Source organism: Drosophila montana, unplaced genomic scaffold (genome assembly GCF_035044405.1).
Source record: "Drosophila montana isolate Dmon_TW-CO22-7 unplaced genomic scaffold, ASM3504440v1 contig_2127_1, whole genome shotgun sequence".
Lineage (NCBI taxonomy): Eukaryota > Metazoa > Arthropoda > Insecta > Diptera > Drosophilidae > Drosophila > Drosophila montana.
The window spans coordinates 2,126,060-2,270,238 of NW_026997035.1; the positions used below are offsets into that span (position 1 = coordinate 2,126,060).

General features: G+C 38.5%; 11 protein-coding genes and 2 long non-coding RNA genes across 20 annotated transcripts in view; 10 read left to right on the plus strand and 3 right to left on the minus strand.

Moving 5' to 3' along the window:
• Nucleotides 1-7,209: 7,209 nt before the first annotated feature.
• On the plus strand, nucleotides 7,210-73,533 carry mspo (M-spondin). The gene is made up of 6 exons (XM_064680550.1): nucleotides 7,210-8,045; nucleotides 58,425-58,771; nucleotides 58,842-59,063; nucleotides 62,841-63,076; nucleotides 72,531-72,983; nucleotides 73,082-73,533. Exons 1-6 carry the CDS (start codon nucleotides 7,538-7,540, stop codon nucleotides 73,098-73,100), a joined length of 1,785 nt encoding a protein of 594 aa, XP_064536620.1. The 5' UTR covers nucleotides 7,210-7,537; the 3' UTR covers nucleotides 73,101-73,533.
• LOC135427142 (putative GATA zinc finger domain-containing protein 25) lies at nucleotides 64,856-65,565 on the plus strand. The gene is made up of 2 exons (XM_064680562.1): nucleotides 64,856-65,294; nucleotides 65,355-65,565. Exons 1-2 carry the CDS (start codon nucleotides 65,129-65,131, stop codon nucleotides 65,477-65,479), a joined length of 291 nt encoding a protein of 96 aa, XP_064536632.1. The 5' UTR covers nucleotides 64,856-65,128; the 3' UTR covers nucleotides 65,480-65,565.
• On the plus strand, nucleotides 66,200-68,337 carry LOC135427072 (nuclear receptor subfamily 4 group A member 3). The gene is made up of 2 exons (XM_064680500.1): nucleotides 66,200-66,632; nucleotides 66,699-68,337. Exon 2 carries the CDS (start codon nucleotides 67,022-67,024, stop codon nucleotides 68,018-68,020), a length of 999 nt encoding a protein of 332 aa, XP_064536570.1. The 5' UTR covers nucleotides 66,200-66,632; nucleotides 66,699-67,021; the 3' UTR covers nucleotides 68,021-68,337.
• A 1,233-nt stretch (nucleotides 73,534-74,766) lies between the features above and the next one.
• On the minus strand, nucleotides 74,767-78,792 carry Targ (Tarag). Its single transcript, XM_064680635.1, has 7 exons — nucleotides 78,743-78,792; nucleotides 78,183-78,682; nucleotides 77,523-77,812; nucleotides 77,118-77,454; nucleotides 76,430-77,064; nucleotides 75,796-76,348; nucleotides 74,767-75,191 (listed from the first exon to the last, which is right to left on the minus strand). Exons 1-7 carry the CDS (start codon nucleotides 78,790-78,792, stop codon nucleotides 74,923-74,925), a joined length of 2,634 nt encoding a protein of 877 aa, XP_064536705.1. The 3' UTR covers nucleotides 74,767-74,922.
• Nucleotides 78,793-81,943: 3,151 nt separating this feature from the next.
• Nucleotides 81,944-83,132, plus strand: LOC135427117 (uncharacterized). Its single transcript, XM_064680541.1, has one exon. The coding sequence runs from the start codon at nucleotides 82,016-82,018 to the stop codon at nucleotides 82,784-82,786; it is 771 nt and encodes a 256-aa protein (XP_064536611.1). The 5' UTR covers nucleotides 81,944-82,015; the 3' UTR covers nucleotides 82,787-83,132.
• A 129-nt stretch (nucleotides 83,133-83,261) lies between these two features.
• Nucleotides 83,262-84,325, plus strand: LOC135427118 (uncharacterized). Its single transcript, XM_064680543.1, has one exon. It carries the CDS (start codon nucleotides 83,331-83,333, stop codon nucleotides 84,060-84,062), a length of 732 nt encoding a protein of 243 aa, XP_064536613.1. The 5' UTR covers nucleotides 83,262-83,330; the 3' UTR covers nucleotides 84,063-84,325.
• A 1,799-nt stretch (nucleotides 84,326-86,124) lies between these two features.
• LOC135427074 (uncharacterized) lies at nucleotides 86,125-87,279 on the plus strand. Its single transcript, XR_010435980.1, has 3 exons — nucleotides 86,125-86,666; nucleotides 86,722-86,866; nucleotides 86,934-87,279. It is a non-coding gene; the product is annotated as an uncharacterized LOC135427074 (long non-coding RNA).
• Nucleotides 87,280-91,953: 4,674 nt separating this feature from the next.
• Nucleotides 91,954-94,230, plus strand: Adgf-E (Adenosine deaminase-related growth factor E). The gene is made up of 3 exons (XM_064680556.1): nucleotides 91,954-93,330; nucleotides 93,400-93,843; nucleotides 93,899-94,230. Exons 1-3 carry the CDS (start codon nucleotides 92,368-92,370, stop codon nucleotides 94,091-94,093), a joined length of 1,602 nt encoding a protein of 533 aa, XP_064536626.1. The 5' UTR covers nucleotides 91,954-92,367; the 3' UTR covers nucleotides 94,094-94,230.
• Nucleotides 94,231-116,576: 22,346 nt separating this feature from the next.
• Had2 (beta Hydroxy acid dehydrogenase 2) lies at nucleotides 116,577-117,852 on the plus strand. Its single transcript, XM_064680539.1, has 2 exons — nucleotides 116,577-117,002; nucleotides 117,193-117,852. The coding sequence occupies exons 1-2, from the start codon at nucleotides 116,592-116,594 to the stop codon at nucleotides 117,727-117,729; spliced, it is 948 nt and encodes a 315-aa protein (XP_064536609.1). The 5' UTR covers nucleotides 116,577-116,591; the 3' UTR covers nucleotides 117,730-117,852.
• Nucleotides 117,853-133,638: 15,786 nt separating this feature from the next.
• On the minus strand, nucleotides 133,639-135,182 carry LOC135427136 (kelch-like protein 26). The gene is made up of 2 exons (XM_064680557.1): nucleotides 134,109-135,182; nucleotides 133,639-134,046 (listed from the first exon to the last, which is right to left on the minus strand). Exons 1-2 carry the CDS (start codon nucleotides 134,987-134,989, stop codon nucleotides 133,782-133,784), a joined length of 1,146 nt encoding a protein of 381 aa, XP_064536627.1. The 5' UTR covers nucleotides 134,990-135,182; the 3' UTR covers nucleotides 133,639-133,781.
• Nucleotides 135,170-138,871, plus strand: LOC135427137 (uncharacterized). The gene is made up of 3 exons (XR_010435993.1): nucleotides 135,170-135,316; nucleotides 137,921-138,018; nucleotides 138,070-138,871. It is a non-coding gene; the product is annotated as an uncharacterized LOC135427137 (long non-coding RNA).
• Nucleotides 138,872-140,848: 1,977 nt separating this feature from the next.
• Nucleotides 140,849-142,031, plus strand: bug (thioredoxin domain-containing protein bug). 2 transcript variants are annotated; one of them, XM_064680425.1, is made up of 2 exons: nucleotides 140,849-140,984; nucleotides 141,043-142,031. In XM_064680425.1, exons 1-2 carry the CDS (start codon nucleotides 140,945-140,947, stop codon nucleotides 141,921-141,923), a joined length of 921 nt encoding a protein of 306 aa, XP_064536495.1. In that variant the 5' UTR covers nucleotides 140,849-140,944; the 3' UTR covers nucleotides 141,924-142,031. The 2 variants fall into 2 exon arrangements, with proteins under 2 accessions (XP_064536495.1, XP_064536494.1); XM_064680424.1 differs by having other exon boundaries at nucleotides 140,930-140,984; nucleotides 141,040-142,031.
• Nucleotides 142,032-142,178: 147 nt separating this feature from the next.
• Mlf (myeloid leukemia factor) overlaps nucleotides 142,179-144,179 on the minus strand; it is a 6,079-nt gene continuing 4,078 nt past the window's right edge. For 4 of the 7 annotated variants that reach the window (XM_064680418.1, XM_064680421.1, XM_064680417.1 and 1 more), the window contains one exon: nucleotides 142,179-142,875. In XM_064680418.1, coding sequence (XP_064536488.1) covers nucleotides 142,725-142,875 — 151 coding nt within the window. In that variant the 3' untranslated portion in view covers nucleotides 142,179-142,724. Of the gene's footprint in view, nucleotides 143,928-144,179 lie in introns of all 7 variants that reach the window. The other 3 variants (XR_010435977.1, XM_064680419.1, XM_064680423.1) reach the window with 3 other exon arrangements.

Below are 144,179 nucleotides of genomic sequence, written 5' to 3' on the forward strand. Positions count from 1 at the left end.
TCTCTGTTTATCCGTTCTCGTTCTCTTGCATCTTTATTTTTTCATTCGTATCATTTCCTTTCTCTCTCTAATATTTAAGTCTTTCCCACGTTAGATCTTTAGAAAGCATTTATTTTTCATTTCTTCTTTGTCCGCCATACTTAAACGTTTTGCAAGTGGAGACAGCTCTGCTATTAATTCAAATCCTTTCACTTGTATTCTTTAAATTATGAGTATTATCCTCAACAGTCTATACAATTTTTATATGAATGTCCGATTATTTTTTTATAATACGTAAATACAAATTTTAAAGTCAAAGCCAAAACAAAGCTTAGATCTTGAATGCTGCCAGAAATCGTTAAAAATATAAAATTTTTAAAATGTAAAAACACAAGTTGTATATAAATTTATTTAAATTGATTTCGTCTCTTTTATGGTTATGCTCAGGACAAACAAGTTAATTAGGAGCCGAAGAGTAACTAAATAGATATATATACATAATTATGTAGGTAGCAGACAGGTATTGTATAAAACACAGCCAACAACAACAAAATTTCTGGCTAACCGCACATGACAAAACTTGTTGGCCATGTTCGTTCTGGTCCAAACAAGAACAACAACAAGTTGTGAGAGTAATAAACAAAGCCACAAATGCGTTTTGAGGGCGAACAAATGGCAGCGCGTAACGTTGCACAGATAACAGAGAGAGGGGGAAAGAGAGACGGAGAGAGGGAGAGAGAGTGAGATAGTTGGAGTGAGCATGTGAGCAGCTTAATGCCGCTTGCAGTTGCTGTTGCACATTTGGCAGGGGTTAACGGGTGTCTGCAGCATGGAGGGGATGGTGGCAAGGGTAGGCTTACAAAGTTTGCTCAGTGCTGGCAGCAGCGGGTGGCGCCACAAGCTTAATTAAAACGGGGATCACGTAGACCTGAATCCTGAATCCACAAATGCTGTCACTCGCGCTCCTTGGCCAAGAGACGCGCTTGGCTTCCACTTTGAGCCAAAGCTAATTTGGCCACTTTTATTTGGCAGCAGCCACACACACACACAAAAAGAAGACGAAAGAGTTGAAAATAAAGCGAGGAAAAACTGAAAATTTTGTGCGAGTGTCAAAGTGCATGGGAAATGCATTGCGGCACATTAATTGCATAAATTTTGACGTCGCTTTGAAGTGAGTGCGCACAAATTAAAGAGAAAGCGGGCGAGCGAGAAAGGCGCCGAAAGAGATGCAAAAGTCATTAAATGTAGCTGCAGCACCTTTACGCTCGGGCGGGGCGGGCTGGTCTGTGGGTGGGTAGCGGGTGGTGGGCGGTGTTTGGTGGGCGGAGCACTTGCGGGCGTGTTTCTGTCATAATTTGATGCCTAACTGTGTCAGGCGCTGGCTTCTGGCCGGCTGCAGTTGCAAGTGCTCATGCATAACGCATTTTGGCGCAGCTAAAAAGTATGCTATGAAAATGTAACTCAGACCTGTTGCCACACACACACACATACACAAGCACACACGCGCGCACGCACACAGTTGACTGGTTTTTGGGGCAGAGCTTTAAATCAGTTGCCATTTCATTAAAATGCGCACAGGCTGTGTCCTTTCGCCCCCTCCCTTCACTCTATCTCTCCTCCTTGTCGCTTACACTCTTTCGCCCACTCTGGCAACGCTTTTTACCTTAATATTTAACGCGTTTTTTTGTTGCAACTTAAATTTAGCGTTATGAAACACTTTTATGCTCATAATTTTCAAAGCGTTGCCTGCTCTTTTTTTTATGGTTTTTTCTGTTATGCCCAACTAAAATAATATAAATGCAGTTGTTTTTTTTTCTTACGACCACAAACTATCTGCTGTTGCATTTAAAAAAAGCACATCATAATCGATCAAAGCGTTGCATAAACCAAATTCAACTGTAAAGCCAGTTAATTTACACGTCAATTAAATTGTTTAAATTGTTTAATAGTCAACAAAAAAACAAATTCATATGTCCATATTTCTGAAAGTTATTTTTGTAAAGGGAATTTTTTTTTGAAAAAAAGTGTTGTAAAAAGTTGAAATGGAATTCCTGTGTTAATTGCCAATTAAAAGCTAGCCCCTATAAGAGCTCCTCATTGTTGTTATATTTAATGCAATACATAAATACATACTCATCGCATATAACTTGATTAAATTTATTTTAAGTTACATAAATATATTTGGTATTTTAGTGAAAATCAACAGTGTTAAACAATGTCCTAAAAAAATTACCTGATAAAAACTAAAATGAAATAAAGGGAGCTTAAAGTTTTTTTTAGCGAAATTCCGCTGAAAAAGTTGTACTTTTTCAGGCAAATGTTATCGATATTTGTAAGCCATTTAAACAAATTGCCCAAATTTGAAAAGTTACCACGCGCTTTTCACAGCCACCCACAAAACACGTGAAATACACCCGGCAAAACTCTGCTGATATTAGAATATTCGTTATATTTATGTCAAAAAATATTACACAATTTGATTGTGATTTGAAGGTTATGAATCAGAATATAGCAATATATTAAAAGCTTAAATATGCAGAATATTGCATGAGAGGTTCAGGTAAACTGTTTACATATATTTGTATACACTTGTAGAGGGTATTTTAACTTTGTCATGAAATGTGTAACGCATAAAAGGACTCCATAAAGTAATATATTCTTGATCAGTATCTACAGCCGATTTAATGTAGCCATGTCCGTATGTCCGTCCGTCTGTCCATCCATCCGTCCGTCCGTCTGTTTCTATGCGGTCAAGTCTCTCAATATTAAAGCTGTCCTATTAAAAGTTGGCATATGTCCGTCTTACTATTGAATGCAGTACATATGTCGGAAGCGGCTAGATCGGACCACTATATAATATAGCTTCCATAGGAACGATCAGTCTAAACGAAGGTTCATGTATGAAAAACTTTTATGTTTTTTAAGATTTCTTATGCATACTATACATTTATAAGTTTTACTATGCCCCCCACATATATGTTTGTAAAATATTATAAAGATCGTGCCACTATATCATATAGCTGCCATAAGAACGATCCGTCTAAAATTTGATTCTGATATGGAAACCAAACTCATCATTTATTAGTTTCATTTAGATCCTCATACATATATATGCAAAATCTTATCAACATCCGACCAGTAAATTATATTGCTGCTATATGAAAGATCGGTGGAATAGTAGGATCTCGTAAGGCAGAATATTCTATTTTCAAAGATATTTCAACAAACTCTTCTTACATATCTGCGAAAGGGTATCAAATCTTCGGCGTGCCGAATACTTGTTGGGTCTTGGCTAAATAGTTGCTAAAAACTTGGTTGTCGCATATGAGAACGTACCCCAAACAAATATGCTTTTCAGTTCTGGGCTTTTTTTCACAAACATTCGGTAATCATTATTATGGCAACATTTAAAAGTCATTTTATTCATTCAAATTCATGTTTACCCAAAGAAAAAACAAGAAAATCGTTTGTAACCCAAGTACACAACTAAATAGTAAATAATACGGTAAAAACCAATCGAATTTGCAGCAAAAACATAAAAGGCAAAAATACCCAACATAATCAAATGTGCAAAAATTTAAATCCCAATAAAAACTATCGAAGAACATGCCCAACCAAAAACAACAAAGTACCAAATATTCTACCTCTCGCTCTCACACACACACACATACACGCACAGACATGATGAGAACTTAGTAGTTTATGTTGTTGTCTTTTTGAGCAGCAGCTGAAGCTGTTAAGCTTTTGACTGCCTGGCATAAATAACTGTAAAACATAACAGAGCATAGTCCATGAAAACAACAATATGGCTTGTGACGTCACAAGCCAGCGATGCATTTGCAGTTGTTGTTGTTGCTGCTGCTGCTGCTGCTGTGGTTGCATTTATTTTGAGTGGATTTATTTATTTGCAGTGCCACAAAAACAAAACAAAGAAAATCAAATTGGATAAAGCGAAATAAAACAACGCAAATCAACTAAAAAACGCGCAGCAATAAAAAGTAGAAGAACAATAAAAAAAGCCCTAGTTTTCTACTCTTATTTTATGCAAATGTAAGGTGTCCCAGGTGGGAAATGCACACGTATGCCAGGACTCGGCTGCTGCTGCTTCTGCTTCTTCTTCTTCTTGCACTGCTGTTGCATTTGGTTGCTTTTTGTTCAACGTTCAATAAAAGCAGCGGCAACAACAAACTTGGCAGGTGTGTGCGCGGGTGTGATCGGTGTGGGAAGGGGGTGCGGGGTGTCGTCGTCGGTTTATGCTGTTGCTTTGTTGTTGTTTGTCTGCACGTCTGCGTCTCTGTTTGGCAAATGCCAACTTTATTAGGAATTTTACAGTTGTGTGTGTAAGTGTGTGCATACAAGTCAAATAAATGAAAGCGGAAATCAAAGCCAGCGCCAAAGCTCATTGGCGCTGCTTGTGCTTATGCTAGTGTGCGTTTATGTCAGTGTGTGTGTGTGTATGTTTTTTCAACTCAGCTGTACGGTACATTTGCGTGTAATATGCGAGCATTTTTTTCCTGATTTTATTTTTGCTCAATGAAACGCAATGCCGCGCGTGCATGTGTGAGTGTGTGTGCACAGGTGTGGGAGAGCAGCTGGGAGTAGCAGTAAGAGAGAGAGAGAGAGCGAGAGAGTGAGAGCACTTGCGCCTGTGCAGTGGCTGTGCGGAGCGTAAGTGATGAGCGCAATTTCCCTTTATAATTGCTCAGACATTGTCAAACAGTGGTGGCCCATGCAATTGTTTACAGTTGAAATGTAGGTTTTATGCTTACTATTTTAATATATTTATTTAAAAGTTGAAATGTAGGTTTTATGCTTACTATTTTAATATATTTATTTAAAAGTCGTGTTGCATATTTCTTAGGCTTCGAGTATATTTACTCATTAGCTCAGTTTGTGTTCAAATTCATTGAGCTTTTATCGTCTACGTCTCTTAATTCTATAATTAACCTCAATTAAACCGGCTTTATTAGCTTAGGAATATTTATGTTTGACATTTGGTAAACAAAGCACAAGCCAAACATTAGAAACATTAGCACATCATAAGCATAAATTTAACTGTGCCCCATAAAACGGTGAAGCCTCTAACTAATGGACGGCATTTAAGGCACAATAAAAGTCCCCAAAGGGGCATCAGCTACAGCTGCCACACCCCCTGTCCAATGGCTAGCTGGCGCTGCCAACCTGTCTAAGACAAATAGCAAATTGTCGTTTATAATTGACCACAAGTGGGCGCTGAGGTGGTGCAGGGGGCGTGCCACGACCAGCCAGGACTATTCAAATTGTAAATGGACAATTATTATTAACTGCAATAAATTTCACGCACGCATAATTTACATACAAAAGCACGCGAGCGTGCACAGGATTACACTGTCCTGCGTGGGAAGGCGGCGGGGGCCACTGGCAGGGGCCGGGAGCGGAGTCGAGGACACAATCTACATCACGTACAAATCGTTTAAGTGCAACACATAATTGTTCTAAGGACCCCAACAGCCATTTTCGGCTAAAGTATAATTTTGTGTGTTTGCGTGCGGGTGTGTGTGTGTGCGTGCATGTGTTTGTGTGTGTCAATAGCAATTATGTTTACAGTGTGGCTCGTGCTTTTGGAGGCACAGCTACACTGAACGAATAACAAGTGTCATTAAATAATTAAAATTATTTAATTATTTTACTTTTGATTTGTTTTTGTTAAAAGCTTAACAATTATTTAAACAAATTTATATAATTATACAGATATAATAAACAATTAGCCTTGATTAAAAGAATTAAATATTTTGAAAATTACAAAATAAGGCGAAGCATTTTTTATATCAAAGTTCAGACCTTAATCTAATGCTTAGATTTGTTGAAGATGATGTTTTTATAGAAACATCAATTAAATATTATAACGAAACGAAGCATAATCTCAAACGATATTTTCACACATTTTCGACAAGCACATCCGTTATTTGCAGTGCTACTATATCAACCAGTTCAGGTAATGCTAAAATAATTTATATTTTATGCTGCAATATTTAGTTTTTATCTGTTTGGGCCCACAGCACGCATTTTACATTTGGTCACACAAATTTCTCCCAGTGCAATTAGCTGTGATTGGTTATTCAGGTTTATTTTCCCAATTTTTTTTGTAATTACCCACTCATTAATTTGTCTCAGTGTAGCTTGTTATGGTTAAAAATGTAAATAGAGTTGTAATATCCATCTTTATCCTTGATTTAGCCCACTTGTGCTACATTTTTTCCCAACTTTTTTTTTAAACTATCCACACATTAGTTTCGCTCAGTGCAGTTAGTTTTGGCTTCCAATTCAGGTAATGGGCAAAAATAATGATTTAATATTCGACCTGGTCCTATATTTAGCTTTGTTAATTTATCCCACCTTTTCTTTTACACGCTCACATTAATTTCTCTTAGTGCAGATAGTTTTGGTTGCCAATTCAGGTAATGCCAAATTTTGTGTTTGCACCCGGGCTAAAACTTTGGCTTGACAAGTTCCACTTAAGCTGCCACAAACAATGCGCAAAGAATTGAAAAGTAATTTCGACGCACAACTAACGAGAATTTCCCCTGTGCGCGTGTGTGTGTGTGTGTGAAGGCCCACGCTCAAAATCGAACTCATTGTTTATGTTGTTGTTGTTCTTATTGTTGTCGTTGTTGTTAGTTGTGCATTGTCCATTAGCGCGTTGTTTAATTGAATTGTAGCAATTAAAGTGCTTCAATTGATTTTAATCGAAAATTGTGCTCATTGTTGCCAGCTGTTGTTGTTGTTGCTGCTGCTGCTGCTGCTGCTAAGTACAGTTAGCATTGCATACCAGCCGGCGCTTTGCCAGCTACCGTTAATTGCATGACAAGTACCGCTTCATTAACGCTGCCTATTCAAATGCCGAAAAGGAAATGTGCAATAATGTGCCTAAAGCCTTGAGGTCAACAGCAGCAACAGCAGCAGCAGCAGCAACAGCAACAGCAACTACAAAACACAACAACAACATCAATAATAAGAGCAACACGCACATAACTGTAGTCAGAGCTCAACAGGCTGCTTTTTCTGTTTTTTGCTCGTATACAACAACAGTAGAAAACAAAATTTCCCCAACACAGAGCGTAAATGTACCAAGCGTTCCGCTCTCACGCTCACTGCATAGAAACTGTTAATGCTGCCGATATTGGGCCGTGGTGCCGCCGCGCGACTGCCGCAACATGCGCTCAGCATTCAGTACGCAACGAACTTTGCACGCAGACGGTTGACTATTGGTGCTTGTCGCTTGCTCTTACGCTAGATCCATTTCTCGCGACGACTACGCCGACGCTTCCACGTGAATATCAATAGAAAAAGGAACCCAAAAATAAGCACGCGCGCGTTACACATGTGCGTGCGCCTGTCTTTGTGTTCGTGTGTGTGTGCGAGTGTGTGTGCGCGTGCATTTATTTATAAGCGGCCGCAAATGTAAAGTGTACAACAAAATAGAAAATATTTAAAGAGAAATAATCAAAGTCTATAAATAGCACAGGCCGGCTGCAGTTGACAAAAAAAAAGAAGAGTCCAAAATTCGAAATCGAGCGAAATGAAAGCGAAATTCAAATTTGAACAGCTGCTGGCAGCGACGCTCTGCGCGCTCGCCGCAGTCGCTGCTGCTGCTGCAGTCCAATCCCAGCCTGGCAGCAGCTACGGCGCCTCCTTCATATCAAATCCGGCCATATATGCCTATAACGTGGCCAATCAGCAGCAGCAGCAGCAACAACAACAACGGGAAATTGCCGACAATCAAAACTATATAGATTTCGATGCTGCCCCTGTGAATGGCAATCCAAATGCCAATGTGAATGGCAATTATCGTAATTACTACTATACGGATGCGAATGCCAGATTAGATGCTGCCACGCCCACGCTTAATACGCCGCCAGCAACTGCCGCCGCTGCCGCTGCGGCCACACAGCCAGCGCCGCTGACCGGCTGCACCTTGGACCGCCTCGCCGTCTATAAGGTCGTTCTTCACACCTATTGGACACGCGAACTCTTTCCCAAACACTATCCCGACTGGCGACCCACTGCCCAATGGACCAAGACGCTAGGTAAGTGAAGGGAGGAAGCGTGGGAGGGCGGCTCTATGGCCGCTCTCAATTTCGTTTCGAAATTTTGATCTAAAAGAGATTATTTTAGCTGACAAAAACAAAAACAAAGAACAACTTTTAAGTGCGACATATAACAAATTTATTTATGGGCTCTATTTTATTGTCAGTTATTTAACTAAGGGTTTTTTATATTATTTTTTTTATTATTATTATATAACAATGTCTGTATTGGGTTCTGCTAGGGCATACATCCATTTTTACATCCATATACTGACCTGGGATTCGAACTCAGATCTTAATTATTTAATTAATTAATTTTTTTTTTTATATTTTTTTTAAATTAATTCCAACTTAGTAAAGCTTATAGCCCTTAACAAACATTAAAAAAATTAAGGTTCAAAGAAAAAATATTTTATGCCCCGTTATAATCTACAAACTTAAAGTTCTTAAAGATTGAAATATGCGAACTTCTCTTTCTATATTACTTATAATTAAATATGCTGCTTGAATATTCTTTTAATCACACAAATATGTTTACTAAAATTGAAGTTAGCGGCTTTTTTTCATTATCCAAACTTCTTAATAATTGAATGTTAATATATAATTCTTTATTATTTTCTTTTAACCATTAACAATATTTTTTCCAAAACTTCATGTTCCCAAAAATTTAAATATGCGCAGTTTCATTTCAATAACAAACTTAAATATATTGCCTAAATAGTGGATGTACATTTTCAATTGTTTTTATTTTCTTTAAATCGTCAAAAATGGTTTTCCAAAAATTCAAGTTCTCAAATTTTCAATTATGTGAAATTTTCTTTCAAAATATACTGCTACTGAATTAAATTCCTTCTTATTTTCTGTTAATAATAAAAAAAAAATTCCCAAAACTTAATGTAAAGTTGATGGGATATAAATTTGTAATTATTTTTTATTTTATTTTAAACATAAAAATAGTTTTTTCAAAATTTAATTTCAATTTGATCGATTTTGACTCAAAATTGGCGAACTTCTATGTTTTATAAATGAATTTAATTTAAAAATAAACAATTTTTTATTTTAGGACATAAAAATGAAACCCAAGCTGATAAAGTCATAAGCTATAGTTACAATATTTATTTAATATTTATTCATTGCCCGTCAAATATCTAAATTGATTTCAATACTTTTCAATTGTAATGTAACAAATATAAATAGTTATAATAAAAATAAAAAGTATTTAATAATAAATAAATAGTAAAAAAATAAAGAAATACAAATAGTTTTATCAAAACAAGCCGTGGACTAAGCCCAACTGGGCTATCTTTTTGGCTGGCGCACATGTTTTGGTCTGATAAAAATCTTATAAAATTCTGCCAGCTCAGCAACAACAACAAGAACAATAACAACAATAAAGGCCAAAACCTTAAGACTAATTTGTCACAATGCTCGCAACTTGGCAGACATATAAAAATAAATCGAAAAGCAATTTCGCAGCGAGTTGCCCAAAATATTTCGATATGTTTTTGTTGTTGTTGTCGTTGTTGCTGTTGTTGTTGCTGTTGGGTTAAATAGATATAGAGGCCTGGCCCACATAGATGAGATACAGATATAAACACAGATAGCAGATACATTGGGGCAGGGCGGGGGGCAGGCGGGCGTAGTCCTTGGCCGCATTGGCATGTCGCTTGTCTTATCATGTTTTTGCAGATTTAGCTGTCAATTTATAGCACACACACAGAGGGCGTGAGAAAAGGAGAGAGCGCAACACAGGGAGTCGGTGTGTGTGTGAGAGAGAGAGAGGGAGGGAGAGGGAGACTGAGGGACGGAGTGAGAGCGAGAGTAGACAAGTAAATCTGACAGCCAAACAAGCGTTGCCTTTTGCCGTAGCATACTTACAGGCAGGCACACACACACACTCATACACACACAGAACCATAAAAAAGGATAAGACTAGCGCCTAAGAAATGCGATTTGTACGTGCTTATGCGCTATATGCTCGCCTCAGCGCAAAATAAAGAAAGAAAGTCGAACTATAAAGTATTGTGGAAACATGCCCCAGCTTTAATACTCTCACAAACAATTAGAGTTTAAAGATATATTGCTGGTCTGAAAAATAATAATAATAGTCAACTTTTTGTGCCTTATAATGTTATCTTTGTTGATTGGTAGCATGATAAAGCCCGCTGTTGTAGATTTCCTTCGTCAAGATATCGAGTTATCAAGATATCGAGATATTCAAGTCTACCTTTTAAGTATTGCCAGCTAATCTTAATATGGGACTAAAAACGCGTTTGCTTTACTATTCGCGGCAAAAATATCCTAAAATAAAATGAAAAACCATTTGTCATTAAAATTTCTCTAATAAATTATTCGCATCGAAATAATCATCAAAAATTTAAAAACTAAATTTAAAAACCAATTTAAATTAAATTATTATTCGCAACAAGATTGCCCTTAAAATAATTAAAATCAATTTTGAATATTAAACATGAAATTAAAATGGCTTCAATTTAATATTCGTAACAAAAGTATCACAAAAAAAAATGTTTTTATGTAAAAAATTTTAATATTTTGACGAGCTTACAATTTTTCAATATTTATTTAGCAGGCTCGTGGTACAGTATTTCGAAAAAATAAAGATTATTAAATCTAGATATCTAAATTAGGGAATTTAGACAAAAAGCATATCAAGTTTTCAGACGCATGTTAGAAATTCAAATAAGTTCAGAAAATTTTTTTTTAAATTTTAGGTTTTCCTAATTAGTATAAGTATGATTATATAGAGTGCATTGTTGCGACCATTAATATTATATTGGTGTTATATTATATTATTAAATATTATATATCTTAAAAAGTTATTCTGCTCTTCCGAGCTTTACAAAATTCCTGACAAAATTATAGTACCCTTCACGCAAAGGCATAAACACAACCAGATATTGGATAAAGTTGTTTCCCAACGGATACTCTACTACTTTATCTGCTCAATTGTTGTCTCTCTCTCTCTCTCACCCTCTCTCCTCTCTCTCTCTCTCCTTCTCTCTCTCTCTCTCTCTCTCCCTGGTATCTCTCTCTCCCTCTTAACTTGTGATGTTTTGATTTGTTGCACTTGAGCTGTTTTTCAAGATTTTGTGGCGCGTTGTTTATTTGTTATTTTGTTTGTTAGATATGAGAAAACTTTTAAACAATTTTCTCAAGTGAATTTGGAGAGCTACTTTAAAGACGCTTCTAATTAAATGCAGTTCTGAGTGCTTTTCTCAGGCTTCGCTCGTTTCACACTTATTCACTTTCTCGCTCCGTCTTTCTCTCTCTCTCTCTCCCTCTCTCTCGCCATCCATTTGTGGTTTGTTTTCAGCTTTAGATTCTCTCATCTGTCTCTTCTCGTTGTTTATTGTGTCGACGCGGTAATTTATAGTATTCACCAATTGGAAAACATTGCGTATGCGTGATTTATATGCAACTCGTGCTAGTTGTGTGTCCACAGATTTACAGTGCGTACTCTCTCTCCACTGGCCATATAACTACCGATATAATGCGTATAATGCGCGCTCTTATGGTTAAAATATTGAGTTCACAATTGCGTGCATTGCAGGCTATAAATATTTTGTTGCCCCATTTGAAAGTTTACTACTTTGATTTCGCTTTGTAAATTGGTAATAAATACACTTTTTAACACCCACTGCATTTTTTATTGTGTCAGGCTAAATAAATATTTTATTTTATTTTTATTCTTTACTAACAAGTTGTCTTTTATTTTCGGATTTCAAATGCAAGTTTAATATTAAGAATTTTTGTGCTTGCAAATAAAGGAAGCTTGATGATAGAAATTAAAGATAAGAATTGTAAAAGAAGAGCGGTTCAACTGAGCAAGTGATATATCTCTATATATAACACTGTTTGTCCTGACTGACTGACTGACTGACTAACTGACTGACTGACTGACTGATTGGTGATCAACACAGCCCAAACCGTAAGAGCTAGGAAGCTGAAATTTTCACTGTAGTTACCTTATGTGATGTAGGTGCACGTTTAGACGGAGTTTCGGGAAATTCCACCAGCAAGTGTGGAAAAATCGCGAAAAACGTTCGAATGTAACTTTTTTGTTTACCATCCGATCGGCCCCAAACTTATTTTCAAAGATCTTTGTCGAAATTTATTTGACACTTCACTTCACACTTTTCGAAAAATCCGTTCCTCCTTGGTGGAAATGGAGGTCAGAGATTTGCTGGGTGACGTTTCGCGCTCAAATTCGTTTCCAAAGATCTATAAGAAAAATCATTTGAGACGTGTTTCACATTTTTCTCAAAGTCTAAACTCCTTCGGGTGAAAATTCATTTCAAAGATTTTTTTTGGTGATTTTTATGTTTTGTCCGATTTGCATTAAATTTGTTTGATTCCCGTCCGATCAGTTTCAAAATCATTTTCAAAGCTTTTTGAAAACATTGATTTTATAACATACGTGCCACGGGCAAGGCCGGGTTATACCCGCTAGTATATATATATATATGTATATACGCTCAATATTTAAAAGGAAATTTATCATGTGGGATGATTATAAGTATTATAACAAATGTGTTGAAAATGGGTAATAAATATGTTGGCATCGATCTTCAGGGGCCATTTAATTGTTGGCTCTTTCAGTTTAATATGAATACAATGGTTTTTATTCACTTCATAAATTCGTTTTTTATTGATACAATGATTCGTTTTTCTTATTATACTTAACGAGATCACACGCACGTGTCTTTACTTCAGAGGCTCGAACCCGGCTCTCTGCTCTATTATTGTATGCTCCTGTTTTCATCCCTTCTGTTACATACATGCGTCTTACATATTATCGGCCGCTACAGGCTCTGATCGGTATCTCTGTCTTGCAGAGTTATCAGCCCTACATATACATAAAGGCGTCTGTCCATTCGTCTGTTTCTGTGCGATATAGTTTCTCAGTTTTTAATCTATCCTCTTGAAACTTTGCACAGGTTCGTCTTGCTGTGCCAGGTGGAACAATCGGTCGAAAAGTAGCTTCTAGTATTAACACATTTTTTGCTTTTCAAGATATCTGGATCAAACTCGGCATTTAGAAGTTTTACTGTGCCCCCTACATGTATCAAAATCGGGCAACTATATGAGTTAGGAAATTTCGGTCCCAAAGTAGGTTCTTATATGACAAAATATTCTGTTTTCAAAGATGTTTTCTTGAAACTCAGCATTGACGAGCTTCAATATTCTCACACATCTGCAAAAGAGAAATGTCTACAGGGGCATTAAGTCTTCGGCGTGCTGAAGATATGCTTGCTTTCTCGTTTTTTTAAATTTATTTTTGCCAAGAATCGACAAACAATTTTGTCTATAACATATAGGGTATAAATAGAGACTAGCCATGGTCAAATGTACAAGGTTTAAGAAATGGGTAATATAATGTTTATTAAGACGTTCGCATCAAAAGTGAAATTGGTGGACGTGTCTGCGTCATGCGGCAATTGGAACATACTGCAAGTAAATAAAATTTTAGAAACACGCTTGTACGTCTAGAAATGAAAGGGAATTGTTGAAAACTCAAAATTAAACCTAACCTGGAGGGCAACAAGTTTTTTATAAAATACTTTGGAGTTAAGCGTAACTGGAACTTATAAGGGGGGCACATGAGCTCGTGTAGAAGTATGTCTTTAGAGTACAAGTAAGGCAGTGTTTTAATTTAGAGAGAACACGGAGTACACATTGTATGTATTGTAAGCGAAGCAACCAAATAGTATGTTATGGAAGAGAAAAAGAGAAATGCTTAAGACAAGAAAATAATACATAAATAGTTGTACTAGTCCATATGGGACTTTAGAGCAGTTCCAAGCAGCTGAACTTCGTGCGATGTGTTTATTTCATATTTGCCTTTGAAGTGCTTATTTGTCAATAAATATGCGTAGTTCATGTGAGCGTGTTGAAAGAATAGCAAATGCACAGCATGTACATGGCATCAAATATTTAAAGAAATTGTTTTTGTTGCCCACTTGAACTGAAAGCAACTCGGCTCGAGTCAGCTCAACTCGCTCTGGCCCTGAGGCGGCGTTTAGTTAAGCCAAAGGCAACTTAAGATGGAACAAACTGGCAATTAAATTCAGGCAAAAAAAAGAGACTAGAAAGAGCAACAGAAATAGTAGAAGCTGCACTTGGGACAGGCGAACAGGCTGCAACGGGGCTGCCTGCTTCCTGCCTGTCATATCCTGTTTGTATATAAATTTGCAGAGCGCAGCTCAGCATCCGTTACATTTCAACTGGCGAGCAATGAGCCGGCACAGGACATCGGGACTAAAAAGTGTCCTGGCTGCATTGGCTTTTGTTTCACTCCAGGACACTGCGCCTCCGCCCGAGCCTGAGCCCGAGTTTGAGCGTGGGCGTGAGCGTGAGCCTGTTCACTGCAAATTTATTATGAATGTTGAAAAACAAGCAGCGACAGCAAATGCATTTCTTGTGCCTTTTGTGCCAAGTCAAAGCACCCAAGACGCCGGCTGCCACGCTCCACACCCCCCCATTTGCCGCCCACTCCCACTTCCCATCGAGTTGTTAAATTTCATTTGGTGACATTGCCGCTGCCCTGGCGACTGTTGTCGCTATTTTGGGCCAACTTGCTGCTTGTTTTTATCGCAAATTGAAACAAAAATAAAGTTTTTGCCACTACCAAAAACCAACTAGTCGCCGAACCCGAAACCGATGCCGTTGCCCATCCTGTTACCCGCGACACATTGCGGCCGTTGCAATGCCAACGACATATTTTTCCTACACCCAGCAAAAGCAATCTTCTCTCGAAGCGGGTCTATAAGCCTAAGCTTCCGATAGATTGGAGGGAGAGTCCTTGAAATGAGTATTGCATCAAAGCAAGGCAGATTTCAATTAGATCAGTTATCATTCCGTTTCGCAATATAAAATGAACCTATTCTTAAATAAATTTACTACTTGAATAGTTTTTGATTGACTAAAAAAAAGAAGATTTGTAAAAAGTTTAAAGATAACACACAAAGAAGAAATTGCAAATAAATTACTCTATGCGCAAAAAGACCGTGTGAAGAACATTTACGAATGCTTGACAAAAAAGACTTGGAATTGCAAAAGCTTTACAGAGACTAAGCTGAAGATTTTAAAAAAAAATTGGTTTTTAGAAAGAATTGAAAAGAAATTTAGAAACAAATATATATAAATAAATATAATTTATATTAAAGAATTGTTTTTGAATATAATTAATAAATAAATATATATAAAAAATGGTAATATATAAAAAAAATAAATTAAATAACATATGCAAGTGAATATTATTGAAAATTAAATTTAAAAAAAATTTAAAAATAAAAATAATATTAATAATAAAAGTTTATTTATCTATAATCTCAGGAGATTCGTCTAATATAAGCTTCAGATATATCTTAAAAAGATAAATTGTTAGGTGACAACAATGCAACTATACTTCTCATATTTTTTCTTTATCAGCCCAGGGTATCTCTTAGTTGTTCAGCTTGGCTAAATTTGCCCTCCTCCGCCTTCAATTTGCTATTTCTGGCTTTGAGGCAATTCGCTTTTTGTGCAATATACTTTTGGCCAGAATGGGGCATTCAACACTTTTTGTTTAGCTTTTGCGCGCAAGTTTTGTGAAAATAAATTTTTGTTTTTTTTCTTGGCTATTTTTATTGCATTGCCAAAGCTTTTTGTTTGGCAATTCTCAAGTGCTTGTGCCAGGATATGGCCAGGCCTTGTATCCTTGACTGTGCTGGTCAAAATGAAATGTTGCCGTTCGCAATTGCATTTCAAATTTGGGGGCGGACAACACGCCTCCAACTATGCCAAAAAATGTTGATTTCAAATCAAATAATAAATGTATTTTGGCTTTGATAACTGCAAGTGCTATGTGTTTAAGGGGACGGCGGTGATTAGGGGTACTTCGGCTATAATTATTAATAGTACACAAAATAAACAGGAACTTACAACAACAGCTGATGTTGAGTAAACACAAATATCAAGTGCCCGCAATTTTGTTGCACAGTGTCATGCACTCGGCCTGAAAGCCCACGCGGACGCCCCTCGACGCCCGTGCAGCCCCGCGCACTTGCAGCTGTCCTGGCAACGTTAATTGGCTGCGTGGTCTGGCAATTATCCTGTTTGACTTGGCCGCTGGGAAGTGCGTGCTGGCTCTTGTAGTTGGTGTTAAATGTTCAACCTGCGGCATTTTCACGCCTCGTCTTTTATTGTTTCAACCAGCCGTTCCGCCCCCGGCCCCTAGTTGCGTTTTGTTGCGCAAATGAAATGCCAAATTTTGTTGTTGCTTTTGGCAAATGAATTATAAAAAGCTTTCGCCAGCCACGCAGTACAAATGTGCGCTACATACATATAACATGTCCCTAATTCCCGTGTGTGCGTGTGTTATTTTTTATGCACCCCCAAAGACACACATTCAGACCCTCTCGAGGCGCCTCCTTGTGCCCTCTTCAGTCTGGCTTGTCATGTCAATGCACAGTTTTTTTTTCATGCGCCAAGCCAAAAGTTTAGCGTTTCGTCTCGTAACAAACTTTAAATGTTTGCCATTTTTTACACGCACTCCAAAAAGACAACCAAACGTATTCTAGTCGAGAGTGCCAGACTAGGAGATACCTTGAACCACTCGCCGAGCCGATCTGTGTAGACTATTTGAGAAGCTACATGTCAAATTTTCTGACTCTAGCTTAGATAGGCCTACTTAAGATATATAGATCATAAGTCAGTAGATTGTTGTTGAAATTTATCGATTCCATGGGAGCAGGACAAGTTACCGATGAAAACTTAAGGTCTCTGACTCTTAAAGATTTCAAGATCGATGCGTTTATACGGACAGATACACAGAGCCTGTCTGTCGACTTGATGCTGACCAAAAATATGTAAATACCTTCGGCGGAGTGGCCTCCCGTCGCCTGTTACATACATTTGCATAAAATCCTTATACCCTTTTTACGTATTCAGCGTATAAGAAAATGAAAATGTGACACAGACAAAGATGAAATCATAAGGCGCTTGTCTGGTTCATCCAATCAAACTTTGTGGAAGGCTACAATAGAACAAAATTATGAACGTGTGTCTGTACAGTAACTGCTCTTGTGCTCTTTCTTTAATAAAAAACTTTGGAACCATATTTTTGCTAAAATATATGAGTATAGTTTACTTTTTCTGAAATGGGTCGGCAAGGCTAAGAATATTAAAAATATTGTGCCTGTGTATAAGCTCTTTTCAAAATTAGGAATATTCAGCAGTTAAGTGAAGTATGTTAAGTGTTAACTAAAGCAGAATATTATGTAAATCGTTAACAGAATCGGATCTTGTAATTCTGTTAAGTGGCTTTGTTTGCTAACGTGCTGTAATCCATGTGTCTGTTATCTCTTTCTTATCATATAAAAAGAAGCAGTATTTAACTCTTTTATTTGGCTATTATTTCAACTGGATCTTAGCAGATAAACCTATTTAGAGAATGAGATTGTCAGACTCTGTAGTCTGGTCTGTCAAACAGCAACTTGATATTTCAGGTTATGTAAAAGAATCTGAAATGTTAACTAGTAAAGACGTGTAGAGTAGAGTAGAGTTGAGTAGGGTAGAGTTGAGTAGGGTAGAGTTGAGTAGAGTAGAGTAGTTGTAGTAACCAAACTGTAGTTATTCTGTTAACTTATAAGTAGACACTCCTTAGTGCTCTGTTAAGTTGATCTCATGTATGTAACGTTCTTATAGCGGAATTTGCTTATTCTGTTAAATTGCTAATGTTGCTGCTAAGCTAAAAGTAGTTGTAACGTTTTCGTTTATTTATTTTTATTATTTCTTTATAAAATTTAAAAATACATATACAATACTCGATATAATTCGGGTACTTTAAGGATAACAGCAATATATATAATATAAAATATAAAAATATCTAGTTGTTTTTATTGCATTTATACCTAGAAATGGAAATTTAAGACTTACGCTTTTGCGATATATTATTTTAGCCTCTGCGGCGTTTAAAGAACTTCCTTCAAACATATTTCATGCTTGAATATCATACTTTTGTTAGGCTAAAGTTTTTTGTTATATATATATATATATTAACTAACAAGAAACTTTCTCTAGGATCTAATTAAAGCTGCAAAATATAAATAAAAAAAGCACACACAACAAGAAATATGAATATATTTCTTTGCCCTGTTTACGATGAGTGTCTGCAGATTGTTTGCATCTCAGGGGGCATTGTGTGCGTTACAAGCGTCATTACAAATTCATAATGCTCGCACTCGCACTTATATCTGTGGCTGTGTGCGTGTGTCCCGTGCCGCAAGGACTCGCGCACACCAAAAATCATAGCATACAACTTGGGGCAAGCGCTCGTCTCAGCGCGCTGCAGCATAAGTACATTAATAATAAATGCAAATTTGCTTCTTTTTCTTTTTTTCTTGTGAGCCCTGCTGACTTGAGGTGGGGAAGGGATGGCGGGCAGGGGTAGGGGATGGCTACTTTTCTGGCCACTTGCAGCTACTTAGTTAACTGTGCTGCTCCAAAGTGTTATAATTAAAAGCAACCGCTGCCCACAGCCTCACGACTTAGATGTGCCATATAATAGCCACGCCCTCTTTTGAACTGCCCCCTTCCCCGGGCACGCCCATTCGGGGTGCCCAGCTCCTGTTTCTGCTGCTGTAAGCTGAGCCGCGTTTTGCAATTTTTACTTGTCGTCGTTGGTAAATCACAGCGCACGGGCTTGGCCAAACAAATTTGTTATATCACATTTTTGGGATCTTATACACTCCTTAAGGGTATTTAAGTTTTGTCATTAAATGTGTAAGGCTTAACATAAATTATATAAGTGCGTTATCATTCGAAAGAGATTTGCTGTGAGACATCATATGGCATATCATATGGAAATAAATATTTCTAATATAAGCCTTTTAAATATGGATCTTCTAGGCACAAATTTATACATTCTAAAACCAACATTTTTGTCCAAAACGTGTAAATACAGAACAGATTTATCATGTAGCAACAATTCTTCAAATATTGTTTGGCTAAGATCAGATTATGGCCAGGATATTTAGTCTTCGGTATAGCTATGCCTGCTTCATGTTTCTTCACTTCACACTTTCTTTCAGTTCTTTTCTATTTTGCGCATTTACTTGCATGAATAAATTTTTTGTATTTCGTCGGCGGGGAAGAGACTGCTTGTCTTTTATGTCTACACATTTTGTGCTTTGTCAAATTCGTGTCATTATTCATTCATACATGATTAGGCAACCGAACACAAAACAGACAACAGCAAACAGCGCACAGGTTTTGTATTACACGCTGCCAGGCAGCACTGGGACGACCCTAGGGGCTTGCCACACCCCCAACAACCCATATTACCCGAAAAAAAAAAACCCTGATGGATAGTCAGTGGCAATGTTGTGTAGTCTGGTCGGAGACGACAGGCGTGGCATTGCCAAATGGAAATTAATGAATGAAATTTGATATACTGTCAGTTGCCCAACACTGGCGCTGTCGCTGCCGCTGCTGCCAGGGTTACCAGCCGCATCAACATATAATTTAATTTATGCGCACGTGCTTCGCATATTACGCACAAAAATGTTGGGGCTTTATTTTTAATGCAGCATATCATCGCTTTAAACCAATTTTAATTTGCCAACAACTTTTATTTTTACATTAACTTTTTTCGTATTATTTTCTTAATTATATTTATTTGCTAATTTAACAACGTATGCAAGAGCGTTTACGAAAAAATGCCCATGTACAACTCTTTTTTTCGCTCTCGTTACATAAATTGGCATAAATTAGCTGCGCTAATTACAAATGAATTGCGCAATTTGTTTTTGTAACAGCAACAGTAGCAACAAAAACCACGATTATGTTATTGTAATGTGATTACATAATTTACATGATTTCAATTTAATTATATATCAAATGTGCATTCAGTTCGCGGCCTTTGCATGTATTATCCTAGCTAAAAAATGATTTTCATAATATTTCTATAATTATTAAAATATTTTATTATATAATAAATAAAAACATTTTCAATATAATTCATGTGCATTCACGGGTGAAATTCAACATTAATAATTTGTTTATATGTTATTTGCAATGAATTTTCATTATATAAATATAACATTGATTATATTTGACAAGTCGTTATGCTTTATACTGTGCATTTTGTTTTATTAAAAACCACATAATAATAAACTTTAATCGACTTGATTTATTTCAACCTATAAAAATAGAATTTTTAAGTTTAAACAAATTCAAGCAGATTTTCTTTGAGCTATTCGTTTGTTTAAATAGAACTCCTTTGATTGATTCCTATAAACTAAAAAAATATTCGACCAAACCGATTTTATCTTTTTATCTTTCCAGTGTTTAACTTAGATCATATCCAGATAAATATCTGAAAGGTTACCTCCTGAGATTTCCCATTAATTCCATATCAACATTGAAGATTTTCAGCTACATTTTATTTTATTCATTTTAACTGATTTCTGTTTCTTATTTCCATGCTTTAAATACCCGCTTAAGGCCTTAGTTAATAACTAGATCTCATAAATTGGAAAACATAATTTTTTTGTTTTAATATTTATTTTGTTTTCAACTTTATATGCCAAAATAATTACCATACAATAAATGTTGTTTGTTTGCATTCCCCAGCAATATGTTCATAACTTTTTACAACCTTTTAAATGCAGTCAAAAGCCAAACAAAAGTCAATATAAGCACTGAAAAGTATGCTTAATTGAAATGATTGACAATTAAATACCCTGTAGATATTCTTATATCATATATTATAGCGAACGTAACCATAAATATATATAAATAATGCTTTAGGTATTGTTAAGGATGTGGACATCTATAAATATAGAGATATAGATAGATAGATGGATAGATAAGCCTTTTAATTTAGAGATATAGATAGATAGATAAGTCTTTAATTTAGAAATATAGAGAGAAAGATAGATAGATAAGTCTATAAATATAGAGCTATAGATAGATTGATAGATAGATAAATAGATATAATATTTATTGATATCTCGAATATAATTCTTATTAGAAAATGCGGGCCAAGGGTATATGGAACATCCGTTTATAGTAGATATATTAAAGTGTATTTAGTCTTAAAGAACCCTCAAATCGAGCGCGTCTTCCAAAAGTGATTCTCAGGCAATTGAAAGGACTTGCTGTTTACTGGCAGTCCATACTACCACGTGTATTGATATTTAGCACAGTTTTATTATTTAAGAGCATTCAAATTGTGGCATTTTAATTGCAATATTTATGAAAGGAACTGAGAAAAAAAGTTATATATATACAAAAGGGGTGGGGCAGCTGGTGCTTAAAAGGCGCTGCCTTTTGCGGATTGAATTGTTGTATTTACACTACGCTTGTTGTGGTTATTTATGCCCGACTGTTTGTGCGCAGTTTTTGTGCAGCTTGTGTCATTTGATTTATATTCCAATGCTCGCGTTTAAATGTAGGCAGCAAACAATAATATGCAAAATCTATTGAAAATCGATATGTATTTCATTTGGAAAGATCCTAATTAAGTGTCGCACATAAATCAAGCGCTACAAAGCGCTCATTAATAATGCATTTGCGTGCCGCAGACAAATAAAACCCGAATGCGAACCAAACCCCCTTCTTTGTTGAGCTTATATATAACCCGAAACCCCTAACCCTGGCCGCAGACAAAACTTTTGACCACAAGAAATGCTAAACGAAAGTAAAAAAAAATCTCTGCAAATATCCTTGAGTTGGCTTTTGAGTAATGCAGCAAAAATGCCAGGGCCAACAGTCATAGTCGCTGCTAATGGCAGCCTAATTATGCTGACCACAACGAGTATGGCCTCAACCCACCCACACACACACATAACACGCCCACACACAAACCCCTTTCTGTTATTTTTGCCATTGTCTGGCGCATAAATTTATGCTCATTGCCTTTTCCGGGCAACTTTAAGACGCGCACACCTTTTGGACTACATAAATCTTTGCCAGGTGGGTGCGTTATGTGTGTGGGCGTGAATCTCTAACCCACAAAACCCATCCCCTTCCTACACCCCATTCGCTCCATTAAGAGGCAGACAAGGCGCAGACAACATGCGTGTTGCCCGGGTAAAAGCAACGCGACGCACAAAACTTTGTCTGTCTCTGCGTAATGCGCGCTGATTATGTGGGTGTGCGAGTGTATGCGGCTGTGTGTGTCTGTCTGTGTGTAGGTCTGTCTGTTTGTCTGTGCATTTGTCTGCGTTTCGGTTGCGCCCTACGGCAGCTCTATGAGAAATGTCTACAAATTACAGCACAGTTGCCGCTTATTTAGACCTTTACCAAAAGACAGGGCCAAGTGAGTATTGCAACTTTCGCATTAAGTTGATGCGAGTTGAGAATATCACTCATTCATCGGGCTGCTTACGGAGTTTTAGGCTCTGCAGCAATGTATGGCAACACTTTTCTTCAGTTTGTCATCTAGAACAAGTTTAAAATTATTTGCAAGGCTTTGTCAAGGCCATTGTCGGTTTAGTTGATTTATATGATATATAATGACATAAGCAAAGTTTTTAAATGCATATTATTGAAATTGATTAATCGCTTACAACGGCAGAAGTCGATGAGTGTCTTTTGGTCTATCGTTTAATAATCGACCCTGTTTGTAAAGAACTAGTTTTATTTTCAGTAGCGTCAGAAGTCGTGAATTGTCGTTGCAAGTATCGGTTAGTAGCTATAAAGAGTATATTGGTTTTGTGCTAATGTATATAACAGGCAGATGGGTGCGTCTCCTACCCCATTAAGTATATATATTCTTGATCAGCATCAATAGCCGAGTCGATCTAGCCATGACCGTATGTCTGTTTGTTCGTCTGTCCGTTGTATGAACGCAAGAATCTCAGAACCTATATGAACTAGGGACTTGAAGTTTTGAACTAAGTTCATCTTAGTGTCAGTGCAGTACAAGTTTGTCTGTTTTTCAATGAACTAGTTTAAATTTTCCAGTGACGTCCAGAATCAGTCATTGTCGTAGCAATTATCGATTAATAATCGACTTGTTTTATTATGAAATGGTTCGAAGTTTTCAGCAGTGTCAGATATCGTTAATTTACACAGCAACTATCGATTAATAATCTACTTGTTTTTTTATAATGATCTCGTTCTGATTATTAACAACTTAGGTACAGCAGCTTCTTCGTTTATCAACCTGTATATAAACCAGCTTAATCGAAAACTAAATGCCAAAATCAAAAAAAAAAATAAATATCAAATGTACATATAAATATAAATAGTTTTGAATTAGATATAGCTTAGATAAGACTTCAGCTAAAATGAAAAAACATCAAATATATATCGTTAGGCTTCTCTTAGGCTTCTCTTTGTTTCGAAAGCAAACAACATTAAGTTATATTTTTTAATATTCCAGAATTTTAAAGCTAAACAAATAAACTTAATCAAGTTATAATGAACTTAATTTCTCTTATAGTTTTTATATCTCTTCGTATAACAAGTTATTTCATTTCACATTTTACGAACACCAATCAATATGTATAAACATTTTTTCGATATATCTCTGCAACATGGTTGACTTTATCTCTTTATTTTTGCTTGCCATACCTAACCCCAATCTAAATGTTTTTTGTGACATTTTTTGTCTGCCTGTCGCTGGCATTTGGGGTTTTCTTTTTTACACACATATTTTTTGCTTATGCCGAGGCACGCGTGTCCCTGTCCCTTATCGGAGCGAATGCGACTGTCTGCCACAATTTAACGCAATAATTAAGGACACAGCGGAGCGGAGCCCAAAACAGTGACCGGGACTCCCTCAAGTATTAAATGCGATATTTATATAACTATATACATTTATATATATTGAAAAGAAACTCCGTGGAGAGGCTCTACGTGACACGTCTGAATAAATTGTTATTGGGGGCCCGGCGGCGGCGTCTAGCATCAAATTTGAGTGCTTGCAATGAAGCAATAAAACATAAATTCATTTAATTAAGCAATTTGATGTGGCAAGACAACAAAACGTAGACATAAAAATAAAACTTAACAAGCTGCGAGGCAAACTGAAAATGAGGAAAATTTAAGGCGTGGCACACAGGCAAAACTGGTAAAGTTTTGATAGTGGGCAATTGCTACGCATTTGACCCAAGGGAGTGGCAATATTTTTGCGCCATTTAATGTCTGAAAAAACAGCAAAAGAGAACCGAAAAGTAGCTCCGAGGGCAACATCAAAGTGCTGTGCGAAAATTATACAACTTTTCATTTTTATGGCCAAGCGGCGGCTCAATTTTTATGGTCAATCAGGCGTATAATAAGATAAAGTCATTGCAATCACATCGACTGCTAGATAGATGGCCAGATAGAGATAAATGGAGATGAGATAGATGAGACGATAGAACTGATCACTCAGATAACAAATTAACCGTTACAAGGGACCATCCATTCCAAGTGGCAGCTGGGCCAGTCAAGTAATTGCAATGCATTTCAAATGAGCCGCAAGGTAAAACCCATAAAAATCAGCAGCCCGCCGACCGCAGCAACCCCCTCCCTCTCCGTGTAAATTGTCAACAAAATGCGGCCAGCTGTTTGTGTGAAAATAAGAAGGGAGCGTGGGGGCAGTAGCTGCCACTCGGGTGTTCATAATGCCGCAAGAAAAATAACAACAAGCAACAACAAACACAAATACTGTGAAAAACTTCAAAGCGAACATCAAATTAAATGAAAAACTCTTAAGATTAAATATTACCCACCATATAAAGTTTATTTTCACGGCAGCTCTGTGCGTGCAGCTGACAAACCCTTAAAAATTAAATCAAATCAAAATTCTGCGGGGATTCCTAAGCCAATTATATCACGGGTTTGGGAATCGCATTTGTGCGGCGATGGAAAAATAGATAAACACATTGTGGAAATACAAAAATTTACTTGAAAGTAAAATAATTCTACGAAATAATATGCCAATGCTCAGCTCAGACTCAGACAGCTCTAGAATTTTCTTTATATAATAACAATTATAATTTTTAATTGTTCATCATTCTGTTCTGTTTTGTATTATTCAAGTTTTTTCTCTAGTTTTATAAAATCGATAAAATCTAGAAAGAAGATAGCATCACCGATTATTAAATTGATAAAATCGAAAGAGTAAATAACATTATCGATATTAAAATAGATTTTTTTTTATATTCCTAAATCTATTTTTTTTTAATATAACTGTTATTAATACTAATACTAATACTAATACAACTTATTCTAGAGTTAAGTCTAACATAATAAAATAAACAAAAGTATTGTTCTTTTTCGCAATCTCCTCCGCATTCGGACTCCTCCAATTCTACATCTCTTTACAAAATGCCTTGCCAGTCGATTAAAATCGATCAAATCGAAATTAGATAACTTATCGATATTTATATAAATAGTATTATTATTCATATATCGCTTATATTTTTGATTGCCTTACTTAAAATATCGATGACATTATTAGTATTTATTTCACAAAATCATCGATAAAACTAACGAAAGGTAGACTATCGATAATGTCCTTTGCAGCTACTAAGCGACATTTAAATTCAAGAAAAACTTTAAGGTCAATACTTTTAAATTGTTAGAGAAAAGGAACCTCAAAAAAAAAGCCAAAAAGTTTAGCAGCAACATGTGATTAACTAATTTACGTCTATTAGCACGGGTTCAATTCAAATGCGTCTAAAGTTTGGCCAATAAAAATAAAAAAAAGGAAATGAACAACTTGAATGTGCAAGAAAATTCGCTAAAGCGTTAAAAAATATACTTTTTGAAGCGAGCAAGAGGACGAGTGGGGGACTGTGTTGGGGCTCGGGAAGAAAAGTAAAAACTTGGCTAAGCGTAAATAAAGCAAATAAACTTAACACAAGCAAAGCGCCCCAAAAAGTCAAGTTGACTAAGCTGCTGCGGTACTTGTTGTTGTTGTAGTTGTTGTAGTTGATGTTTTTGTTGTTTTGGCCAAAGAAAGTTATGCTCAAGTTTGGTTTTGAGACAGTTTACAGTTTGCTTAGCAGCCAAACAAAAACCATAGCATACAACGGGGCGTGTTTTTATACCTATGTACATTAAGGGTATTCTTATATGGTCGTGAAATGTGTAACACGTAGATGTAGACATCTCAGAATATACAATTGTCCATCTGTCTGCTTCTATGCAAACTTGTCTCCCAAGCCAAAAGCTTTATTCATTTACATAGATCCTTCTGTCTCTGGCAGGCCGTAAATGCGTTCGAGTAGGCCGGATCTTTATCATACAGGATCGCTAGAACATTAAGTTTTTGTATGAACAACTTTTTTGTTTTCCTAAAATATCTTGAACTAACTTTGCTATAAAAACTTGGAGCTCAAATATAAGCGAAATCTTATCTACATCTGACTTATATATAATAAAGTTCTAAATTAGGAATCAGTTGAAAAGAGATTTTTGCTTGGCACCTATTCTGTTTCTCCTAATATCTTCACCAAACTCAGCAACTGCAAGCTTCAATACACTCCTTTTAAATTCGCAAGAACGTAAGCCATATGTCTCTAAGGGTATTTAAAATTCGTTTCTGCTGAACATGTCCGTTTTTTCGTGTATTTTCTAAGGGTGCTACAACGGCAGCAGAGACTGAGGCCGCAGCAGCAGCAGCGGCGGCAATTGTTGTTGTTGTTGTTATTGGTGTGAATAATGTTGCTGTTATTTATGCCTCAATGCGTCACGCCCCAAAGCCGCACCTCGCAGCCCTACGCAATAAGCCCAAGTAGAAGCAGAAGAAATTGCAATTTCCACGCCCAAAGTTTCGGGCACTTTCACTTTATGGCACGGCGCAGCCCCCAACAACAACAAAAACAACCCCTAGCTGCTGCCGCTGCTGCCGCTGCTGCTTTTTATTAAAACTTTTCTTGGCCAACAACAATGGGCACATTTTTTAAAGTGTTTTTTATTGTCGCGTTAACCGACCGCAACGACTTGCAGCAGCAGCCAGCGTTGTGCGTGGGGAGCGGGGCGTGGCGCTAACTTTGCCTCTGCGTAAGTGTAAATTATTGTTAAGGTCAGAAAGTTTTTGTGCCCCGCTCGATTTTTTTTGTTGTTGCTTTGTGTGTCACAAGTTTCTTGACTAGTTTTGCTTAGTCTCGTTAACTGGGCTATAAGTTAATGGCCATAACTAAAGTTGCCAGCCGGCAGCTGCATAATTTTCAAGCATATTTCACTTAATTAACGCGTCCCGAAAAGCGCTCATAAAAATGCCACATTAACTTACAATTAGCGCCGCAATCCACGTGCCATTTAAACCCAAAAGGTCAACTATGCAGCACGACCTCAGCACAACCCCAGCAAGCATTGTCAGACACCCACCCACCCTCAAGAAGAACTGTAATAAAGTGCGTGGTTTGTGTTGCAGTTGTTGTTGTTGTTGTTGTTGTTGCTGGGTGTTCTTTAAATAAAAATTTATGTGCACCCCGAAAAACACTTTCACTTTGGGCCGCCAGCGCCTTAAGCTCTACCAAGTCCAGTTCCAGTTTCAGTTTCAGTTCCAGTCTCTGTCTCAACCTCAACGACCCCCGCCCAACAATTTGTGTGGCCCTCGCTTGACATTTGAAATATGTTGGCGCATTTTATGTTGGTCAGCCTGGGCCAGCAATTAAATGACACTGCCAAAGGCGAAGCCACTAAAACACCAGACGAAGCAGCTGTTTTTGCATAGCCGAAGCTCAAATACACTGCATTCCAATATTTAGATGAGCTAGGAAAAAAACAACCTTTTTGCCACTTGAACAAAGACTTAACCGAAGGCTTTGGTATCATGTTTTAAATATAATTTTTGATAGTTTTTAACTGTATGTTAATAATAAATAATTATTATAATAATACTTTAGTCTAAATGAATTTGGCGCAAATTTTTTTATTCCAAAATATATAAAAATAAGCTTAATATTCCAAATACGCATTCTTAATAAATATATAAAAGAAAATTTTAAATTTGGAATTCAAATTCTAAACAAAAATTAATATAAAAGAAATAATAAAAAATAAATATATATAAGAAATATTAAAAAATACTTATTTCGAATTCTAAATAAATATGTTAAAATGCCTTTGAATGCCTTATGTTAGAAACTAACTCAATTTAGGGAGAAGCTCAGAATCAAAATATCATATAGCCTTTGAATCAGTTAGGATATTACAAACTAAAATTAATTTCAAAAATACGAAGGGCATTTCTCAGGCAAACAAAATCGCTTAAAAACTAAAAAAGAAGAGTCAGAATATAATAAAATAATTAAAGTAGCAACCAACAAAAATAAGAGAGCTTCTCAGCCTTACAAAACTATCGCAGGTCCCGTCATATAGTCAATGAACTCTGCCTTGTTTAGAGTATTTAAAACTGCAAGCTTGAGCATAACAGCTACTGATATAAATTCAGCTTGACAACTGTACTTTTTGCCCGATCTGTCGAGCGGCGAGAACTGTCGAGCACAACTGTACTTGATGACAGTGTGAGAAGCATTGCTGGCGTTGATGGCCCCACATGATTTGTAGCCGACAATTGGAGGCGCCCCAGCTATGCCGCAGGCCCCAAAATGGCACTCAGCCTGGTGGGAAAACCGAAAGCGCAGAATCAACATCAAATTTTAATGCCACTCATAATTTTTTCATGCACACAATGCGCAAAGGTTAAAAGTGCGACCGAAATAAATGCGAAATCAGCAAATGCTCAGATATGTATATATAAATAAAGAAAAAAAAGGGGCCCAAAGAAATGAAAAGTTTTTCGGCTTGCTGCGGCTCAGTTATGGCTGAGTTTCCAATTTAAAAAAGAAAAGGGAAAATGGAAGGGTTTGCAGTGATTTGGTCACTGTGAATGGGAACTGTGAATTTTCAGTCACATGTGGCGAAAACTGTTGTGTTTATTGTTTAATATTTGTAGTTTAAATGTTCCAGACTAGAACTAAATATGAAATATAACATAGCTAAATGATTATATTTCTGAGCTAAAATTTATATTATATATATTTAGGTTAAATCATTATACTAACAATAAAGAAAAAATTAGAAAATGAGAAAAAATTTAATTTGAAAATTACTCAAAGAAAAGATTTTAATTTATTAATAACCATAAATGCATTTAAAGAAGCATATTTTAGCATAAGTTGGGAGTTTAAATAGTCGTTTTTGAAGTACATTCTTTTGAATTGATAGACTGAAACTTATCTCGAAGACTATAAGAAACTTTAAAGCTGCAATATCCATAGTTTTATTATTTAAAAGCTTTTAAAAGCCAATTGTGATAATAAATTGAAAATATTAATAATAGTTTTAGTTAAGTCTGTAAGAAAGATCGAATAAAATTTAAAACATGCATATGCCATTTAGAGAGAAGCACATTATAGCTGCAGCTGGAACTGTTATTAATCATCTTTATACATATCTATTTTTTTAAACTTATTTTATTTATTATATACTTTAAATTTATCTTAAAGCAGTTATATTATTTCCACAGCTTATAAAGCTCGCTGAGTGCTGAAATCAAAGATCAGTGAAAGCTTTACTTAAAGCTCACTTGACTATGAATTACGTACAATGGCTCTGTCTCTGCAGTCACAGTCACAGTTACAGCTAAAAGGCCTGTCACTGATGCCCAAAGCTCTCATCTCTATTAGGCTTAAGAACTACACACATGCCCCTACAAACTGAATTGCCATATGCCATTTGGTTTTTGTGGCCAACTTTCAGTGCGCAACTTTCTCAAGGGTTATACAAAAGGCTCAAAAGGGTTGTCCTCATTGTTGTTATTATTATGGTTGAGTGTGTGTGTGTGCGTATGTGAGTGAGCTCCATTGAGTTATGTGCGACAAACAAACAAACAAGGTACAAAAAAAAACGAAAACAAATTGATTGTTGCATTGCTCAGTTCTGTTTTTATTTATTTTTTTCAAGGGGAAGGCGGGAGGCGGAAGGGTGAACGCTTTTACAATACGTTTGCAATTTGAGATCATAAAAATTGATGTGCCCTTAACACACACAAATACACACACAAGCAGTCCCACAAAGCGAATGTTGGGGCTTCTGTGTTAACTGAAGTGATTCGCAAAGCTATGCAGGGTATAAATATCAGCGGCACCTTTGGCCATGGGTGGGGAATAGCGCGCGGGCTGTGTGTGGAGGGAGGGCGTGGAGTAAGGTGTAGTTGAGCGTGAAACGTAGAATTTATTATGTTATCGCTTCAGCGATTTACTTTATCGATTTCACAATCAGGCAGTGCCAAACACTCTGCCTCGGTATCAACACCTAGCCGAGCCCCTCTCCCCCTCTCTTAAAGGCAACCGAAACGCCCCCGCAGCTGCCCTGTTGGGAGCCCTTTTTGCCAGCATTTGCCGCTGCTGTTCCCCAGATAATTTGCCGTCATGTTGTTTGTGTGTATTTTGAGTGTGTGCGTGTGTGTATTTGTTTGTTTGTCTTGGCATTTTAACGTTGCCTGGATTTGGGCGTGTTTCAGGCGGGCTTTTGTTGCCATTCCTGCCTGCGGCAGCGTGGCAAATATTATTATTTGTTTAAAATTTAAGCCAGCCGAAAAGTGAGTTGACTTTGATACGTGCCTTCACATGCGCCTTGGGGTAGGCCATTGTCCTTTTGAAAGGCTTCAGTTTACAGCTTACTTGGATGCTTTCACATTGTTTACGATCATTTTTTAATGTACTGCAATGCAATATAATTTTATACGCATAACTTTATAGTACACAAATTTAATAAATATTTTAGAGATATATGAAATCAGGTGCATAAAAACTGTCACTTGTTCGAACCAAATTTATGCTTTGGGGTTCGGTTTAGGAACCTGGTATTTGACCACTTTGTCTTTATATATTCTACATTTTTAAATTTATTTATTGCCCGATCTACAGAAAATATAGCATGCCGTCGGGCTAAATTTGTTTTCTATTCAAAATTGGGCGTGCAGCAAAATTAATTAAATAAATCCCATGATTGTGTCAGAAAATATTTAGGATTTGGGGCTGAGTCTCACTCGAAAGTTTATTATTTAAATATTTGGGATGACAATTCAGCTGTTTTATGGTTAATGTTTCCTTCATTCTAAACAATAAATTGGAATGGCAAAATATACGATTCTCTTTAAAATTCTTATAAAAAAAATATCCCCAAATGGGAATGGGTATAAAATGAACATTTTTATGAATTAAAAATGATTTTTGATTGAAAACTTTTTCTCATAATTAGAAAAAATGAATCCACATTTTCTTCAAATATTTATTCATTTTGTAATACAGACACCACTTCACATCTTAAATACATCATAAATAACTGTAGTTGTAGTAGTTTTGATAGTAAATTATTACCTGAAATTTAATCTGATAATATAAGCAACAGAAAATATATATTTGAGAGAATAACCACAATTTGTTTAATTATATATATGCATACACTATATATATAAAGATATAGATATATGTATGTATATATACAGCCGAACCTGAAGGTCATTAAATATCTTGTTCTATATAGTGCTTTAATATACAGTTTCTAATAAATAAAGGCAATAGTTGTATTAATGAAATATATATATATATATATGCGCATATTGCCGGCATTTTTGTTCTCAAGGCTCTTGCATTTAAAATGAGCTGCCTAATGGCAATGTCGGCTTTGCAATTTTGGCTTTGATGTAGGGCCAAAAAGTGTTGCCAGGGACAAGGCACATCAGTGGGCTATTTGGTAGCTAAGTGCCTGGTGCGACGCGCGAAAGCCCAAAATAATACAAATACAAATAGAGTTTTTTTAAAATGTATTCTTTACACACTTTTGCTCAACTCTCACTCTCTCTTTCCCTCTCTCTCTTTGCAGGTAAGCAAATCTGGGATATTAAATTCAATCAACTGGGCGGCGTGTTTATTTTTAACAATGCCGTGGGGCAGATATCGCTTGGAGCTAGACGAACCCTTTCGTCCTGTCACTGAATTGATAATAATTGGATTAGCGCATCATTTGCAAAAGCGGTTTGTACACAGGGTGAAATGGTGGGGGAGGGCGGGAGGCGGGGGGCGGGTGGCGGCTGTCGGGCGAGATTTGGACAGTTGCGCGCAGCTCTCGGAGTTGGGTTAATAGTGCCCAAAGGCTTGGATACGCAGCCAACTGATACACACACACACATGTGTGTGTATCTGTGTATGTGGTGTGGGATTGTGCTGCAAAAATATTTCACAAAATTTCAGCGTTCGCCATATTTTTCAATATTTTTGCGTGCATGTTTATGTGCGGGCGCGTTGCTGTGCGGGGAAAGGGGCGCCGCTTTGCGCTTCAACAATTTCACAATTTATATGGCCAGGCGCAGCGACCTAAATGCTGCGTGTGTATACGTATGTGTGTGTGTGTGGGGGGGTGTGTGTGTGTGATTGGTGGTGTTTTGGCAAGTTTATGCGCCCTATGGTATTCATCACTTAATTTCCACGTGCCGGGAAGGCTGCCATTGCGAAATTTATGACTTTGCCAGCAACGTTGTTGTCATGGACTTGGTCCTACCAACAGGCAACAACAAGCACACACACACGCACACACACACTCACACACACACTCACACAATGTTGTCAAGTTGGAAAACCCTTTTGGCGAATATTTTGTGTTGCGTTTGCCGCTTGCCAGCTGTCAGCGCATAAATAGAATTATGTCAGCTAATTGAATTTTCTCTCAGCGACTTGACATGGATTTATGCACTAATGCAGTTTCGCCTATGTAGTAATCAAATTTCTCGTTTAACCCAGCCCAGCCACGCCCCCAACCGACCTCCAGCCTACGTCAGCTGCAAGTTCGTGGCATGTTTTTTGTTGGGGGTGGAGGAGGTTGCTCAACTAGCACTTGAAAAGCTGTTGACTGTCAAATTGTGAATTGATGCTTGGAAATGAATTTTAATGGGTTACGAGCAGTTTTTAAGCCATAAAAAGTTAGCATCAAGTCGCTTTCTAGTTGATTTCTGTCGATGTTGTTTAGGCAATAAACTGGACTCAAATATGCGTCGAGTAGTGCTTACATCTTTTTCTTTTCTTATAATCTGTTCTTATTACATTTTGTGCATGGGTATATTGAACTTTGCGTTGAGGGAGAAAACTTTTTAATGTGGAATTGTAATAAAAATAGGCAAATGTTAACTGTTTGATGGATATGAAGGAGATGGATATATTTTTATGGGTTTGTTCGTAGTAATGAACTCTGTCTATAATAATATTTGCAACTAGATCGTCTATGAAGGAGTTAACTCCGCCTAATGTGGCCACGGGAAACCGTTTTGACAAGACAGTTAAATTAATTACAATATCACAAAGTTTTAATGAATATAATCGTAAAAGAATACGGAAATCGAATGACCTAAAGTGACTTTAGAGAAAATAGAGTTTAAATAGTGTGACCTTGGAGCCAAAGGTTAAGTTTCTGACAATATGATATAATAATCGTGAGTAACTTATATAAAAATCTTTAGAGTCCAGAAACATGCTGGAAGACAACATGTATAAATCCACTTTTAATAGTGCGACCATGGATGACATAGAACGAAGGCATTTTATCATATATATAGAAAAATTCCGAGTATAAAACACATATTATGATATTATAGTTACAGTTCGCGTTACGCACACATTTGCCATAGCTTTACAATTGTTTTACCTATATAATAGGTTAAGGAATATGCGAGCATTATTAAATGCAAAACAATGAAAGATACTTGATATATATATGCTTTCGAGAAGCTACAAGTCAAATTTGCTTACTAGCTCTTGAAACCTACGAGATTTGCTAAAAGAACAACATTTTGATTTTTATCGATTGCTTGGAAACGGGACAAGGTATCTTTTATTGGAAACAAACTCGTACTTTGATTGATAGGAGATCTGAAAAACTGTCATGACTAGATCGACTCGGCAATTGATGCCGATCAAGAATATGTATATTTTATTAAGTCGCAGATGCACCCTTCTGTATATTACAGACATTTGCACTAAAATAAAATACCCTTTCTACCCATTTTCAATAGGTTCAGGGTGTGAAAATACATCTTAGAAATTCTATATAGTGTAGTAAAACGCCTATTTTCATAAAATCTAAACGAGACGTCAGTAGCCATACAAAATTAAAGTTCAGTTTTAAATATATAAAGAAAGATCAGACAGCTTCTGGCACAGCTCTTGAATATCCTCTGATATTATCGTCTAGATATTATTTAAAAACCAAATCAAATCAGAGTCTAAAGCTCACCAATTTATATCCACATTTAATACCAATTGATTACTCTGTACAAAATCTATATTTGATGAGCCACATTTTTGTGGGCTATTTTGATTTTATTGTGTCTGAAAATAAAATGTGAAACAATTATTTCAGCCAGCTTTTCAACTGGCAGAGCCTGCCAGAACTGGGCTCTTCATCATTGTCAGCCAGACTGTGCAGACTTTTAAACTGTCGTTTGTCTTGCGGCTTGCGTTTTCGATTCATTTACCATAATGCTTCGTTCTGGTATACGTTTTGATTGATTTTGTGGTTATGTCTGGCTGGTTACCAAATGGTCGCCTCTCCTCCCCGTGCCCATCCTCTCCAGTTACCAATAACAATCAGAATTTACTGTAGTTGCAGTCACAGTATATACGCTTTATGATATACCGCACGCATTTCCCTGGCAGCAAAAATAATGAAGATTTTTGGTTGCCCTATCGAAGGGGCTTGGTGGGACAGGGCGGGGCGGGGCGCTGCGGAGCTGTGGTGTGGTTGGGCATTTTGTGGGTTTACGTAAATCAAGCAAATGCTAAAGTTGGTTGCAATTCAATTTGCGCGTAAACCCCAGCTCTATCACATGCCTAAAAGCATGTTACGCAAATTGTACACAATTATATTTGTTATGCCAGAAAACCACCCACAAAATACACATACACACCCCACAGCCAACACGCACGCAGCGATATCTGAAATGAGCATGAAATCTATCGAAACGTAACGAATTGTATCGAACGTGCCTAACTGTTAATGCGGTTATAATACGCCAGCGGATTATCATTGATTATGGATATGATTGTGAGTGCATGTGTGTGTGTGTGTGCCCGTGTGTGCGTGTGTGTGGGGTGTGCCAGCCAAATAACTGTCGAGCCAACAGACAGAGTCAACGAGAACCGGAACTGAGCTCGCGCGGGTTGGAGGTATATAAAAGTTTGTCCTGTGCGTTTGCCGACGAGCGTGGAGTATAGACATAATTTCAATTTTCATTTGGTATTAATATCTGTGTGAGTCTGCATGTGTGTGTGTGTGTGCTCACAAATTGCCGCAGTGAGCTCCAGCACCGACTGGCTCTCATGGCCAAGTGTGGAGCTTGGCCCCTGTTATATATGACTGCAAAATGCGGCATTGGCAAAATCCCAGGAGTCCGCTTTAGATGATAGCAGCAAATGGAAGGACAATGCTAGTTATAAGTATCCATTGCACAATTGGTTATGGGGGAGGTGAGGTGTGGGAGCATACAGACACACACACACACACAGACACACACACACGTATATGCATGTATGTGTGAGTTGCGACATTGGCTATGCAAATTTATTGAAATGTTTCTGCGCCTGAACCAAATGGCAAAAAGTTTGCGCAGCTGGCTAGCAAATTTTTGAAAAACAATTTTTGGTAATTGAGTTTGAGAGCAATTCAGAAATTTATGACTAGAAAAAAAGTATGTTCAAATTAATGAAATAAATAAATATGAGAGAAATATATGAGAGAAAAAATTGTTTACATTTAATAAATATAATTTTAAATTGTTAAAACTCACTTATCAATTTCTAAAAAAAGGTTTATAGTTAGTTGGAGAAAAGGCAATAAATTCAACATTTTCTAAAAAGATAATTTCGAAAAATATTTTTAATAAAAGTATTGATCATTGGTAATTAATTTTCTATAAATTTTATAGTCAATTTATTTGGACCTAAATTTAATGGAGAAAAAAGCTACAAAGACGATTTTTTTCTTAAAATTAAATTGAGAAAAATAATTTTTAAAATATGTATAAACTAAAAAAAAAATTATTTTTCAAGGTTTTGGTAGTCAATGTATTTACACGTTAGTTCAATTTGAAAGCCGCAAAGAAGTAAACATTTTTTAAAAAGAAAAATTCGAAAAATAATTGCTATTAAATATATAGTTTAAGGGTAATTAACTTTTCAAGGTTTTTATAGTCAATCTATTAAGACCTCTTAGTAATTTTAATTAGTAAATTGAAATAAAATATAATATCAATTGTGCCCATATTAATGTGGCTTAAGGAGTTTTTTAGGTTTCAAGAATAACTCAGGATGTAATCAGTACATTTTCAATTAAAGTCATCGTCTTAGCTTCTTACGCTTCTCATGTTTTACTTTCTGGTTTCTGTATTAATTTCAATGCCATTTCGTTCAATTTTGTTGCCGCTAATTGGATTTGAAATCTAATTAAAAATTCAAAAAATTGTGTTGTCTCCTTTTGCTTAGCCTTCCTTTTTCCCAATTTGCTCTCGAACGCTAATTTTGTCAGCCCATAAAATTTGCACACAAATGGCTTTTAATTAAAAACAAATACAATTTTAATCAATGCCACTGTCAAATTTTTAGGCAGCTACCCAATTTACAATGCAAATCAAAATACAAAAAAAGAATGGTGAGAAAAAAATAAGTGCAATCCCAGACGCTGACAAGAGGCCATTAAGTAAACCAATCAAAGTCCAAACTTGGGCCTCAAAAAAAAAAAAACAAATATTAAATAAACGAATTTCATAACAGGCACATAAAATGCGGTCGCGGTGCGAAATACAAGCAGATTGTGTTCTTTTTGCGGCCTGAAGGAGCCGCCCCGAAATGAAGGTGGCCACTTCCGGCCAAGATGGCGGCCAACCGCCGCACCCCCCACTGCGTCAGTCTGTGTCCTGTTTCTGGCCTGTGCGCCGTTGCGTGCTTAATTAAATGATCATCATTTGCGCGCAATCAACGCACAAATAAATTTTCGGTCTAGCTATCCCTGACTACCCGCCCCGCCCCCCGCCCAGCCCCTACTCCAGTGCAGTGCTTTGTATGGCCTAACCCTGGGCGCTTTGGCGTAGTTTTGTTTGTTTGCCTGGTTTCCGCTTGAAATTATATGGCCTTTGTTGTTGTTGTTGTTTTTGCTGCTGATGTTGTTGTTGTCTTAATTAATTCCTAATTTCGCTCTAGACTACATTCGCTTTGACTCCTTTTTCAGCTGCGCATCTTTAATTGAAAATTTTCTTCAAAGACTTTACGGCCACGTTCGAAGTATTCATGAACATTTTGCCTGCTCATACACTACCTGAGGGTCTTATAAGTTTGTCAAGGAAGTGACCAATTGTACTCGTATAAAACATATTTGTTCTTGATCAAGAAAATATTCTATACAATATGAAGCTCCTCCTAATTTGATTTTGAGTATTTTCACTGCAGGTAGTTCTTGTATCTAAATCAACCACATTGGTTCACTGTTTATTAAGATATCTTAACCAAATCCAGAAGATTTCTAATTGCTATTGGTAGAAAATTGTGTGTTTCGGGAAAACTTATTTTGTTTTCTATGTTAACTTGAACTTCTAAAAGGCAAACAACGAGCGTAAGTTCGGTTTTTAATTGTAGAGTATGGCCACGATTTTAATTTCTTAAACCTAGCATCTGTATATTGTGTTCTTAGGGTATTCAATCTACGACCGTCTCAGCTTTCTTGTTGGAATCTTCGTTTATAGCCTTCAGTCGTCTGGTTCTGGCCGTTAGCCGGCAGCTGTTTGGGCATTTGACAGTCGCTTTTCATTCATTTGCATATTGCTTTCGCACTCTGCTTTGTTATTGCTTTGTTTATGATTTCGTATTACGCTCCGCTTTATAGCCGCACTTTCAATTGTTTCGCATAAATTTGATTACATTTCGGCTTTCGGAGGGGCTTACACGAGTGTCCATTGCTGTCAATTAGCTGCGCTTTATGGCCCAAGACGCGCGGCTTCTTGATATATTAAATTTTAATGCAGCTGCTGCTGCAATTGACTACGTTCAAGCTATTCAATTACACATGCAATTGGCAATTTGCCAAACACCCCCAAACTCACCCGCCCCTGAACCTTAATTAGCCTTTAATATTTATGTCGAGGCTTCGCACTAAACAGCCTCACACATTGCGCATACGCCCCATTGGCTGGCATTTCAATCAAATATTTAATTATAATTTTCATAACAAATGCGCTTGCATTTCTGCATTTGCTTCGTATTAATTTCTAATGCAGCTGCCCATCTGTATATGTAATTTTTGGCTCTGGGCTGGGGCGCACTATATATCATTTTAATCGCATTTTATCCACAAAATTTGTGGGTCATTTAAAATGCCATAATTTAATTCCATTATTTTTTCAATCCATAATTGCATTTGAAGCAGTTGCAGCAAAACTGTGCAAATGTCATTAAGTCAAGTGCATGCAACTGACATCAGATTGCAATTATCAACCACACACTCACACATGTTTCCTCATTTTGTGTCATGTATGCATTGAGCTGAACCTATTAAGTGCCTTTAGATAGTTTCTAGTTAGCTGACCAAGCAATTAACCCAAATAAAGTTAATTTCACATGCAGCAGGTGCGATAATACGATTATGATAACTAGCAGCTAATTTAAAACATTTGGGTCGTGGCTTGATTGAAATAAAGTTATGTTAAAGTTTTATCTTTAATTTGTGAGGAAATAATATGAAGCGTGAATGTTGTAGAAACTTAATGGTAAATACAGTCAAAGCTTAAAGCAAGCTTTAAGTCCCAAACATTAGAGCTTCCTTGGATTAAAGTTACTCCTGCTGGCTACATAACATTTATTCGTCAATAAGTTGGGTATATATATATATCTGAAAGCATTTTCATATAAAAGCTTTAAGTGAGCTTTAAGCCGCATTAGAGCGCGTGTTTAAGTTTTAAGTGTTAATAACTTTAAAGTTGCAAGCCCAACCAGCTAGCTGTTAGAGCTTTAAGCGAATTGCATAGAGTCCAATGGAAAAAGCTTACGCAAAGCTTTTAAGCTCAGTTAAGTGCTAACAATTCAATAAAATGTACCTCTTGTCTTCAACTAATACTTAAGTTTAAGTGCGACTATCAGCAAATCTGATTGCCATTCAAGCAATAGAAATATTTGTTTAACTTAAAAGCTCTGCCAATCGACAGCAATTTCTTCCAACACATATCGTCTGCCATATTATTTTATCTATTTTTATATATTGTTTTCTTGAGCATCAGGCGCCTTTCTAACTAGACCCACGGGTGTGATAAGCGCACACATAAACAAATTCACACCCACACACACAGAGACAAGCACCTCGTTGCCTAGTGAGAAATCTAAGCATGCCTTTGGAGTTCACATCCTTGCGAAATGGCTGCCAATAAAAATTAAAACAAAAACATAAATTTTAAGTGCCACGAAAAAACGTGGCAAGAGCAAGACGAAGCAAAGAAAAAAAAAATTATTTTAAGCTAATTCGTGCAGCTTTATTTAATACGAGGGAACCTACAAACAGAAAAGGGCGGCAGTGACAAAAAATAAAATGAAATTTAGAAAAGCAGCCAAAAGAAAACAGCAGCAACAACAACAACAGCGGCAAGTACAACAGCCAAACGCAAAACAAGTCATAAAGATAAAGGAAATTTATGGCTAAGCATTGTGCAAAGCCCTGGCCGCAAAAACAACTCCGATGGAGCCGTAGAAACTGAAATTAGGTTAACGATATTTCACTCTCAACTGCTGTCGCTGTCGCTGCTGGTGCTGCTGTAAACGCTCTAAAAACCATCCACTGAATCTGCTGAATATGTTTTGATATCAACAACAACATGTAAGAAAATGACTAGGAAATGTGGTATCGACTGGTTGATACCCTGTATGCAGCAATGGGTTTCCTTTAGGCGTACTGTGTGGCTTACCTATGCGAAGCACTGCATTCCACCATCCACCCAACCGACCGAGGCGCAGTCGTCTTACGAACGCACAAGTCGAGAAGTAATAGTTAAACGAATACAAACTAAGACTAAGGATTAGTCCTTGCTTTACTAGTTAATAGTTAAGAATAGATTACTTTACACGAGAAAGAGAAGACTCCGAGCAGAATACTCGGAATACTATGTAATGTTTATTGTAGTCACCACAGGGGACCCAGAACCGTTTATTACGTACATCTGTTTGTTATTAACCAACAACTCACATAACAAATTTCGTGACTGAAGCTCTTTTGGTCTCAGAGTTCGAATAGGCAGTCTAGATAAAGACTGCATAATTTGAAAAAAGTTCAGTTAGTAATGAATGAGGAAACTTGTCCACCAAATTTAAGACACCAGCTCTTATAGACTCTGAGTTCCTATAGATAGACAGTCCATGCTGATAAAGCTGGCATGTCTATATACCTTCTGCTGCCACAATAGGCCAACTACTATAGTGTATATGCTTGATTTTGAGCATATTCCCTGTAAACAGGGTATTCCAGCAAGTACATAAAGTGTGGACTATCTTTTGTTTTTGGGCTGTGCCAGTTTACAGTTTAAAGTTGCGGAGAGTCCGAGCCAAACTGTTTGCCATGCCAAATGTCGCTTTTATCGCTAAACGACGCCTAAATGAGGCGCTTTAAATGCCGCCTTGCCGCCCTGCCCTGCCCCACCACACTCACGGGGCACATTAGTCGACGTAACGACATTGATATCCTTTTTTTCAAAGGTCCTTGCCTTTGTTTGGGCTACTGAGTGCTTGAGCCTTTTTGTGTTTGCGCTTTCCATTTCATTTTCCGGGGGAGCGCTCTTTGCGGTTGCTCCACCCCAATTTGAAATTAAGAGAAAAGCCGCCAATAAATTCCTAAAAAAATCTATTAAACTCTTGGCTCGGGTTTTGCCCTTATTTAAAAAAAGTATATATATATATATATAAAATTAATTAAAATTAATTGCCGCAACATATTTGCCTTGGTTTTGCTGCGGGCTTTTCTGCTGCTTTTTGTGCTGAATGTGGAATTTTCCAATCTTGCCCACTGATTGGTGATTCTGTGTGTGTGTGTGTGTATGTGTTTGTGTGTATAGCTCGTTATAAAAATATTTGTGCTAGCAACACAAAACATGGCTAAAAGGAAAAAAAATAACCTGAAAAGAACAGAAAAATAGGAGCTCGAACTGATACAATCCTTAGAAACTGAAATATCAGGCAAAAGGTGCACAATGTGTGTGTGGTTGAGTGAGTGTGTGTGTGTTGTTGTGTATTTGCTTTGACCCACTTGTAGATGATGGTCATATGTGTTGTTGTAAACAAAGGTCAAGATAAGGCAAACTGATGAAGTCTGCGCGTTCTCTGAGATTACGTCGAGGTTTGCCTGCTTTCAGATGTGCCCGGGCTTGCTCAAGGGCCTTTTTCTTTTAAGAAGCCTGTGGGCCATATAAAAATGACATGAAAATTGAAAACCAAGTGGAATACCACATAAATTTAATTATGTGCACATAAAAAAGATTGACAATCAATCTGCTCAAATTGATAGTTACCTAGAAATTTTGAAATAATATATAATTTCATAAACCATTTTTAGGGAGAAAGAAGTTATTAGTAGACACAATAATATTGAAGTTTCGGCTACAAATCGTAAAGTTATAACAATCAAATAAAGTAAATGTCAAAAGTAAGGAAATCTATGCAAAAATATTTTCTGAAAAATTAAATGCTTTCGTGTGAATGTTCAAAATCAATTATATACAAAAAATTACGATATTTTGCAATTTGATTTCGTTTTATACAGTTCTTAATTTTTCTTGATGGCTCTTAACCCCCCCGAGGCAAACCATTTTTTTTTTCTTTGCCCCATCTTTATTAAAATATATCTTTGAGAGAGCAGTTAACAAATTGGTATTCGTTTCGTTTCCTTTTGCCGCTTGCGGTTTTTCGCCCATGTTTGTATACAATATTTTTCTCTTTTTGTTATTGGAAAATGAATTTTTGCAATGCTTTTGTTGGTTTTACCCAACTTGCGGCTGCCTCAAATACTGTATATACCCTGCTCTAGGTGAATTGGTGGAAAGAGGTATGATAAAGTTGATTTAATTTTTGACCCGTAAGGAAAATACCTCATATATATTCTAAGCAGCATTCAATTGAACCCATTAGTGAGTTCTTTTTTTGATAGGCTTGAGCCAAACAAATTTCTAAGCAGATTCTCCTTTATCTCCCGCTAATATATGTAAGCTTCTTTTATATAAAAACTGTCCCTTTCATAGGAAACTTTCTACAAGCTCAGTCGGCCTTACCATGTGAACTTGGGATCTATGTCAGCTAGAGCCAGAAAGTTTGGAACATGAGTACACATTTATCAGAGTCCCCAAAGAACATTCATAAACCTAACCTAGACGACCTAATTTTATGTATAGAGCATAATTTAGTCAAGCATAGTCCGTCTAACTATATGTACCCAGCAACTATAAGAACGAGAGCATTCAAATTTTGGTATGTGGATTTACCTCTACCATTATCCCCCAAAAAAACTTGTGTATGCTTAATCTAGGCAGCTAAGCCTTAGCTGCAAGGCAACTGCCAGTCGAGCACACTCGGCTCTATTATTCTTCCAGGCTTCCTTTTATGTGTTGTTTGGTTTTTTTTCTTCCTCTTTTTTTTTGGCTGCTAGCTGCCCCTTTTTTATGTGCTTGTTTATATTTAGTTATGGCGCAACTTTTGTGCGACCGCTGCTGCTGGTGTTGGGGTCAAAACTTTATGCGAAAAGCTCGAGGCTTTTAGACGCTTAAATTGCCAAATAGTTGCCATATTTCGATTGAGCATAGAGTAAAGCAATGCAACTATTTCCATTTGTGAGCTAACCATTTCAACAGCTGGAAAAATTGTTGGGAAAAACTCATTTGTGCTTTAGGTGCAGCTGGCAATGTGCTTGTGGGCGTGGTGTCACGGGGTTGGGGATTGAGTTTTGTGCACCTGCAGTTCGAAATTGAAAGCGTCGTCTGGCATGTCTAACATTCTGTTTGCATTGCAATTCCTTTACGGTCTGCTGGGCAACAACATGCCATGCCGAACGGCAACAGCAACCAACAATGGCAACAGCAACAACAACAACAAATACAACTAGTAGAAAAATCTGCAGTTGTTGACGTGCTTACATTGTTGTTGCTGCTGCTGTTGCTGCTGCGACTGCATAAATATGCTAAAAATGTAAATACTGCAAAAAATATTGCACACACACACACACACACCTGTACACGCACTACATGCACTTGAAATTTGCTAGCGTATTTTATTTTCATTTCAATTGGCCACACGACGTATGCGTAATATTTCCACATATACTCATATCGCATATTGATGCTGCCGGCCGCCTGCCGTCTGCCATATGCAAATTGAGTGCAATTTTAATGCAATTTGGCCTGGCCAAGCGGCGTTTTAATTAAAAACGATCTCGGCAAATAAGTTAAATAAAAAATAATCTGGTAAAAATGCAACGCAAAGCCAAACAAATATGTGCTGTAAATATAAAATTAATATGGCCACGTAAATATATATCTGTATATGTTAAAGATTGAAAGGCAGCTGCACGACTGAAAGTTGAGACACTGAGATGGGGTTTTTGGAGAACTCTACGTGCAATTGTGAATTATTGTCAATCCATCAGCTTCAAACTTTCAAGAGTTTTGAATAAAACTCATTGGAAGTGAGCAAAAGTAGGTATTTTTAAATATCTCCTTGCTATGCGATTCTCACACATAGGGCTCACAGGGTATCACGCTTTGATACGAAGTTTTATGATACCAAGATGGCTATCTAATAAATGTTATTTTTGTATGTGTGTGTGCATGCATGTATTTGGCGTGTAGGTATGTATATGTATCTCCCTTCCACTGATATCTAGCAATAAAATATTCAGACATGTATATTTGATTTTTTCGGGTTATTGCTTACATGTTTACATAAATATATATAAATAAAAAATAATATTAAGGAAATTTTAATCTGGCCAAAGGTTATATATAAATATGTGTATACATTACAGTTAAAAGTTGGAGGTAAACATAAACTTGTGTTTGTATTTGTGTGCCTCTAGTTAGTGTTTTTCCTTTGTGTGCGTATGCGTCTCGAGGGCGCAACGTGTAAACAAAACTTTTTTAGACCTTAGTAAGATCAGCGCTCCAGTGTGTAGACAGCATGTGTGTGTGCCGCACTGTATGTTGCACGCAGACGCTGACAGTTTACATGGCAGCAAAGTTTCAAGAGTTTAGCCAACAAAACAGCCAAAAGGAATTACACACAGCGCACACAGTGGGCAAAAAGAAAAGCCAAAAAGCGCCGCGCGGTCGCCTGATTACAAAAAAAATAAAAACAAACTTTGACCTGTTCTCTGCTGCTGCTTCTGCTGCTGCTGCTCAGGTACGTCAACTTCTGTAACTTTGATTAAAAATTCCACTAATAAACAAACAACACGCAAACAAACAAATAAACAGAGAAATGGCATTTCTTCTACCAGCCCCATGCCATACCAGTGTTTTTGGTGGCTCCACCTAGCGCTGACAATGTGCAAACACACATGTCTGTTTTGTGTGGAGATGATTGCGTGAAAAAAAACTTCTCACTCAACATAAAAGTTAAAGATATTCTATTTTCAATTATCTCAGGCACAAATCACCAAATATTTCGCTCTAATTCAACTAACTAGTTTCGAAATTTTAATTATTTACTTGAGTAATTAATTATTCAACTAACTGAGCTTTAAGCATTTGAATTATTTTAATTAAAAATTACGCAAGTAGTTTTTGCGCTGTGTAATGTAATAAAACATTTTAATTGAGACCAAGATAAGTTAAATAATAATGTAAAGTAATTGAAATATAATGACATCAATTAAGTAATTTAACTAATAATTGCAAAGATGCTACTTACATGCTTTTGAAACCAAATAATAATAAAATATATGTATTTCATATTTCATAAAAATTTATATATTTATATATGTAAATATCAAAAACTATCGCTTAACTCTTTCACTCACGACTCCCGTTGCCGTCTCTAGCTGGTTACCTAAAGACGCTGCCCAAACTTTGGGCACGCTCAATAAACATTGCGTTTAACAAAACTTTGTTTTTATATATTTTTTTTATAGTTGCTCTTCGCACTGCACTTGTGTGTGCACGTGTGTGTGATGGGTGTGTGTACCGCCATTTTGTTGTGTAAACTTGTCTTGCGATGGGGGGCTTACCGTGAGGGGGAAGTTGCTGAAAGTTTGCGGCGCTGCTGTTGCAGCCATTTTGTAAATTTTATGTGTATAATATTTGCAAATTTGCGTTGTTTATTTATGCGCGAGAGCGCAATGCACACACATGCACAACACACGGGCATACACACAAGGGTATTCCGAAATTCAGGCTATTTACTCGCGTGTGTGTTTGTGTGTGGTTGCGCATAATGAACGAGCTACTGTTGAACTTTGCACTTTAATTGCAATTGGATTTTAAGCCAACTGCATTCGCAATGCAGAGTGCAATAATGCAACCAATTTATTAATAAAATAAATGCTAATTAGGGCGTTGCACACGCCCACTGACTAGTGCCTGTTACAGTTACTGCGCTCACTAATTGCATATTTAATGCATTTCTGCACGCTGCTTGACTTATTGATTGTTTTATAGTTTCCACTTATGATACCCTGTAATATGTAATAACATGGGGTAGCATGAATCAGGGTGAATAGATTATGAAATGTAAATATAATAAAATAAGCATCTTTATGCAAAAAAGAAAATAAAAAAAAAAAAAAAATGAACATTTCTTATTTCTCGCAGATTATATTTACCCAATCTGTAACTTTAATATACTATGCCATATACTATAACTCATTCATGTTACAATTAATATGTTACTTCAGTAATTTGCATTTACATAGTCTTCAAGGTAGACGCACAATGAATTGTGCAAGTTACAGAGTATCTATTAGTTGAGCACTTTTATTTGTTTTCCCCCCACTTCAGTAGGACTTTACTAGCACTTTAGTTGCTCCGGTTATTTTAGTTAGTTACAGTTGTGGCTTCCAAGTTTCATATGCTAATTAATTTCCGATCTGTGGCAGGCAAAATCAAAATCAAAATCAACAGCTGCAATGGTTGCTGTAAATTGATGTGGGTTCCATCGATGCAGGTTGATTGCGTTTACATTGTCCACATTTCAATGGGCCAACAACCGGCGAGGGCATTGATTGAGAAAATATATATGTATACATGCATCTAACATGTGTGCTAGTTTTCAATTTTCGTATTTTCCCTTTATTTATTGAGCTTGTGGCCATTTTTGTTTACACTTTTTGTTGATTTTTAATGTTGTAGCTGAAGAAACGTGATTAACTCCGAAATAGCCCAAGCATATACCTGTTTATTTTAAAATATTGCATTTCATTTAAATAAATGCCTTTAAATAACTTTTATTTATTTTGCGCAAAGCGTTTTTATGCCTCAATTAACACACTTAACCCGACTAAATCTGTTTTCGCAGAAATTAAAAGTTTATTTCAACTTTGTCTTACCAGTTGTTAGCATATATTTTTTCTTTTCCTGTTATTTAAATTATTTTGAAATAATATTTTCTTTTGCTCTTCTTCTGTTTCTTTTATGACGAGAAAGAAGAAACCAAAACCTTAAATGTAAAAAATAAGAAAATACCTTATTATGTTTAGATATCACATAGATTTAATTGATTATTTGCCTGTGTTTGCCAACTGCAGACTACATAAATTTGTATACCCTTGTAGACGGCATCATAATTTTGTCATGAAATATGTAACGCATAGAAGGAGACGTCTTCGGCCCCATTAAGTATATGTATTCTAGATCAGCATCAACAGCCGAGTAGTTTCCATAAGAAAGGTAGATCGCAAAGTAGGCTCTTATATTTAAAAAAAATGCTGTTTTTATAAGATATTATAATCAAATCAAAGATTCACTATTCTGCAAAATCGTAAGGCAAAGTATTATATCTTTGGCGTGCCGAAGATATCTTTACTTTCTCACTAATATTGTTTTTAGCTTATATATATATATATATCATATATAGCAGATATAGCATATGTATGCTCTTTCTTTACAATTGTTTGACACGTTCACATAAAGAAACATTTATAAACATTTTTATTGAAGTTTCTACTTAAAAACTGATTTTGAAATGAGCCGAATGTTAAATATACAACGCATCTTTGGATTTTTAAAATATTTCTTTGTTGTTATAATATTTTTTCTTAGCTTGAATATCAACGCATTCAATTGTGAATTGTGCCTTAATGTCATTTTGCTTTCTTCAAAGACATTTAGCACCACTAAAAAGTCAAACACACACACACATCAAGCACTTTGTGGAGTGTGCACACACACACACAGAGAGTGCACATATATTTTATTATGAATGTCTGGCACATGCTCACACTTGATACTTGAATTGTGATCACTATTCGAATTGCTGTCTGCAATTTGCTAACATTTTCATGTTGCGACGCAAGCAGCTGACATGAAAAGTAAGAAAAGCATGAAAAGCATTTCCCACTGTCACCCTCCCCAGACCCTGTTGTCCCCCGCTATACCCTGACACTGTGAGTACCCATTTCGAGGCACTCAAGTGCTGTACTTCTTGCCTTTAGAGGCTCACAAGGCAATACATCAATCGATGCGTTACTTGAGCAAGTTTCTTCTTGCTCTTATTACGCACTCATATATATACATAGCTATGTATATATGTATATACATATGTATGTTTGCATGTGTATATCGTGCCTTTTATTTGTTTTACAATTTTGTTCAATTATTTTAATGCAACAAATGTGTTGACTGTTACCGCACGTACAACAAACTTGGCTCTGAGGAATTCGCCAGTTTCAGGCCGGAGCATTTTTATGACTTTTACTTTTGCCAATTTACGACACAAACACGAACACACACATACATACACACAGCCCAGAACTGTGTCAGTTGGGCAGAGCAGGATAGGAGGGAAGATTGAGCATGTGGCGAGTGGGCGCGCTGTCAGTTTGCAAGCTGTGGGAGACGTCACCGACTTGCCGCAAGAAATCAATCAAAATTGCCGCAACAAAAAAAAAACAGGGTATAAAAAGAAAATAATAAAAAAAAAATAACAAAAGGCGCAGCGCACGCGATGCTCATCAATTTGTGTGTCGTTGAAACATGTCCTTGCATAAGTCCTCATCCATATATGTGTGTGTATTTGTGTGTGTGTGGCTGTGCGCTGTCTGCCTGTCCGTCTCTTAGCCTGCTTCTCTGTCTGGCTTTTGTGTTTGTTTAGTGCAATGCAAACAAAGGACAATGCCGTGACGTGCCTTGTAACTGTGAGCTGCCTGAGCTGCAGTCAACTGTCATTGCACCCACCCAACATTGTGCCACGCCCCTTCAACCTCGCTACTGCCCCCTGTGTTGTGCTCCTTCTGCATCTAAGCTTGTTGTTTTTGCTGCGAGCATTGGCTTTGCAGCCAACACGACTGACACACTTTTCATGCTACAATAAGCCATTATAATGAATGTAGCCAGAGTGTAAGCCAAAATACTAACACAGACACAGACCGAGTTTTCCCCGGGCAGGAGGCAACGGCGGCCAGCAACAAAAGTTGTGAAACACATTCCTCATGACTTCGCAATGCTCTTCATATCTAATGCATTTATCCCAATGCAATTTACATTCATCAAAATGCCATAGAAACTTTTTGAGCGTGGGTTGCGTTTAGCCATGAAAATTAGAAGCTAAAAACTAGTCAGATACGTCTGTTTCTTACAAGCAAGAAGAATTGTATTAACCTTTATTTAAATTCTCCCAAAATATTTGTATTCCTACTTCTACTCCTGCTCCTTAAATATATCCCCATCTCTCCAGCCATAACCATCTTGCATTATCTTTAAGTTTATCTGTCGCCTGATGTATACGACATAATTAACATGGCTTACAATAACCATCATTTAACATATAGACACATGTGTGTGTATATACACTAACGTACCTTAAGGGGCACCGCTCGTATCATGACGTTGTCTATTATTATTTACAACTTGGCTCAAGACGCATGGCTGCTGGGCAGAAGGAGCTCAAATAATTGGCATGAACGTGTGCACCTACAATAGGCCAAATCACATATGGGCTATAAGACAAATGGCAGCTGGCACATGGACAAAACTAGGCGGTTAGTTGGACAGCTAGTTGGATAGTTTGATAGCTGGTACAGCCAGGATAGCTGCTTGGATGGATGGACAAAAGGGGCTTAGCCAACCCTCATTTGTCACGTGATTTTATAAACTGCAAATCTAAGACAGAAGGCTGTTGATGCTGTTGTAGCTGTTGTTGTTGTTATTGTTGTTGCCTTGTTATGTTGCTGGTCAATTTCGTTTGTAATCCCTTTGAGCCTGCTCTCGCAGACATACACACATGTACACACACACGCACATATATGTCGAAGTGAAGTGACAACTCTAATGCCAGCTTGTTTGTTTGTCTACATAATTGCCCCAGTTGATGGCTTTTTGGGGTCTGTGCGGGTGTCTCGTTTCCTGCTTTTGGGTGAAGGTAAGTCCTCTCTCATTTGCCTAAATGCCGCAGTGTTGCCCTAAGCCTTGGACCAGGCCTAAGCCCAACATGTGCTTTTACGTCTAGCTTGTTAGCCCTCTACACACATTAATTATAAAAGACATGGCCCCGGCCAAGCCACAAAACTGCATTTGGCATGGCCCAAACGCTTGCAAAAGTTTACTAGCCTAGCTCACGAGGCCATTAAAGTAATGGCTAAATTTCATTTTGACTGCTAACTGGCCCTGGCTGCGGCTAACCCTACGCTTAAGTAGCCTGTCTATTTGGCTTGCTCAAAAAAAGGTAGAAAAAAATATTAAACCCAAAATATTAAAAGAAAAGTCACTGCAGATGCTGCTACACTTATTGCAGTAAAATCAAAAAATGAAAACCTGGTTTATCACATCAGAAACATCAGCAGTTTGACATTCTATCAGAGCCAATGCTGCAGCCGCTTTCAGATGAAGCTCAGCAAAATGTTGCTGCAAATACGTTTCGAAATTAGCATTAAAAGGCTGTGTACCAGACTCCAAACCCTGCTGGCATATTTTTTGGCTGATTTATTGAGCGCATGAAAATGTCAACATCAATATTTGTATACCCTGCAACTACAGAGAAGGGTTTAAAAAAATTAGCTTAAAAGAGTTATCAGAAGTGGCTTAAAATAGGCATAAAACAATTGTGTGTATCTAAAAGCAGACGTAGGCCTCGACTAGGCCATGTGTCTCTGCATATATTATTTTTATCAATATTTGTAGTCGGTCGTGTAGGCAGAAATGTCTGCCTATCAGTATGCCAGTTTGTCTGCATAAGAGCATAATTTCCGGAGCTCACAAAAGCTAAGAACCTTCAGAATATGACATGTTAATTCATGTACATTTTGTAAAAATTTAAGGATATGCTTGCTATTTACTCTTATTTTTATTTAAAATATATACAAAACATTACCTTCTGTTTATTATCGTTTTACAGAGTGTCAACCCGTGGATCTCTTTTATCAATATATATATACATAATTACCCTGATTTTAGTTTTAATATTAAACAAATTTCTTCTTTTTATTATCAGATTTACAGGGTATAAAACAGTCGTTCCCTCTCATCTATAGCATTATTCGTACTTTTATTTTTTTTTTGCCTTTAAACATTTTGCATATGCGGCGTATGCGTAATGCGCACACAGGTCCTTTTAAGCTCGGCTCTTGGGTGACATATACACGCACACTCACACACACACACAATGCTCGAGCTCTTGACATTTATCAGGCGAGCGAGCGGGGTGTTGCGTTGGATGAGAGCGAGAACATCTGAATTCTCGTATATGTGACAATGTCGCAGATTTCCAAATGCAGCACACAAGTTTTGCATTTCAAATGGCTGCTGCAAGGATTTCTGATTGTGTGTTTCTGATGCTGACTTACTCATTCCCAAAACCACCAACTACAGACACACACACACACACACACCCTCATTTACTTTGTGCTTTAAAATTTAATTTGCTGCTTAAATTGGTTTCTGTAAGCTTTGCTGCTGCATTATGTAGCTGGCAAATTCTGCGCATACGCATCGTTGGCCAATAAAATTAGCAAAATGCAAATATTTATAAAGCCCAAAAATGATATGCGCACAGTTTGCCTAGTTTGCGTGTGTGTATGTCAAACAAATGTTGTTTGTGCAAGCTATGTCATAAAAATATACATATATATCAATATATCACGCGTACGCCAGGTGTGCACACACTTTTATGTAATGTATTTATAGCATGCCGCTCAGATTTCACTTTGTGTGTGTAGCCATGTGTGTGTTTATTTGGTGTGTGTGTGTGAGTGTGTGTGTGAACTGACAAGCCAATTAAATTTGACATACATAATTAAGTGGAATTGCGGCGCGCGCAAAGGGAGTTCAAATATTAAGTGGGCAGGTGTATTGCATTTTTAATTAGCATTGAATTAAATGTATTACTTGTTTTATTGCATCTCCCAGTTTGGCAGGTGTCTCTGTAGTTAAGCAAATAATCGTTGGGCCATTTATTGATTGTCCACTGTACTTAGTTAAATAATTAACAACTGTGAAGAGGCTAAAGCAGGAAAATACGTTAAGCATTTAATTCAATTCGTGTGATATAATAAATATATTATTTGAATTGTTTTTGGCAGTTTTTATTTTATTATGGTGTCTTGCCCATTTATGTGAATATTATAATTTAGTATATTTCTGGAATTGCTTGGATTGCCTAACAAAAGTTAAGATACAACAAATTAGTGAGTCTTCTTTCCAATGTATACCTATAATAATTAACTTGGAGTTTTTTTGTTTTCAGATAGATATGCTTTATAGAATTATTTTGTTCTTTTTTTTTAGTTCTAATATGACACTATGCCTACTACGTGACCTATAAAATGTTTACTCAATAGGTAAAATATAAAAAAAATGTTAAACTAAATCATCATATATTTAATAGTTTAAATATTTATTAAATATTTAAAATCAATACAATAATGACCGTCATCAACTTCATCTTTATTTAAAAAAATTTAAACGCAATGGAAGCCTTCTTTTTGGATATTCTCCACAACACAATTTACCGAAACATATGTATTCATTTATTTTGCAATGTTGTCTGCCAAATCACCTGAGCTTTCAGTTTTCTATAAATAATATTTTGTGTGTAAAAACTGAATATCGTGTTTCATGGCCAGCAGCTCAAAGAAAAACACATCATTCAGACACTGGCAAAATATAACAACAATTTCTCATGCAAGTGACAAACACGATAAATTCAACAGTCATACATATAGAGTATATTTATATATACACTCTCTCGTATCTGCTGAGGCATTTCATTCATTTGGCAGATCTGTTGTCTACGTTTCATGCATCTTGAATGCATATTTGGGCAGCTTCAGCTTTAACACATATTGCATATGCCACGTTAATTCCTTTACTTTTATTTATACCTCTTTTGCATGGCTGAGCTTTGTGCTTAATGCCACGCTATTAAAAACAAATTTATTACCTATAATTAAATTTCGTGCGCAGCGTGAAAAGAAAAATTTGCAAAAAAAAAATTGAAAAGCAAAGTAAAAATATTTCATAGCGAGTTTTGCGGAAATCGTTGTAGATCGAGCGTGACAGGCGCGCAAAAAAGTGTGCGTAATTCATTTTTGCACAGTTTAAATGAAATTGCAGGAAAATTATGATGTTGATGATGGCGATGGCCAAAGTGTGTCAGCTGTGCAGCAGCGTTTCGGCAAAGTGAACAAATGTGTGTCATATAGCGGCACGTTTATTAATACCTGACTTTCAGGCGTGCTAAAAAGACGGAGCCCCAAACAAATTTCGGTGCCAATCAAATGGCCGAAATACAGCCGGCTGCCGACGGAGCCAACTGTCGGATGACTCATGCCGGGGCAGTTCTATAGAAAATTACTTTTAAATTGTTCACACTAAATGAAAATTTATTTGTGATTTTTCGTTTGCGCGGGAAAAACAAGAAAATGTGTTTGTTCAGAAACGGAAATTAGGACGTTTTACTTCTCGGAATATCATTTATTGTTCTATTTGTTTATTTTGAGAGTACATTTTATATAACATGTATAGAATAGTGCTATTAATTTAACAGCTGCTACAAAATAGTACTTAACATTATTAAAATAACATTGCTGGCACCGTAAAGCGCTAACAGAAAAATTGTTTAACAGGTGCTCTCTCATTGCAGTTATGTTAAACTTGCAATAAATGCCTAATATTTCAGCTATGATTTTAACATTAAGGGTTGCAGAATAACATAACATATTACAACATAACACATATTTCCAAATATTAACTCCACTCCCTCCTTCTCTCTCTCTCTCTCGCTATCTCTCCCTCTCTCTCTCTCTCTCGCTATCTCTCTCTTTCTCTCTCTTGCTCTCTCGCTATCTCTCGCTATCTCTCTCTCTCTTTCTCTCTCTCTCTTTTGCGCTCTCGCTATCTCTCTCTCTCTCTCTCTTGCTTTCTCTCTCTTTCTTTCTCTGTTTTAGTTTAATTAAACAAAGGTTTGGGGCTCCCCCGCTCTCAGTTCTGTTATGTTAAGAGCAATTGGACATAATCCCCGCACTTTAGTGTTTACTCTCTAATTTGAAAACTTTTGATGCTTTTGCAAAAACTGGAAAACAGCAAAAACTTTTCAATAGTTGAAGCAGATTTTATCATGCACATATTTATTAAACCACCCGCGGGAAAACAGTTGGCTTTGCGCCACATTGCCTTGCATTTTACGACCATTAACTTATTTATTTTCCTTATTTATTTAATGTATGTGTGTGTGTGTGTATTTTTTTTGTCAATTTGGCAAATTCATATTAATTTGTTGCAGTTTGCGATTTTCAATTATGATATGGCCAAAGCTTTGATTCGATTTCTGTAGCTAACTTTCCAGCTGCCTCTGCTGCGCGGCCCACGCACAATGTGGCGTATGCGCAATATAGTTTCATGGTGGGGCAAAGTGTAATTTATGGGCCATACGTGGCGCGCATTTATTACGTGGCCAGCGGTGCACGGAGCAGCAGCCGTGTCAGGTTTTGGCTTTTAATGTGCATAATTAAGCATTAATTACACTCACGTCCTTTGCCCATAGCCTTACGATGGCTCTCTCTCTCCCTATGTCTCTCTCTCTCTCCTGCACGCATTGGCTTTTCATTGTTTGTTTTTATATCGCACATTTATCTCTCTCCCAGACGGCCAGAGATCTATCGGCTGCTCTACGCTCCTCTCATTCTCCCTGTCTCTTTCGCAGTGGTCATTTAAACGGCGACCATTTGACCACTGGCGGTGGCCACCACCTCGATTGGGCCCCACCGCGACCACCGCATTGGCAAACCATTTGCACAATTTAAGCATTTAATTGCAAATTTATTATGCTTATTTTGTGGGCAACGCAATGACCATGCCGTAATTGATTGAGCTGCTGCTGATATTGGCCCGAAAGCGAAAGTAACCATAAGCTCCAACCAAACAGGCCAAACTCCAACGCGGAAATAACTGACAAATGTGCATTGGTCATGACATAATGACCTTTATTCGTTTTAAAGACAGCTTAGCAGCAAATTTATAGATATTATTACCTGATCTGATATCGACTAAATTAACTTAATAAGATAAGCATCTAATAGAGTTGACCGAAAGGCTAGTGCCAACTAGAGCTAAACTGTGTCTAGAAACTTGGTCTCTAATGATTATAATTGTTATTATTCATGTATGTATTATTCTAGTTAGTTTTATTATTTTTATTAATATTATAATTATTATACAATCCGGAACTTTCTTACTCAGACAGCTCATCTCCCGGGCTAAGCTCCTTAACAAATCTTATAAACAACTCCAATGCACAACGCTGCTTAACTTTTTCTTGCCTGCAACCACAGCACTTGCTAGCTGTCGACTTATTAGGGCTCAGATTTTCCAGGTTTTCCAACAACGACTGGCAGGAAAGCGAGCTTAATTTCATATAAGTGCAAGGCCAACGGATGTTGGCTACTTTTTGTCTTCTCTGTGTAACTGCGACAAAAGTCCTGCCGAAGAACATGCATCCTGTGCAGCTATTTAAGACTCGAGCGACATCCTGTTGCTACCGAAGCTTATGAGCTCTGATGCGGTTTCGGTTGAAAACCAGATCAGGCAGGCCGGAAGATATTATGCGCCAGCCCCTTTATTGAGAAAGAGAGAGACAGACAGAGAGAACTGAGTGGTAATAATAATCAGCTTAAGTTAAGAACTATTTTTGGAGTGCTGCTTTTTTTAAATATATTATAAGATAAGTTTCTTGCTGTACGCTGTAAATGGTTAATTAAGCGTCTATATAATACTATTGCTGAAGTCTCATTTCAAATAATTTTAAAATATTTCCTTTTATGATTTTAAAGAGCTGACTTACAGGGAGACCTAGAGCTAGAACTTCTTTTACTCTTACCCATCGTAATAAATAGTATAGCATAACAGCCACAAGATTTTCATTTTCTTCTTGATTTCATAAATATTCACTGCTGCCTTGTAATACTTGTCAAAAAATTTCCTTTATAATATTTTCCGTACATATTTCAGGATGGTTTTTATTTGTATTGTTTCTTAATCTTGTTTATGAGCAACTCATGATATTTGACCAGGTTTTGCTTGCAACATGGCCATGATTTTTGTTTTATTTATTTGCCTATAGGCACTTCTTATTCTGTCTCTCTCACTCTCTCCCTCCCTCCATCTGTCTCTCGCCTACCCTCCTTTTCACTCTTTGAAACAAAAAGTCATTCGGATTGCCCATTGCCACAAGTAATTTAAAATGTTGCGCTCCAATTCGCCTTCAGGCAGTGCGATGTCTTTTTCCCTCTTTGTGCCACAACGAAAATTGTCACACGCTGCCGCAGTTGGTTTCTCTTCCACCAGCCATCAGATGTTGCCACCCGCTGCTGCCCACTGCCACGCCCACTTTGTCACATGCGCTGCAGCGCCTTTGAAGTTATATCCGAGTGCTGCTGCTGCTGCGACTGCGGCTGCTCTTGACTGCGGTTTTCTGTCTGTTTTCATCTACATTTTCTTGTCTCGCCTTGCTTTCTGCCTTCTCGCTCGCTGTCACCAGGCTTTTATTTGTCTTCAATTAACATTGCAACATGCCACTTGTGCCACATTTGTATGCTCTTATAGAGGGTGTAAACATTATCTCATGAAATGTGTAGCGCATGAAGGCTTATGTCTTTATATATTCTTTAGCCGATTTAGTCATGTCCGTCTGCCCGTCTATCTAGATAGAGTAGACACTTAGCTTGTTAACTTGTTTGTTTTTGAAGAAATGCTAACTAAACTTGAAATGTACAAAATTGATCATATGAGACAGAGCTTATAAACGTCGCGCAACAGTTAAACAATTCGTTTTTATATGAGCAAATTTTGTATTCAGCAAATTCAGAAATTACGAGCTGCTACTTCCCACATATCTGCATAATCTAAAGCCATAGGGTATTTAATCTTCGGCATGCAATTAGCTGTTTCTTCTTGCACTTTTTATTTTTTGTGCCTTGTCTTGTTTCATTTTATTTTTGAAATATTTTCTTTGCGTTGTTTGGTTTTTGCCTTTTCAATGGCTCCCACAGTGTGTCAGCTTATTTATTAGTTTTGTTTTCTCTTTCTCTCTCTATATATATCTCACTCTGTCCATTTCTTGCTTACTTATTTTTAATTTACAAGTTTTTTCTGCCCAGCTTTGACAACGCTTCGGCTAATGAAAGCCCTAACTACAAAGCATATTTTTGCCTTTTCAACTTTTGCGCTTTTCTGCAATGCCGCCAGCCAATAGAGGGGTGGCTGGTATTGGTGAGGGGTGCGAGGGGCAACCTGTTTGGAAAGTGTGTCAAATGCAATATTATTATTTATGCTTTGGCTCTTTATTTCACCTTTTTTTTCTTGTTTACTTTTGTTTATTTGCCTTGCACTTTGTGTAATTGACAAGTTTGTTGCATACTTTTGGGTCGCTTGCCAATAATTGCAAATGGCGCTTTGCACGGACTTTGCAATTGGCTTTGGCTTTACTCAAACTTTTCCCATGGATTTTTGTTGCCATAAAAGCATTTGAGATTGAAAGATGTTGACGGCTTCTATAAAAGGTGTTCTTTTTTGTATGGCATTCATTAAGTAGAGCACAGCCAAAGTTTTTGTTTACCGTCGCGAGAAGCTCTAAGCAATGCCAAAGGAATTGTGATTGAGCATTTCTCAATTATTTAAAAATTACAAAAAAAGTAGCAATATAATTTATTCCAATGCAAAACTTTACCAGTTTTCTTTTATAAAAAGTTTGTTGAGCATTTTATTGATTAACTCTGCAATTCCGCTTAAAGTTTCTCCCTCGAGTTCATTGAACGCGGCTTTAAGTTCCTCAACGTCTATTAATGTTTTATGTTGAAAGAATATCTTTTTACTTAAAACAGCCCATAAATAATGCTTGATTTTCTCTTCGCTCTGTTTCAAAACTTTTTAGTGGGTCATTTCTTTTAGGTATTGTCTATTTCTATACACGACGCTTCTCTTTTAGTAGCACAATTGAAACAGTCGGGATGATAATTTGAAGAGAAGCTATAGCTTACTTTTGACATTCGCTTCTTTTTTTGGTTCTACAAAGCTTGAGCATCCAATACTTTTTGTTTGTGTTTTGAAGCTTTAAAAAAACAGCTTACTTCTCTCTTCACTCTGTTATCAAAACTTTTTGGAGATGATTTATTTTAGGTAGCGGCTATTCCTTCGCACAACGCTTCTCTTTAATTACAAGAAATAAGGGAATTTCATTTTGAGAACTTTGCCTCGATAGACACCCCAAGAGTTTATTAGTGTAACTTTAATTGTTTAACAATTCTGTTGACAACGTTGCTGCAACTTACGTAAGCATATGTTACAGCTGTTTTCAACACCTGAGCGGGCACTTAAGTATTATATGTCACACAAGTAAACCCCCCCCCCCGCCGTTCCCCCCGCTGCACGTCGCTAATGGCTCACTTTAACATAGTGGCTCACACATACACACATGAGGACGGTTCTAATGCAGTTAAGTGCGCAATCAGGGCCACGCTGCGTATACGTAATCTGAAATTTAAGCTGATAGCAAATGAAAACAGCTGACGGCAGCGCTTAAAACACATGGAGTCGAGTGTCGCGTGTTGGTTGCAATGCAAATGTTTCCACAATTTGCTGCAATTGTTTCTTTTTGTATTATGTTGTTGTTGTTGTTTAAAGCTCATTAAATGTAAATGACTCAGCACTTCTCTCCCATCCGCCCACAGGTCGCACACACAATGCCAACTATGGGCTTTATCACATCGGACAACCGGCAACGGCTGGCGTTAAACAGTTCGCCGAGACGGGCAAAACGGAGCTGCTGGACAGCAATGCCGGCGAGCAGCAGCAGCAACAGATGCAGGCACAGAAATCCTCGACAGCAACGGTTGCAGGCACAGCTCCAACAATGGCCGAGCGCAGCGTATTTGATGAGTTCAGCCTGCCGGCCATACAGCTGGGAGCGGGACGGAGCGAGGCGAAAGTGTTTGTGGACAGCAATCACAGCTTGGTATCGCTAATGACGCGCATTGTGCCCTCGCCGGATTGGTTCATAGGCGTCGACTCGTTTGAGGTGTGTTTGCAAACCGAGAAATCAAATGCATTTGAAATCCCAAACACTAAATTCCTTTTTTTTTTTGCAGCTTTGTGTCGGCGGCTCCTGGATTGACACGGTGACCGTTGAATTGGATCCACTTGATGCGGGCACCGACAACGGCTTCACCTTTACCGCACCCAATTGGCCAACAGCGCCGCAGGGCGTCATCTATCGCATCACCTCACGCTATCCGGCCCATCCAGCGGGCAGCTTTTACTATCCAAAGAGCAAGCGGCTGCCGCCGATTGCCACGTTTCAGTTTATCAAGGTAAGTGGAGAAGCACCTGCTGCTGCTGCTGCTGCTGCTGCTGATGGGCTCTTCAAAAAAGCTTAAACAACTTAATTAACTGCAAATTAGCAGTCAAAATTTTGCTGCCCCCGTTAACAGCGCCTAATGACTTTTCATGTGCGTCCTTCAAACCCAAACCCCAACCCAAAAAGAAAAAACAGAAAAAAAAGCAGAAAAAAATCAAAGTGCTAATGAGCCATTAGCATTACAATGGCGTCAAACATGTGTAATGGCGTTGCGTGTGTGCTTGTGGGTGTGTTTGTGTGTGCGCTCCGAGGGACCACAGCATATTCCTGTGGCTGCGTGTTAATGCGCTTTATAAATCAGCTGCTTCAGCAGCTGGCGCTAAGCGGGCGGAAATAAACGCGGGAAAAAATTTTACAACACAAAAAAAAATACAAAAATTACGTTAATTCAATTTAAATGATATGTCTGTCAACAAAAGCTGTGTTGAAATGCAAATAATGAATTTGGCTGCCATCATTAGAATGTTAACTAGACAGTTGTATAATGCGAGGTCAACACTAATTACATGAATTCCAATTCAATTTTTTTAATTTTGCCAAGATTACAATGAGAAATTAAACATATTTAAAACTTCAGCGCTTAACATGAAACATGTTCTATTCAAGAAACTTGAAAATGTGTAATCAATTGGAAATAAAGAAATATAAATATTTTTGAAATGTTTGGAAAATAAACAGTCTTAACATGAGACTGTTTAAGATATAGAAACAGCATATTGTTGGAATGCTTAGAAGAATAACTGATTTAAAGTTCAGAGTACAAAGTGGAACATTTTAGTAAGTGAGAATAGAAAATCGTAGAAGCACTTTTAAATGGTACAGCTTACATTTCAAAAGCTTATATGCTTCCATTCACAAGCGCTTATACGGTAACACTTGCAGCAGATGTAAAGCATTATGTTGAGCACTTCTGTTAAAAAAAAGTGCTAGTCATTGAGAAGATGAGGAAGATGAAGAACAGTGCTGACAGACATATTCCTAATAGAAAGAAGTCTCAAATAAACAAGTTTTGAAGAAAGAAAGAAAAAGAAGTCTGTCAAGCCTATAAAGTGGACTATTTGATTTTAAGGGCACAAGTTTGGGAATGGATATTGAATTTTAACGAAACGGAATTTTTAATTGAATATGCAATGAGAAAGGACTCGAATTGAAACCTAATGATTTCTGACATATATTGAACAAATATTTGTAATGCTTATAGACAAGCCGCACCCTCTGGAATATGCCTTAGAAACTACAATCTTTCACTCAGCCACTAAACTCGACTTATTCCCTAAGGAGCTCACATAGTTTTCCTAGCCACCAATCAATTTCATAATAAATAACCATTTTAATGTTTCGCTCAAAGATTAAATAAATTCCCCCGGCGAGCCGAGGGCTCCTCAATTAAAGGTACACTTGTATTCAATAAATTATTTCTAAATCGCCATTACGTTATCTTAGCCCACACAGTAGAGGCCACATCAGAGAACGTATTTCCATGGGCGCCATTGCATTTGGCCTTAATAAGCGCCAATCCATTAGTTGCCACAAATCGTGAACGTGCACCATTTCAGCACAATGCTAATGCAAAATTTGCCATGGTCTTAACAGAAAAGAAGAAGCAGCGGCAGCAACAGTCACTTAAACCGCCCACGCACACACACAAACACACAAACACACACACGCACATTCACACACAAACAGCGGCTATTCAGGCATTGTAATTATATTGCTGGACGTTGTTCAGAAAGTGCGGCACTTACGCTCACAATGCATAGAACATTGTTGTACACAGAACCTTACGGCCAGTTCCACCCGCAACTCGTACCCCTGCCTACCCCCTACCCACCCCTCATCCACTAGCCATGGGCTGTAGTCGTTGCCGCTCATCAAAATTGCTTTTATGTGCGTCTCTCACATAAAATTTACGCCCAGCTCTGTTGGCAGATGTTTCGACTACGTTTGCATAGTTTACTTGGGGGCTGTTGCTTTAGGTGTGGGCGTGGCACTTACACTGTACGTGTGGTCATTATTCTTTATTTGTTGGCCAGCTTCAGCGCCAGTTGGCCGTCTTCTGTTCTTGGTGTTGCCCTGCCTGCCCGAGCTGTTGTTGTTGTTTTTGTTGCTGTTGTGGTTGTTGTAACGCCTTTTTGACACTACTAATTCTAGTTTTATTTTCTGTGGTTGGGGGCGTGGCATTTGGTTGGCGACGGTGGTGTGAAGGCCCTAAAAATATCTACTCTTTTGTATACCCTTACATTGGGTACACCTGCACTAGCAGCCATTAGAAGTCCAATTAATATAAAAAACTGAGAAAATTATTCAATTTAAAAACTCGTCTTTCGACGGATTCTTCATATGGAACTTTGTTATATAGATATCCCATGTTAATAAGATTTTCCTTATACAACTCGTAAATGTTGAGAAATCTTGATAAACAAGCAAGCATTATATTTAAGAACTTAATTTCTGACCAATTTTTATTATGGTATATGAAATATGAAATGAAAATGGCTACATCAGCTCGGCTATCGATACTGATCAAGAATATGTTTACATATATATATACTATATATATATATAGAATTAAAAAGCTTTTATTGAAAAATCTTACTCTTGTTACTAGAACACAAAAAGGATATTCAAAGTGCGCTAATTGGCGCATTGTCGCATTTATTTAGCTTATATTTGGCCACTTTTGTTTATGGCCAAACGAAATGGAAAGTTATTTACTTAGAATAAATGGTCGTCTGCTTCATTTTATGGCCGAGACATGTGGACCAGGCCAGGAGCTTTAGTTATGCAGGCCCGCCCGCTGTTCGGTGTAATTATGTGTTGATTTGGTTGAGCATTAAATTCTTAAATTTGGTTGAAATGTTAAAGTGAATGCCGGAAATGCTTTGTGTGCCATTTGCCGCATGCCAAAAAGGGCATGAAATCTCGGATTGGAATGGAATGTGTGAGAGTCGAGACCGTGAGTGGAGAGCAGAGAGCTGAGCCTGTGTTGTTTGCCTGTGGATTTGGATCTGGGTCTGTTTTTGTAATCCACAAGGAATTTCACAGTGTTTGTTGCGCCGTGCGGATTATGTGTGGATGTCTGTGTGTGTATGCGTGTGCGTGTGTATTTAAATGCCACAGAAGCAACACGCGGGCTAGAGCCGTGCGCTGTCGACGCATTTGCGAAAAAGGTAGCCCCCGATAAGCTGCGGGCCCAAAGTGTGGCAAAAACAGGGCCAGCAACAACAACAACAACGTGGAAATAACAATGCGAGGAGCTCTCTATATAGAAAATGACAGCAGCCCAAACAAATAAATTAAAATGCGCGACAGCGCGCCAACAAAAGTTTTTTTATTCGCTGTCGCAGACCCAATAGCCAGAGCTACCCCTCGCTACCTTTTAGTCGTAAGCCAGCCCCGGCTCTAGCTCATGTGCACACCTGCCGCATAGTGGTATTCTCTGCTGTGTCTGTGTCAATATTTGCCACAAATTGAAATTAGCAGCGCGTTAGGCGCACCTGTACTCAAACTCACACACACACACACATAGCATACACAGCACACACATATGCCCATACTCACGCAGCTATTCATGCACCTGTTTTGTATTTAGCTCTAAGCATTCGCTTTGCTCATGCCGGGCACATAATCCGCGTAAATTAATATGCTGCACACACACACACATGTGCCCGTGTGTGTGCTCAACATTTGCTTTGCTAAGTCTGAAAACCTTCCATTTTCTATTTTGCAGCTAAGGGAGTACGAGCTGAGCGAAGTATTCAACATTGCCGAGGATGATCGCAAATATGAGACAGTCCAGACGCAAACCCACTTGGATGCCGAGCACAATCACGTGGAGATGAACAACGAGCTCTCCGCAAGCATCGAACGGGAGCGTCAAAGGGAGCGGGAACGGGAGCAGCAGACACCGTTTAATGATGAGAGGCAGCGCATACGCTCACAGCTCCTGGCCAAAATGAATCCCAAGTAAGTAGAGTACAAAAAGTCTGTGCGTTAATTTCCATTTTTTTTAATTTTTAAATGAAATTGTTTAAAAGCTTCTACAAAGAAAACTTTGAGCTAACTTTATGTCTTCGCTCTATATTTGAGACATATAAACTTTAATAAGAACAGCAAAAAAAACAAACAGAGTTTTTCCGTTCGAAAGTGCTCATAAATTTTCCAAATGAAGCCGATCAACATTTGTAGTACTTAGGCCAAAATATGAGTCTCATTGTAACTAACTGCGCTGAGCCTTAATTAATAGCAATTTTGTTCTTTTCTCAAACTAATTTTAATTGACATAAAAATGTATATTTACTTCGTGGCTGTAGCTAAATATAGCCATATATAGTATATTTACTTCGTGGCTGTAGCTAAATATAGCCAAGCACACAGTCGTGAATGCTCAATAATTACAAGAAACTAAAAATAGGCAAATGATAAATTAGCTGGAGCGATAAAATATAATGACAAGGCAGAAACATAAAAGCACACACACGGCGTATACGCAATTTAGTAGTTCCCCAAGCCAACAAGAGTTCAACTCAAAAGCGAGTTCTAAGAGCTTTGACACAGCTTAGTTGCATATAGAAATATATGTATATAGATATGTATAGGTATTTTAAGCAGTGCATTTTTTGTGCCTAGGTGACGCATGCTTTAATGCAATTGGACTCTGGCTATCTATCTGCGTATCCTTGTCAATGTGAGCTAAACATCCATTTGCCATACTTAACATATGCGTCAGTTGTTTGTCTGCGACGTGGAAAACTACTTGCAACACATTTAAAGCAGGCACCAGCTGCAGCAACAACAAACAAAACCAGCTCTCTAGCACACTTCAAAGCACATTACACTTCTCCTGCAAACAGCTTGTGGAGGAGGGGGCGGGGCGTTTGTGTTTGGCCTGAGACACTGACAGAGATCGCGGCACGTAGCTGGGCTAATGCTGCAACTTTAAAAAGCTTTCCCCAAAAGCAAGAAGTAACAGCAAAAGCGGACGAAGAAAACAAACAGAGGCGTGTCGTCGAGAGTAACCGACTAGAAGATGCCCTGTAGCCGGCGAGGGTCTGGCCTCAGCCACAGAGTGTAAAAAATGCCTTCTTGCATAACATTTTTGTTAATTGTCCGATTGTTATTAAATATGCAATGCTTTCAGATAGCTAAGATAGGGGAAGGTCTAAAAAAAGTAAAATATTCTTTATCTGTGTAAAGCGAAAATCCTTAAATCACATTTGATATGTCTGTATGTAATACTTCGAGTTGATATACTTAACCTGCATAAGCTGAAAGTCGATAATTAATGATTGAGGTTAAACAGAAATATATCGATAATATCCAAAAGGAAGAACGATAATATATCGATAATTGAGACCTCATACCCAATAGATCAACTCAGATGGCCTCCATCAGCCTGTTACATACATTTTCATAGGAACATTGTACCCCTCTTCAATCAATTTTCTATGGCTGCAGGGTATACAAATGTGCCAGAAAACTAAAGACTGAAATCCAGCTCGACATAGGACAGTGGGTCTTCTCAACGTGCAGGATACGTTACGCAAACTAAAACTAATCCAGTGCCACGCCCACCTAGCGTGCAACTGGAGTGGATTTTTGGCACCATTGGCACTGGTAACCTGCATATTTAATGACAAGTCCAAAGACCCAGACCCAGAAACAGACCGAACCGAAGCCAGACGATGGGCAGGCAGGAGTTGGTGGCAAACAAAACTGGGGGCAGGCAGGGGGCAGGCAGGGCTTTGAGGCGCGTACGTGTTCGAGTGCCAGCTGGCTAAAGTGCCGTTGGCGATGCGTGGGCGTGAGCTAGAGCGTGGGCGTGGCGTGGGCTGGCCTGGCTTCAACAGCAATTGGCAAGCTGACAAAAGTGCCAAGAGCAATGCCAACTAATGCCAAGCGCCAAAAACCTGCTCGGATAGTGTAATTACTCGCAATCTTATCAAAATGCCGTCGCGTGCCCCTTTTCGGCGTCTATAAAAGCAAAGCACATGCACACACTCACTCGGTCTCAGCAATATGTTCGCACTGGCAGCAACAACCACGCTTATTGCCATGAACAGCGCATGCAACATGCCGCAGCAGCAGCAACAGCAACAGCAGATGCAACGGTTGCAACAAATGCAGCAGCTGCAAATGTTGCAGCAGCGCCAATACAAGCAGCAGTTGCAGCAGCAGCGGAAAAGTAAGCTTTGACCTTTAAGAAATGCATATTCAAATAAGAAATTCATCCCACATTTTGCAGCGCAAGAGCCAAAAGCAAATCCCAAACAAAGTGACGCCACAGTAAATGCTCATAAAAAGTGGTATAAGAAATGCTTCAAAAGACAAAAAACTACAGACCCGCAAGAAATTCCAGAGCATAACTAAAGAACCTGCGACTGAGGAACTAACTTATTCCAATATAAAATATTGGCTTAAAGAAAAACTTCTTTTACAAAAAAATATACTAAAAGTTGGATCAGTTTTAGGTTGGACTGTTCTTTGGCCCTATTAAGGTTATATTTTATAGCATGTAAAAATTTGTGAATTGGACTTAAGCTGCTTCGTCTTCGAGCTGGATAGCTAAGGGTTCGGAACCTGCAGAGCCTTAAACTATGCAACTGCAGCGAAAGAAATTAAATTAAAAAGGTATATGTAAATTTAAAGAACCTGATTAAACCAAAGCTGTCGAACTGGAACCGGAAAACCTGCATCTGAAAATCCTTTACTTAAACAAATAACCTAAAGAAAGTGAAGTGTCTGAAACTACAGAGCTAATGCTCAAACTAGTCTAACAGTCTAAAAAATCGGAGAATGAGAAGCTAATAAATCTAAAAGCCCCAAAGTGTAGATCTAAACAAAAAAGATCTTGTGATACAATAAACCAATCAATGCCTGCCTCCCACTGATATTTAATGAAATAAACAAAGAATTATGAGCTTAAAATCGAATTTTATTTTAATAATAAACACGTTACAAATTTTATTGACCTTGCACAAACATATAAAACAAGTTTCAGAGTAAACTGAATCACTTAAACTGAATCTTAATCGAAAGATATTTTTATCCAAAAGTATTCAAGATAAGGAGTAAAATAATGCATATAGTTAGATATAACTTCAAATGCAACAATTCAAAAGATAAGCCATAAATAATAGGTACACCTAAACTTAACTGGAGTGCATTCAATGAACTCTGTGCTTTAAAACAGCCCAATATCATGACGTCATTACGTTATCAATTACAATACTTAAATAGTTGAATTTAACAAATGAGCCGAGGCCTATTGACAGCTCTGAACTATCTATTAATATCATATCAGGTCTGTGAGATATGCAGCTTGTTCGACTTATAAAAGTAAGGCAAGTGCCCGCCAATGCCAACAGTAGAGTTAACTTCGTCCAGACAAAAACATCAGCAAGACAACAACCATTTCGAGTACAAATAATGTCTGTGCCGCCAGCCACACTTGTGATTATTGGAGCGAGTGCAAACAATGCACAAAGAAGACGACAACAGAAACAACAACCACAACATAGCAGTAAGCCAGATGCCAGATCCATATACAAACGGAAGTTGTTATATCAAAAATTAATGTAATTTGTAGAGTCCAGTGCTCAGCAGCCAGAAGGTAAAGTTCGAGAGCAGTTACCCCAACAACAACAGCAACAACAACAACAACAGCAACAAGCACAGCCAAATGCCAAGTCAAATAGTTGCCAAATAAGTTAAAAGCAAAAAAAACCCAAACATTTGGCAGCTATCTTATCGGTTATCTAGCGACTATTTGTAAGGATTTGTGGCATGAAAATACATTTGCTATGACATAAACATTAGACTATAAATTGACGGGGTGGGGACTGTAAAATTTTAGTTAGACGACACAGCGAAAACGCAGCGGAACGCGAGCGAAAAATTAAATAAATAAAAATGGAAAGCAGAACAACAACAACAATTGAAGAAATTAGCACGGAAATAAATGGCGCCATAGTAATAGAAAGTTTCGAAATAGCAACAGTTGAGACGACGCCAACGCCAGCGAAGCGCGTGCATCACGAACAGCATCATCACAAACATCATCATCATCATCACCACCATCAACATCATGATCAAGGGCAAGGGGCAACGACATTAACCATAACCGATGTTAGCGATGGCTTGGATATTACGGAGACTGAGCAGCCAGAGACTGAACAGCACCACCATCATCATAAAGACAAACAAGCCGAGCCTCAGTTGTCCTTGCCACCACCACTGCCCAAGTCCTCGCCACCCTATCTAACGCCCAGCGATGAACAGGAGCAGTTTGTGTGGATTACTGATTTGGATCCGTCGCCACAGCAGCCAGCATCATTAACTGTAGAGCCAAAGCCGCTGGCAATGCAGACACCACCCACGCCCAGCAGCTCAACCGGCTGTCAACCTCTCCAGACAGCAGCAGCAGCAGCAGCAGACACTGCAGTGACAGCAGCAGCAGCAGCTACTGTAAATCAAACAGCGTTCAGCAGTGAGACTCAACTGCCGCAGCCTGCACCTGCACCTGCACCACCACCAACTGCAACCACCGAGCAGGCTGTGTGGCTAACGGATTTGGATGCGCCACCACAACAGACAGCGTCCTTGGTCACAGTTAAGGAGTTGCCACAACAAGCGCCAGCCGCCAACAACAGCTCTGAGTGGGTGGTGCAGTCGCTGACCGTGGCAGCAACTCCGACAGCAGCAGCAACAGCTCCATCAGTACGCCAAACGGAGCTCAGCATTGAGACTCAACCGATAAAGGCCGCGCCCTTGGCAGAACCTATGGTGCTCGTTGGCGAGGTAACTGCCGACACCATCGATACACGCAGAAAATCCTACAGAGTCAGCATGGATTTGACTGCACCACCACTGCAGGAGCCGAAGAAACGATGCTGTTGCCGGATTTCCTAAGAAAATAAACTTCTTTTTAAACTGAGCTTTTAATAGAGCTTTACTTTAATTAGAACTTTAAGTAACACTTAAGGCTCATCACTTTATCCCTTAAAAAAAAGCTTTCGAATGGAAAGTGCAATGTGTTAAAACGAGAGCGGCATAGTGTGTGCTTTAAAGCTTTTTAAGTTCTAGGCAATTTCAATACTTCGCTTATATTGCACTAGAGCTTAAGCTGCATAATTAAAGCTGTCTAAATTAAAGCTATTAGCTGTCTGTAAATACCATATGGCCTGCTTGAAGCTGTAAAACATTGGAAGAGATGAAGCACATAAATAATAATAAAAAATAAGTTATATAAAAAAAATAAAAATATAAGTTATGATAGAAAAGCAGAGAAATTGCTAGATCTGACACTTATATCAATCGCTGTGGAGGTTTTTTGCATAAACTTTAAAAATCGAATTTTTAATAGTCGATCAAAACGTTAACATTCGATTATTCTGCAATCCTAACATTCCACTGTCTTACCGCATTTCATAGATATGTTAATAAAGATATGTCACAGCGAAAGTGATTGCTTGAAAATTATAGCTTTTAATGCTTGGATACCTTGAATCTAAAATTCCTGCTTAGAGAAAATCTCTTTGATATCCTTTCTGTTCGCAAACAATTCAATATTGAATTGTCTTGAAACCCTATCAAAGCTTCGTCTGCCTATAGAAACACATACAAATTTAAATATTTTCTTAGTATATTTCTCTTCCTTTGAACCGCTTACATTAATTTTACACAGTAGTTTAAAAGATATGTTAATTTACAGGGCTGGGGCATTTTAAACGATACTTAAAATTCAGCTCTTAACTTAGCTGTCTCACTCGCACTACGCTTACTGCAATAAGAGTCACAATATTATTTGGCTTGCTTCTGTATGTTTGGGGCACATTCCTCACGCTGGGGAAGCACAGTCATCGCTTATCGATGACAAAACTGCCTTATCAGCATGTGAACAGTAAGCTTCCTCCTATGCACCCTTATCTAATCTTCGGCCAAACAAAATCACAGTCGCTGACAAAACGTAATTGATAATTAATTAGCTGTGGCCACTCGTGGGCAACTCCAAAAAGTGAATGACCATTCCGATAAAACACTTCACGACCGTCAGTCAACGGTCAGTCAACGGGCGCTGAGCTACACTCGAGGATAGCGCGATGCCGCCGCCAGGACGCGGTTTTGGACCCGGACCAGTGCACCGGCCACCGCCCGGACCCGGCTTTCGGCCACCGCCCGGACCCGGCTTTCGGCCAGGACCCTATGGCCCCGGTCCGCCGCCACCCGGACGCACCAATGTCAATGTAGATGTCAATATTGGAGCACGGCCGCCGCCCATTGGCGTGGGCATTGGCTTTGCACCGCCGCCGCTCGTTATTGGCGCGCCACCAATTGTAATCGGTGCTGCAGGACCACCGCCGCCTGTTGTTGTTGAAACCTACGGACCGCCACGACCCGCAATGGCCACAGCCACTGTCTACACACAGCCGGAAGTCTGTTGTTGTGTTATTCTCTAGACAAAGTGTGCGTGTGATTTGTGTGTAATATCTGTATCTTTATAGCCAAATGAGCATCTGCCATATGTTTTCTCTATCCATATTCTATATATTGTGACTGTGAATAAATTGTTAAGTTTTGTGAGCGCAAACCTGTTGACGATTTCATTGAAGTCCTGAAGAAATTGAATATTAATTGTGTTACCTTTAAATTTATCTAAACTTATCAATGCGACACTTAAAAGAATTCCCCTTGGGACTGAACTATTTAAATAGGACAGTCTTTTGCAGCTGTCACAGGCCATATAACTTGTTCTAGGGTAATTATTTAGCTTCAGTCGATAAGAAATAAAATGTGATTGATAGGTTAAAACTGTGCTAAAACACTTCTATTAAATACAAGATAATGTTATCTTACAGCTGTTAAAGACCGTTAACAGACAATGTCCACAGACATGTAAAAACTTTCCAGAATTCACCAAAAAATGTACAAACTTTTAGTTTGAGACTACTGTGTTTTAGTAACAGATTTAGACTAAGATTCTTTTTCTTTATTTTGCCAAGAATTGTCCAGCAAATTTGCATATAACATGATAGGTTAATTTGGGTAGAAGCCACGCTCTGTCAAATGGACAAATTTTTAATCTTGAAATCACTTTGCATCTATTTTCAGTCGACTGCAGCATTCTCACTTGTTCGCTTTATCGAACAGAGCGTAAAAATAAAACATTATTTAACATTTTTGAACTACTTTAATAACGAATTGCATTAAGCAAATTTTTTGGCAAGAATTTTACTTTAAATTAGGAATTTTTTTGAAAATCAATTGCTGTTATGATTTTCATAAGTAACACAGAACATATAAGCGTTACAAGCTGGATTTCGTATGCCTTAATACAGACTCTGAGACACAGACATATCACAGAGAGATTACACATACGCCATGTTAGCTGCTGCTGTTGTTGCAAGGTGTTTTTCTCGCTGAGCGCCTTTCTTATTTCAGCACGTCAGCTGTAGACAATTTCAATTTAAATTTGCCTTTTGCAGTTCGCCCGGAATAGGGCCGACGCGGAAGAGCAGGCCGGGCCCAGGCCAGAGGTGGAAGCAACATTTGCTGTGCCGCCGTCGGTTTCCTTCCTTCCTTCCTTCCTGGCCGACTTCCGTGTTTTGTTTCCTGCACTTTTCGTTTATTTGCATACACATGCCGCGTATATGCCGTGCAAAATCGCGCAAATAATAATGAAAAAAGAAATCAAGCGAATGGTAGCGTGGAGTAGGAGCGGGAGCGGGAGCGGGAGCGGGAGCGGGGCGGGACCAGGTTACGGGAAATACAGGGCCAAGTAAATTGGCGAAAATATTGAAAACGTGTAGCGCAAGACTAAAAAGTCCAAACGAGTCGACAGACTTAAAAGCCTCAAAAGCGTCGAAAGTGAGAGGAAAATGTGTGGAAAGGCGTGTGGAAAACACAGTCGCCAGAGGCTGCAGCTGGCTCTGCCGACTGCCGGCTGCGTGGGTAAAGTAATGAAGAAAATTTCCCAAATTGAAATTACAAACATTCCTTTTTTTCTCGAAAGTAAGAAATTTGTCCCAACAAGCACACACAGTATACAGTGTGTGCACATGTGCGTGTGTGTGTTGAACGGCAGTTATTAGCAACAATTTGTGTTGATCATATTTACGGCAATTACCGTTAGACGAGCGCATCAAACTGTAGCAAGTAAATGTTATTTCATGCGCAATTTGTGCCCGTGTACAGTGGCTCAAAATCACATTTACATTGCACTCAAATGGAAGAACTGTTAACAGCACGTAATACTATTATGCTGACATTCAACTGCTCTATAATGACCCCATAAGCAGTTAAACACAATCCGTAAATAGGTTAACTAAAAATGGATTTCAACTAAGAAAAAAACTTAAACTGTGCAATAAATTAACTGTTAGAAGTTGAATTTAGCTATTTATTAATAGTGGAATGCAAATTTTAGTTAACTTATGTCTATTAACGATCTGTCTCTGTTGTCTGTTAACAGTCTGCAGCTGTTATATATCAACAGTCTGCTATCTTTTCACAGTATGTCGATCTTGACTGTCAACAATCTTTAGCATTTGTCTGAAATCGGTCTGTTGTCTTTTGCAATTGTTGTCTTTTAGCAATTTGAAGTCTATTTTACCTGTCTGCTATCTTTTAAAAGCTTGTAGATGTCGTCTGTTAACCGTCTGTAGCTGCTGTCCTTTTAACAGTCTGCAGGTGTTGTCTGTTAGTCGTCTGTTATATGTCAACAGTCTGCTATCATAGTCGATGTTGATGTGGTCTGTTAACAACAACAATCTTCAGCTGTTGTCTATTAGCATATTGCAGATGGTATTTAGAAACAGTCTGCTATCTTTTAACAGTCTGTAGGTGTTGTGTTATAGGTCTGTAGCTGTTAAGTGTCAACCGTCTGCTATCTGTTAACAGTATGTCAATGTTAAAGTTATCTGTTAGCAGACATATATATGAACAATTTTATGACAACTGCTATCTGTTAACAGCCTTTAGTTGTTGTCTCTTAACAGATTGTATCTATTGTGTTGACATTCTGTAGTAGCTCTCTGATAGCACATTGTCGTTTTCGTCTCTTAACAGATTGTAGCTTTTGTGTTGGCAGTCTGTAGCTGCTCTCTGTTAACACGCTGTACTTTTTGTCTCTTAACAGTTTAAAGCGCTTGTCTCTCACTACAAAATATTTACATTTGTTCTTTAAGACAATGCACTAACTCTTTTCTAATAAAAAAAACTTAATATTTTTGATATTATTATATTATTTTATATAGAAATTAATTTAATATAATATATAATAACATTATTTTATAAAGTCAATAATTCGATTGCTAAAATTGCATTGATATGTTATTTCCTTTAAAAATATGTATGTATAAATATATATAAATATCTACGAAATTAATTAATTTAATTTCTCATTTTTGTTTCGCACCCACAGCTACAACAACAGCCAACAGCCGGGCGGTGTGGTAAATGTGGTGCCCAAGAATGATAAGCATGCGCTGATGCAGAGCATTGCCAGCAGTTACCGGCGCACCGATGCGGCCAATAACAACATAACGAGCTACCCGGCAAAGGCCAAAGGCTCTGCCACTGCCACTGCCACTGCCTCAGCCTCAGCCGCCGTCTCGGGCAGGGGAACGGGCACGGGCACGGGCTCATCACGACGTCGCGCTTCGTTGGCGGCGTCGAAACGGCGTCGCGACTGTCGCGTCGGCCACTGGTCCGAGTGGACGGCCTGCAGCAAGAGCTGTGGCATTGGTGAGATGCATCGATATCGCAAAGTCATCAAGCATGGCAAGCGCGGAGGGCGACCCTGCCCGGCGCTGCAGCAGTCCAAATGGTGCGGCACCGAGCGCAACTGTCACGGGCCGCAGAGCTATTTTAATTGGTAAGTGGACCCGCCCGCCGTGGCACCCACCCGCCCAGCTGCTCAATATCGACTGTTGTAGTCAAATATGCATTTAATTTCTCCAATAATGACTGCAGGTCCGATTCAGACACATGAACGCGCTATGCTGCAGCAACCGGCCATATATAAATATAATTTTAATTTAAGGCGTAAGAATTGCTTTTTGTGGACAACAGTAGAGAGAGTGACACGAGAAATCCCGCAGCGTAGAGACCAGAGACGGCAGAGACAACAATCCCAAACCAACTGCTGAGCGATTTTAATTTAAATTTAGATTACGATACGAAATTCACAAAGAAATTGATTTTAAAATTGCACGCAAATGCTGACAGTAACATTTTCGAGATATATATAAAAGAAAATCATGAAAATTGCATATGAAACCGAAGACTACTGACAATATTTAAAACAAAAAGGATTTAAAAACAAATAAGGAAACACACACATTTGGCTAAAAAAAAGAAAAAAAGATACAAAAACCAACAAAAAAAAAACCCAAAAATTTGTCTTAAGTTTTTTTAATTGAGTTGCTTAAGCTAATTTTATTGTATAAATCAAGCAAAACTTTCAACATATGTGTCATATATATATATATATATATATATATATATATATATATATATATATATATATATATAGAAAACCAAAAACGTAAAACCAAAAAAAAATCTTTATAGTAGACGTACAAATTTAAGATGCAAAGCGACTTATGCGAGAGCGGTAAGTAAATATTTTAATTATAATTATTATTTTAAATACATTTTATTGCTTAAAATTTCAATTTTCATTTACCAAAAATCAAACACAAGTTTTAAAATATTTTAATATATATTTTTTTTTGCTATTTGATTTTATTTTGACAGCCATTTATGCAACCGCGCTCGCATATCTAAGTATATTAACTAAATCAAACCAAATAAAAAAAAAAAAAAACAAACAAAACAAAAACAAAGCGTGAACATTTGCGTAACCAAACAAGGAAAAAACAAAAATCACACACACACCTTCACACTCTATAGGTATATGTGTGTGTGTGTGTGCAACAGCAATTAAGCTAACATTAGATGTAAACTAAGTTAATTAAACTCTAACAGAATGCAATAAAAGTAAAACAACAACTGCAGTCGATTAAAATCTAGTTTTCAATAATACCTAACAAGAAGCTCAGTATGGCTACCGAACCAAACCACAAACAGTTTGAGAGCCAAAACTTGAAAGGCACACAAACAAGACCAAACTATTTGTGTGCACACAACAGTTTGCAAGCCTTGCAAGTCAAACGGCAAAAGTTCAGTTTGAGTTTCAATAGCAAAATAATAGTTTGACAGCCACATTGATTGACAAACAGTCTATGCGGCACAACCTAGGCAATATGCTGTATTTCAATCTCAAGTGCAAAGGCCAATGGTAGATAGTTTAACAGCAACTGAGCTGCAGTAGCTGGCAAATATAACTGACCAAACATTTGACAGTTAGAGAGGCACACCTTAATATAACTGTTTAACAGTTTGAGAGTCACATAAAGCTTTGAAATGTACAGTTTGTGTGTGGCTGAAGCAATTGCCTTGATGTGCAAGAAAATGCTTGAGAGCAGTTTGAGGCGCATTGCTAGACCCAGAGAATAAAATGTAAACTAGAAAATATTTAAATATCAGTTCAGAAACAGTTGGAGAGCCACGCACAGCATAACAGTTATGAAGGCACAGCTAGAGGCATAGTTTTGGCTGCAAATTGAATGTAAAATAAATCAATCAAATGCAAATTACACATAAAATATGGAAATTATGTAATAAATAAAAACGACAGCAGCAACAGCAAAAAACACCATTTTGTAAAATACCACCAACAATTCGAACAAAGCAACAGCAGCAACAACAACAGCCAATAAAGCCAATGCATCGCAAACTGTGCTCTGTTTTCAAAGTGCTCTTGTTTGATATCGCTTTTGACGCCATTTTAGGAGCGCCGGCAAAATCAGCTTTAGACCGCCCGCCAGCATTATGCACAGTCCAGCAAAGGCGAACGGCACCACATACCCGCCCGTTTTGTCGAGCAGCAAACCACCCAAAGTAGTGCCAATGAATACGCCCAGGCCCATGGCCAGAGCGGTAATGCCAAAGGCGTTCGTCAGCTTCGAGAGCCCCAAATAGCGCACATAGATGAGAGCGCGCAGCGTGGCATAGACAGCTGCAAGTGTACGGAAATAAAGGGGAGGTGGTAAGTATGTTAACTAACTCTAATACTCTGTTCACTAACGGGAAAAATCAAGTAAGAGTCCACTAGCGGGGACTCAGAACCCAGCGTCGAAAGTTCTTCTCCTGGCCCAACTTAATGGGAAACGCTTTCTTAAATAGCTTCGGTGCTTATTGTCCGATCGTGCTTAAATGTTCCTGAATATGGCGTACAATTGCTTGTTTTGCCCAATAAGGAAATGCCAAGAGAGCTATGCAAAAAGTGAAATACACCTTTGTATGCTATAAAAGAGTCTATATATTAATTTTGGCGACCTTAGCTCATATAAGTTCTGAGAAATGCTCAAAAAACAGGAGTTCGACATAGATTTTTTTCGATTTCCTGAAAAGGGGCGGTCATCAAACTTCTGTCCGATGATCATTTAAAGAGAAGAAAGGAGACAGACTGTGGAAAATTGATTTTTTTCACCCAGTTTAAAGGTTAGAGTTTAAGAGTCAGCGATCTTCGCCTCACACTTTTTTCACACTCATCCCAGCTGTTGTAAACAGAGTACTGCACAGTCGGTCGCAACCGACTTGTCAAGGCCAGATCAACCCACCTGGCGCAATGCCATAGCACATTCCATAGACCATCTGAAACCAGATCAAATCGGTGCCGAAGAAAGCGCTGATAAAGACCATGATGCCGCCGAGCAACATGCCACCGCCACAGATATAGTTCGTCCAGCTCCTCAGCTTGTAGGCTATAAATCCGCACAGGATACGCGTTACGAAATTGGAAGCACCGATGGCTGGGCCAATCATCCGGGCATACTCAGCCGGTATGCTGGTGCGCATCTTGGAGTAGAGAAAGGGTATATTGAAGCCCATCGGATAGAAGAAGGCGGAGGCCAATAGGATGCGGAACTCAAAGCTCTTCAGCAGATGTACATCGAACAGACGATTCATGCCCTTCATTACCTTCGTATGGAGCCATCCACGTTTCCTTGGCTTGCGCGGCTTTTTGCGCCGATGTGGCTGCGGGGCGGTGGCAAAGGTGTGTTTTGGTGAGAGGGGACGCAGCCGCACATCGGAACCGGAACCCGTCCCCGACAAATTGCTGCTACTGTCATAGTTGTGTATATTGTGCAGGCCATAGGCAGCTCTTTGCAGCTGAAGAAAAAAGGGAAAAATATATATATATATATCAGACAGACTCGCAGTGAGCCGATGATTGGGCTGTGGCGCACTCACATGGGTTTGGGTGCCAACCAGTTCCAGTTCCTTGCCATCGAACTGCTCCTTGTGGTGCGGCTCCTCATAGTCAATGGGTCCCGTGTAGAACAGATCATCGCGCTGCAGGGGATCCGGTCGCACTACATAATTGCGCTCGGAGCGCTCGGAGGCAGTCGTCTCCTCTTTAAGCTTCGTTTTTGGACAGCAAGGACAGCAAAATTGGATGCAGCGTCGCAGCTTGCCCTGCTTTTTACTGGGCGGCTCATAAGTCTCGATCACGTTGTGAGATCTCTTGGCGGAGAGATCATCGCCGAGAAAATTGTGCACATAGAAATTGCCATAATACTCGTTCGAACTGGTGCTGCTCAAGGGATCCGCTTGATGCACTACGCCCACAGGCGATGGTGCCACCTCCAAATAGGCAATCGCCACAAATAGTAAAAGACACAAGAGAATTACCTGAATGCGTATGGTATTCCGCCAGCCCATGTTTTGGACCAGAATATTGTTGGTAATGGAAAAAATTAATATGCCAGCGCCGGCACCCGAACAAGAGAATCCGCTGGCAATGGGCCGATACCGCTCGAAATAGAAACCAATGATGAGCTGTGAGCTCACCCAGATCATGCTCAGTCCGGGTCCAGCTGCGGCGACTGCGGCCTTTGTAGTTGGGGGTTACTCCATGCAGCACGAAATCGATACTTACCAATTATGCTGTAAAAGAAGATCACCGCACTCAAACTCGGACCAAAGCTGGCCGCCAGCATGGCCAGGGCTGAGATGATGACGCCACCCAATGCCACTGGCCGAAAGCCATAGATGTTGATCAGCGCGCTGGAGAAGGCGCCGCCAAAAAAATAGCATCCAATTTGTACGCTGCCCACCAGCACCACCTGGCCGTTGCTCACACTGAACTCGTTGGCCATGTGGGGCAGCAATATGCCAATGGTGAAGACGATGCCATCGACAATCAGTTGTGCTATAAAGCTTAGGATCAGCACCACCCAGCCATAGCCACCGTCCGGCGGTATGGCCATATAGATCTATGGGCGGGATTTAAGGGCGGTATCATTAGTCGTGATTGATTAGCCTGCTCCACCCACTCACTTACGAAGGCCAAGCCGGAGGCCAGCCTTAAGTTCGGCGGCAGATTGCGCTGCTGAAAATCGTTTGGGTCCAGGTCCACCACCTCGCCTTCGGTCACAATGATCGTCCCGCTGCTTGAGTACTTAATGCTGCTGGTCTCGGGGGTCCGAGCTCTATCCGATTCTTCCGATTGCGGTATATCCGTGAAATCGCTTGTTGCCGTTATATTTGATTGTCGCATATAAGAGCTAGCGGTTTTTGGACCAAGAATCGAGTCATCCGATTCGTCTGCAGCCGGATTTGGCTTAGCATGTCCTAGTTGCATGGCAGGTTTGTATAATATTAGTTAGGTAAAAAAGGACCTAGCAAAATTTTTCAATTTTAATGTAATGTAAGCAATGTAATGTAAAGTAAAATATTCTTGATCTGTTTTTACCATACTTGAGGGTAAATACCAAATTTGGTGTATCTAGCTCTCTAAATCTTCGAGTTATGCTTAAGAGCCCAAGTCTCAAAATGGTGCAATATCAACAAAATTGATTAGCTTATTATGCGTGTAACATACGAATATATATATATTGTTATTAAAGTCTTTTGGGGGAGTCAATACCATGTCAAAGCTTTCGCTCCTGGTAACAATTTCCACCGTTAGAAACTTTACCCGATATTTAAATCTAGAACGTACTTTTTTTGAATACCTTAGTCTTCTTGGTGGTTAGCGGCTCGTCCTGATCGTAATTGTCGGAACTGGTGGACTTCTTTGAACTCTTGCGGCCATGCCTTTTGTTGAAAAGCACAGTAGTTGGCAATTTGTGCGGCACTTCAGATCCAGTTGGTTTTAAGGAAGATTTAGGGTCGGCTACAGACACTGTGGGTACTGCAGTTCGCTTTGCCGCCCTCGTTCCACTCAGGTACACCGGATCGGTATTCACCTGCGCATCCTTCATTTCACGCGGCCCCAAAGGTGCTGCCAGCAGGATAAGCGGCATTGGCAGTGCCTCAGCAGGCTGCCGCTCGCCAACAACGGTGCGACCAGTCGCTGTTGACGCCACATCCGAGTGCTCCAGCCCTTGGGCAGCCGTCCGTGCCTGAGACGTGCTCTCGCACTCATCCTCTGGCGTTGCATTTCGGCGCTCATCCAGTGGCAGCGGCGGCGTCGACGGCGGCGTCGACGGCGGCGTTCGACTGTGTGTGCACAATTGGCGCTTACTTGGTGGTTCACTGGCACCACTAAGACACACTCACCTGCCCTGGCTACGTTTTCTGCTCAATTTTGATTCGGAGCTAGCTGACATTTTTTTCAAATATCTCTGCGTGGCTGTCGCACCCAAGCCAGGTCTTAATGTCAATGGCAGCGCCTGAACTAACAGCACGGGACAGCCGTGAGGCAGCATTCAGAGCAGTCACAGTGAGCGCATCCTTGTCTCAGCCCTGGCGTCCTGGCGTGCCGGCGTCTACGTGCCGCCAGCCAAAAGTGTCCTCGCTGCGATATGAGAAATTCCTGGCTACAGACCGCGATGCTAACACTGACGTGTGCCACTCCCACAACCGCCCCTGCAGCTGTTGCGATAGACAGACAGTCCCCAACATTTACTTCCGCACCCGCATTCCTGCAGCCTTACGCTCCGGTTGCAAGTTGCAAGTTGCTTTTACTGCAACTGTTACTTTTGCTATTTCCCATTCCAGTTGCTGTTTATTTTGGCCCAACGAAATTGCATCAGTGCAATTTCATTGATTGCAAGTAAATGAAATCATTCCAATGTCCCGCACACGACTCCCTCTCTTCTGAAGCCTGCCCCACGCCCTCCGCTCCGCCAGGGTCTAGTGTACATGCTCGTCTGGGGGAAGTGGCAAGTGCATTTGTGCTTTATGCGAATTTTGAGCACTGAGTTGCAGTTACTTAATTTACAGCATTATTTATTCAAATGGCAAGAGAGCACCTTAATGGGCACATACTGAGGGACTCTCATTGGCCGCCTCACGAATACGTTGCTATATTATTCTCTCATATAACATATTCTGCAGCATCGTATATTTACTTAATATTTAAACTTATTTTAAAGAAAAATTGCTCTAATGCTTGCTTCATGTTGTAAGTCGAAGTCGAAATATAATATTTTTGTGCTCTTAGTTCATCTCTATTTAACTTAGGCCATTTCACAAGTCGTGCGTTAAGCTATTTCATCATAAAGAAATGATACAGATCGCAATTCAATCGGGCGATAACTTACATGCCAAGAAGTTATTTATATCGAGAGTAGCTTAAATTAAAGTCAAACATAACAAATATATAATACAATATATCCCTACACCATAAGGAATTGCTAAAAGGGGTATATTGCTTGTGTGTAAATTAATGCAACAAACAGATGGAAGCATCTTCGAACCCATATAGTATATATTTTTGCGATGATCTGCCGCCTGTCCGTTCTCTATAGTTCGAGACTTTATATATATATATATAATTTATATACACACTCTTTTGTACAATAGGCGAAACGAGTTTTTCATTAATTTGTTCGATATGTTCTCCCAATTTCATAATATCGATAATTATCGATTTTAAGAGAAGGTTTTGTAAGCATAACTCGTGGATTATAAGAATTAGATACAACAAACCTGGTATATATAGAACATGCAGAACGAATTTTTCATTTTTCTTATCATTTTTCAAAATATCGATAAATATCGAGCTTACGATATTGTATTTTAAGCATAACTCTAAGATAATAAGAGCTAGATACCACAAACCGGGTATGTAGAATCCCAGAATCAGGGAATTAAAGAGCTGGTTAAAACAAAAATTCTTGTTTTGTCTCAACTATTTGAAATTTATGCACGATATTAATATATAATATTATTGTAAATAAACTTAAAATAAATTTTTGTTGGCTAATTCAATGCAAAGAGTTGTATTTCGGGTAGTTAGCTCATGTATAAGGAATGGTGGGCTCCACCAAATGGTTTTTTCTTGTTTTTTTTTTTATTAGCCGAAAGCTGGCTGTAAGCCAACGAATCGAATTCTCGCTTTAATGGCAGCTGCTAAGCTGGCTCCAAGGCTCGACACGACAATACAAGAAAAAATAAACAGAAATAACAAAATAGAAATCAAGAAAAATAGTCGAGAGAACTGTGTTCGGGCTCGGCAAAACAGCCTCATGCATTTTTTTGGTTTGCTGCGCACATCAAAAAAAAAGAAGGAAGAAAAAAACAAAACAAATAAAATAAAGCCAAACAAAAACAGCGGGCGAAAGGTTTAAAAAAATCCAATAAGTATACGCCACGTTGTACGCGCTGCTTGAACAGTTAACAGGCACGGCCAGTTTTCGCTTTTACACCCCACTCCAGTCCCTCTGCCCAGCTCATGCAAAATATGCATGAGTGCAGGCCCATAAAATTGGGTCAATTGCTGTTAACAATTTGGCGGCGCAATCTTTTGCCCGTTTCGATTTCAAGGCAGCTGCCCAGGGCCCAATTGGGCTGCCAAAAAAAAACGCAAAAATTGCAGCTAGCTGTTAAAAAAAACTGGCACATTCCAAGCCTTTTGAAAAAACAATTTCGCATAGAGTAGTTGTTGGGCAAACGAAAAATCGTGCAAATTCAGCGCTGCACCCGGGCACCCGGGCACTTGGCCCGGAATGCCGCTGCCAACGTGGCCAACGGGCAGGAGACTGTTGGCCCGCGGGCACAAAATGCCCACTCACTAATTAATTAGTGCGTTTTGTTTATTGTTTGCTGTTGAAACTTTTGCCTCGGCCTTTTGCTGGGAAGCCTTGCCCTCTAACTATGAAGGACCCGCCGCGAAATTGTGAATCAACTTTTGAATGCATTCCAAATACCAAGTTGAGTTTTATACTTAAGTGCTGTATTCTATTTTTTCTTTTTTGTTTTCCACTATTTGTTGAGCTCTACAAAATGCCGCCAAAATTTCACTAGAACTTAAAGTGTAAAGTGTCAATAGGAAGGCGCCTTATTTAAAAAAGGGAGCTGCCTTTCCGCTGTTCTTAGAATTTTCCGACTCCATTCTTAAAGATTCTATGGAAATGGCTTTTATTTATTAATTTCACCCATTCTTGTTACTCAAATTTAATTTTCTGCCAAGTAAGAAACTTCTAGTTCTAGTTTAAAAAACAATAAATTCCTGAACTGTATGAGCAGAACGAGTTTCGATAAGCATTGATAAAAATCGATTCGTGGTCTTGGTATGCAGGTTCATATGCTGTATATAGATTAGGAATATTTCACTTTTTGTATACCTTTTCCGCAGTCACCCGAAATTAACAAAAAAAAAAACACTCTTTAACCTGGGCCAGGGTATCTCCTGGACGAACACTCCCGACTAGAACATTCCTGCTTGTTTCTGCATATTCGAATTTGCTACAATCCTTAGCTTGCTGGGTTAAATTTGTCAGTCTGTAATAAGTATATTGATTTTCACAAAAGACAATCAGTAAACATTTGGGCTCCGTCCGGCATTTATGTGCTCAAACCAAATTTTTTTTTGTATTTTTAATTTTGATGATGAGTTCTAAAAATTTAGCCAACTACACAACACATATTTGTAAAGAGCTGGTGCAGCCATGCCGGTGTATGAGGCCAATGGGTTACCTGGCTGCCCGTTGCATGGGAAGTTTCAAGTGCGACAAGGCGACTGTAACTGTAAAGAAGACATGTATACCGGTTGAGAAAATACAGCCAGAATACTATAAACAGCGCAAGCCCTGCAAGCCAGATACGGAGCTAAGGGCAAATCCCAGTTTGGGATACCCGCGATGCGATATACCCTACAATCCGACGTGTATGGGGCTGTGTTTCAACAAGCCCCGTCTCGATACGCGCCTGTACAAGCCCAGCAAGAGTCTCCATCGTCCCTTCCAGGTCAACTGGATAGAATGTGTGCTGGAGAGGAAGCGTGCCAAGCGATGCGCGGGCAAAATAATGCTCCCGGAGATCAAGCGCCGCAAGATACAGAAGCCATATTGTCCCCGATGTGTGATCCCAAAGTGCTCGACAATGAAGCCGATGCCGTGCAAGCCCTTTAAGCCAGCACTTCCTACATCGGAGGAGCGCTGTATTAAATTCCCACTATGCGAGTGCCCTAAGGGCAGAGAAAGGACCCGCTGCAAGATCAATATGAAAGTGCAGACAACCTGCAAGCGACTGCGCACACGCTATCCCAGTTTCTCAGAGTGTGATGCTGCCGTGAATGTGGCATTAATTAACGAGTGCTACAGTCCACCATCCATATGCGAGATGTGGCGATCATTCAAGAGTCGTTATAGCGGATAACTAAGAACTCATTTAGAACTTTTGGGACTGTGGCTTTTCGTATGCAACATTATATCGTTCGAAACCTTTTCAATCTAAAATTAGGACTACAGAAAAAAAAGGGCATTTGAGCGCTAACAACCACATTTTTCATTCCAATTAGACTACATTTTTCTGGAAATATCGACCCAAATCGCTCGAATCTTAAACATCAAATGGTTGTAAAAACAAGCAAGTAAACAAACCTAAATTTTATCCGATGAATCACGTTTTAACACGTGTACAATTTCAAAAAATTAAAAATAAACATATTAATCCGATATATAAATTCAATTTTACGTCATTAAATCTTAACGAAAAAATTTAAGTTTCAGTTTGTGTTCGATTCTGTACCTTCTAGGTTTTTTTTTTGGTTTTTGTTTATTTGTTAACATAGAGGCCTTGAGATTATTGTCAGATTTGTGTCAGACTAACATAGGTGGTGTGCCAAGGCTTTTTTTTTTGATATTCGAAATCAGGCGTTTGGCATGAAACAACACTAAATTTACAGTTTGCTTTCGAAAATATGAATAATTTACGTAGCTTAAAAATATCATCGCAAGTCAAGAGCTGTGCCAGGCTTGCACAGCCAATCCTTTGGTACTCGAGTGAAAATTCCGAAAGGATCAAGATGTCCGCTGAATTGCTCAAGGAGAAGTTGCGTCAGAAGTTACGGCGCGAGACCATGGTGCGCACGCCCTGCTATTTAAGGCTGCGACGATCCGAATATAAGTGTCTGGCCTATCAAGAAATAGTGCCAGATCCCTGTCACCCGGAACCGTGCGCCGTACCTATGGATGTGAAGGGATATAAGCCGACGGACAAATTAAAAATAAATTATCAAAGGACTTGGTGCGAGTTCAAGCCGGCACCGAGACGTAAGCCAAAAGTGCGAAGAATCTATCCGGAACTTGAGCGTCGTAATGCAAAAGCATTCCGGGGTAAGCTCTGCACCGCTTGCGAGCCTGAAGATTGTGAACTGCCGAAAAGCCCTCGAGCCCCGCCACCCAGACTTTTTCCGGTTAAAACACTGCCCTGGCCCTGCTGCAAGTTTCGTAGTGTCACATGTCGATCTAGCAAACCGGATGGCAAATGCTACCCTGGTCGCTTGCCCTCCTGCTGTGTGAAGCGCCAGACGCCGTATCTCAGCTTTTCCGAGTGCAAGAAATTTGAGCTGCCGCCACCAGTCACTGTCTGCGAATGCGACCAGAAACCGAGCGTATGTGATATGTGGCACTTTTATCGGACTAAGCGTTAATCCCACATGTAGGGAGCTAACCCACGGAAACGCTTGTTATTATCCATATTGACAGGTCAAACTAAATTACTTACTTTGGCCAAACAAATTCAAAATTTTTAAAATATAATTTACTTGCCTAGCAACAACATAAAATCAATTATGACAAGTATTTGATCTCTACCGGGACTGCAAATGTATCAGAAGTCAGCTTCTCGGCTTTGTAAATGAACAATATGCTTCCCCCAAATTATATAAAAATGTGATCAGGCTTCACTCCAGAATTTTCAGCTGTTTCAATGTGTATTTATTTGAAGCGTTCCAACAAATGGAATGAGCTCAAGCTGTTGCTGGAGCCAGTGCATCGTAACTATTCTGTAGTCCAGATAGTTAAATGACTGCAAATGCCGACTAAGCAATGCGCATTGTAACTTTTCCCTGCGACTTTTTACTATTTAACATGAACTGTGCAGCAGTTCCAGAAGCTTTAAGCTATCACTGTTTTTCTACTAGGATCTGGATACTCCAGATAGTTACGAGAAGGAATGTGCGTTGTAACTTAATACTGTGGTTTTAAGTATATAACATCAACTATGCAGCAGCAAGTTCCAGAAGCATTGAGCTTTCGCTGTATATTAACTAGTCCAATTACTGTATATTCCAGAAAGTTTAGTGATAGCTTAAGCAGACTGAGAAATGTGCATTGTAACTCCTCTGCGACATTCAAAAATGTAACATGCAGTTTGCCGAAGAAACTGAGCTCAAAGCTTTGGCTCGGCTAAAAGCTTCTGGTTATTTTATTAGTAAAAGTGTTCTTGCGAGAGGCATGTTTCAGATACATTGCACTTTTAAGTATATAAACTCAGATATATATATAGTATATATTTAATTGCTAATTCTGCTAATTCCTGTTACTTTGCTGCCTATGTGTTGCTCATAGCACTACCGTCAACTAAAATCAAGTGCAATTTGAAGTTGATGTTAATGGTGGTAGTGTTGGTTGATTCCGAGTTGCCACTTTAATCGAATAGGATGCCGCATCTAACATCCGTTTGTCAGCTACTTTTGCTTTATGGGACGCTTCTCGAAATGCTGAAGTGTACTTCTGCGCCTGGTGGCATTCCTAAAAGGGATTTGCATGCCACTGAGATGTTTATCGCAAATTGTTGCCCTCAACACCAGCACTCTCGTCGTCGTCGTCGTCGTCTGGGCGCACAAATGTCAACAGCACAAAGCGCTGACGTTTACACTGAAAGTCACTTTGGATGCCAGACAACAGCAGCAGGAGCAGCATGCAGCTGCAGCTATGGCGTCCCGGCTAATGAAAAGCGCCAACAAAAATGCAATGCATTTTTATTTTCACTTAATTTTTATTTGAGTTTTTTATTTAAATGCAAATGTTTAGCCTGCGAAGTGCACAGTTGTTTCGGCCATGTTTAATTGCTACTGACTTGGCATTGACATGAAGCTGGCTGGCTGGCTGCCTCCAAGCGCGTTGCCACTCTGCGTATCCTGAAGCTCACTTGTAAATTTGGCAAACATGTCTGCTTGTTGTTTTTGCTGTTGCCTTGGTGTCGTTGTTGTTGCTCTGTTGTTCAGTTTGTTCGGTTGTTGGGCAAAAGTATGCCCCAGAGTGACATTTCGCACAAATGAAATGTATGGCTGAAAACTTGTCTATTTGGGCCCAAGCAAATAATTTTATTATGAAACTTTTTTATGCATGTTTGCCTAGCCGTTTTGCCCCTCCATCTACTAGCTGTGGCACTTCCGAGCCAACTGAGTTGTGCTCTGTGTGTCACACAAGTCACCACCCAAAGCAAAATGAGGCTTTACGACAGCAAAGGGGCAGCGACAGGGTTGGGCAGTCGTGTGTGGGCTGTCTAGCTAGAAGATATGTCTAAAAGCTATCCACAAATTGTGCATCTCCAAAATATGCGCTCTCCACAACGGAATGGAAATACGGTCACACTGATACTTAGTGAACATTATTAACCGAATGTACGACATTAATGCAGAGCAGTCCGTTAGTATTTTTTTAATTAAGCTGACAAATATTTCAGCGGACACACTGATGTCTACAGAAGAGTTGTAGATAACACTAGAAATATGGGCACACTGTCAACACTTCACATAGTAACTTTGAGTAATTTAAGTAACATCAAATTTAAGTACCTTTAAATTTAGGCTGTCAGAAAAAAAAATAAAATAAAAACGAAAATATGCCCGCAGCGAAGAGTCAACTCTGTTGCCGTACAATTAGCTGGGGACCTTAATTGCAGCTGCACTTTAAATGCAGTCGAGGTCTTTGCCGTTATTACCTGCCAGCCGTTAGCCATTTGTTGCTATTTGCAGTTTGCAGCTTGCAGTTTTGTTGGTTGCAGTTTAGCCTTTAAGCTGGGCTCCAGCTCGCAGCGGTCTCCAGCAGTCAGCGAACTGAACTGAACTGCACCCACATAACCATAAACGTAAAATGCCACTTTCCCTTCTTCCATTTTGTATGCCCCTGCGGTGGGCATTACAATTTGGTCAGGCAATTTGTGACGCATAGAAGAAGGCATATCCGATTGGGTCTTATCCGTCAGTACTGTTGGCCATATCGGAAGACTTTGTGATTTAGCTGTCATGGTAATTATCATTCGTAAATTGAGTTCTTGTTTAAAAGACGTTTTTGTTCTTCCAGATTGTTCACCAAGTTCCTTACACAAATCTTATCAATTTCGTACCAAATATAAGTATGATACGAGAATACGAGTATAGTTAGAATTGGTAGAGAATATATTTTTGTTTTTCCTGCATTTGCATTTTCAAGCCACAGGAGCACAAGGGTATTTAAGCTTCGTCATGCTTAAATTCGTCTTGTTCTTTTTTTTTTAATTTCTGTTGTTGTTTTAGATGGCTACACTTTATACACTTTGTTGAGTCTGGTTCGTGGTCCGACACTAAATGCCTGCCAGCTTGGCCATCGTTGTTGCTGGACTGTTAATATTATTTTATAATTTCTTTTATTGCTGCTATATATGGCCTCTGGAATGGCAGTCATATTGTTTAAACACAGCCCCCACCCAAGTGCCAACTGTTTAACAAATGCAGCCATTGCCATAAATATTGTAAGTGGCGGCTGTGGAGCGATTTAACAATGTTAAGTTCATTTATGCAGCTGTGATGGACGGAGCACATTTAATGTAGATGGGGTGTAGGGAGGCACATTTAAGAAATAAAAATGTCCTAATTAAATTCATTAAAGGCTTAAATAAAAACAGAAAACAGGAATAGAAAGGTTAGAAGTATTTGAATGTGGTTAAGTAATGCCTAAGTTTCTGAATTGCAAAACTGAAAGCTATTAGATATGGGTATTAGAGTATTACATAGAATCTCCCTATCTATACTTCACTGTTATTATATATTATTATAATATTAAAATATTTCCAAGCCCTCTAATAAAAAGAATCGCTAAGCAGCTGTAAAGAAATATGTCGATATATATCTTGAAATAACCTGAAATAGCTCTCAACGCTCAAGTAATGCGTTGGCTTTAAGCACTTTAGCTGCTGCCACAAGTAGCTGCGATATTTTATTGACATTTATTTGAGATGGCCAACAGGAAGACGCAGGCAAAACGCGTCCAATGCTATTGACATACTCGTAATTCAAATAGGCAGCAAACGTGCCGCGCAATTCAAAGCGTCAAGCGCGTCAAAATGTAAATTGCTTAGGTTAGGGTATGGTGTGAATATAAAGGCGAGGGTAGCTGTCTACGTGCTGCTTGTAGACAAATCAATTTGACAAAACGCAAAAATTTGTAATCAAACAGTTTGTGAGTGCCTTTGTGTGTGTCTTTGCGTGTGTGAATGTATGTGTGTGTGTATTTATGTGTGTGTGTGTGTGTGTGTTAGCACAAATTTTTGGCTATTGTGACAATGACAATGAGACAAAGAAAAAGACAACAGGCAACAGATAAAAATGCCAGCCGCAAGCTTAACAAGTAGACGTCAAGGTGACGGGCTGCGGGGGCAGCCATTGTTTCCAGTTAAGCTGCCATCATAAAGCCAGTGGGTAGGGAAGGGGTGGTGCCGAGTGGCAAGTGGAGCACTGGCATCGACTACGAATGCTGCGCACACACTGCGCGCTAAAGAGTTTCAACAACTGTTGGCAACGGCGCGTCTAAATGTCGCTCATTTTGGCCAACAGACATCACGAGCGCGGCAGTAGCTGGGTGGCGGGGCTGGTGGTTATGGGATGGCGGGGGGTAGGCAGTCAGGGCTTTGGCTTATCTGCAGCTGTTTGACAATTGCCATGGCGTTGTGTTCGGTTTAATTATGACATTAAATGCGAGTTCATTGTGTGAAGCTGTGCGAGACTTTTGGGTGCGCACAAAAGTATGCAACAGTTTTTTTGCTGCCTTGCCTTTTACTATTGCATGCAAATATTTTAGCCTGCTGTGTGTCTACATGTGTATGCATGTGCGGAAATTATACGTTGCTGTTTTACAACAGACAGCAACACACCATACACACAATCACAGGCACACAAACACAGACAGTTGTTGAGCCTGGCAAAGTCAGCATAAAAAGCATTAATAGAAATTCATATTGTATGCGAAATGTGGTAAGCGGGTAGCCTACATAATAAACCCATTTCGTGCGGCTTTAAAACGCCATTTATGAAACATGTGCTAGCATTTATGCATATTAAATTAGTTAGCTTGCCCCGGCACGAAAAATAAACTGGCAAAAGGCATCCAAAGTGCCACAATAAACTGACATAAACATAAACATACACAAGCCCGCACACATAAACACACTCACACACACACACACATGCACAACATACAAATTCCAAAGTGCGAACCCTTTTTTATGGGGCAACGTCTCCGACCTAACATTATGCACGCACAAATGGCAAAGGGCGCCGGGTTTGCAGCTGCTTTTAGGGGCAGCCATCAGCTTCATATTCACACACATTAACACACCAAAATGCGCAATAATGAACCAAAGCAATACGCACATATTTTACAAGGTAGAATATCCCTACAATAATACGCATTTATCATGTATAAATTTTCCATAATTTTTATATAAAAACATAATTTCGGTTGAGTACCCACGCATTTATATCAACATTACTCGATTTTTAATCTATCAAAAAATAAGGTTAGGCTGTGCAGACAGAAGGAAGACTTCTTTAATCCTAAATGGGCTGCAGGCTCATATTTCCATTCAGAAATATGTCAAACCTACACCTATTTTGAGGATCTAGATCAGTTTTCCCGTCCAACATGAAAAAAATGAGTATTTTTATAAAGCCCTGGTTTGGTTTTTAAAATTAGCTTTGATATTAATTTATTATATTTTAAATAATTATTTTCTTTATATAAACATTTTGTCTTTACAATTATAATTATATACTTGGCAAATCCTGGACCTCACCCAATTCATCCCACATCACCTTAACAAATGCTTTACAGTTTCTTTTTGTTTTAGTAAATGTTTTGTCCTTTAAGGGTTAAAGTTAACAGAATATCTACAATTAAAAAAACACAAAAAATATTATTATGAATATGTATATGTATAAAATAGTTGGGTCTCCTTTGTGTGCGACTTAAAAACGCATGTTGAAACTTTTCAAGTGTGAATTGCTCTTCATTTTTACTGCAGACATAAAACTCGTTTCGCCTCGCGCACATTTTGTTGCCTACTTTTGTGCGCAGCAAAATGTAAGGCAGTTGGTGAGTGGATATGAATGAGTGTGTGTGGATGTGGATGTATGTACGTTGAATGCGCTGGTGTAAGTAAGTGTATGAGACGCAGTTGTTACAAAAAGAAACATAAAATAAAATGGCAACGCCAGAAATGTTTTATAAAAATTTATATGAGCATAATTTGTAACAGACAAAAAGAGGGGTAAAAACAGATGATATGCAAGGATGTGCTGTGTGCCTATGTGTAGACGGCGTGAACAGAACAGACAAGCAAGCTGAAACTGAATTCAACTAGGGATTTCCATTTGGTAGCACACAAAACATGTGCGAGCACCAGAAATGTGAACTCATGCAGGAGTATAAAATAATGTTTAATTATTTATTATATATTTTTCAATAGTTTACTTTAAGAAACAATAGCAAAAACTTTTATTGGAAGCTCGGGTTACGGTGCTAATTAAAAAAAAAAAACATCGCCCTACTTTGCGATTCTCATGAATACAAGTCTAAAAGGTCTTCCTGTTTTGATTGTAGTTATTTTTATTAACAAGTTGTGTTCGCAATCTAGTAAACTTTTCTTTGCTCATCTCTCTAATAAACTATCTCTCCTTTTTGTCTCTCTCTCACAATATCTATCTCCATCTTCTTCTTTTTTCCTTTTCTCTCTTATTTTATTATTTTTTTTCCTGCTGACTCCAACGCAGTGCGTACCTCTTTCAATTTATTTAGTGGTGTGTATATATGACTCTACTTCCCTTCTAAAAGATGGCAATAAAACAATTGTGCGTGTATGTGTATCAAGTATTTTATAGATAATGTAAACTATTATATTTCTGATAATTAATTGACACAAGTGCCATCTCCAGCGCTTCTACCTTAATGATTATAGTTAATATAATCGATTTAAGACTAAGTGCAAACCAAATATCAGAACAAATAGATGTTTGCAATATTAAGGAATAGTTTGCTTTAAAGTTTGTCAGCTAAGAAGGTAACTTCTTTCTCTCTCTCTCTCTCTCTCTCTCTATCTTTCTCTTGCACCTTCTTTCTCTATTAGCACACGAGTTAGTCAAATTATAGAAGTAGCTGTCCTGACTGAGTTGTTTGTATCCTTATTTTCTAAAACAATTGTGCGTGTATGTGTATCAAGTATTTTATAGATAATGTAAACTATTATATTTCTGATAATTAATTGACACAAGTGCCATCTCCAGCGCTTCTACCTTAATGATTATAGTTAATATAATCGATTTAAGACTAAGTGCAAACCAAATATCTGAACAAATAGATGTTTGCAATATTAAGGAATAGTTTGCTTTAAAGTTTGTCAGCTAAGAAGGTAACTTCTTTCTCTCTCTCTCTCTCTCTCTCTCTCTATCTTTCTCTTGCACCTTCTTTCTCTATTAGCACACGAGTTAGTCAAATTATAGAAGTAGCTGTCCTGACTGAGTTGTTTGTATCCTTATTTTCTTTTTCTGGTATGCAATTAAGATGCAAATTGTTTTTACACGAAATCAAATTCTATGCCCTGGCAAAGTAAAAGAGCTGCATATCAGTTTGCCACTTGACGCTGTTGTTGTTGCTGTTGTTGCTGTTGTTGCTGCTGCTGTTGTTGCTTAAATGTCGTGCAAGTTTTCAAGCGAAGTGCACTACGTATGCAATCGACACATGTGTGCAACAAAACTCGTTAACACTTGAAAAGTTTCATGGCCCTGGGCAATTGTAACGGGCTCTGCTTGAAATGCTCGCTGCATGGAGGCCACTCGGGGGTGGGGAGCTTACGAAGTAACGTAATGCTGCTAAAAAACACTTAAGCAAAATCTTGTAAGCAGCAAATAAATCAGAGTGTGTGTGCTACTTGGCATGAGCAGCGTGGGTGTGTGTGTGTGTGTGCGTGTGTGTGCCTGTGTGGGAGCTCACCTTGACTAGAGCTTGGCCTGGAAACAAACAAAGTTCAAGTACGTGACACAACTCTAACCAAAGTGTTGTCTATACACATTTAAGTGGTTTCTGGCTTCGCTTGCGTTTTTGAAAATCAAACCAAAAGTTTACGTTTAATGACAGTTCATTTGAAAAAACCCAATTTAAAGTTAAGCTCGACAGAAAACAGACTGAAAATGATGTAAAATTCACAGAAAACAAATTATGAAAGAGCTCAAAAGATATCGAAAAATGTAATCTGATTTTTTCCATTCGAATAGGCCTCACACTGACTAAACAATAACTATTAACACTTAGTAGGCTATATATTTATAAAAATAAATGTACTTTTTGCGATAAGGAGGCAGTTTCCAATTTGGCTTGACCTGTTGCGATAAGGAGGCATATAAGGAAATCTAGTTCAACCTTTGGAGGACAAATGACACTCATTTCAATATCCAATATCAGGCAGATACTCGACATTAAGAAATACAAAAATCAAATTTGCTGGTGGATTTGAATCGGTGACTTCTTTACTTGCCAGGAATGCAACTGTGACCACCGGTTGCTGTCATTTGGAGCTTTAACTTTCCAAAAGGCCGACTTAGAGCTCACTTTTGATCCACAGTCAGGACAAACTTGGATATTTTGATAAATATTTTAGGACTTATCCTTGACTGAAAATTCGAATTTAGACAAAAAAATTAGATGTCGCCAATGATTCGGTGCTTCGTTATTTTTGGCCAAATGAGGCGTCATTTGACAGGCAGCGCATTCACTCAGCTAATTGGCCAAAGCAACCTGCGCAAAAGCTCGCCAGCGGATTTTAGGAAACTACGTGAACTGGTTTGCACATTGGAGCGTTTTGGGACTGTGGGCAATGACATACAGCTGACCAATAAAGAGATCGAGGTGAACAAAGTGATCATGTGCCTCAAGATGGAGGAGTACAATAAGGGCATCGATGATCCCAGCCAGTTTGTGCCGGGCTATCACATCTTTGAGCGTCTGGGTAAGATCAAGGAATCGCGTTTGTTCTTTCTGCTCAGCAAGATGCCCAAGGGTGGCGCTCTCAAGGCACACTCCAGGTCCATGTGCAGCACCGATTTCCTCATCAAGCTGACCTACGAGAAACATCTGTGGGTGTGCACCACGGACAATGGCTGCAAACTGCGAAGCTTTCTCTTCTCCCAGGAGAAGCCAACTGATACGCCAATCGAGGGCGGCGAATGGCAGACCATGGAACAGTTGCGTGACTATCGGGGCGAGGAGAACCTAAACAGACATTTGCAGAATGCTTTTAGCATGTATCCAACGGTAGAGAAAACAACAAGTGCCGCCGCCTGGCAACACCTGATGAAAATCTCTTTGCTTATCGACGGGCTACTCAGATATCCGCCAGTCTGGGGTAAGTACTTCTACAATGCGCTTAAGGAGTTCTACGAGGATGGAGCGCAGTATGTGGAGGTGCGCACAAGGCTGAAGCGCTTATACTGCCTGGATGGCACCAAGCTGACGGTCCCGGAAACTGTTAAGGTCTACCAGGAGCAGTTGCAACGCTTCAAAGAGGACTATCCGGACTTTATAGACGCAAGAATCATATATTCGCCGCAGCGTCGCGCCACAGTCGAAGAGGTCGGCAAGTTTGTCAATATGTGCATTGAGCTAAATGTGCGTAGAACTAACTAAAACTTATTCCAATTTGTGCTCACTTAAACAGTCGTAACTTATCCATCACAGAAAGAGTTTCCCAAATTTGTGGTTGGCTTCGATCTGATTGGCCAGGAAGATGTGGGTGACCCGCTGTTAAACTTTGCCGGTGAGCTGCGGAAGCTGCCGGCCCACATTGATCTGTATCTGCATGCGGGCCAGACCAACTGGTATGGCACACACGTCGATGAGAATCTCATAGACGCCGTGCTGCTGGGCACCAAGCGCATCGGCCACGCCTATGCCATAACCAAGCATCCGCTGGTGATGCAGCTGGTTAAGAAACTAGGCATTGCCATAGAGGTTTGTCCCGTTTGCAGCCAGGTACTGCAACTGGGCGCCGATTATCGCAATCATCCTGCTGCCTGCTTGATTGCAAACGATATACCCTTCGTCATCTCTTCCGGAAATCCCTCGTTTTGGCGCACTTCTCCGCTCTCACATGACTTTTACATGGTCTTTTTGGGCATTGCGGTGAGCTTAAATCCCTTTACGAATTTGGCTTCACCCAACCTGGTTTTTTCATTAGCCCATGAACACGGACCTGAAGTTTCTGAAACGCATATCCAAAAACTCCATTAAATATAGCTCTTTGCCCGATGAAGAGAAGGCGCTGGCAATGACAAAATGGAAATCCAAATGGGAGAAATGGATAGATATAATCTTAAAAACCAAAGATCAAATACTCGCGGAGAAAACGGAAAGTAGCTCAACAAATGCTTAAAGTCCAGAATAAGTCAGTTTGTATTATTGTCCACATGGGTTAGGTGGAGGGCCGCACTAATTCGTAATTGTTTTAGTCAGTTCAAAAGGACGAATATGTGCTGGCAGCACATATAAATAAAATAATAATAAAATTAAGGGCTTATCTTAGAAAATGTTCACAATAATTGTATCATCTAAGTGGTAAAACTTGCGCAGAGTTTTTTCTCTTTTATTATATCCGCTGGGAGTTAGATCTTTCCGGGTCGAATGCTTTACGCTATTTGGGAAACTTGAAAATTGTTCTAAACTTGGCTAAAGGAAATGGCCAGTCGCACACTTTTATGAGCTGCCGCAAATTATTTGACTTTTCGCCTTTTTGATTATCAGCAGCAGGCGAAACCAATAAGTTTCGCCGTTCAACTTTTTATGTCGGGTTGCCGGTGGGATTGCCTAGGATTGAGGATTGAGTTGGGGGTTGATGTTGGTGTCAAATGTAAATGTCATAAAGACAAGGATGCTCGGCACTAGCACTTCCGTTGCGACTCGGCTTGGCTTGTGCCTGCTGGCACTAATTTCATTGACTTACACACACACACAGACACACACTAGACAAAGTTGCACGCTTACGCCTGAGGGGGCATCGGCACGCACGCACTGCTTGAAGTTGCCACAATTCTTGTTCGTTCTGCTGCAACGAGACGTCATCTCTCAAGTTGATTGCTATCAACTGAGTGTAGCCAAAGGGAACTGAACTCAACTTCGCCGGCATTGCTTATAATTAGAAACTTTATTATTTGTTTAACTTGGCCCGCAGCTGTTGCATAATTGACACACGCGTGGCAAACTTACGCTTCAAACTTGCCACATAAACTCAAAAAATTTGCAACAATTATCGATAAACTGGGAATTGTGGGAAGCGTGTGAGCGAGGGGTACTTTAGTTTGCAGCAGATAAATTGCAGCTCGATGCTGACTTACAGTGTGGCAGGCTGCGCTCACACTGGAGCAGCTTGTGGAATGTAGCATGCAGCTTTAAATAAACTTTGAAAATTTAAATTTAATGATTAAACTTTGATGAGGCCGCCACACGTTTGCTAATTTGCAAATTCATGAATATAAATTGCTTTTCAAATGCCATATAAAATAATCAAATATGCAAATTTTTTGCCCGTATGCGTAGCGACACGACACTCACACACACACAAGGCACACACACACACACGATGTTCACACCAAAAAATTGTTATTAGAAATGTTGAATATTGGTACGAGTACATGCTGCAGCTGCATGCGGAACACAACAACACACACACACACAGACACACACACACTCAGGCAAACTCTTGGAGAGACAGGGCTTAAACCAGCTGGACACGAGCTCCGGTGGCTTTTGCCATTGTTCTTCTTCCACTGGCAACACTTGCCTAGCTCGCATACAGCTCCCAGGCTAGCCGTGCTCCGAGCAGCTCCGCTCGACCAACTGCTGCTGTAAACAATGGCCAGCAAAGCCCAAAGTCAAATGCAGTTAAGGGACATGTACCAGCCACAAAGTGCACAACAAAACCAAAAAACCAAAGCCAAGTGACCGAAGCAATACTGCAAAAATGTTGGCAGACGAAAAGTTAAATCGAACTTATTATGCTCTATAAGTATTCGGCAGATACTTTTGTGTCTCATGGCTAAATCTGGTTTCCAAGAATACGTATGTATTTTGCAGATGCTTTTGTTGCTTATAAATACTTTCGCATTATAAAAATATTTTTGCATGCATTTGATGTATAGATATGTCGTGTATCCAACAAATTATTGTGAGTATTATTTTTGAATGCTAACGATTAAGTGTTAGTAAGAATCAGAGAATTTGACAGAAGGTACTGCTATTTAACATAACTGTCCTACTTGTATTAGGGTTGCTACTGAAAGCATGGTGTGAGACAAAAAAGATAGTCTCTGCCGAGCATGGCCCGAGTGTGTTGTATAACGTTCAGTTTGCTATAGTGTTGAATGTTCACTAACAGTACTAAAAGTCAGAGAAGAATATAGAATGACAAGAGCATGAGTAGTATGCTCGAGGACGATGAAAATTATTCATTCTAAAAGTGGAAGTCATAGAGAACAGACGTGCTCGCTCCTAAAAATATAATTTTTTGGTGACTATAACGACACTCGGGACTTGCTGTGCTGCCAGTATGCCTAATTGCAAAGAAAGTGATTTCTCCGATCCGACAGATACAATAGATACTTTTGTTACAGAATTGCAGAACATTTCTTATAGATACTTTTATATCTCAAATGCAAATTTGCATCTCAAGCTGTTTGTGAACTTTGAAGAGATTTTTACATGCATCAAAATATGTATCGCTATTCTGCTTTTGTATCTTAAAGATACACTTTCATTTTAAAGATTCTGTTGTACCTAACAGATACTCTAATGTTATGTGGATGTAATATATAATTTTGAGTCTAATGTATAAGCTTGTATCTCAAGGATAGTTTTGTTATTCTAAAATAATTCATATTCGTAAATCTATCAAAATAGGTTGTATGCTTTCCTTATAATGATTTTCTATCTCAAAGATACTTTTGTATGTTAACAATACTTGCACTTACAACTACTTTTATATCTTTAAAATACTTCTGTATCTCACAAATACCTTTGCATCATACAGATACTATTTTTTGCAGCTTTTACGCAGCTACTATTGTAGCTTACAGATACTTAAATCTTACAGCAAACGTAATTAATCCGCTTCTCATCCAGTTTTAAGGGGCACGGGTTTTAAAAACCAAACACTGAAATTCTATATCTGTAGTTGGGCGTTCAGATAGTTTTGCATGCAAATGACGTATCACAAATGTGAAAAAGGATTGCGCAAAAAATCAAAACGACATGCGGCAGGACAAATAATGTGCATAAATTTATCAAAAATGACAGAAAAGGAAGCGGATGGAGAGGAACGATGGAGAATGTTCAGAGTAAGCCGTAACCGTGGCCAATATGTTGCACTGGACAAACGGCAGACACGAACTTGGACAATCGATCCTGATGATGATTAGATTGTTGAAGCTGAGGCAAAAGTTGAAGCTTAATGCGGGGGCGGCTGAAGTGGACATATAATAACGGTTATGTGGGATTTGTGGGCGCTTGGCATTAGCATACGATATGGGGCCAGTTGGGCGCCAATGTCGTTGCCTCATGCATTTTTCAGCTATGTCTGCCAGACAAAGTCTCAAATATGCAGACAGACTGGAATTTTGTTGTTGCTATTGTTGTTGGCTCATGTGGCAGGCGCACAGTTGCTGATGATGCAGCTGCAATCGTTCATGTTGCAGCTCTTTGACGCAAATGTTGTCTAGTTAACCCCACATCTTGGCCATAATACGATACTCATCTGTGTGCGAATGTGTGTGTGTGTGTGCATGAGTGGGTGTCAATTACACAAACGATTTTCAAAGCATAAACACGAACAGGAGTTGGGTACAGAAATCAAGAGATGGTTTTGAGTTAAACTACGTGCTGCTGCTGGGGCATTATTATATACTCTATATACACAATATATATATATTCTATACTTTATATAATCTATATATATACTCAATATACACTATTTTCTCATACTCTTAAACCTTACACCTTTCTAACAATCTATGAGACTTTGTTCAATTATTTTGAAAGCTAATTGATATTAAAAAAAAATAATCAAACAATTTTTAGCACAAATTCTTTGTTTTCTTGTTTGAAGCATAGTTTTTAGGGATTTATTATTTTGACATAAACATAAATAAACTTGTATGTAATAAATACATAATCAGAAATTAATTTAAGTATTTATTTCAATTGAAAAATGTACAATAAACAATAATTTTAATAGGCTTCAAATTAAACGTTAATATTATAGATTATTGCCAAATTTTAATCAAATTATATAATTAAAATTTCAACAGCTGCAAGCACAGGTTTATTATTATGCATGCTCTTCGAACTGAATCTGATTACCTACACACACACACACACACACGCAGAAGCACTTGTGAGCGATTGCATTTTGTGTGGCTTAACACTAATGAAATTATTGTTTACAGCTTTTCATACAATTTGCCTTTTGGCTGCGGCTGCATTGTCTGCCTTTTTGGGCCTGCATCCGTTTGGGCCAGGCTAATGAACATTTATGCAGTGCTTAAAGTGCTTAACAATGGCGCAATGCGAGCAAATTTGTTGAATCATCAAATTTAATTTCTAAACAAATTAATGTTGACAAAAGTAGGCAAAATGCAATTTGCCCAAATAAGTCGCAATTTGGTCATGCAAATTGCACAAAATACGAGAAGATATATGTGCTCTGCATATATGTATGTGAGTATGTGTGTGTGTGTGTGTGTGTGGACCACACAACAGCACAATATACACAATTATATTGTGAATTTATTGCCCGAGCGAGATAGCGTGTGTTTTTGTGGGAGTGGAAGGGCAGCAGGCATAAAGTTCAGTTCTAGCTGCTGATTTGCCGCTGGCATCAATTTCACTGGCATTTGCACTGCGCGTTTACAGCCAGGCAACAACAGCAGCAACAACAGCAACAACAACAGCAGCAAGGATAACAACCACTGGGGTAAGGACATGGCATTGCATTCCCTTTTCCTGGTAAATCATATGCAAATGCATGCGTATGACATTTCGGTTCGAATTTTATTGTCCGCCCAGTTGCTAAATTATTTAGAGCCTGATTCCTGTTGCCATGACGAGTCATGCATTTTGAGTTCTACCCATACCAATACACGTACGCACACACACACACATGGCAAGTTTTAGTTGCTCTTTCGTCTTTCAATTTGACATAAAACCTTTTTGGGCTTTTGCCCACATGCCATTTTATGCAAAGTGCTTCGGTTTGGGTGTGTACATGTGTGTGTGTGTACGTGGGCGTATTTCACGCCTTTTGCTACCGCACATGAAATAAACACAGGCAAATGTGCTGCTCAGCAGGGTTGCCATTCCCTTTCCAAACCGAAGCAAATGAGCCAAATGTCTTTTGCTTCTTCTTTTATGTGGCACGCAGGCGTGCGTAAAAACAAAAATTCATTAAATTTCAAATCCTTTTTTGCGTATCATCAAATGTCGCAAAAGCTTTTATTAGATTGTGCCCCAAGACAAATACACATACTTGCATACCAATAAGTGTGCGAGTGTGTGCCACAAGCCGAAAACATTTTGTTGCTTCAGCTCATTATATCGATGTGCTGGTAATTGTAAGTAGATACTCATGCTAACAGAATGCATAAATATACATTGACACTGGCTTAAAACGTAAAGTCGATTAGCTAAGTGGATTTTTAGCAGGGCAAATAGAGTAAACAGAGTTTCGTTTCCACTTAACGTGTCCGCCAACTTGCTCAAAATAATGAAGAGTTTAATCGATATAAACATAGAGTCAAAAATAAAAGATTGTTTTGAATCTTCAGCTTTTAGACCGCTCTTCGGATATCCTCTATGTGTCCAACCTTTTCGTAGTTTTTACCCATGAAAACTTGGTTGAAACCTTGATTATTATTTAAGTAAAAGGTAAGTCTTTTTGAGATGTAAATCACCGGAGTTCGAACACAAGATTAGCAATTAAGACTCACTGAAACCCACAACATACGTTTACCATCACTGGCTAATTGGCCGGCGTTGCCAACTAGACAGAATCACATTGACTCTTATTCTTTTAAGCCTAACTCCTCTAAACTTCAAAGCACTGCAATTTAACTCCACATGCAAGAGGCTTTTGTTTTTAACATCTTATCTTAAATCTTAGCAAGTGTCATTATAGTCCAGTTCACACGTTTCAATAAACTTAAAAGCATTTTGAACTGAATTCAATACACACTTGATTGAAATCTCTTTATAATTAAGAAAAATGTTTGCTCATAACATTTTAAGTATTCAACTGCTTATCAGATGTGCATTTGCTCAAAAGCAGAAGCAGTTGCCAGCTTTTGAGTATGCATATGTCAGTTTTAAGCGTGTGAGTGTGTGTGAGTGGGTGAAACCAATGTTAGACACTCGCATATGTGGGTGAGTCTTAAAAGGCTCGTTAGTTAACTGATGTGGAAATTTTTAGACGGTAAAATGTGAGCTATGGCCCGAAAAAAAATGCAGCTCAGCTCAGCAAAAGAGATAAGAACATTTATGTGAGCATGAGAGGTCACAATTTTTGGTGTTTTTTTAAATACTATCTGCAGACCTTGTGGCAGCTTTAAAAATAACAACAAAAAAGTGGCAAATACTCAATTTACATAGAGATGAACTTTGCGAAATGTAATTAAAATGGGCGAAACAAGCAAACGACTGTCAAAAGTCAGGAGCTGAGGGAACATTTGACGTCCATTGTCCATTTGGCTGTCCGACTGTACCGGCCAGGCCGCAAATTGACAGCTGGGCATGGGTATAGACTATAGACATGGACACACATCCGCTCACATACAATAATTTACTACGTAATAGACACAGGACTCAGACACATGGCATACAACAGCTCCAGTTGCTGCCATGCCGGCAACTGTTCATTAACACAAACATAAGCTGCCAGACTGCCAGACGGCCAGACTGTCAGACAACTGTGCAAGTTATGGTTCAGGCTGTGTGTACATCATAAATGCAGCAACACGCATCAACGTGGCAACTTAAGAGTTCGCATTTTCAAAGTTCGAGCCACATTTCGAATGCCATTAAAATCGCTTTCAATAATGAGACGAGCCTTCTGTTTTCGTGTGTGTGTGTGTGTATGCTATGTGTGCTGCACATTCGCATTGTTGGAAGTTTGTGCAACAAATTAGTGCCAAGTTGGCACTTAGTTTGCCTCATCTACTCGCATAAGCCCAAGCAAATATCCGGCGCGGAAATTGCAACGAGACACGTGATCATAGTACGGCCCGGACAGACACACAGACCGACGAGAAGACAGGCGCACGGTCAGACGGAGAGCTGCACAGACAGACAGACTATCACTATGCATAGAGTTGCCGTCTATGAGTTCCGCTTCCCAGACATATAAATCTTCATTTTTGCTTGAACTTTTCGCTGCGTTCGCCGCAAGTTTTGTGGCCCGGTCGAAAAGTTTACTTCAAGCAGACACCAAATTAACAGCTGCTGCTGTTGCTGCTGCTGCGGAGGCGCCTGCTGCAACTGTTGCTGTAGTTTTTGTTGTCGCTACTGGTGTTGATGTTCATGCTGCTGCAGGGGTTGCTGTTTTTGTTGTTGCTGCTGCGGCTGCAGGTGTTGCTGCTGCTGTTGTAACCTTACATATTGCTGATGTAACTTATGTTAAAATTTTCTTTGGCTGCTGCTTTTGCTGCAATTTCTACCGATGTTGTAGTTTTGCATATTGCTGCTGTTACTTTTGCAACCATTTAATTGCTGTTGGTGTTGCTGCTGCTATTGTAGCTTTAAATATTGCTGGTTTGCTGCTGGTGTTGCTGCTGCTGTTGTAGCTTTACATATTGCTGATGCAAACCTTTTCCTAAGCGACAGCTACTGCTGTTGTTGTTCTTGGTGCTGGTGTTGTCGCTTAATAGCTGCTGTTACCTATGCCTACCATTTCTTAGGAGGTGGCGGCTGCTGTTGTTGCTGCTGGTATTGCTGCTGGTGTTGCAGCTGCTGTAGTAGCTTTACATATTGCTGATGTTACTTGCGCTAACATTTTCTTTGGCTGCTACGGCTGCTGTTGTTGTACCTTTACATATTGCTGATGTTGCTGATGAGTGCCTTTTCTTGAGCGGCGGCTGCGCTGATGTTGTTGTCGTTGCAGATGTTGCTGTTGTTCCTTCTGCAACATTTTTACCATTGCTGCGGATGTTGCTGATTTTGGGGCTGTTGCCACTGTTGCGATTACTACTTCTACAGTTTCTTCTACTAAAGCAACTGCTGCTGTTGCAGTCTCTGTTCATTCTGCTGCAGCATCTGCTGTACCTAGTAGCACTCTTTCTATTGCTGTTCCTAGTGTTTCCTGAGCAATCGTTGTTATAGTAACTGCTGCTATTGTCGCTGCTGCTGCTGCTGTAATTGAAGCCTGTGCTACAGCTGCTGTTGTTGTTGCTACTACGGCTACTGCTGCTGCTGCTCCCTATGCAGCTTCTTATACCTCTCCTATGAGCGCTTCTGGTTATGCTGCTGCTGCTACTTCAGCAACTTCTTACATTGCAGCCACAAGAGCTTCTTGAGTTGCTGCGGTTTTGATGCGCAGGTGACTTACGGCCAGTGTAACGGTGTCTGCATATTAATATGTACCAGCCACAAGCCATTTGCTCTGGCTCTTTACTTTCATTTATTCAATGCACGCAATCCGAGAGAAAATCCCAGCCAAATCTGACAGGCTAAACTATTGGCAATATGTCAGCCAGTTCTCGGCCCTCGCATTTTGCATATTATATAAGGCAAATTATATTTCATATTATGCAGTGCTCAGTCGTCTGTTTGCGTCTCAAGAGTGGCTGCAATAACGTTAAAGTCGGCGTCTGGTCCCCTGTTGCCTGTTGACCAGCTGCAATTGTCGTTGAAGTTGCTGCTGTTGTTGCTGTTGCTGTTGTAGTTAGTTGTAGTTGCTGTATACGTGACCATGGCCTTTTAAATTGTTGCTGCAAAGTATGCTACAATTATTTTCATCAAGCGGCACAAACAAATTGCACACATACATTCAAATATACTCGTAGTTTTATTGAAGTTTCGGTGCATCACACAAAAATGTCGTAATTGATATTATAACTTAGCAACATTTACAGTTGTATTTTAATTGAACTATCGTGAAATACCCTTACTGAAATTTAAATGACACAATGAAAAGTCACGGACGAGCACCTAAATTTTATATATGTCTGCTAGGAACACTTTTTTGAAGTATCTCATAAAACAAAAGTTGCATTTGAAAATAATAAACAATTAATATACTAAATATATATACATAACTTTTCTACCCTGAACCCATTAAAAATAGGTTTTTTGTGCAAATGTATATCATATATGTATGTATATCAATAATCTTTACTTTTATAGCTATCGCCCCGCTTCCACCATAGCTATAAATCAAGTAAATAAACCAATTTGTATTGCCCCACAGTTTTGTTGCAATTGTCTTTTTGATAATACACGAGAGAATATTCTATTATACAATAAATACTATAGATCTAGTATTTCATCAAGATCGGTTAAGAAACATAGAAGTTATTAAAGAAAACGTGTTGTGTCTGGCCACGTGTTTGGGGCAGCTAACGACACACACTCACCACGCGCCTTTATTAAATTCTATCAACAGCATTGCAATTGCGATAGTATTGTTTTCTGTGCTGCGTGTATGTGCTGCTATTTTAATTTGGTTTTTTTTTTCATTAACAATTAACTGTTGGTTCGCCTGTTGAGTAGAGTAATTGAGCTGGGATGCTAAACACGTAAGTAAAAATTAACTAAAAAATTGGTAAACTGGTTGCTGTCAAATAAATTTTTTTATTTTTATAAAATACAGAATATTTGTTTGAAATGCCAACGATAACGAATTTGTTTTACTAGTCGCCTGTGCAATTTTTTCAAGCGCAAACAACAAGCAAAAGCAAAAGTGCACTTGAAATTGTTGATGGGACAGCTATGCTGGGCCTTATATGGACCTCTCTTTTTGTGTATGCGTAAATGTGTGTGTGTGAGTGTTTAAGCTTGCTGTTAAGTTTTCTTTTGTTTTGTGTTGTTGCAGTACTGCAAACCGCCCAATCCCTGCACCTATTACGCTCCCCACATTCTGTCTGCATTCGTTTGCAAAAAGCATTTCAAAAATGTGCAAAACTTTTGGTTGCAATGTCGACGATGTTTTTGTTGTTGTTGTCGTCGTTGTCGTTGGGGGCAGCCGCATGCATAAAGAGCGACAGTCCGCAGGACATTTTATATTTAATTTACAGTGTAACCGCAATGTACAGCTCGCTCGTTCGCTCGCTGGCTCGTCTCTCTGTGTATGTGCGTGCGTGTGTGTGGGTATCTGTGATTTTATTCAACATTTAATAGAGTGCATTCTAGGATTTGAACTAGCAAAGACTGATGCATGATTTCACATTTCACATACAAATTTCAGAGCGTTGATTTTAATCGCTGTTTGTATTTGTTGCTATTCCATTTCCAATTACTAAATGCCTGCGTTTAGCCGCATGGCCTAAAATTAATTTCTAATGCCTCTTTTGTCTATTTAATACGCTGTCAATTAAATAAACACGCGCACACACACAGCTGATTTTAAAACGAAAATTGCATTAAATACAATTGAAAATAGGCTCTGAGTTTCGATATGCCAAGTGGGGATTAGCGAGGGCACGACCCAAGCACAGCTGCCACATAAAGAGGACCAAATAAAATCCAAGTGGCATTAAGGGGAATTAATGTCGAAGCCGAACTGTGCATACTCTAACAAATAATTGCTATTAAAATGTGACATTTTATCAAAAAAACACAGAGAAAAATCTAATCCTATTATGATTTGTTGCACACATCTCGCACAGACTGTAAAATAAATAACTTTACATGTGATGTTAACAGTGCTTTTAAACATAGGACTGTTATATTAAAAACGTTTGTTTACGTAAGTCTTAACAGAAGCATATTAACAGCATCTTGAGCTTTAAAAGATCCCTTATCCCATTCCCTTATTATTATTCCCTTATATTATTCCCTTATTCCCTTTATATTTTACCAGTATGTTACTTTTACAGTAGCAATATTATGCATTCCTAGTTAACAAACACTATATTTACTCTCAAGTTTCTTAGTAATATAACCTCGCTATATTCCCAGTGTAATTTATTTGCAATTGATGCGCGTACGTTACAATTGCCATAGCTGAATCTTTATACCCTCTTGAAAATGTTTTCTTTAAAAAAGCAAACAAAACCAAAGCCAAAGTGCGCTTTTCAATTATTTTTTGCCGTCCACTCGACGACTTTTTTAAGTATGGCTTCCGCAGTGACGACTAGGGGGATCCGGACGGGGAATGATTCTGAGTGCTCGGGCCATGGGGCTGGAACTGTGTTACTGTATGGATTCGGCGTTTCAATGTGCACTCGTCTGCGCTTTTATTGCTTTAATTGCCCACTGGTGCGCGTCGAGGGCAACGAAATACGCTCTCGAATTGTACACATGTTGCTAATGAAGTTCTCTAACTACATTTTCTCTTCATGTCAGATCATAATCTGTTAATCTGCGAGCCAAGCCGCTTACGGGGTGACCCATTCATGCCCCGTTTTCAGCACTCGATTAGCCCGACCCTCGATGATGAACAAGTTGACGATGAGCCTTTGCTCAGCTTACGACATGTTTGCTTCGCTGGTTAGTTAGCCCAGGGCTGATTGCCCCGGTTACCGGCTGAGTAGACGGCTCAGAGACAAACACAGACACAGAGCATGTCAAAACTAGGAATACACATCAATCTGCCATTTTTCGGCCAGAGTTCGACCACTCAAGCTCAAGCTGAATTGAGAACTGAGAACCGAGCCAACTGCCACAACAGATACAAACAAATCTCTCCCACATTGAGGTCAAACCTGGCACTCAAATGTTCTACTTTGAGACAAGAAGCCTAATGAAAATGAATTTTTAGTTTGACAGGTGAACAGAAAAAAAACTTAAGCTACTGGGGTTGGGTGAATGGGAATGGGGTTGGATTCTTGCTACACTCAAACCCAAAACATCTACTCAATTGCTAAAGTACTCAATTGCTAAAGTGAAATTACTTTTAAGAAAAACATTTTAGTGCTCAGTTGTATTTGTTTAAGCTTTAGAAAATACATTTCCGTAGCGCAAAAGAGTTGAAATTCCAGGATAATGCTCTCTGATATGAAACAAAAATTAAAGCATTTGTGATATAAGAATATCACAATTATTATGGACAAAAAGGATAGGCCTAAGAAAACTTATATCTAATTGCATATTTCCCCTTTCCTAATTGATTAAGCTCACCGCTTATATTTATAGCCACTGTTGTAATTGGGTTTCACTTAAATTAAGTTAATCATTCAATTAGTCAAGTACTTATAAGCACTTCAATTAAAAGTGCTCATCTGCGTATATATCTGTCCGATATGTCCGTTATTTTTTTCGAAATTCCATTAATGAGTTAGGCAGCGGGATGTACAGAACGCGTTAATAATGTCCAAAGCAAATACAAATAGACCGAATAAAAACAACAACAACAGCAAAACACACACATGCAATTTGAGCAACATGTCAAGGCGAACAAACAAACGTCAAATGCCAACAGCAACAAAAGCGACTAATAAGTAGGTGTGAGCCTGTGTGTGTGTATGTAGAGGGTGTGCCTGTAGCTGTGTGTGTGTGGTGTTATTTCCGTTTTGCTATTTGTTATGTTTACGCCTCGATTGTGTTGAAAAATAAACAGAAAAACCTATTTGATGTCTATTGACGTCTAAAGGGGCGGGCTACGGCAAATGTTTTAATTAAAGTTGTTTGGACGCATTTATCAGATGCAGACAGGACATATGCCACAAGCGCCGACTATGCACCTGCACCTAACCCAGACGCAAAAAAGCAGCGCAACTGCAATTGTTGCGAGACTCCAACTCGGAGCCAGACAAAGGATCTACAACAGGGCACAGCCAATAGACGACCAGCCATGTTTTACTGTTAATGGACTTTCAATATTTGCAGCAGGAAGTTATGGCAGCTAGATTTATGTCCCGAGGGTTAGCTGCATCTATCGCCCTTTCGGCTCGGCTCTTTAATTATTGAGTGCCATTTGATTAAAATCCCACAAACAGACACACACACAAACACTGGCACACACACATAAGCAACAAAAACCATTGCCAGCTAAAATTTGTCTGGCTATAAAAGTGAGAAAGTCACTAAAGTAAACATTTTATTGGCAATTAGTAGACTTTTGTATACACTACCGATTAACAATTATAAGATATAGTGAAAAGCTCTTTAAAGCGGGGTTCTGAAAACCTATTTAAATAATATTCAAATGATTTTAAGAAATAATATAATATTCAAATTATTATTTATAATATACATTCATTTTCTATAGATTACAATGTCATTCGATGCTTTTCGAGCATTACAAAATAGAGTTGGAATCAAGAATTAGCAAGAGTTATTCGTTTTTTATTTCTTTTAAGCTTTATATGTATATATAAATATCAGAAACATAATTTTCAAATAATTAATCATATTATGTTTAATATGGACCAGTGAAAATGTTTATGAGAGGAACTGAGAGAAATATTTCAATATTAATACAGTGAGAGAAAGCTCGAAGGCCATCTCTAATCTTCCTTCATCAACATCAAAAGCAGATTTGGTAAGCCAGCGTCTGTTAAATCCATCTGTAAATCCATCTATTTGCATGTTTATATCTCGTTTCTAAAAAGATAAAAAGCTTTTATAATAGTTAAAGGGTAGATGCTAGTCGATCATTTCCAAGCTGTAAAACACCGACTAATCTTACAAAAGTCAACAGAGTGGTAATATTTCGGTTCAATTTCATGCTGCTTTTAGAAACTTACAAACCCGTTGACATAGTTGATACATCCTAAAAGTAAGTGTATAGCACATACAAGCGAATCATAACATTTTGTGTATGTGTAACACGTACAACACATGACAGGAAGCCCATGAAGTTACATGAGCAGGTATAGGAAGCGCGTAGGTAACCATGCCCTGCCCGAGTCTCCGCCTCCGGTTCGACTCACTTGATTCTGACTTACATTAAATAAAAAGGAATTTACGTCTTTGGCCATAAACTTGAAATGGCAAATTGCGAGCACGTTAAACAGAATCAAAGTAAGCGCCTAAGAGGCTTATGCAAAATGTAACAATCCAAAATTCTTATGCGATTTTCTTCTTGCATTCATTTCGTCCTACTTACAATTCGAATGCTGCTGCCAATAGGCAAAAGTGTTAAGCAAAATTTGTCTGGCGTTTATTGAGTGGAACGAAAATACACAAGGAAAAATTGTAAAAAAGAAACTAAAAAGCAGAAGCTTAGACAAAAGTAAAAGGAAAAGTTTAAATTACTTTTGCAGTTTCTTGGGCCACAGCCAAAGTGAAACTTGTGCGCCAAAAGATTAATGCGTAAAGCGCCATGGCAAACGCGAAAGGGTAAAATGCTAAAATACTAAAAGGCTAATACATTTCCAATGAAGTCGTCACATAAATTTACAAATTTATTTGCACCAGCTCTTTAGTGAGATCTCAGTTGTAAATAGATAAAAAGACGGTGAGTTATAGAGCTCAGAGTTTAACATAATTAACATGTCTCTTAGAACGAAATTACAGTTTCTTTCAATTAGTATTCAGCTTCATCTGTTGTTACGAAGGTGCAGACCCAAAAAAAAACAGTTAAGCTTATAACTAATCTGGTTTTCAACTTAAAAACTTAATTATAAATAAATTCTAAAGATTACAGAGGGTTAAAGGTGTTCAATAAAGCTTTAAAAGCTCATTTAATTTTTGTTCGATATATCTCGATGGATTTTCAAATATCTCTGTAAAATTAAATTAATTAATATTAAGAGGTGGAGTTCAAGATAGTAGGGTAGTCTTCAATTTTCACGGGCGGAAACTGGATGATAAAGTCATATGAAAGTTTTAAGCATAAGTCTTGCTACGTGCAAGGCCGCTATACGTATATTTGGTTGTATGACGTAGCTCGAAACTCTTTTAACCTCAATTTGCATTGCTTAGCAGGCTCTCTTTAAATGCGATCCAAAGTTTTTCAGAGCATGTTTTATGTTGATTAACAACACTAAACTATTTTTGAAGGTTAAATGTGCTTTGAAAGTTTTTTTAAGTACACTTGACTTTTGACTTGACTTTTATCAACTGCATTTATTTCAAATTTCTTATAGTCATACCAGAAAGCTTTATTGAGCTTTAAAAGTACATCAAGATTAATTTTATTATCTGATTTTTCAATTAGAAGAAGTTCCCTTCATTCACTCAGTTTTTTCGTTGAACGTCTAGTTATTCAGCAAAAAAATCCACGTTCAATTAATAGATAAAGCGTTCATTTAGTGATATTAAAGCATTTAATTCAAAGGATATTCAAAGGACATCAGAGGCACTCCTTATACTTGTCTGACAGCATGACAGACATTTTCTATTGAACTCTATCGCAACTTCATAGCCAGTGAATTTTCTTTTGAAGTGCTCCAAGCAAGGCACACAAAAGACCAACCGAATAGATAAACAAAACTCCACGCCACAAACACATGCAAATACATTCGTATATATGTACTCGATGTATACTCAGTTCCTGTTTTTTTTTTCTGCTTGCAAAGTTCATTCGTTTGTAAATAATTTTCTAGCTGGCGGCAAAATCGATACTTCACTTAAGATTTTTGCATATAAATACGAGTATCAAAGCGGGGGTTTCCCCCCGATCAACCCCTACGCTAAATCGCGAACATTTTGTCAAGCAGCAAAGCGGCAAAGTTTTCCAGTCAAAGTTATATGAATCAGCAGCGTATGCCGATAATGCATGCAAAAAGGCGGCAGAAATCGGCGTAGTGTGCGGGGACAACTTTTGCTATTAAACTTAATGTTCATCAAGCGAGAAGGGTCTAAATTATGTCCTGTAGTCATAAAAATGTCTAATACTACATTCCAATCAAAGGTGAGCTTGGTATATTCCAATTCTACAAAAAAATGCTGTATAAAAATGTATTGAGGAAACGCTGCCTAAGAAAAAGAGAAAGACATAAGATTGCTACAAAGTGCTATCGATAACACAATTGATAACAGATAACACAGAATGTAACGATGAGCAATCGATAACACAGTCGATAGTATTCTTTCGTGTCCCTATTTATTTTAGTTGTCCACTTTGATATCGATTGTCACGATTGTCAACCGAAGATATCGGAACTTTTGAAGCAGAAACAACTCAGGGCTTTGCAGATCGAAGATATATTATAATGCTGCGAAGCTATCGATAACATTAACAAAATTATTAAATATCTGTCAGCCATTTTTGTTATCAACATTTTGTATTGATGGCAACTTTTGTTGCAGTTTTTTAGCTCCGACTACAGGGGATAACCTAGTCAATCACTTTCGAAACAATCATACTTTGCTGAATTTTTTTATTTCGGTATTTACTATTTGAGTAGCACTTAAAAGCTTGGGCCCAACTCATTGGCGGTGCAAATATTTGTCAACCAATTAAATGCTTACAAGGAGCGTATTTTTATTGCCTTTATTATGAATAGACTGTTGTTGAAATTAATCATACGGCCCGTTGGCAACGTTGTGCTCGCTTAAACGACAAGTGCAAACAATTTCCATGAACTGCAGAGGCTTCGGCAAAACCGCAATGGCAAATGAACTCAGCCTTAGCTTCAGCCTGTGGCACTAAGTGCACTTGCAACCAAAGTTGGAGTTTGGGTGTCGACGCTCAGCTGCCGTTGTCCTGGCTGTGCCTCTGGCAGCTGTCCGCAATCTGCTAATGCGATTTGTTGCCAAACACTTGAAGCGGCTTAAATTTTGTCTCGCCACACTACAACATGCTAATTAATTAACAGTGCTTCAGCCGTAGCCCCTTCCCAACCCCCTGTCACCCTGTCTCGCTCCTGTTGATGTAACAGTAAATTTAATATTTATATACACATTTCGCATTACGCATACGCCGCGTTGGACGTTAAAATTGACAAGTAGCAACGAAACGTCGCATATTCATTTTAATTACCTGCATAACAGGCAAACAGGTAACCCCAAATTGGCACGGGCCACATTTCGCGACATGTTTCGCACATTTTAATGGCAAAATGGAAACGTTGCGTACACGCCCCGTGCCACCGTGTACTGTGTGTGTGTGTGCTTTTGTGTGTTGCTGGCAATTTACAATTTCATAAATATAAATTGGTTTTAAATGTTAAATAAAACAATTAAAATAGATACATGTGCTCCCATTTAACTGTTGCGATGGTAACCATAGAAAATCAACAAAATTACCTATGTTTGCATATCATGGCAAAAGAGTATAATTAAATTATGTCCAGCACACAGACATTCTTCTATATTGTATGAGGGGCTAGCAAACAAGAGCATGCGTTGAGAATTTGTTGCTTAATTTGCAAAACTCAGTCCCAAATCGATCGACTTGGCCACATTTTGTTTGTCATTTTTCGTTTATTGTGCACTTCAATGTATAATTAAAACAACAAAAATTTTGTTTTGATTTTCATTAACTTAAATTAGTATAAAATATAAGTTTAATTAAAATATATCTATGTCAGTTTAAAAAAATTAAACTTTTACGACAATTTTTCATTAATTCAAATTAAGTATAAAACAACAGTTTAATTGAATGCGAAGAAGACGAACGCTTTGGTTGGCCATCATGCTAAATATTGAGGGTTTAACAAAACTATATTTTGATGATATATAGTAATGATAATAAAAGATAATAATATATGATAACAATAAGATAAAAAACAAATATAATTAGGGTTTAGACTATTATACGATAAAATAATAATATATTATAATAATAATAATAATTGTTTTACTCATTAATTTTAAAGCTAGACTTTATTTAGATTTGTTATCTAACTATTAAATTTCTTTGAATGATGGCTCGAATATATCTGGTTGTTGAGTCCCTTTCAATATTCATTTAAATACGTAACCTTACATTATTTATATGGACGAATAACTAATTCTCAAATAAAGATAAATTAAATAAAAGTTAATAAAATAAAAAATAAAGAGATTCTGCTTGCTCAGCGTTCCGCAGTCATATTAAAGCAGACATTTATATATATATATCGACCTACCCTTTATGGATAATTCCCTGCAGTCTGCGCACAATCATTTCGATTGTTCAGTTGTTTTCATTGTCTGTTGATGCATCAAATGCATCATTTAATTGACAGTTAAGTGCAGCAAAGGCGGAGTTGAGTTAGTAGCTAGAACAATAAAATAGGCGTATACCACAAATACGCACACAGTTTCAATAGATTTAACGTGTGGTTACACACACCCACACCCATACACACACACACACACACACACACAGTCAATGCATATTTGTGCAGCGTGCACATTTAATTAGTTTCGCACGCTAGCAACGACAACAATTTAGCCATTAATTATTTGCAAATGACAATTTGAGATGCAAATCTGCAAGCGCAAAACACAAAACACACAAAAGCCAAAAATATTCAATCAATGGCAAATTTACTTACCTGCATGTAAAATGTTATTGTAAAAGCCAAAACCATAAAACATATATCAAATCGCTTATATGTATTTCATATTTTATAGTTCTATTTGTTGTTTTTAGTTTCCTTGCAGCGTGCCACATGGCAGTAATAAAGCAAAAGCGCACATGAAACAATTCGTTCGACATGTCATCATAAATTGTTCCTAATAAAATTCTACAAACACAACAAAATAAAGAAGGAAAATATGTTGTGAAAATGTTAAAAATAAAATACTTTATATATATCTATATATTTCACGATAACGACTTTACTTTCAGGCCGCCTGCTGGAATATTAAATTGCCCAACTGGCCGTAAATTGATTTATAAATAAATAGTTAATGGTTCGAAGGTTAAGAGGTAATAGCGGCAATAAATTTGTTAGTGACAAATGACTTGCATCAATTAGGGAACTTAATTAAATAATTTCTGTGGCATTTTATTGATTTATTTACTGAATGGAAGTAGAGACTGGGGAATATTACATTTAAATAAAATATATTGATTGCTATAATATATTTTTTTATTATCTTATATAATTATTATTTCTATTATTGTTATTATTTGTATTATTTTAATTAATATTAATATTATTATTATTATTAATATTATTATTATTATTATTATTATTATTAATACTATTATTATTATTATTATTATTTTTATTATTATTATTATTATTATTATTATTATTATTATTATTAATATTATTATTATTATTATTATTATTATTATTATTATTATTAATACTATTATTATTATTATTATTATTTTTATTATTATTATTATTATTATTATTATTATTATTATTATTATTATTATTATTATTATTACTATTATTATTATTACTAGTATTATTATTATTATTATTATTAATATTACCAATATAAGAATATTTCATTATTTATAATTATCAATATATTGATATTGGTATTATTATTGGTATATTATTATATTAATATTACCTATTAATATAATTGTGACAAATTCATTAATAACGTACTTTAAATTTAAATTAAATCTACCAAAAACTTAAACTCACTGATTCGCATGCCTATGAGCATAAGTATAGCTATTAACTCAGTTTTATGCACTTAACACAAATCGATATTTAATGACACAGCATAGCCACGCCCATGCACATCACACACACAAACACACACACGCACACACTCACACACTCACACAAAAACACACACATAGATACACTTCCAGTAGTGAGCACATACATCATTGTCAATGTCAAAGTGTCAAAGCAAAACTTGCACAGACCAAAACTAGCGGCGCTTTGTTTCAAGCCAAGCACAGTAACCCAGGCAACTGAATTTGTGGGGGGTGGGTGGCCTTTTAGCATGCCACGCCCATTATGTAGAGCCAAGCCATATTGTGGCATTTATGATGTTGCAGGTTTCTGGTCGTAAGCATCAAGTAAACTGCAATTTGCAGAAGAAAATTTCTTTTTTTTATTTAGTCGGAGCCAAAATCGACTTGCGACAAGTTTGAAGCAAACAGCAAACAATTTGAACTGACAAAGTCCAGCGATAAAAATTGCTTAAGTACTTTAGTTGCGCAGCGAATGCAGCTGCAAAGTCTGGTGAGGGGCGTGGTGGGCGGACAGAGACCGATAACTTTATTAAACAAACAGGTGAAATCTGGCAGCAAAGGGCCAAAAGTTGCCACTCAGCCAGACTAAGATCAAACACAAGCACAAAAAAATGCAGCACCAACAAAACAAAATACAGAAAATATAGCTAAAAAAAAGAACTTAAAAAAATTACAAAAAAAAAAAAAAACCAAAAACATGGCCAAAAATATCAGCGGCCATATGTCCTGTAGCATATGCTGCAGCATATATCCTGCTGTCTTTCGCTGGTTCTGTTTGATTTTATTTTGTGTGCGTGCATAAAAAGTTTGTCAGTTTGTTGTGCTGTATCCTTTTTTTGTACGTTTTTTCTTTTGTTATTGTTATTATTGTTGTTAATATTGTTGTTGTTGTAGCTTTGACATTGGCCGTGGCTAACAAGTGCAAGGCAAGGATTGGTATGTACTCGCACAGGATTTAAGAGCTACAAGAAAAAATATAATAAATATACACGTCCTCTAAGTATGAAATAAGAAATAAAAAGCTGCTGTTCTTTAGACGAAAGCAACTGGAATATTCTCTGGTAACTGCGAAATCAAACAGTTTGGCACAGATTCCCAAATTCTTCACGAGTCACAGAAATCAAAATGTTTTCAAATTTTGTATTACGTTGCATTAAAAAATCTAATTTCTTGATCTTTATCATACATTTTCCTTAAAAATATGCAAGCGCGTTTAAAAGCGGAGTGAGAATATTTTTATTCAAAAATATTTATAAATTATAGTTAATAACTGTCTTATATTTATCTTTGGGAAATGACTCAAAAAGTTTGGAAATTTCCCGGGAAAAAATAGGTCTAAGAAAAGATTATTCAGTACCGTATCTCAATTTGATTTTTGTTTTAATGTAATCCAGATATACATAAAAAAGACTAAAAAGATAAAGGTATGTATATGTATATAAATATATTTAAGTAATTTACGGATCAACCATTCAGTTGATCCTACGAGTAGTCAATTAGTCTCATCTATAAGCCCTTCTAACGCATTTGAACCATTCCCTTTGCGCTTACAAATCATTTGCCAAATATTCAAAAATTGAGCTCTCGAGTTGCACTTTGATTTCTGCTTACAGACAGAGAGATAGAGAGAGAGAGAGAGAGGAAGAAACCTTTGGTAAGTTAATATACGCAAATTGTTCTCAGCTTTGGGTGCATTGAGCTCTGCTTGTTGTGTCCTGGCCAGGGATATAAGCAAATTGTAAGCGTTTCGTATTGATTTCCATTTTATTAACAATCATTTAAATGCAATGAACTGAAATACAATGCTCAACGCTTGAAGTGAGTATTTTTTGTATACATTTCTCTTTTTTATTTCCCTTACTTTTTTTACTTGTATTTATTCATTGTGTTGTGCTTGGCGTAGTTGGCATTTCATGGCTGATTTAACCTGGTCTGAAGCGCCTAACAGCGTCACCGTTATGCCAGTTATTGCTCCAGTCAATGTTGTTGTTGTTGTTGCTGTGGTTGTAGCTGCTGCTGTTCGTTTTTCATATGTCAGTGGCGTAAATGAAAACGCAAACGGGGCGTATGATTAATGTGGTTTACATATGAAAACGACTGGCAACGCCATGAACCAAACTGTGGCAACGTATGTCTCTGTCTCTGCTTCTGTCTCTTATGCTCCTGTTGCTGTTTTTGTTATTGTTGTTGCTGGCGGCAGTGCTTATTCAATAATTTATAGCTGCCAGCCGCAGCCACTTACAATGTCAGAAAAATATGCGCGAAATATGCATAAAAGTATAACATGCAGACTTTGCTGTTATTGCCACACAAAAAAAGAAGAAAAGAAAATAAAAAAAAATCTCAACCCCAAACACTCAACTAACAATCCGAAACATGAGTATTACGTGCCCTTTCATATGGCTCCCAATTGAAAAGCTATTTATAACTGCATGCCATTCAATAGATAATACTTTAATATGAACATGTCGGCTTACAATGTGTGCCCTTATTGGCTGTCAAGCTATATAAATTAATTTAAATTGTTTTGCCAACGCGCACTAATACTATAAACTTGAACACAGCATATACAGAAAACAATTGATAGTACTGAATCATAAGCTGATAAGCCTTAAAAGTTGTTTAGTTTAGTATTGGAATACAAAAACAAATATTAAACCAATGCTGATAATAAGTAGTGCATACTCTTTAACTGGAGTATTATACGAATTTCTGAAGTAAATAAAAAATAAATAAAATATAAATTATCCATAATATATCTAAGCTGGAAAACGAGAAGTAGCAAGTAAGTATGACTTGATTTAATAGGGTTCCAGCTGGAGTGAAAATCCAGCATTTATAATAAAAATAACATTAAATTTAAATATAACTCTTCCTTTATTTACTAAACTTGTATTCAACAACATAGAATATTTTTGGCGGATAATGTCGCAAATGCACAATATTGTATGCATATTTCTCTGACTGTCGATTTCATTTAAATTTTTTCCTCCACTTTGCATTACAGAGTGATAAACAGAATCCGCATGCCCCAAAACCAAAACCAAAGCACAAAAATCAACAAGTCATTATCATTAATGGCATTTTAATTATGTGTATGCGGCTTGAACTCGAACTCGAAGCGATAAATCTTGAGCTCAACCCGTCGCTGAGTCTGGCCTCTGGCGTCTGGCGACAGTACAAAATGAGTGGCCAGAAGATCGGCATCGTGGGCAGCGGCCTAATTGGGCGTGCCTGGGCATTGCTTTTCGCATCGGCCGGCTATCGTGTGCAGCTCTTTGACATCTTGGAGTCGCAGGTGACCACAGCTCTAGCAGAGCTGCGCAAGGAGTTGCAGCAATTGGAGTCAAAGGGCAGACTGCGCGGAGAGCTGTCGGCCGAGCGGCAATACGCGCTCATCACTGGCTGCACACAGCTGCAGCAGCTGGTGCAGGATGCTCTGCACATACAGGAATGCGTGCCGGAGCAGCTGGAGCTGAAGTGTTCGCTCTATGCCCAATTGGATGAGCTGCTGGAGCCTCAAACCGTGGTGGCCAGCTCGACGAGCACATTTATGCCTTCGCTCTACACCGAACCGCTAAAACGACGCTCTCAGGTTAGATAATCCATCTCCATCTCCATCTTCTTCTCTATCTCTAAGTAAATCTTCTTCTCTATCTCTATCTCTCTCTCTAAATCTATTTCTATCTGTCGTTCTACTACTCTCTCCTTGCCCCCTCCATATTTACTATGCTGACAGTCTGACTTCTTTCCTCTCATCGTTCTCTCTCTCTCTCTCTTTACAGATGCTTGTGGCGCATCCACTTAATCCACCTTACTTTATACCCCTCGTAGAACTGGTGCCAGCACCCTGGACCAACGCGGAGGCTGTGGAGCGCACACGTACGCTGATGCTGGCGCTGGGTCAGCGTCCAGTGGTGCTGAAACGTGAGATTCAGGGCTTTGCCACGAATCGGATACAGTACGCCATACTGAATGAGGTGTGGCGCCTGGTGGCAGCGGGCATCATCAGTGTGGCAGATGCGGATCGCGTGCTGAGCGATGGCCTGGGCATGCGCTATGCACTGATGGGTTCATTGGAGACGGCACATCTGAATGCGCCCGGCGGCGTGTCGGACTATTTTCAGCGCTTTGGTGGCGAGATTGCCGCTGTGAGCGCCACCTACGGACCGACACCGAATGTGTGCGCCGAGGGCGAGACGCTGGCCGAGATAGCGCGCCAGTGCGAACAGCTTGTGCCGCTGGAGGCGTTGGGGCAGCGGCGTGCGGCGCGGGATGAGTTCCTAACGCGCCTATCGGAGCTGAAGCGGCAGTTGCCATAAAATATATTGCACTACTGTATTTCCATTTGTGTTGATTAAAGCAGTGCGCGCTCTGTGAATGGAAGCTGTCGAGGCAGACACCCACCCACCCATTCATTGAGCTCCTCATTGCGTAATTGCAGAGTCCGCTTTCAATTCATTTGCAGCTAGCCGTGTGCATTAATGAAATTAATTTTTGTGGCAACCGGAAACGCTGGCAGCCATTGCCACAGCGCATTGAAGTACAACGTGTCACATTTCCGTTTTGGCTTTGCCTCTTACTTTGACCAGGTTCACATCTGCTGTGTAGTCGCTTTTTCTTTTCCTTTTCCATTTCCATTTCCAGTTTCGACACTTGACCTGCTCGAATGCAATCAGCTTTAATTCAATTTCCACTTGACACGAAAAATTCCGCCAGAGAACCAAATGTTAATAAAAAACCATTAGCCCAACAGCTGGACTCCCGAATAGGAATAGATCATGGCCAACTTTTAATTAAAAGTTTAGCGAGCTAAACAGTAAGTAAAAAATATGTCCAGGATATCAAAGTTAAAAGGTATTTCGGCTGCATAGCGACACAAGCAGCGAGTGCTGCATAAGCATAAAATAATTATTCGAATAATCTATCAACAAGCATTTAAGCATTCAATTGTTAAAGCTTTAAGACGAGACTTTACCCAAGGAAAGCTTCTGTATAGTTTCCAGGCTTTAATAAAGCTCTACTTATGACTTTTACTGGAAACTATGTTACTATACTACAAGCAAAAAGTTAACTTGCAATTAGTTCCAGTGGGAAATATTTCTTATTTATTAAACCAGTATATAGAGAGAGTTTAGGAAGCTTTAAGTGAACTTTATTTAAAGAAGTAGAAAAACAACAGGGCGAACACAAAGCTTTAAGTTGCTTTTGGTTTTACATAATAACGAGAAAGAAGTGCTATCTTCGGCACGCCGAAGACTTAATACCCTTGCAGACCCAACCTTTTCAAAATGCTCATAGTGCTTTGCCCGTATCTAAGAAGCACAGGGAAAATAGTTAATGCCGAGTATGGTTAAGATATCTTGAAAAACAAAACAGGTTTCCATACAACAACTTAATTTTCGACCGATCGTTCCTATGGCAGCTATATGATATAGTAGCCCGATTTGAATAAGATTTTGCATAAGTGGAGGGAGCATAGTAAAACTAATAAATGCCGAGTTTGGTCAAGATATCTTGAAAAACAATAAAAATCCCATACAACAGCATAATTTTCGACCGATCGTTCCTATGGCAGATATATGATATAGTTTTCCGATCTTAATAGGATTTTGCATATATATGGGGAGCGTAGTAAAACTAATAAATACCGTGTTTGGTCAAGATATCTTGAAACACATAAAAATTTTCCATACAAAAACTTAATTTTCGACCGATCTTTCCTATGGCAGCTATATGATATAGTTGTCCGATCGTAATAGGATTTTGCATATATATGGGGAGCATAGTAAAACTAATAAATACCGAGTTTGGTCAAGATATCTTGAAAAACATAAAAATTTTCCATACAAAAACTTAATTTTCGACCGATCGTTCCTATGGCAGCTATATGATATAGTTTTCCGATCTTAATAGGATTTTGCATATATATAGGGAGCGTAGTAAAACTAATAAATACCGTGTTTGGTCAAGATATCTTGAAACACATAAAAATTTTCCATACAAAAACTTAATTTTGACCGATCTTTCCTATGGCAGCTATATGATATAGTTGTCCGATCGTAATAGGATTTTGCATATATATGGGGAGCATAGTAAAACTAATAAATACCGAGTTTGGTCAAGATATCTTGAAAAACATAAAAATTTTCCACACAAAAACTTAATTTTCGACCGATCGTTCCTATGGCAGCTATATGATATAGTTTTCCGATCTTAATAGGATTTTGCATATATATGGGGAGCGTAGTAAAACTAATAAATACCGTGTTTGGTCAAGATATCTTGAAAAACATAAAAATTTTCCATACAAAAACTTAATTTTCGACCGATCGTTCCTATGGCAGCTATATGATATAGTTGTCCGATCTTAATAGGATTTTGCATGTATATGGGGAGCGTAGTAAAACTAATAAATACCGAGTTTAGTCAAGATAACTTTATAAACAAAAATGTTTTTCATACAAGAACCTACTTTTCGACCTATCGTTCCTATGGCAGCTATATGATATAGTGGTCCGATCCAGCTGGTTTCGACATATGAACTGCGTGCAACAGAAAGAGGGAATTCAGCAAAGTTTCATAAAGATAGCTTTAAAGCTGAGAGACTAGTTCGCATAGAAACAGACAGACGGACATGGCTATATCAACTCGGCTGTTGATACTGATCAAGAATATATATATTTTGAGGGGTCGGAGATGTCTCCTTCTGCGTTACACATTTCACGACAAAATTATAATACCCTCTGCAAGGGTATAAAAAGAGCTCGCAGTTTGCATAAAAAAAAGCTTTTGATCAAAGCACATAAGCTTTTCTCTTGCGTTCCTCAAACATTTATTAAAAATTATTAATTTTAGTCGCTTCAATTTGAAGACCTGTAAAAAATGTGATGTGTGTTTTTGTCGTTAAGTTTATTATGAGACCTAAAAGAGAAAGGAATTTGTTAATGCACCTTAACACTTTGCGGCTTAAGTAGACGTGCGTGTGTGTGCTTGTGTGTGTGTTTGTGCTTTTATTAAAATCATAAATCTGCATTAAGTGCGCTTGTCTGTAGTTAGATGTACGTATGTAAGCGTATTTCTCTGCGTATGTGGCTGGCATAGCCCAACAAACTTCTTTATATATTTAACTCGCAGCCCGCTGCCGAAAGAGCATTTTTCATTTTTAGTCGCAATTTTTTTCTCTTGCTCGCTTCTTTTTTAATAAACTCTCAGCTGTCTCTAAGCACATGCTCGTACATCCCATTTACCATGTACCAAGCACACACAAACTCACGCACACACACACGCACATACACACATGGGCGCTATTCATGGCGTTCTGTAATTTATTTCGCTTACGCCACAAAAAAATGCGAATAATACAGAAAAAAAATTGATTAAAAACCACTTTAATATAGCTCATTGTCACATTTGCCTGCCTTCAGCCGTGGAGAAAGCCTTATAAATGAGCCCGAAAACTGCTCTGACTAGCAGTTACATATATCAAGCTTCGGTTTTTTCTCGGCTTAGGAGCTGTTGTAGCTGAAATAAGAGTACATTTACTAAGCGTTTAGTTAAATATTTTCTATTTAATATTATATATAGCTGTAATTTTGTTTTCGGTAATTTTTTTAGTCTTTCAATTATATTAGGTAAATTAAAATAAAATCCCCACCTAGATAAGCCAAGTAAAGTACATGCCGGGATGTACTTTGAATCTATCTATGCTATTTAAATGATTATCTGAGCTGCAAGTGCTGGCAGTCCACACAATTTGAATCCAAGATGAACAGTGTTTAGTTGCCTTTACTTATCGTAATCATTGCCTGTTGCATTGTTCTGAATCAGGCAGCAGTTACTTTGCCCAACATTTGGCACGATCCCGCACCTTCTCCACCGGACAACGATTGGAATCCCTTTGATTTTAGGGCATCGCCTTTTAATCCCAGCCCACCAACATTTTATGTTTAATTAAAACTAATATAGCAAAGTAACTTAACAAATGTGTGTTTGTGTGAAGTGAATATATAAATGCTATTCAAAATATTGTTGATATTTTTGGTACTACTTTACTACGGTTACTTAGCTTCTTTTAAAACCATTTTTAAATAAATAATAATTTGAAAAATTCATAAATTGTTTAAATTGTGTCCAGTGAAGAGGAATAAACTGTTATTATTTCCACTTGATGTTTTTAGAATTTGGTGCCAGTCACAGTCAGTTTTACAATTATCTGTCATCTCTCAGCTCATCTCTAAGGTGATCACTGTGGGTTTTTTACCCGAGATAAGCTGGCGAGTAAAATACATGGCGGCATTCACAGCATATTTGTATACACTACTGTTCCCTATAAAAGGCAATCTTGAGTCTGCGATTTGTCAGTCTAAATATTAACGTCAAGATGCACAACATATTCTACGTTTTACTATTTGCAATAATCGCCTGCTGCTTTGATCAGGGTCAGTCGACTCTACATCGCCATCATCTGCCGCCGCCACCACCTGGAAATCAATGGAATCCCTTTAACCTCAATCCATCGCCCTTTAATCCGGGGCAGCCTAGATATTGATAAAAAAAAAATTAAATCTATTAACCATCCTGAGATTTAAATGATCATTAAATAAACCCTAAAAGTTTATTTGAGAATTATTCACTTGGTGTGCACAAAAATGCTTCTATTAGGGGTATTCTTGCTATTGCTGCTGTTATTAAAATCTTGTATTCTGCATTGTTTGGCTTAATGTAAAATGTTCTCCGGGAAAAATTAAACAAAATTGGCTTTTTATTATTATTTTGCTGCGCTATAAGTGTAAACTTGGAAATGTCCGAACCAATCAAATTGGTTGTTTTTCTCATTTTGTTGTTGTTTGCGTTGCACTGAAAAGTTCAAATTACTGCGCATCGTTGCAGTCAATTGTTAGTGTAAAATACCCCAAACAATTAGAAACCACAATTGCTGCCCCGGCAACGTGCAACTTTTCATTTTTACTGGCATTTGCTGGCAGCAGGCTGGCAGCTTTTTCCATGCTGCCAGCTTCTGGGCAGCTACTGGCAACCGTTTGCTGCAGTCGCCTTTCGCCCACACGACACAGCAGTAGCAGAGGCAGTGGGAGTGGCAGTAGCAGTAGCAGTAGCAGTAACAGCAAACTGCAAATGCATTTTGAGGTTAATGCCCCTGGCCAAAACGTAGAGCTGGCAACTAAGCAGCCACCCAGCCAGGCCACAGTGGGGGTTCCGGCATTTGCAGGGTTTGCAGGGCTTGCAGGTTTTATAAACTTGCTCAACATTCTGCCTGTCAGTACATTTGGTAAAATTCTTCTTCTCTTTTCAATTTTTTTGTATTTTTATTTTTTGTACAGCTTTCAAGTTTTCCCTCTGCCTGCAATTTTCCATTTGCCCCCATTGTCAAGTGAGGTGCACATAATGCGATTTTAATACTGATTTCCTGGGGCAACCCTGGCAAAGCTAAGCTCCATCATGTTGTGCTGTTTATGTCTATACATATATATATATGTATATGTGTGTAATTCATAAGCTTTTAACTGTTTATGTGCTGGTACACAGAAATTAGTTGTCAGTCCATCAGTCGAACGAGTTGTGTATCATAGTAATAAGTGTTTAATAGCTGACAACTAGCATTCAGTTTCCATCTTTCTCCCTCACACACACTCTGTCTCCTTCTCGCTATCTCTGTTTGATACTTGGAAACCGCCTTGTGGTCTATTTGTACCGAATTTTAAGCGCTTAAGCCGCTTAACTCACGGACAAATTGCAATTTTGCATTTATATCAACTCTCCAATATTCGTTTCATTTGATTTTACATAATTAGTATTGTTGAGAATCGCATAGAACGGCATCGAATGGAGAATTTAGAACCACAAGCCAATGAGTAAGTCCTAGTGGACTTTATTTAAGCTAAAAAACTGATTATTGAGTCAAGTAAATTATATATTTAAGAAAAGCTTATTTCAACTTATGGAGAAAATTCTTGAGAACTTTCTTATAGTTGAAGTATACCAAAACTGATTACACTTTTATTCTTATAAGAAATCTAAAATTAAATTTTTCAATGAAACGCAAATATCATAATCTGGAAAATTCGTTACAATATTCAAAGTTGTCGATATATATCGGTATGTTCAACATTCCTTTTGGGAAGTCTAGCTATTTATTTATTTAAGAGACCTTTGATCTAGACTAACTGCTACTGATAGTTAATATTTCCGATCTTACCGATCTGTTAAATAATTCAAAATTATCGATGTTTATCAGTATGTTCAGCCTTAAGAATGGAAATCATGGTTACTCTAAAATCTAAATATATTTGGTTATTTTATATACTTTTGATTCGGAGCAACTGCAACTGATATCTGTTTTATGATAAATCACCGCCTTAGATGCATTCAGGCAACAGCCCGGCAGTTATCTTTCATTAGGTGTCCTGCGAAAAGCCTGGTTCAAGTTAATAGTTGACATTTTTAATTCCAACCCATAAAAGTAATGCAAATTGAATATCTAAAAAACAAGTACCACCGCTAGATGGCGCGCTACTACCTGCCCCCTTTTGCCAGCAGGTGGCGCACAAGGTCTAAACCCCAGGACACTTCAGAGCTGTGTGAGCTGATGCAGTTGTTTTCGGTTAAGAGTCGCGTTTGAAAAGCGCAACACAAACACACAGCAACAATAGAGCAGTGTGTGTGTGTGTGTATGTGTGTGCGTGTTTGTGAGGGCTTTTACAATCCTATTAAAGTATCAGACAATCTAATCACCGGCAGCTCAAAAACCGCGCACACGCGCTAAACGTTGCCAGAGGACCGCAAAGTAAGCCATGTAGTTGGGCGTAGAAGAAGGAGTTGAAGCTGAAACCGGAAGGGGAACGGCAACGGGTAGTTGTTGCGTTGACAGCGCCCCATTTACAGAATACAGATACACAATCAGATAAGTACAACAAAAACAACAACAACAACAACAGCAACAGGAACAACGCATTACAAGCGAAATGTCCACTAAAACGGCTGCCACTTGAACAAAACCAAAGCCGAAGGCCGACGCAGCAGCTGGAGAGGGATTCGTGGTAGCAGGAGTAGGAGCAGGAGCTGGAGCCGAGGCAGCCACTAAAGCTGGAGCAGGGGAAAGAGCAGAGCTATTGCCGTAGCTCTAACCATGCCTTTCATTTTGATGGCCCACTAGGAGAATGCCGTTTGCTGGTTTTGGCATTGTCTCCGTTTCAATTCTGAGGCCATGGTCTGTTGTCTGGTTGTGTGTGATTCTGTTGGTTGTTGTCTGACTGCTGCCTGATTGTTGTGGGTCTGCGTCAGTTTAATTTGAATACACTTAAGTGTACTGCGGTCTGCCAGGGCCGTCACAAGAATTTCCAATTGAAAATCACTTCAGGTTTAATTTGATTGCCGCCGCTGTACGCCCCAAGTCCAAGTCGAAAGTCGTCTGTAAGCAGCTCGCCAACCTAAATTCCTAGCTCCACTTTAATCACATTTTCCTCGGGCATTAATATTGATGAAAACTTGTTAACTTTGAATAAATCGTAGTCAACTGAATCAGTAAATAGTCCAATACGTAATACAAACGTTCACCAAATGTAAATGTGACTTCTAAATATTATTTCGCTGATTCAAGACCTTGGAAGTCTATTATTTGCATCTTGGAAAAAAAATATCTATTTGAGCCCGCAAAAGTGCATTTAGAGTCCTGTTCGGTACGAGCCCAAAATTGTATCCTATTCCAGTTCTAATTTTATTATTGTGATTGGTTATGGTAATTGGTAAGATAGTACGTTTTGAACTAGTAATAAATAAAAATCGATCTATAGAATCGAATGAAATCCAAAAAATGTTTGCAAAAGTTCTGATGTTACCCCACTCGTCCGTTTTGTCAATTTAGATCAAAGTGTACAAATGAAATTTTTTGATGGCAATTTATAATCTCTATTCATACAAAATGGTAACTCGTTAAAAGATCTGGCTTTATTTTACTAAAACCGTACGGACTTAAGATCATATACACTATATAAATTTTGTTGCTGCCCAAAAAACAGTTTTATTAATACGTTTCAAGGTATTTTAAAGTTAAGATAAACCTAAAGATAACAAATCTTTCCTGTTTTTTATACCAGGCAGTTTCATTACTTGATTACTTCAACTCTGGTGTACGAGAAAGTACAGCAAATAAATGGGAAAAAAAGAAAAACGCAAAGAAAATGGCCGCAAAAGAAAAGTTGAATGGAATGCGCAACGCAAAGACCTAGGCTGGGTATGTTAAGCAAAACTAGGCAAACAACAAATATTCGTACGCTGAAGCTGAAATGCCCTTACCAAACAGTGCTGTTCATAAACTACGAAGACGAATATGAAATATACTTTATGGATAAAATGGTATTTTTGTAGCTTGAACAATATTTTACAATTAGCCAAGTACGTGCATGCCACAGTGCGGCATTAACAAGTTGCGAATTATAAGTTGTAATAGATAAGAGATTGGCTTTTGCTTTTTACCCAACAAGGTGCAGCTGTGATCCTTTTGGCAATTTTTGGAATTCCAGGCTAGTTTTCAGCTGTTTTATTTTGTGAACTTCAAGCTGAAGTCTAAGACATTGGACATGCAACCACCGGAGTACAGGGTATACGGCCACGGCAGCAGCAAAAAATTGGATTTACATTATTTACAGCATATTACACACTGACGCAGCAGACGAATTATATTGCGCATCGATAGAGGTGGAATACAAACCCGTCTGTACATACATTTTGTTTGCCTGCGACGTGGCGTATACGTAACGCAACAAATGAAGGATACGGCGCATGCGAAGCACACGGATTCGACAGGACGCAAGCAAACGGATCGGACCCTTTGGGGCATGGAAATTAATTAAATTAAGTCAACGAAAAGTGAAACGGCATAAGCGAAAACGCAATACAAGACACACACACTCGCACACACAGAGAGGCAGGCAGACAGCGTCCCGTTTGTAGCCTGGGCCAGGACAGCGGGAAGCTTCGCCCGCAGGCCTGATGTCAGGACGCGAAGTCTTTGACATTCGTCGTTCGCCGGCTCCCTCATCACTTTGATGCCAGCGCCAGCTCACAGGTCTACCCCTACACCCACTAACCCTTCGCCTGCTCCATCCTGGGAGTGTGTAGCGATAAGCTCGCTTCGTTATAATCCTAATTAAATATTTAGGTTTACTCTATGGCTGTATTTACTTTTTGCCTCGTTCCTGTTCTGCATCTATATGTGTTTTTCTTCTCTTCCTTTCGCTAACTCACTTTCCTTTGCCGCCGCTGATGCCGGGTGCTGGATAAGCGCTTGGGTCACTTGTCAAGGGTTAATTGCATTAAAGTTATGACAATTGCCAACAAATTTGATGCTCGTGGCTGAAAGATGTAGACAAAATCAACTCAACGGATTGTGTATTGTGCAGCCGAGAAACTAATTAGCTTAAATTGAAAGCTTTATCCATATCAAAGTGAGCCACTTCGAATGTGAGAATCGCATAGAAATGCGCAATGTATTTATAAAAAGAATAACCCGAAGTAAATGAAAAATATTTGTATCTGGCTTGGCCTATTAAGAATACGTGGTTTAATTAATTTAATTTTTTACACAAGTTATAAAGTTTGTTCTAGTTCAAAAGTGCTTCAAGCTTTAATCCCAAAAATTGTTCTTAAATGTTTAGAAAGTACATTAGATTTGTAATTATGTTCTTCCAGCTACATTCAAGCATGGAACAGGCAAAGTTCAAAGGTTTAATAAACCTAATTTGTACCTTTTCTAGTTCAACCCCTATCCATATTAAGATAGTTCAGTTCTAAATTCAAGCTTTAAGCAAGAATAGTTACGGTCAAACGCCTAACTATTCAAAATTGGTTACAAAATGTATCAATTTTCGTGGGTTTCGACAGGAGAAACAGCAAGCACCTCAATTAGACTAGTTGTCTAATAAAACCAATTTCGTCTTGGCACCCAGACCAACGTCTGGGAATCCCAGCCCAACCCTCGGCTGCAGTTCTATGGCATTCTGTCTGACATCCTTCACTCCCGACCGTAGCTGCCCCAACAGCTTGTGGATGCCACTATCCGTGCTGCTTGGCATTGTTGGACGTCTGCCGCACTTGAAGCAGCGCGCAATTTGTTTTAATCAACAAAGTCAAAAAGGGGCACGTAGAGGAGCACAGTGCACAAAAATTAAATAAACTTTGTGTTGCGCCAACAATTTGCCCAGCATCTAGGAGCACCACCAACAGGAGGAGCAACACCACCACCACCAGCACCGCCAGCACCACCGCAGCCACCGCTTCAAATGTCTGCGGCTACATTTTAGGGCGGGAGCTCAGACAAAACGCTGACAGGCAGCTTAAATCTGGGACTGGGAGCTGGCAGGACGCACGACGTGACTGGCCGTGGGCAGCAGCTACTTCCATTCCAGTTCCACATTCAAAAGGGCTTCCCCGACAACAGTTGCAATCAGTTGCCCGCTGAAATCCTTTAACTGTTTAATATTGCAACGAAATGAGATAAAAGTATTCTTTAGTCCTTTAGGGCTTTGCAGCAGTGCAAACAAATTAAGCCAAATTGCATGAGTTGGCAAACAATTAGCGAGTACCCACACTCAACCTCATTATTCGTATAACACTCTATTCACATATATCTATATACATTGTAAGCCAGGCCAATAAATGAAAATTCCTCGAATGTCCATAAATTTTCACAGCTACTGTGATACATGGCGCCGAAGAAGTCTCCTTTTTTTGTAGATATCCAAACATTTTCTTTTCTTGTGTGTACACTAATAAAGGGGTATATGCAATACTTCAAGTGCTCGGACATGGAATAAAAAGTTTTGTGGAAGAACTAAACATAATTATTATTTAGGATAAAGTCAGAAAAAACAGTGTTCCTTTTTTTCTTGCAGTTATCCACACATTTTCTTTTCTTGTGTGTACACTAATAAAATGTACTTCATTTCTTGGAAGAACTTAACGTAATTAATATTGAAAATAAAGACTAGAAACGGAGTATCTTTTGCTTACTTCTTTTCGTCTAGATATCTAAACATTTTCTTTACTTATGTGTACACTAATAAAGGAGTATGTCGAATATATCAAGTGCTTGGACTTGGAATGAAAAGCTTAAGCAAAAAATGTTCTTCGTTTTGTAAAAAATCAAAAGTAAATTATTATTTATTTCTATTATGCGTTTCTTTTCTTATATAAATATATATGCTATTTTTTAATTGATAAGGAATTTTGCACAAAAAGAATTTAGAACAATTCAATTCCTACGTGTTAAACTTACCCTTTGTATTTATTTTTAAACATTTATACATAATCCGTAGCATATCCCAGGATTCAAACCCAAGTTCTTGATGTCCAGTTGCATCAAAAAACAAAAATTTAAATTAGAGCCAAAGTTTGGTAACTAGAAATTCTGAATTCTTTAAAATTATTTTTCCTATGTATACAAACGAATCAAAAAAATTAAACATATTTAGAAAAACTAAAAAAAATGTTAGAAAATATAATAAATTTAATAATATAAATACTATATTAACATTTTTAGTAGACACAAAAAGAAATATTGCTGATGTTAGTTAGTTAGAAATAAACAACATTTAACACCAAGAAAGAGTTGATTATAAAAATATGTAAGTGCTTGGGTAGCGCATCAAGGAGTCGTTGTATTCACGCCATAAATGTAGAAAAAGTTTGTTATAACTGTTTTGTATTGCCTTTCATTGTGTGTGTTATCAATAAAGCAAATTGAATTTGGTGCGGTACAAAAAGTGTCACTCAGGTCGATCGAGATAAATGCCACAACACAGAATACCAAAGGTGGGTACGGGGCGAGGGGGCCTGGGGCGGGGAGCGGACCATTGTCTGATGTTTGATGATATTGTGAGGCTGTAACGAAATGTCAAAGCACTTGAAATGGGCAAATTAAATTAATGTATTGAATTGTCTGTTGGCCAAAGGCGATTGATAAATGAAAAGGTTAAGTCGCAGGTCAAACTAGCAGACATACCGAACGTGACCTACCTCCTCGCCCGACCTGTGTCTATGGTTAATTTGTTTTGTTTTCATTTTTTTATTTATTTGTTAAACAGCTACAAAATGTAGACATCCAACGGGCATCTGTGATTGTTGCTGTCAGCCTTTGTTGCTTATTATTTATCATCCGGTTAAACTCCGCGCTGCCTCTCCGAGGTTCATGCTCTGCTGCCCAGATGCAATGAATCAAAGTAGCTGCTGCCTGAGTGTGTGTGTGTGTATGGTTGTGTGTGTGTTCGTCTATGCCTCAATAGGTACAGCAACATGATTTATTATACGCCTGCTCCTATTTATGGGCGTGGCACCGCCCACAGGCAACATAAATCCCGTTTGTAGCAATAGACTAATGGCTGCAAAAAAAACATTCAATCGATTGTTAACAACTCATAAAACAAATAATTGTGCGGCCCGTTCCATAGTTCGCATACAGGCGGGTATTTTCGGATAATTGGAATATATATGAAAAGCCTAACAAAACGATTTTACTCACATTTTAAATATTCTAATTATTTTTGTGAACGACAAATTTAAATAAAAATAAAAAAAGCATTTACTATACTAGAGTAATTCTTTTGATGGGCTTTCCAATTTCAAAGCGTCCCTAACGCCTTTCTGACCTAACTACTCCACATTTCATTAAGAGCAGCCGGAATCCCAGCTACGAACCGGTTTTTCGAGACTTCCATATGAGCCATATCTTTAAGCATATCTCAAACTGTATAACTTCCGTATTTATATATATTGTAAGCTATTTATTTTAAAAATGTTTAAAAGTGTTTTTAAAAGAATAATATAGTTCCAATATACATCAAAAAGGCCCATCTTCGAACTAGCAGTAATCGTCCATAGTGACATCTCTAGTCTCTATCGACAACTTGTACCAGTTAATGCAATCGATTAAATGAGGGATAAATTAAATATAGAAGGATTTTTAGCAAGTTCTATTTAACCATGTTTAATAGTTGTCATCAAATGATGTACTCTAGAAATAGTTTTATGTAGTTTTGGGTTATGTAGTTTTGGGTCTACAGCTCGTACAAATATTGAAAATATATCGATAGGTCGATTCGATAACTTAGTCATACAAAAACTTTTCACTTCCTTTAAAACTGCTGCAGCCATATAACAATTTGCGAGCAATTAAAGCCGCATAATTTCTGGCAGCCTATGCGCCGGGGCTCGTTCGTAGACGTGTCTGCCTTCCTCCCCCCCCCCCCTTCCCCCTCCGCCTCCTACCTCACTCAGTCCACTATCCCCCACTTGCTGCTGTCCCTGACATTGTTGGCGTTGGCTAAAAATTGCAATGTCATTGTTGCGAGAGACAGCGGGCGGTGGTGCACAAAAACCATGTGGCTAGTAATTCATTACCCCGACCACACACACACACACACACACACACACACACACAGCAATTCGCATGGCCGCCACCGACGCCATTTAATGTGCAAACAAAAGGCGTTGGCAACACAAAATAGGAAAAAAAAAATTAAAAAGGGATATACAGCAAAAAGAAATAAAAGAAAAAAGAGAAAGAAAAGCTTGTCAAATGTTATGAAGTATTTGTAAAGTGCAGACGGCGCACAATGGCAAAAAAAAAGATACGTGGGCGGGGGAAGAGAAAATGCTGTGCTCTATGCTAAAAGTTAAAATAACGAGCGATAATTAATGGAATGACAACATAAAGCAGCCAACAATTTCAACAGTTTCGAATGCTGAGGCGTTAGGAGGACTTGCAGCTGCACACCCGCTCCCTCCCAACCACACACACACATACATACACACACACACACACAAATGCACATACACATCTACAGCTGGGCGTGTGAATCGTTATCGAAGCCGGGCGCGAAAAAAGTTGAAGCGGAAGCAACGCCAATGCCAATGTGAATGGGGCATGTGAGTGGGGTATGTGAATGGGAATGTGAATGCTGTCCTGAACAACCGGAAATGCATTGTTTCACGCGCAATTTCATTTTGGTATTTATTATGCGCAGAAGTGTCCGAAAGAGCCCGAAGTGCGGCACACAAGCCCCGCAAGTGGCTGGCATCTCCTGACAGCAGGCATTTAATTAATGCAAAAGTAATCAAAAATAATTAATTAGAACTGTAGGAAGCGCTTAGAGCGCAACTCCAATAGATTGCAGCATACCTGGCACTCAAGTATGTCGAAATCTTTTGAAATATGCATAAGCATAACAAAATTTTAAGCTTACTATTGAGCAAATATTTTGCCTAGCATTAATTAAAGAATTTTTAGTTTTCGTTTACAGTCTTATGAATTTAAAATGCTTTATACGCATAGAAAGGGGTTAAAACAGAAAAGAAAATATACTTTAATAAAGCTTAAAGCATTTTAATTGTTGCGAATATTTGATATTTTGTTTTTTAATAAAAGCACACATTTCTTTTCATGCATAGTTAACAATATTTTTAGCATACAAAAGACTTTCAAATCGACTTTAAATGAAAGTTATCTTGAACTTAATTAAATGTTAAAAATGAAAATTTGATTTTCTCTGTTTAAAAAGCTATAGAAAAATAACTAGCTAAACATGTATTGTTATTGAGTCAAAATATATAATAGATATATATGGATATAGATTTAAGTATACCTGAAAAAAAAATTAAAAGCCTACTTAATATACAGCTGCACAACTCTAACCTTATGTGAAGCAAGGTTTTCGTGTTTAGCAGATGCACCTTTAAACTTAGCGATATAAATAGTTAGGAAAAGAGAGGACAAGAAAAAGAGAGAGAGAAAGAGATAGCATTAATGTGAAGCTAATGTGATTTTAAAGCAATTTCAAAACAATAGACAAATAATCTTAAATTATTATATGAAATTAAGCTTAATTTCAAAAGTCCATTAGATAAAGAACCCAAAGAATATACAAATGTAATATATATTTCTAGACTCCAAACGGGTAGAAGAAAAGTGGTCCAGATGGATCTGAAAGTATGATAGCTAAAATGGCTTAAATTTGAAATGTTTATTAAAATGGTATTAAATACATGCTCAGTCCAAAGCTGGTAAAATAATTTATCGCTTTTGGAATTATGCTCGGCATAATCTTAAACTATTTGCAAGCGGCTTAAAGCTACTTTTGCCATACATAATTATGCAAATTTTTTGGTATAGGCGGCTTTCGTTAGCCTAAGCTGCACTGCTGCATTGCTGGCATTGCATTTATTAGCTGAGCATCATTAGGCCAAACAATACAACAACAGCAACAACAACAGGAACAGCAACAGCAGCAACATTTGCCAGCAATCTCGCTTGCGCAACTTTGCAGACATCTTTTCCTTGGCCGCACAACATTTTCAATTTGCCAACAAGGGGGCAGGTGGTTTGGCGCCAGGTGGTTTCGGTCACAGCACCAGATACGAGTAGTTTGCTGCAGGCATTCTGGTGGCAGGATGACAGAGCGGGGGGCGGTTATGTGCGTGGTTAGCGCACAAGCAACGCCGCGAGCATTGAAACCAAAACAGGCGACGAGATGACGATGTTGACGATGTGGTTGCACTTATTCCCCATGTTTTTTCGTTGTTCATGTTGTTGCTCTTGCTGTTGCTGTTGGGGCTGATGAGGAAATTGTTTTCAAAAATTACAAAAAGCTGCAGAACAGGCAGCTACGCGGACATACTTAGTACAAAGTATGTATGTATGTGTGTATGTATATCGTGACAAACTTTGCCAAAAGTGTAGAATGTCATGTACAAATTCCAGCAGTTGGGGTTTATGTGTCCCGTAAATATTAGTAGATCAAATTTATAAAAATATTTCAAATTAAAAATAGTTGTCGATAACAGTATCAATCGCAATGGCCAAATAACCCAAATCCGTAAAGCGACGAAATCGACAATCAGTGTAGTAAAACTCGGTTATATGTGTTAAAAAAAGTCTTATTTCAAATTTAAGCATAAATTCTCATACGTTGCAAAATGTCAGTTGGGTTATTCAGCAACCTGTTATTTATTTATGCTTTAATCATTTAAAATAGTGTTGCAAAGTACCTTTAAAGCTTGAAGCAGACGTTTTTTCTGCTTTACAGCACACATCTAGCACTGTGTTTGATGTCACCTTAAAGTCGTATAAGACCTAAAGTTTTTAGGTCTTATGTGCGCGATATTCTTAAATATGAATAATGTTTATAGAAATGTACACAATTCTGTATATAAAACATCGCTTTCCGAAAATATCACTCCATAGATATTTATAAAAACTGATACAAATAATCGCTTATATCCTATCTAATAAAATTTCTGCAAAGATTAAAAATAAGCATGCAAATTGTCTTGCTCAACTTAGCAGGAAATGGACGTCTAGTTTTCAGAGCGGCTTGTAGGGGCAGGTAAAATGCTGCACCTGCAGGTCCTTCCAGGTATAGGCGCCGCTGGTTTGCAGCAAACGCAAATAAGATAGAAAATGTTTGTACGTCAAATCATCAGATGGATCATCGGGATGTGCCCTGTGATAGGCGCACTCAGTGTGGCAAATGAAGGGCCGTCGCAGAGGCACCTCTATCTTAAATATGTCGTATAGCTGTCCAAATAGCTCGGAGCCATCGTTAAAGATCAACAAGGTGTAGGCTGAGCTGTTAGATACAAATTGTGTTAGCCAAAGGTTAAGCAAGCTAACAGGTGTACGGCTACTTACTAGGCTTCGTAGATGATCTGCTGGAATTCGGGCATCTCGATGATGCAATTGAGCGAGGGCTCGTCTGTGGGCGCCTGCAGCTCCATGATGAATGTGCGGGGCAGCAGCAGGAGACGCACCGTCTCCATGATATCCAAGGTGTGTTTGGCCCGTGCCGCCCAGTCGTGGTTGAGCCAGCGCACAGCGGAAAAGAAGATCTCCTTCTCGCTGTTGACCGCCACATTCACAGAGCTGAGCAGGCAACGGACATGCTGCAGCGGCAGTTCAACAAACTCAACGCTGGCGACCAGGGTGAGGAAGAAGCATTGAATGCGAAGCAGCATGGTGGTGTCCAGGCCCAGCAAGGGCAGCTTATCACCCAGGTTCAGCGCCTCAAAGGATACCGCAAAGGCCTGATCCTCGCGAAAATCTTCAACGAGGTCCAGACAGAACCACACCTGCTTGACCAGCGGCTCGATCTCGAGGTATATGGCTGCCGCCAGCACTTGCATTATATGGCAACGTTCCAGCTTCGCAACGGGCTTATTTATCCAATCGCAAACGCGCACCAGTCCCTCCGCCGGCACCCGATCCTCGGGTAATACCAGCTCCCGCTGTCCCCCCTTCAGGTTGTCCTTGATGAACTTCGATTGGCACATGAAACGCAGCCGATTCACGCATATCTGCTTTGTGCCCAGCTTCAGCACCAGATCTGTGGCATCATTTCCCTCCCAAAGCTCCAGCAGCAGCGGCACCAGCGAGTCCTGTTTCCTCATTTGAAAGTCCTTCTCGGATATGTCCCATATGGGCAGCTGATTGCCGCCACGAAACTCGCACAAAGCAACCTTCGGCAGGCTCGGCTCAAGGGCCAGTTTCTCCACAGTTTGCGACAAGTCGAACATTTTGCTTAAAAACTGGAAATTTTGGAAATATTTCGTAGTGGCAGACTACTGAGCATGTGTGCGTGTACGATTAAGATAGACTTCCAACTGATTTTAATAACAAATGGTTTTTTAATAAAGCCGTGCGCCCTTTTGGGTAAATTGGGTAAAGTTGTTCAAGCAGAAAGAGAGAAGCATAAATGGAACCTACAGTATGTACACTCAAAAAAAATTATCTAAATTTTAAAGTTCTATTATATTTAAATGGTAAATATTTTAAGATATTAAGAAATTAAAATCTTTTGAATTTTTTGGAGCGAACCAGAACGACAAAATGATCCGAGTCAAGTATATATTTCTATGTAAAATAGAATTTTGTTTAAATAACTATCCCAATGAAAGTCGATAGATATCGAACTATCTCAGTGCTTATAGGAGCTAAAAGCACTAACATTTCGTTTGCATCATCCTTTCATAGCCATGCCCAAGGGATTAAGTTACTGAACAATAAGTTATTGTAGGAATGGCTAAAATATTCTCCATAATCAATGCCTAAAGTCTAGGCTGGCATACATATGGCATAGACAATTTGAAGAGCCAAATGTCAAGATTTGAAGGAGCTCTCGAGCTCCTTGTTGTTCGCTAACATTTTGGCCAATTAGACGCACAATGGGCCCCAAATTATGCAACATGGCGCGACAAATTCAATTTGCTATGCCCCAAACACGTGCCCAACAACAGCAAAGGCAACAACAGCCGGGCACAAAGTGAGGTATACACACACACACACACACACACACACATTTGCACACAGGCATGGGCAGCAGTCGAGCGACACGTCGAAAGTTGTTCAAAAATCCCTGGAGAAATTAGTTTGATTTATGTTGAGTTTCCGGTGCAAATAAATTGCCAAGTTTACAGGGCTCGGACACGGGACGCAATGCGAACGCATAATTGATAATGCGAGCGGCGTAGAAAACGGCTTTTAGGTAAGGGGGGCACCAGGGATGAGGGGCAGCATTCAATTGACGCTTGTTCGCTGCCGTCCAAATTGTGCCTAATCCAGTTGAAATGCCTGTCAAAGTCACAATGAATCTGTAAAAAGGCATGCTAAAAGATTGTACATGTGGAAGAAAGAGGATAGCATTAAATAAATAAATATAGGCAATTAACAGGAGCTGCAAGTTGGACAGGTTTCTTAACTTTTTTCATACGCAAAACCAAATACATACATTGACAATTTTCTAACCGTAAAAACCTCGTAATAAAGTATTGGCATTGCTAGCATAACAGAATGCGGTCACACTCTGCTGTTTGTGGTCATTTAATTGGATTGCTACACTAATTATTGTGAATATAACATTTTAAATTTTACACCATACATTTTGTTTAAAGCTTTAAGACTATTTGAAAAAGCAATTCGCATTTAAGCGCTGACCCAATAGTCTCTGTCAACTGCGGTTGACTGTCGGGACTAAAAATCAAAATCGGTTTGCACACGGCAAATGCAAAACCTCAAAATCAATTAATTTTATTGGCTGCACCCTTTTTTTTGTTTTCCAAACTGAAATGTCATTGTGGTGGAAACTATTCGAGAATACGTTGGTGCATGTTGTGTGGCACACTCTTAAGGGATTTACTTACAAAAATCTTATCAGGTTTGCAACGCAAACATTTTTGAGTCAATTATAATACTGAGATATCGTATACTCTTGAATACTCAATTTTTGAAGCTTAGAAATATTTGTAAATAACTTTTGCATTATCAACAAATCGAATCACTTGTTAACTGACTTAAAAGATATATACTAGTACATTAATTATATACCTAAGACATTTGTCAATATAATCATATGAATATCCATTGTATCCATTGCTTTGAGTTAAATAATGCTTTAATATATCACAAAAAGACAATTTTTACAAAAGTGGATACCTTAATTCAACAACATTTTTGGACTAGTGCCCTAAACTAATTACTTTATATTTTTCTAAAGTAAACATAAATAATAAATAAAATATACAGACTGTTGGAGGATTTGAATTCTAATAAATCAAAGTGTTTGGTATTCTTAATTATCGCTTTTATAGTATAGATCATTCGAAAAACCTGTACCAACTCTTTGATATATTTTAAGTTAAGCAGACGACAAATCTTAAAAAAAAAAAAAAACATTTTAACTATATTGTCTAAATAAAAGGCAGAAATAGATAAAGAAAAAGTGCATATAGACTGGCTCGCCACTGGCTGATCAATTGAGTACTTCCTGTGGTAAGGGCATATAGACATAAACATCCTTTCGATGGTATCTTTCTTGTGTTTTTCCTTTTTTTGGTTCTTCCAGCTTTTTTTCGTGTTTGCCATTGGCCCACCCGACTGACATTGACAAAAGTGCAAAGGATTAAAAGTTCGGCAGAGGCAGGCAAAGCTGAACCAAAAAACACAACACACTAATACACACACCCTCTGTCACACACACACACACACACGCAGAGAGACACCTTTGTGGGCAGTCTAGGACCGGTACGGGTAAGGAGCTGCGGCTGAGTGAGAAATTGAAGTCACGTAGCTGTGTGCAAATTTTTTGTAGGTTTGACACTAACAATTTTTTTTTATTGGATTCCTTTTTTTTTGTGGATTTTTTGTGTCCTTATTTGGTTATGTTGTTGAATTTAATTTTTGCTTAGTAACCAGCCGCACTGTGATGTCAGGCTGATTAAATTTGCCAGCATTTACGTGATTTCAATGCGTAATTTATGCCAGGTTCCGGTAGCCTCAAGTCGAACCCATTGCCAGCCATATGGCTTAGCCGGAGCCCAGAAAACCGAAAAGTTTTAATTAGTTTAGTGTACGCCTTCAGCAGGCTGTCAGCGTTGTCAGGCAGCCCATTTCAATGAAGAGTTTTATCTTTTATTTATTCTTTATTTTTTTAAGCACACCCATATTTATAGATATACAAATAGTATGTGCCGCCGGTTGTTAACGTGTGCGCCAGGCTGTTGACCAACTGCGAGGCGCTGGCAATTGAGGATGTGTCCAGACATTACAGGTGAGAATCGTCTAGCTCTTGGTTCCCAACTAAATAATACCCTGTACCCAGCTCTGAATTTCCTGAATATACATATATTTTGACAGCGCCCATAAAGATAGCATTCAAATATGTGAATGTAACAAAAATAAAAACTTTACCTCTTAAAATGATCTGTGCTTGAACTAAAAGAATGTACGGGATAACTTTCACTTTTTGAATCATATAAGATATGCTAGATATACATATATATATGTGATAAACGGGGGTTGTTAATCGATTCTTATCGATTGTGCCAAATGTTAACGCTTCTATACCAAAAAGCCTCTGAGAACTGAGTCGGACAGGTTAAACACATGGACGGCTATCAAGAATATAGTTACTTTATAAAGGGTAAAATCTTACCAATATTGCTTAAGCTATGAATGTTAAAAATGTTTAAAATGGCTAAGCAACTTAAAATTGCTCAGTTTTTGTATGCTTTATAGCACTTTCATCGTATCTACTTGGCTCGTTTAGAGATCTTATCGCTGCTGGCCCGCTGCCTTGACCAAACTCTGCCATTTCCTATCCAATTAAGCAGACGTCGTCGACGGCCTGTCAGCGGCGTGCAAAGGTGAAAAGTTTCAGTTGATATCAAATGTGCCAAACCATGGCGAAATCGCGTGACTGTCAACCAGTGAAATTTTCTGGCTGTGAGCAGCGTGCAAGACTTCTGTCTAAATACCCTTGCAGAGGATACATTTCATATGCATAGCAGTGCAAAGCTTATGGGAATATTTATTTACCGCGGAAATGTGGCAACTCTATCGATCAGTTATCGGACTAGGAATATGGTCATCAGTCAGTATTTTGTCAGCATATCAATCTGTTTTTGTACCGTAACAACTCTAACGGTAAGCATTTACATATATTGAACTGGTCTAATAAGCCGATAACTGGACTTTTTGTCAGCTCGAAAGTTATCGATTTATGTAAATAACATATATGATGCGAATGCTGAGCGCGTAGAAACGGACTGCAGTTAGGGTATTGAAGCTTCGGCTGTTCAAACTGGATTCTTTTTATTTTTGTTGTCTTTTTGGCTCGCAGCCCAATTTAATAGTTTTTCGATTTGTTGAAAGCAAACGCCAAAGCATAGAAAATAAATTGTCACAAAATGCTGGCCAACTTGAGCAGCGGCAGCCGGCAGCAGCAACCGCAAAGGCTGGCAAAAGTTTGCCTCAAGACTCTTACAGAGAGCACTCAACTCCTTGGTCTTATCTTTATCAGTTGAAGAAAAGCGCAGCCAGCTTTGTTGTTGGTGTTGTTGGTGTTGTTGCCGTCGTCAGCGTCACATATCGAGTGCCTGGCCCTGCAAGAAGTTCGACGACTTGGTCTTCGACTTGGCGACTGGCCCCTGGCAACCCCTCGCAACTCGCACCGATGCAGACACCAGAAATACTTCCGATTTGGCCGACAGCCCACGCTCAGACCGCCCACAGACGCCGTTCGCATTCAAGTTGTAAATAACTAGGCATCGAAGTGAATGGCAAAAATTTTCAATTGAATTCATTTGATTGCAAATGCCGTTGCCGCCGCTCCACGCAACTGCCCCCAAGAAGATAATTATCCACGCATTTTCGGTCAGAATAAAAGCACTAAAAAATAAATAGAGTCCAAATTTTCTGACTTGTGTATGCCCTTTAATTGGAAACTTTTTGTATGTAACTTCACAGTTAATTGTCTTAAAATGTACGTATTTATATCAATTCTTTATCAAAACTGCGGCAATTGATGAAGGGTAGAGATTCTACACATCAAATTTCTTTTATTATAAATGCTGAAAAAAGAACTCTTGGCAATCGAAATTTATCGATATTGGAGAAACGGAGTACAGTTGGCCCATTATACCCGTTTTACTGTTGTTTAATCCGCACAGGGCATAAGAAACAGGAAAACTACTGACGTTTTAAGATGGGCCCCATAAAATCTCATAAATGCGCATAAAGTGCCTTTTAACAGCACAGTTGGCTTGTCGGCGTCATCATCATCGTTCTGTAACTAGTTGTAAATATGCTCAACATGCACTCAATGAATGAAATGTGTGCACAATGTTGAAAATAGTTGTGACACCCCCAAGCCAAGCCCCACCCCACGCCCCTTAAAAAGAAAGCCACAAAAGGTCGCACATTTTTGTTGCTGTTGTTGTTGTGCATACGCCTGGCATGGCCTGTGCGCAGGCAGCTTGTAGAAGAACAACTTCCGCTTATATGGACACCACTTCAGCATGATAAATTGATGTTGCCGTTTTTAAAAACGAAAAAGAAACAAATATAAACACCGGGTCTCCGGCAGCAGCAACAACAGGCTGTACGCCTGATGTGCACTTGACTATTTTATACCCGTATTTATAGAGTATATATATAGTGTATACAATATACACACTGATATCTACATATGATTTTACCCTACAAATAGTCTGTCTTATGTTTAATTCTGGCAAATGTTCTAGCAATACATGCTTCTCGGATTTGCATACCCCATTTAAAATTTGGTTAGGGTATACAATGTTAACTCAAAGTGCTGAGTAGGAATAACTTTGCGTCTGTTGTGTGCGTTTGGTGGAGACAGGCTGTGTGCGTGTCTATGACCCTGCATAATTACCACACTGTCGAGGGACAGGCAATAACAACGCATCAACTTGCGGTCACATAAATTTTGCCCTTAATTTATAAAGTTTACCAAAAGGATACTTTAAATTTGAGCGCGCACGTTTCGTAGCAATGAGCTTTACAGCGCTGTCCTTGGTATTAAATATTTGTCAATAAGAATATGCTGTACAATTTAGGTATTTTTTGTTGGCACACATTAAAATATAGTAAGTGTTGCCTTTAGAGTTATTTAGTATTAAAAAGTATTTTGTCGCTACACGCATGCAGCCACACTGTATCCAAGCAAAACAAAAATGCATCCAAATGTAAATTTATTAATATTAATATTTTTGGGTGAGTTTTTAGCAAAAATGTATTATGCTTCAATCAAGTTTTCTATCTGTATAAGTAGGCCTGTTTGCGGTGCGAGCTCAGGCAGAGCTGTCTGGTCTGCTGGGCATCCTGCAATACTTTGGTCTCAATCTGCAATCGAACGGCACAGGATCTGTGGTGCTGGGCAAGATAACCCGGGGCCAGTGCCCCTACAGCTTCGAGTCGTATGCATTGATGCAGGATCGACACATCTGTTATCCGGATGACGAGCATATACTGCATCTGTCGGAGCTCCCGCAGCAACGCAAGCCTCCGCTTATGATCAAATGCCTGCAGCCGGATCCATCGCCGCAAGCTGGCGTCGTAACTGTGCCAAAGCTGCTGATCATGCAGAGCGCCAAGGACATTGTGAATCTTCTCAAGCCAATTGGTAATGCTACCAAGCGACACGAACCCGGCAGCTGCGTTTTAGTACACTTCTGCACGCCCACCAGCTTGGAGTGCGCTCGCGTGGCGGCATATGTCAATCTCTTACCACATCTGTTTCCAACGCTGCCAGTGGCCTATATTGATGCCTACGAGTTTACACGTTTTAATGCAGAGTTTGGCATTGCATCGCTGCCCACGCTGATGATATTCCATCAGGGACGCCCACTTATCAAGTATGATCCGCCTAGTAATGAAAATGTCAGCGTGCCCAGCTTCATAATGCGCCACACGAACCTCAAGTATGTGAATCCAAGGACCCTACGTCCCTATATTCTGGCGTGGGCAAAAGAGGGACCGCTGGTTTCGGTACCGACAGTGACGACAGATTTTTATTTGATCTTGGCTTGGGCGTTTATACTGATCTGCCTGGCCAACTACGTACGGCAGACGCTTTTTTGGAAGCAGCTTGTGGAAATGGTGCAGCGCAACTGGCGAGAGTCCGAAGAGACGCAAATGGAAATGATTGATTAGACCAACTTTGGCCAGAGGGGGATAAATTAAATAATTATATATTGTTTACGCTTTAAATTTACTATGTGTGTATGTATTTTCGTTTAATTAAATTCACATAAACATTTAGTTATGCCTTAATAATATTGGTTTTATAGTTTAGGAGGCGGCTTAATCCTTGTCGCTGCAAGATGTTAAGCTTACACTCCTCCGTATAGAGTTCAGCTTACGCTCTATAAATAACTAAAATTTTGAGAATATTTTAAACAATTCAACTTAAAATTAGCTTTTTTAACTTTAATACAACTAAAAATTTTCATTAACATTTTAGATGTGGGTGTTGGGGTTATGAGTGTTTGTATTGTTCGTGTGGGGTGTGAACAGTTGCCCGGCGTCCGAAAAACTATTGATTACAAAGCCTTATCGCAGATTCGCGAGCCTGCGTGTCACGCTCTGTGCCAAATATATATTAATACAAAACTAAGACACGCGTTGTCGCTAAAAAATATGGAAATAGTCAATTTGATTTTTGGTTTGGCCTGGCCAAAAATCATTCGTATAAAGTGGGGAAATCGCGCACACTGCAGATACGCGAATCTAATAGAAGGTAATAACATATAATTAGAAATGTGTATGTGTGTGTGTGTGTGTGTGTGTGTGTATGACTGTGATCGTTTATCGATAACATGTACTATAGGTTTGCGCTTTGCAATTGGAGGCTAAATTAACACTGTCTGTATGTGTTGGGTATGTGTGTGCTGTTAGGTATGTGTGGGTGTGTGTGTCAGTTTTAAGTGTATGTGTTTCCTTGCCCACATCCTATTATTGAGGTTTATTCCGCTTAGCCGATTTGACACGGGGCTCGCTCGCATCCTCCAATCCACGTGTAGCGCTTGACTGTTGGTGATGATGCTTTAGGCGTTGCTGGCGACGAGCGGCAGCGGGATTTGCAGCATAGGGATGTGGATGTATGCTGTTTAAAGAGAAGAACACATTAATAACATAACGTAACTGGCAGCGTAAAGAATACGTAAATATGTAAATAAAATATGAAAACGTAAGAGTTTTATAGAGTAATTATAATCATTCCGTACACAGGCCAATTTGAACGTAAATGTTAAAATTGTGAGAGCGAGGCGAGGCGATAGTGTGTTATTCAGATGACAAAGAGTGGCATAAGCTGGATGAGTGGGCGGGCGGGCGGTCGGTTTCGGTCGCACCGTTACGTAATATGAAAGGTACGCAGTTAATGTTTGTTATTGCAGCAGTCTCCCCCACGAAAGACAACAAAACGTAGCAGCAGCAGCACCGCAGCAACAACAGCGTTAGAATTTTGATAAGCGTAGTAGTTGTGTCACGTAGTACGTAGAGAATATACATGTGAGTAACGTTGACCAATTAAGCGTTATGTGGCGTGGCGTGGCGTAGCGTAGCATAACGATGATTTAATGCGTAAGAGGTAAACGAAAACGTAATGGAATTTGTCTAAGGCAACCAAACAATAAGTGTCCAACACGCGGCTCTTACTATTTTTGGTATTTTATGTGAAGGGCTTACGTAATACGCAAATAAGACAATTGTGACAACATGCTGATTACGTGTACGTCGCCTTATTTGTTTTACAATAACTATATAGAGAATGTGTGTAGTAGTAGAATTATGTACATAGCTGTTATTTGTTTTGGGGTTTTGCAGGCGGCCTTACACGTAACATGTGACACGTAACGACGTGTGTGGCGTTGCAGATGTGTAACGTAGATGATGCGTAGCGTCGCAGCGATGATTTTTCATGGCGGAGCGCAGCGAGAAAGAGTTGGAGCGTCGTCGCCAAACGCCGTGACTGGTTAGTAGGTAGTTGTGATTACGTAGTTGGACGTAGCGCGTCAATAATATCGCTGATCTTTGCTCAATTACATTGTGGTGTGTATATTATAAATTTATGTGTGTATTGATTATAGTTTATGATACATTATGCATATATATTTCTACTTGCGATAGAAACGTGAATTATATAAACGCCAATCTCTGCATTAGAATCGAAATATATATATATACATTTGTATTTGTTGGTAGAGAGGAGAGAGAAACAGAGCGAAATGTTGTTAATAAAGATATAAAATTTATCATATGGTTTAGGAACTATTTTTTAGCGTAGGAAAAAGCTCAAAATGGTGAACAGCCAAATAGCACAACGTAACGAAGGGTAAGGATTAATAACGAAAATTCGACTTTTGGTTTTATAAATTTAGAATTTCATAGGTTTCTTAAGAGGTTCAA

Coding starts and splice junctions, on each gene's coding strand:
- mspo (XM_064680550.1), top strand. CDS start 7,538: ATGAAAGCGAAATTCAAATTTGAACAGCTGCTGGCAGCGACGCTCTGC. Junction 8,046..58,424: donor CCAATGGACCAAGACGCTAG/GTAAGTGAAGGG, acceptor ATCCGCCCACAG/GTCGCACACACAATGCCAAC. Junction 59,064..62,840: donor CCACGTTTCAGTTTATCAAG/GTAAGTGGAGAA, acceptor TCTATTTTGCAG/CTAAGGGAGTACGAGCTGAG.
- LOC135427142 (XM_064680562.1), top strand. CDS start 65,129: ATGTTCGCACTGGCAGCAACAACCACGCTTATTGCCATGAACAGCGCA. Junction 65,295..65,354: donor GTTGCAGCAGCAGCGGAAAA/GTAAGCTTTGAC, acceptor CACATTTTGCAG/CGCAAGAGCCAAAAGCAAAT.
- LOC135427072 (XM_064680500.1), top strand. CDS start 67,022: ATGGAAAGCAGAACAACAACAACAATTGAAGAAATTAGCACGGAAATA.
- Targ (XM_064680635.1), bottom strand. CDS start 78,792: ATGTCAGCTAGCTCCGAATCAAAATTGAGCAGAAAACGTAGCCAGGGC. Junction 77,065..77,117: donor CTTCTTTTACAGCATAATTG/GTAAGTATCGAT, acceptor CAAAGGCCGCAG/TCGCCGCAGCTGGACCCGGA. Junction 75,192..75,795: donor GTGCTATGGCATTGCGCCAG/GTGGGTTGATCT, acceptor GTACACTTGCAG/CTGTCTATGCCACGCTGCGC.
- LOC135427117 (XM_064680541.1), top strand. CDS start 82,016: ATGATGAGTTCTAAAAATTTAGCCAACTACACAACACATATTTGTAAA.
- LOC135427118 (XM_064680543.1), top strand. CDS start 83,331: ATGAATAATTTACGTAGCTTAAAAATATCATCGCAAGTCAAGAGCTGT.
- Adgf-E (XM_064680556.1), top strand. CDS start 92,368: ATGTCGCCAATGATTCGGTGCTTCGTTATTTTTGGCCAAATGAGGCGT. Junction 93,331..93,399: donor ATATGTGCATTGAGCTAAAT/GTGCGTAGAACT, acceptor TATCCATCACAG/AAAGAGTTTCCCAAATTTGT. Junction 93,844..93,898: donor TGGTCTTTTTGGGCATTGCG/GTGAGCTTAAAT, acceptor TTTTTTCATTAG/CCCATGAACACGGACCTGAA.
- Had2 (XM_064680539.1), top strand. CDS start 116,592: ATGAGTGGCCAGAAGATCGGCATCGTGGGCAGCGGCCTAATTGGGCGT. Junction 117,003..117,192: donor CGCTAAAACGACGCTCTCAG/GTTAGATAATCC, acceptor CTCTCTTTACAG/ATGCTTGTGGCGCATCCACT.
- LOC135427136 (XM_064680557.1), bottom strand. CDS start 134,989: ATGTTCGACTTGTCGCAAACTGTGGAGAAACTGGCCCTTGAGCCGAGC. Junction 134,047..134,108: donor CAGATCATCTACGAAGCCTA/GTAAGTAGCCGT, acceptor TGTATCTAACAG/CTCAGCCTACACCTTGTTGA.
- bug (XM_064680424.1), top strand. CDS start 140,945: ATGCATCCAAATGTAAATTTATTAATATTAATATTTTTGG. Junction 140,985..141,039: donor ATTAATATTAATATTTTTGG/GTGAGTTTTTAG, acceptor TATCTGTATAAG/TAGGCCTGTTTGCGGTGCGA.